Below are 144,179 nucleotides of genomic sequence, written 5' to 3'. Positions count from 1 at the left end.
TCCATAGCTTTACACTAGTCCTCATCTTGTAATGCATCCTTCACTATTTTGGGTTCAATCTTCCTTAGTAGACATGATTCATTCCTTAGTTTGTTCCTTTTCATTGGTCTAGCATCCTTGTCACCAATGATTTGTTCAGTAGGATGATGTCTCCTCACATACTTCGATAATCTTTATTCTATCCTTTCCATGTCTAGTCTTTAAGATTTAGAGTCAATGTGTATATTACTTTTTAGTATTTCATAATTTGTTTCATGTGTACTAATTTTAGAATCAAAATGTGCATTTTCTTCATTCTGCAACTCGACATTCACTAGTTGTGACTTAGTTGACATTGAAATTTTTTATTGATTCCCAAATTGATTACCATCTCCTTCTTTATCAAATATTCCTTCTTAGAAGTATACAAAGGATCTACACTCTTCTGGTTTCTTGGTCTCATCAACTTGAAGTTTTGCATGCTCATCAAAGTTTACATTTGCATTCTCCACTATTCTATTAGTGTTAGTATTCAAACACTTATATGCTTTGCTTCTAGTGGAGTATCTAAGGAATATGCCTTCATTAGTTTTTGCTTCAAACTTTCCATTTCTAATATCTTTAAGAATATAACACTTACAACAATATACTTTGAAATATTTCACATTGGGTGAGTGACCATACCATAATTCAAAAGGTGTTGCATTTGTACCTTTCTTGACTTGTACTCAATTTAGGGTATAGATAGCACTACTAACAACTTCTCTCCATTACTTTAGAGTGACATTCTTCTCCATCATTAATGTTCTGGCATAGTTTATTATTTATCTATTCCTTCTCTCTATAATTCCATTCTATGGGGGAGTTCTAGGTGCTGATGTTTGTCTCTTGATTCTTTTATCATTGCAAAATGTATCAAATTCTTTTGATGTCTCCTCCTCTATCTAATCTTAGGAACTTTAGACTCTTTCCTATTTCCTTCTCAACCCTATCCAAATACCACTTAACATTTGAAATGTATCATATTTTTTCTTTAAGAAGATGACAGTCATCATCCTAGAGTAGTCATCCACAAACAACATTATCTATCTATCTCCTTTGTAGCTTTGCACTTCTATTGGGCCACATAAATCAATGTGCACTTACTCTAGTACTTCTTTGGAAGTGTTGGTTTTACTTTTGAAACTTGACTTGGTCATCTTTCCTAGTTGACACTGTTTGCACATTGTATTGTTAGGCTTTTTTAGTTTAGGCAAGCCTCTCACTTTCTTCATTTTTCTGATGCTAATTAGATTATCAAAGTTCACATGACATAGCCTTTACGTCATAGCCATAAATCATCAATTTTTACAATAAGATAGGTTGCATCTTCCATATCTAGGTAAAATAGATTACTCCTAGTTTGATCTCCTTTTCCTATCAAATTTCTATTAGTGTCATAGATTAATGCAGTTTTGTTTTCAAACTCTACTTTGCAACCAATATTACTTAATTGTGACACACTCAGTAGATTGTAGTTCAATCCTTCAACATAATATGCATTATCATGTGAATTCTTTTTTGTAAGCTTAATGGAACCTTTTCCTTTGATTAGACATGGAGCATCATTTTCAAATCTAACACTATTTCTATCATACTGAGTTAAGGTAACAAACTTACTTTTGTCTCCTATTATGTGATGTGAGCATCCATCTATCATTCTTGTTTATATAGGTTACTAGTGTTCTTTCCTCATCTTCATCTTACTCATCCTTCATAGCTACATAGACTACATTATCATCATTTTTATCAAAATCCTCTTCTTCAACAATGTAGCACTTTTTGCCTTTGTCTCTATAATCTCTCCTATCATCTTTTCTTTCATTCTTGTGCTTTTTGTCTTCTCTATAGTTCTTTTTCTATGTGTATCTTGTAGCTATATGTCCTACTTTATTGAAATTTAAAAAAATGATAGGCAATTTACTTTTGAATTTACCTTTGCCTCTATGGAATCTTTTGGCCAGCAATGCTTCCAATTGTTCCACATCTTCTTCATCTTTGCCACTATCACTAGATGCAATTTCTTTCCTTCCTTTCTTCTTCTTTGGTTTCACCTCCTTAGTGTCTTTCAAAATCAGCTTGGCCTTGAAAGAAGATTCAAGATTCTCATGTCTATAGTTGTCAAAGTTGGATAACTCAAATGTAGTTAGTCTTTCCACTATACCTTCAAGAGTTGACTTGTTTCTTGGTATGCATCTTAACTTTTAGATGGTTGACACTCTAATAGCATAGATGGGGAGAAAGGTTCTTAATAATTTTCTATTAATAGTGCCATCTTCTAAATGACCACCTAGACTTCTTATTGCACTTACTACTTTCTTTATTCTAGAGGCATATTGAGCACTATTCTCACCTTCCTCCATTCTCATGTCATCAAATTTTCCTCTGAGGCTTTTCCTTTTTCTATTTGGACATTCTAATCTCCTCCATAAATATTTGACAAGTATTTTCACATCTTGAATGTAGATTCACATCCTTTGATGTCATAAAATTCAACATAGTTGAGGGAAGAGGCAATCTCTAGCATTGCTTGATTATGCTCCTTTTTTTAAATTTAAATCTTTTGCAGTAGGGAATCCAACTAGATCAACATGTTCCACTTCAATTAAGGTTTTTGCATGATCTCCTATTGTTCCAAGATGCAGCTTCATCAAACATTTCCATGCAATGAAGTTATCTCTATTAAGCTTGGGAATTTCTTTCTTGGACATCTTGATCTTTCCTACTTCTAGTACCTTTAAATTAAATCAACAGATGGCTTTGATACCAATAGTTAGAAATTCTTTAGAATAAATTAGAGGGAGGGTGAATCAATTATTTAAGGTCCAAATGTCCTATTTAAAATTTTTTCACTGAGTATAGTGAGCCCTTTAAAATAAACATACATCCAAGCTAAACATTCATCTTAGCAAGTTACTGAAAAATTAGCATGCAAGAACAACACATGAAGAATCAACACATAACATAGTGATTTATGTGGAAACCCAATTTGGGAAAGACCACCAGTAATATGCTACTCAATTCTCACTCTTTTGAAGTGATACCCTATAAAAGGCCTACCCTATTAAAGGCTACAACACAATATTAAATATGACCTGGTTAAAGGATTTCAACCACCCTATTAGAAGTGGGTTTGGTTAGAGGACTTTAGAACATTCACTAGGAATGTCTCCCTATTAATAGATTTACAAATGGCTATTAAACTAACCTAAGTCCATAGGATTTTACCCTAACTAATACAATTGCTAGAGAGTAACAATAAGGATTTTTGATTTGATACAACTCACAACATAAGTTGCAAATTTTAGATCTCAATTTAGCTCACAAGTTTTTCCTGGCTTTTAGTCTTTACAGCTTTGACAACTTTTCCTCCTTTCAAGCTTTTTCTCCTTGAGTCTCCATGCTTGATGTGCCAATGCAATCACCTCTGTGGTCACTTATCAAAGTAGAGTCTCTATACTATGTTCCTTCCTCTCGATGTCTTCTCCTTAACACCACATACTATCTCCAACCAATCACTTAACCACTTTGCAATCTTAGCAACTCTTACTTCTTGACCTATAACACTTTAAATATAGTTATGGAATACTTTTCCCTCTCATAGTATTCCTACTTTTAATTTTGGTTTGAATGGATTAGGTAGGATTCAATGAATCTACCCCTTATCTTGTTCCTTCTAGAAACACCATGAAGAATCCTCCTAAATTTTCCTAAAAATGGTTTATCTAAAATTCTATGCCACCAACTCATCATACTTATCTTCCAAATGGTTCACAAAATTCAAGGTAACAAACTTGTTGGCTCAAATTTGGAAAATCTTTGACTTTTCAAATAATGCAGTAGCTTGGCACTATTGAGTTTCTAATACTTGGCACCAACTATATTTTATTGATGCTCGACACTTATTGTGAATGCACTCGACATCAACTAAGTTTTTCTTGATGCTTGGCACTTATTACTTTCTCTACACCTGAACTTGCTCAACTCCTTCTATTTCACTTGGCACACACTTGATTTTACATTTGCTTGGCTCCTACTGGAAAATCTACTTGGCATGAACTAGCTTGCTCAACACTCACTAATAAATTTAGTCAAGCTTTGTAGACAACTTTGTTACAACTTATCCTTCTAGAGTTTCTAAGTGTGGCCAACCTCTGTATCTTTAAGTATATTGTCAATGCATCATTTTATCAATGTCTTAACTAATCCTTTTACTTCATTACAAAACCATAACTCAACCTTTCCCTTAGGTTCTTTTGTTACATCTTATTGATTAAATTATCTTCATCAATCAACTAAGTGATAGTACTTGGATCTTATAAGAAACTATCATTCTAGCAAATAGCAAGTTTGACATTAGTGACAAAACAATGATTGAAAAAACTCTTTATCAACAATTTCCCTCTTTGCAAAAATCTCCCTTTTTCAATAATGATCTTTTCAACATTTCGTTCCCTTTATACAAGATCTATGTCTAGGTATTTGACCTTGAATTTTTCAATGATCTCAATGACTTGAGCTACATCTGACAAATCTAAGGCTTCATATTTGTCTTTTACTTTCTACCTATAGTTTCCCACCTCAATCTAAGTCTCTGCAAAATTTTCAAGTTTTACATCCAACTCTAATAAGACTTCTTCTATTATAAATGATTTCTTGATATCATCATCATTAGTAGCTTCCTCAAAAGTTTTTTGGAATCATTCTACTACTTCTACCTTTATTAATTTCTCCCATGCATCATCCTCAAAAATGTCTAAACATGCATCACTATAATGCTTCTCAGCTTCCAAAATTTTCTTTTGGGTTTGATTCTTGAGCCTATGAATCTCTTCATGTAATGTCTCCATTAATTTATTATGATTTGCAATCTTTTCAATCCTATCATCGATCTTGTCTAATTCCTCAGCTGTATATACCTCCATCAACATCCAATACCTTTGTCCTTTGATAGACTATAATGTCTACAAATCTTTGCCCTAGGTATGTACTTCATCCATTAAACCAAAATCCTGATTCAAAATGGTGACTAGCCTATCCACATTCTCCTACATAACATGTAACATCTTCAAATTGCGTTGTATAATTTGTGTACCCTTTTCCTCAAACTTTCTCTCCATTGTTGACAAGCTCTCAAAAATGGGTTCAACTATACTATACCCTTATCCCTCCTCTCCAATGTTGTGTTCAACATCTCCTCAGGGTGTTTAGGGTGTAAATGACCAACAACTTCACTCAGATATTCTTTTAGGATCTCATTTCACCTTCGAAGTGTTATCGATTTTGCCCCCTCCTACTCCAAGATCCTAAATACTTCTTTAATCCTTGTTGTAACCATCAACTTGGCAGTATCCAAGGTAGGTTTCCTAACCATAACCTCCCTAATCTGATAATCCTATGGAGTCAATTCTTCAATGTTTGAATGTAGAGGAGGGATAGCCATGTAAGCAAACAAGTCCTAGCTTTAACCACTCATGATAAAGGCTGATGCCCATGCATATTTGGGGGTGATTTATGCCTCCTTAAGGCTTTGATCAATTCCATCCTATGCTCTTCCTCTATGGTGAATTACTTCTTCTTATTTCTTATTACTTCTTTTCTTAGCCATCTTGAAATATGCTCTACTGGGGATTTACCTTTTGAGGATGAAGGAGTTTTCTTGGCTATCCTCTTCCCCTTATCACTCCTCTTTGGAATCTTCTCCTTTTGTGAGAGATCCATATTAGGAGTCTCTATATCCATGGTGTTCATAGTTCTCACCTCTATGTCTTTGGAAGCTTTTTGAGGTTGCTCACTTATTTGTCCTTCTTTTGAGACTTAATCAGTGGATACTTGTTGTGGGTTTTCCTCTTGTCCTACTTGTACCTATTCATCTTCATTTTATGGAGGAAGAAGAGTAGTTTATCCCTTATCTACACAAATGTGACTTGCACTAGGGATGGTTGGGCTACTTCAAGACCCTATGGCTTAGGTGGCAACTGACTCCAATCCTCCTGTTGAGGTTGATTGGTTCTAGTAGCTCTAATTTTGTCTCCCATCAACTTAGTGCCCATCAGTATAAAATCAAAATTTGACATCTCAAAGACATCAATTCCCTCCACATTCTACTCATCTATCCACTATTGCATTTCATTTTTTGATGTTGTAGTTTGAATGGGTTGCTTAGGAATAGATGGAGGTGTGATGGTGGAGCTTCTTCTCCTTTTAGACTCCATGGCTCTTGTAAGACAAGTCCTCTAGTTCAAAGGTAGATTATCCTCTTCATTCTTATCATCCTCTTCTTCCACTTCTTTTAGGATAGGTTTAGGGACTGATGGGAAATCAATCACTATCTTGATAACCTTTTGTCTTCTCTTAACAGGAGTCTTAATCTTTCTTTTCTTAGGAGAAAAAGGGGAGGTTTCTATCTCTCTTGAAGTTACTTCCTAAACTTCAATTTCAACTTCTCCTTGGCCTCTCTCAACTAACAACACTTAAGGATTGTCTTAAGCTTGTGCAACTTCCATATTTTTTGATCCTTGAACATCTTCTTCTCCAGTCTATGGAGGTGCTTGGGTCACTTGCTCTTCTGGCTTAGTTTGTTGACAAGTCCTCTTCCTCTTTCCTTTACCTTTACCTTTCTGGGCCCTATAATAACCAACTTGTCTATCAAGTTGGTGTATAGCCTCAAGACTCACTAGGAGCTAGGTGGTAAATGTAGGCACTATGGCCTTATCTCCTCAACCTTTAGCTAGGAAAGCTTGAGAATGAAAGACCACTATTTGAGGAATTGGATCAAGTTTGGAAGGTCTCTTTATCCAATCCTTTGTCAATTTGATGATGTGCCTCACCCTGTGATTAATTTCCAAGTTTTCTTTGTTTTCAATGTTGACATTCATAATAGGTCTATCACCAATTTTGTTCTTGTTGAACAATGGATCAAGAAAATCCTCCATATCTTGTTGCATGATCTTCAATGGAATCTTCAACTTCAAAAAACTTTCTATTAGATTTAAAGTCATCCTACAATAATCCCTAATGAAAATATCATAGTCATCTACTACATTCATCTAGTGATCCTCAATCACATCCTCATGCTCGAATGTCTTTCTAGCTAGATGTTGCACTCTTCTAATGTTATCAAAATAGGGTCATGGAGAATTATATTCTTCTAAGAGATATTGATCCCATTTACGCTCAACAGATAGAATGTATTTTCTACAATCCACATTGAATGGTCCTATAGCAATAGGCCACATCTAAGTTATTTTATGTTGTCTTTGTACACTATCATATGTAGACAAGAGTTGTTGAGCAATCTCAAGTAGTATAAGCTTGTCACTAGGATACCTATGGAGCTTCTTAGGATTGACAGTTGTACCTATTACCCTTGAATATGTAAATTTTCAGTATTGGATGTAGTAGGCTCCAACTTCTAAAATCTTAATTGCTACCTCTTCTAACATCCTCTTCACATAATCTCCTTCGATGAACCAAATAATCATGAATATGAAAGCATTGTTTACTATCCTATACTCCTTTCTATGCTCTTAAAGCTTCTTTTACACTAGCTCAGGATATACTATATATGGCTATGCATTGGCATCTTGCATATGCCCTTCTTGTAGAACCCCAGATAATCCATTGCCCTTGTGACTAACAAGTACACCAAGTATGATGTCATGTAAAATTTTCTATTATTCTTCACCACCAATAGCTGCTCACCTAGGTTCTCACTAAGAATGGAAGCCCAATTAGTCAACATCTTTGTCATCTTGATAGTCTCAATGAAATGGACCATCCATATGTTCAAATGTCTAGAAGTGAGAAAACCCATGACTCTGCTCAAGAGTATGATTGAATATCCAATACCTTCCTTCATATATCTTCTTGTCATGTTGAATCTACCTTCTTTCTACCCTAGAAGAGTCTTCTTGATGAGGTATGAGGACTGTATGATTTTAGAAGCTTCATCAATAAGCTCCCTATACCATCTCTTGGCTTGCTAATAAGTTAATATAATAAATTTATCCACCCTTGGAAGATGGAAATCTTTCTCTATATTGTTAGGTCGAAGATCCAAGAGAATCTCTCCAATTATTCTCTTCATGACCCTTTCTTCGGGAACATATTTCTCCACTAGTGTCATGACCAATTTTAAGGACTATACTAAATTGGATGTGATGTTGCATTAACTAGTCTAGAGTGAATCAGGATAGATATCATTAGTGATCTTTCTATGGGTTTCTTGCATAATGTCAGGAATGCACCCAAATCTATGTGACCCAATTCAGTGTCCCATATCTCTGAATAGTCACCTTGAATCTATGACTTGGTTAGAACACCTTGAAACTTGAATACTATGGGCTTTGGTACCATCTTTGCTGCAAGGGAGGATGATGAAGGCACAATTGAATCTACACAAAAATAATGCATATTAGTCCAAAGTCAGAAAATATCAATTAACTTAACCCCTATCACAGACACAATCAAATAAGAAAACCTAATCTACATGAAAACACCAAAAAACTAATTTTATGACCCTTATATGTAAATATAATGTGCACCTGGTGCACCTCAGAGGTATGCATGTGTGCTTTATATCATTAGAAAAGCTTTACCATATGGGGTGCATAGTAGTGCACCCTACATTAACTTAGGTGCAAATGATTTTTGATTTGAGGGTGCATAACAGTCCACCTCTTTAGGTGCACTACTACACACCTTAAATGTGCCTTTGTTTTTGTCTTTTTTATATTTTTTGCATTTTTTGCAAAAAGGAGGTGTGCAGTTGCACACCTCTTATTGATGTTTTTAATTTTTTTTATACAGGTGGAAAAAGCTAAGGAGGCACACCTTAAGAGGTGTAGTGTTGCAATGAGGAGAGCTAAAGATAAGAAAATAATTTAGGAGAGAGAAGGGTCCCCAAGTTTTATAGACCTAGGTCCCTACACACCACTTGGTACTACATAGGTGCATTCATGTGCATCACCAAGTGGTGATGCTTTCTCCATACTTTGGTGCACTAGCGCACTTGTGGAGGTGTGCTAGTGCACCTTTTTCTTTGCAGAAAGACTTAGCCTCCAGAATACTGACTTTTTGGAAACTGGGTTTTCCAATCAGGACCTAGACTTGATAAAAATAGTACATAAAAACCTTAAAAGAAACTTGGACCCTAGACTAGGGTTCTAAAAAGTTGAAAAATAAAATAGGGGGTCCCCATTTCTAAGAAAAATAGAGTGTGTATTATGAAACCACATTAATATCCTAGTAACAAACATTCAAGAACACTTCCACTAGTCAAAGAAGTGAACCACAATATTGACATGATTCCTAGAGCAACCTTGCCAAACAAGGCTTCTTATAAACACACATATCTGTAGAATGATTAGATAGATGGCATTGCACTTTCAAGAACTCTTTGACAAAGGGTTGATATCAAAATGTTTGAGCCCTTGTGTAGTTCTAACCCTCTTAGCTCCAAAGAAGGATGGAACATGGAGGCTATGTATGGACTCTAGAGAAAATAGGATTACCATAAGGTATATGTTCTCTAAACCTATAATTGAAGATTTGCTTGATCAATTGAGTGGAGAAAGGTATTTTTCCAAGGTTAATCTAAAATGTGGGTATCATAAAATAAGGATAAGGGAAGGGGATGAATGGAAGACTTCCTTTAAAATAAATGAAGACTTGTATGAGTGGAGGGTAATGCCATTTGGGCTATCAAATTCCCCAAGTATATTCATGAAACTCATAAATGAGGTCTTAAGACAATTCTTCGAGAAGTGTTTTATAGTGTATCTAGATGATATACTAGTGTTTAGTAAAACAAAAGGGGATCATTTGCAGCATTTTGACTTGGTATTGAAGAGGCTAGAATAAAAAAGGCTATTCATCAATGTGGAGAAGAGTTTCTTAAAGTAAGAATAATTTGTGTATCTTGGGTTCATCATCTTTAAAGGGACTATAAAGATGGATCTTGATAAGGTAGCATCCATACTTAGTTGGACTTCTTCAAGGAACATGTTTGAGGTGAGAATCTTTCATGGGCTTGCTTCTTTTTATATGAAATTTATAAGAAATTTTTGTCTCTATTGTGCTCCTATTTTGGACACAATAAAAGTTGGTCAAAAGTGCAAGTTTGTGTGGACTAAGGAGGCTAAGGAAGCATTCCAAATGCTGAAGAAAAAGGTTGTAGAGAAACTAGTACTTAAAGTCCCTAATTTTCAAAAGGTGTTTAGCTTGGAATGTGATGCATCCAATGTGGCAGTGGGAGCAATATTAAGCCAGAAGGGAATACCTATTGAATTTTTTAGTGAAAAGATGAATAACTCCAAAAAAAGGTATTCATCCTATGATTTTGAATTTTATGCATTGGTTCAATCTTTGAAGAAATGGAGGCATTACTTGTTACCTAGAGAGTTTGTAGTTTTTACTGATAACTAGGCACTTAGCTTTCTAAATAGCCAAGAGAAGTTAACTCATAAATACATGAAGTGGGTTGAGTCTATTCAAGAATTTTCCTTTACAATAAAATACAAAAAGGGAGTGGCCAATATAGTGGTAGATGCTTTGAGTAGGAGGAACTTGTCAGTGCAAGAGGTTAGATTGAAAGGTGTAGGAATTGAGTCCTTGAGAGGAATGTATGAGAAAGATGAAGATTTCCAAGAGATATATCAAGTATTTTTTAATTTTTTAGAGGACTACCATATCAAATATGCAGAGATCTTGATTCAAGATCGCCTATTATTCAAGGGGCACTAGTTATGCATTCCCAAATGCTCAATGAGGGGAAATATCATAAAAGAGAAACATGTAAGCTACATGAGTGGCCATTTTGGCTTGGAAAAAACTTTGGAGTAGGTAAGAAGGTACTACTTTTGGTGTAAGGTCAAATTGATGTAAGTGTTAGTTTGTGGTGACTAATCAAGAAAGTACTATACATACTTTTAAAAAAATTACTACTATTCACCATTCACTAATGGCACAAAATTTTGGGCTACTATTTGTCAATTGCTTATTGTTTATATTAATATATGGCTGACATGTTGTAATTAATGTTAACCCTAAAGCATGAAAAATAGTTGTATAAAAGGGCTTAGGGTTAGGGATTATTTCAGTTTTGTGATGCAAAAGTTGGTTCTTATGGTGGTATTGAGTTGTAAGGGATTACAAATTATAATCAGGTTGTAATCACTGGATCGTAATAATATCAAACTTTCTATTTGATGGACATAGCCTAGGAATTGGGTGAACCATGTTAAATCTTGGTGTCTTGTGTTCTTTTCTATGTGAACTATTATTTTTTCATATTGGTTATATTTGCATGTAATTTTTATTTCTATCTATGTCTTAATTGTAACAAGTGGTATCAAAAGTGTCATTGTTTTTAGTTATCCTCTATAGGAAAGTCTCATGGTTGAGTGGGAGTCTCATAGTTGAGTGGGAGTGATGGAAGACGAGGGTAAGCTTAGGGTTGATAGGTCTAAATGGGCAGAACTTTCAGTTATGGAAGATGCAAATCAAAGACTATCTTTATCAGAAGGATTTATGGAAGTCGATGGAAGGCAAAACCAAGAATCATGGATCTATGTCAAATGACGACTATGACTTTTGGATAGAAGGCACTTGAAAGAATTCAATTATGCCAGGCACCATTGGTGGCATTTAATATTACAAAAGATGCAAACCCTAGTGAAACTACATGAAAAGCCCTTTGCTTCAACCAACATATTTCTCATGAAACATTTATTTAATATGAAAATGATAGAACATGGGTCTATTGCAGATCATTTAAATCAACTTAATACTATTACTAGTTAGTTATCTTCTATGGGTATCAATTTTGATGAAGAAATCAAAGCTTTCTTGATTTTGTGTTCTTTGCTTGAAAGCTAGAATAACTTGGTCATGGCTATGAGTAATTTTGTTCTTGGATCTAGTACCCTAAAATATGATGATGTGATTGGTGTTATTTTCAGTGAGGAAACTCATAGGAAAACCTTAAGTGGATCTACATTAAGAAGTGCTTTGAATGCACAAAGTTGAGGAAGAACAATTGAGAGAGGAAGTAATTCTAGAAATTGTGGGAAATCAAGAGGAAAGTCAAAGGGGAGGAGATCTTAGTTGAGAGGATTGAATGACTACTAGTAATGTGGAAAACCAAGGCATAAAAAGAAAGGTTGTTAAAATTTAAAAAAAAATGAAAGAGATAAACTAGATGGAGACAAGGAGGCAAATGTGGTAAGTAACAAATCTGAAGAGGATGCTTCACTTTTGGGTATGTGCAGGATCATGGTCAATCAAACTATGCTCTTAAGTGGCAATAAAAAATTAGAAAATTAGGGTTATGTCAACTTGATGAGCATTTTTTTACTTGTTATTAGCTTTATATAAAAAACTTGAGAGAAAAGAATCTTTAGGAAATTGAATCTAGTTTCTAATCTACTATGACTTATCTCAAAAAAATAAAAATTGATCTATCAAAGTTTTTGAATTTTAAGGCAATATTACAAAAAATTCAGAATAAAAATAAGAAGTAGATGTATGTCTGACCACCTTAATCAAAATCAAATGATAATATTTATCAATAATATTCTAGATATAAGTAGTAGACTCATGCCTAGATGTGACACATATTTTTTGGGTATTTTTATTCTAAATAATTAATTAATAATTAATTTTTGACTTTAGTATTTTTGGAATTAAAAAAATCCTGTGTCTAACTATCTTAACTAATTCAAAACTTTGCAAAATTTAATTTTTCATTTTTTTCCTTATAGTGGAAGAAACATAGAATGTGATGCATCTTTTAGATTTTAAAAATGTTTTACCATTTGAAAGTTATAGTTGTTTTTCAAGTAGTGTGTCAATCAAAACTTTATACGTAACTCCATTAGAAAATAAGTAATAATTACTTACTAAACTCATAATTTGACAAACCTTACATTTATGGAAAGATAAGAACATTCTTAAGAAACCTTTTTCATTTCATCAAATTTTGGCCAAAAAAGTCATTAGTTACATGTTTGAAGTAAAAATTACATAAAAACAGGCCAAAAACACATTTTTAAGATTTTTTAAAATTGACCATATAGGGTTGGTATCAAAAGATATAGTAGACCTTATAAAGATATTAATTATTTTCATTTAGTATCAAGGTAGGTGAGAAAAAAGTTGGAATAGATTTTGAAATGGTTTGAGGCATTTCAGAACTACAGATTTTCTAAATCACCACTTTTTGGCACACCATGATCCTGCACATACCCTTCTATCTTTAGAAAGTGTTGATGATTCATGGGTTTTGAATTTTGGTGCTTCGTTACATGCTACACCTCATAGAGGTTATTTCATTGATTATGTCCAAGGGGATTTTGGGCTTGTTTATTTGGACGATAATGAACCCTATCATATTGTTGGAAAGGGAAAAGTTAAAATTAAGTTGTGGAATGGGAATCATTAGCTACTACATGAGGTAAGACATGTTCCAAGGTTGAGTAGGAATTTAATTTCAGTAGGGCAACTCAGTGATGAGGGTTGTGTAGTTACTTTAGATGATAAAAATTGGAAGGTTTCAAAAGGTTCCCTTGTTGTAGAAAAATGTGTGAAAGTAGGCACCTTACATCTTTGTACAGGTCATATTGTTCCTTCTACTTTAATTGTTTTAGAGAAAAATGAATATTTAGGAACAATTGCTGCAGTTAAGCAAGGAGAACAAATAACTACTATAAATTATGATACAACACTATGGGACAACAAACTTGGGAACATGACTAAGAAAGGTATGAAAGTACTTACCAGGTTTGAAATGTGTTAATATGGATTTCTATGAAAGTTGTGTGTATGGAAAAAAAAAAGAGAGTGAGTTTTGTGAAGACTGGAAAGGAAAATAAAAAGGAGAAATTAGAGCTTGTACATACCAATGTATGGGGACCAACTCAGGTATCTTCCCTTGGTGGCTTTCATTATTATGTTACATGTGTGTGAGGCTATCAATACTACTATATATTTGATTAATAGAGTTCCCTCTACTCCTTTGGGTTGTGGTATTGTAGAGGGAGCATGGAGTGGTTAGAAGGTGAGTTATTCTTTTCTCAAAACTTTTGGTTGTGAAGCATTTTCCCATATAGATTTTGAAAATAGAACCAAGCTAGAAGCTAAGTCAAAGAAACGTGTATTTGTTGGATATGGCATTAATTAATTTGGTTATAGGCTTTGGGATTTTGAAAATCATAAAATTGTAAGAATCAAGGATGTCATATTCAATGAGAAAGTATTGTACAAAGATCTATTGTAGCAACATGAGGTGAAAGAAGATGATTATGTAGTGCTAGATGATATTTCAAGGGATGATGTTCTAGCCATTCCTCATGATGTGAAACAATTGCAACAACAAATACCACACACATCAGTGAATGTTAGATGGTCAACAAGGCAAATTAGACCTCTAGAAAGATTTTCTCTCTCTTTGTATTCTATTTTACTTACTGATGTTAGTGAACCTAAATTTTATGATGAAGCTATGCAAGTGGATACTAAAATTCAGTGGGAGTCTACAATGAAAGAAGAAAATGACTCTTTGCTGAAAAATAAGACTTGGGATTTATGAAAATTGCCTACAGGTAAAAGGGCTTTATAGAATAAGTGGGTTTATAGGTTAAAAGAAGAGGATGGAGGTAAGAAAATATTTAAAGCTACGTCAATTGTAAAAAGATTTGTACAAAAAAAGGGCATTGCTTTTGATGAGATATTTTCTCTTGTTGTTAAGATGACTTCTATCATTATTGTTTTAAGTATTGTGGCTACTGAAGATTTGTATTTAGAGCATGTTGATGTTAAAATAGCCTTCCTTCATGGTGATTTGGATGAAGAGATATATATGGCTTAGCGATAGGGATTTGAGGTCAATGGTAAGGAGGACTTAATGTGCAAATTGATGAAAAGTTTATATGGCTTGAAGGAAATGCCTCAACAATGGTATCTAAAATTTGACAATTTTATGCATGAGCATGGATATAGTAGGTGTCATTTAGATAATTATGTTTACTTTAAGAGGTTTGATGATGATAGCTTCATTATTTTATGTTTATATGTTGATGATATGCTTATAGTTGGGTCTAACATGGATCAAATTAAGGGGTTGAAATGCTAGTTAGCACATGCATTTTCTATGAAGGATTTGGGGTCAGTAAAACAAATCCTTAGTATGAAGATCTACAAAGATAGGAAGAATAGGAAATTGATGCTATCTCAAGCTGATTATGTTGAGAAGGTATTACAACATTTCTCTCTGGAGAGTGATAAAGCTGTCAGCACACCTTTACTTGGTCATTTGAAGTTGACTAAGGAGCTATGTCCCAAGAAACAAGAAGAGGAGGATAATATGTCCAAGGTACCCTATGCTTCCACTATAGGAAGCTTGATGTATGCTATGGTATGTACAAGGCTAGATATGGCACATGCAATGGGAGTCATTAGCAGATATATGAGTCATCCTAGAATTGAGCATTAGAATGTAGTCAAATGGATTCTCAGATATTTGAGAGGAACATGCAATAAATGTTTACACTTTGGAGGCTCTACTACTAATTCATAGGGCTATGTTGACTCATATTTGGTAGGGGATATTGATACTAGGTGGAGTACTATAGGTTATGTCTGTACTGTTGGTGGGGTAGTCATGAGCTGGGTTTCTAGGTTACAAAAGGTTAATGCTTTATCCACTGCAGAGGTAGAGTATGTTGCTGCTATAGAGGAAACTGAGGAGATGATATGGCTTCAATTCTTCTTGGAAGAATTGGGACACCCTTAGAAAGATAATTATTTGTATACAAATAGTAAGAGTTCCATCCATCTTACAAAGAATTCAGCTCCAAATTCAAAGACAAAACACATACAGTTGTGGTACTATTTCATTTAGTTAGTTTTGGAGGATGCATAGTTAAAGTTGGACAAGATACGATATGTTTACAAAGGTAGTAACAAGGGAGGAGCTAAAATCTTTAGCTTTGGTTGGTCTTCTAAACTGAACATGAATAAAAGAATAGTAATGTCCAGGGTGGTTTGATCTAGTGAGAGCCCCATGTAGTAGTAGTCTTGCTACAGGATTAGTCTCCAAGTGGGAGATTGTATTGTGGAGTCTAATAAGTCCCCAAGTGGGAGATTGTTAGTTTTTGGTGGCTAATTAGGAAAGTACTGTACATATTGTACATACTATTCACCAATGGCACAAAATTTTGGGCTACTATTCACCAATTGGTTATTGTTTATATTTTCCAATGTATGGCTAAGATGTTGTAACTAATTTTAACCCTAAAGTGGGAAAAATATTTGTATAAAAGGGCTTAGAGTAAGGGATTTTTTCATTGTTGTGATGCAAAAATTGGTTCTTGTGGCAGTATTGACTTGTAAGAGGTTACATATTGTAATCAGGTTGGAACCACTAGATCATAATAATATCAGACTTTTTGTTTAGTGGACGTAGCCTAGGGATTGGGTGAACCATGTTAAAAATTGGTGTCTTGTGTTCATTTTTGTGTGATCTATCATTTTTGTCCATGGCTTAATCCTAATAGTAAGAAGGTATGTGGAGGCATGCACTATATGTCAAAAGGTAAAGGAAACTTCAAAAAATGTTGGTTTGTACCAATGTCTTCCTATCCCAACTAGACCTTGGATTAGTTGTAGCATGGAATTTGTTAAGGGTTTATGCAAGACATAAAAGGGCTTTGATAGAATATATGTGGTAGTTGATAGGTTTAGTAAAATGTCTCATTTCATTTCTTTTAAAAGTACTAGTGATGCTACCTATATTGCTAACTTGTTTTTCAAGGAAATTTTAAGGTTACATGGATTACCATAGTCTATTATTTCACACAAGGATATTGTGAAGTTTCTTGGGCATTTTTGGAGGACATTATGGAGGATATTGGGCACAAATCTCAGTTTTAGCTTTACCTACCATCCACAAATGGATGGGTAGACTGAAGTGATCAATAGATCACATGGAAACTTACTAAGATACCTACTAAGAAATATGGTGAGAAGTGGGACCAAATACTACCCTAGGATAAATTTTCCTTTTATGGTTCAGTGAATAGGAGTATGGGGAAAAGTACCTTTTAATTGGTATATGGCTACAACCCAAAGGGCATATTGGAACTCAAAGATATTCCATCAAATATACCAATCAATGCTCACATAGAATAGTTCAAAAATCACTTGAAGGATGTTCATGATCAAGTAAAGAAGGCATTGGAAAAGAGTGCTTTGCAGTACAAAGAAGCCAAACAAAAAGGTAGGAGAGATATACAAGTTCAAGTAGATGATTTGGTGTGGGTCTAATTGAAGAAAAAAAGGTTTCCTAAGGGAAAACACACCATGTTACTCTTAAGGAAGGTTATTCCATGAAATGTATTAAGAAATTTGGGTACAAATGGATATAAAGTTGAGCTCCCAACTCACTTTGGTATCACACCAATCTTTATCATAGTAGTTCTCACACTTTATAGAGGTGGTGAAGAGGAAGATAGGGAAACACACATGGAAGAGTTTGAAGAAGATATTGTAGCAATACATACACATGAAAGAAAGAACCAGAGGTGATCTTGGACACTAAGATCATCAAAAAGACTAGGAAGAATGTCTACAAGAAGTACTTGGTGAAATGGGTAGATTATCCTGAAGAAGAGGTTGTTTGAATGGATGAAGTGGACATGAAGAATCATGGTACAACCTTACAAAAACTCATCTCAAAGGGACTTGAGATCAATCAAACCTAGGAGTATGGTGTGGGAGAACACTCTAAAGTATCCCCATCCAAGGAATAGGACATCTCAAACTCTCATTTTCATTTATGTAATAAGCCCAATCTGTGAGACCAAGGGACACACGATGTAAATATAAACCTTGTCATCCACCATGGTTAAAGAGGGAATTTTCTTGAAATTTTATCCTAGAAATAGGAGAATATGTGTGAGGATACCTTAATAAGGTTTTAAACATGCTTTATAACCCTAGAATCAATTCTTGATCAACATTTTTCTCTTGATAGCTTTGTGGAAAAAGTTGTCAAGTTGCAAATTAGCAAATTTTTACAAATTTGCAAGTTTTAGTGAGAAATCAATCTAAATCACTTTTTGATTGTAGGAACTACTAGTATCTATCATATGGTGATGGAAATTAAGTCCCAAGATAGATTGGAGAATATCTTGTACCAAGAAAACATTATTGCAATAAAAGAAACTAAATTTTTGAAGCAATTTGACTAGTTTTTGGCATTGTATAGATCTATACAGTCTAGGAATTGTAGAATTTTGACATGGTTGGATAGAGGGTTAAATTACCTCTCTAATTATTTTGGTTTGAAGGCCTCATCAATCATATCAATCAAGTTACAATCATTTTTGTAGTGGTTGTTGCATTATAGGCCGCAACTAGGGTTTTAGTGGAAAATTGGCCATATATTGCAAGTCTACCATGGGAAAATATTATTCTTGATGATTTGCAAGGTATGGGGATGTATTTTAAGATTCTTTTGGTTTCATACTATGGCAATGCAGGTCGTGAGAGGAATCCACAAAACCCTAGGACATGCATCTCTACATTACTATCCTAAAGTGCGCATTTGAGTGCATGGAATGAGTTGGGGGTGGATTCTAGTGTTTAAAATAGAGAATTAAGACTATTCCAGAGTCCTTGAAATTTTCCAAGTGTGTATGGTGTCTAGGAGGCTATAGTTGGGGTACTTCCTTTGTTGATCATAATTAGGCCTAGTTCTTAATTGACAGTTTCGAGGAAAAGTGGAGTTTGAAGATTGGTTTGGTGTTCACCCTTTGGGAATACTTGAGGGAAGTTTTCAATGTCCTATTGAACCTATATTTGGGTTTGGTCAAGCCCTGGAGATCAACTTGTTGACAATTTACCTTGTAGCCCTCATATTAGGACAAAATTATCAATTGTGCCTTATACTTGGGAAAATGATTGTGTCATTGCAAAATTTGATTATTTGAGTTCTTTCTAGTGAGTGGGGATTGGATTCCACCCTAAAAGGTCCAGTTAAGCCTTAAAGGCTCATGTTTCTAATTTGGTCCTTGCAACCAAATACAAAGAAGGTTGTGGGAATGGTTTACCTTATAGAGCCTCATCTTGTCTAAGGTAACATATTGATTATTTTAAACATTCCAAGTCTAAGAAGGGTGTTTTGAACTATATAACTTAGGGCTCTACACCAATATCCCTTGCAAACTATTCTTTCTTTATTCCTTATGACTTCACCATTCTCATCTAGTTTTTTTCTGTATACCCACTTGGTCCCAATCACATTCTTGTTCTCTAGTCTAGGTACTAGCATCCATATTTTGTTCTTCTTGATCTACTCAATGTTTTTTTCATGGCTTTACTTTAGCCTTCATTCTCTAATACATCCTTCACTAACTTAGGCCCATGCATGCTCAAAAAATATGCATCACTTCCAAACCTATTCCTTGTCATTGGCCTAGCTTCTTTATCTTCAATAATTTGTTTAGCAAGGTGATGTCTCTTGACATACTTTGATAAATGATGCAGGAGCATCTGGAGGTATAAGGGCAATCCTGTGTCACCAAAAAAAATGTACTTAGACTTAGTTTCTATTTTATGTCTTTACATTTTTGGATACCCATTTGGCTCAAATAAAGGTTCCAACTCTCATAGTTCAACTATCAGTGCATTTGAAAATCCCGAAAAAATAGGAGCATGTATTTGGGCTATCATTTTGGTAAAATAGAAGGTGTAAATTGGCCAGAAGAATGTAATCATGATTTAGAGCATTCCAAAAAAAGAATCAGGTCAATAAGCCCCACGGTTTGAAAGTTATTGCAGTTTTTCGGGTTTTGGAGACCTCCTAAGAATGCTTCAAAGTCAGGTTTGGGGCATTAAATGACCTCAAAAAGGGTCAAAAAATGGGGGATGATTGAAGCTTGTCCATAGGGCTATAGAGCGCTTCAAGAGCTTTCTGAAAATGTAAACAGTTCATCAATCGGAGCTACAGTTCAAAAGTTATGCCTCCCGAAAGTTCGACTACCGTTTCTGGATTCTTCTAGATTTGCACCGACTTCTAACGCAACTTCTGGAACCTTCTATTTTGTCGGTGGATGCCTACTAGCACTTTTTAGAATGTACTCCTAGTCCTTAACCCTTTGGGGTCTATTTAAGGAGATTTTTGGCATTGTAATAGGCAGTTCGGATTGGAGCTTGAGAGGAGGTGCTAAAAGGAGAAATATTCTCCAAATTTATGCTATTGTAAGCCCATAGGGCATGTTTTGAAGTTTATTTTCTCTGCACTGTTTGTACTAGCTGATCTTCTCAGTTAATATAATTCCCCTTTTCTATTGTGTCCATTCTGTTGTTGGGTTGTGTCCCCCATCAAGTGGTATCAGAGCGAGTTTTCCTGAGTGTGTAGACAGAGCGCCGACTGTGAGGTAGTTTGCACCAGGACTGTGTGGTTGTGGGTTTGAGTTAGAAGATGCCTCCATGAAGAGAGCGTGGCGGAAGGGCCAGAGCTATTGATCCTGAGGAGGTTAGAGCCCTCCAGAGATAGGTACAAGCATTGCAAGAGGAGCTTCGTAGAGGAGCAAATATTGCCACAGATGACAATAGTGAGGATGACAATGAAGAGGAAGTAATGGAAGTTGATGGGGAAGTTCTGAATCCTATAGAGGAAAGGCTTTTTAGGGCCATTACTAGGTTTGGGAAAAGACCTACAATTGAAGTGGGTATATTTTCGGGAAATTTGAAACCAGATGAGTTGATCGATTGGATCAATGAACTGGAAGAATACTTTGAGTATGAGGATATAAGGGACCCAGATAGGGTTAAGTTTGCAAAGGCCAAACTAAAAGGCCATGCCAAAATTTGGTGGCAAGAGTTTCAACTAGAAAGACTTAGAAGAGGAAAGGAGAAGATCACAAGATGGGATCGCATGGTGGACAAATTGAAGAAGCAGTTCATTCCTATGGACTACGAGCTTGATCTATTTAAGAAGATGCATGGGTTAAAGCAAGCAGGAAGATCAGTCCAAGAATATACAGAGGAGTTTTACCGACTCCTGATTAGAGTGGGGCATGCAGAAAAAAATAAGGAGAAGGTTGCTTGTTATATCAGTGGGTTGCGACCTAGCATCCAGGAGGAATTAAGTCTGGTAAGAATGACCAGCGTTGAAGAAGCATACCAGTTTGCCCTACGAGTTGAAGAGAAGCTGAGTAAAAGGTTTGAATGAAGACAAAGAGGGCACGGTCAAGGAGGAAGGGGAAGCGGTAGATCATCTGGAGGCTACAATGAAACTCAAAAGAAAAATGAAGATGAGGGTACTAGCAGGAACCAGAGGAATGAGGGTTTCAACCGCTCCCGTGATCAAGACTTTGGAAATCAAAGAGGAAGAGGTAGAGGACGTGGGCAAGGAAGAGGAGGCTTCTGTGGTACCTATTTCCATTGCAATGAAGAAGGTCATCGTGCCTTTGAATGTCCTCAACGACAAGGAAGGATAGATAGGAGACCTGAGGGCCAAGCTAGGGTTGCTCATGTGGATGAGGATGCACAATCATCACATTCAGAGGATGCAGAAAGAGGAGAGACCTTGGTAAATGAAAGAGTCCTACTAAGTGGTGAGAATGAACTAGGACAACAGAGGAGTTTGTTTCATACCAGATGCAAGTGTGAGGATAAATGTTGTGATGTGATCATTGATGGTGGTAGCAATGATAACTTGGTATCAGAAGAGATGGTCTCTAAGCTGAAGCTCAAGAGGGAGAAACATCCCCAGCCCTATCAGATTTCTTGGGTAAAAGATGATCATAAGGTCTTGGTAAGTGAACAATGTTTAGTAAAATTCAAAATTGGGAGTTACCATGATGAAGTTCTCTGTGATGTTATTTCAATGGATGTTTTCCATCTATTGTTGGCTAGACCATGGTAGTTTGATAGACATGCAATACATGATGGACATGCAAACACATACTCTCTGACAAAGGATGGAGTTCGCCACAAATTGAAGCCCATGAAAAAGGAAGGTGAAAAGGTATGTAGCAGTGCTAGGATTTGTCTTGTTGATGGAAGGAAGTTTTTAGATGGCATGAAACATCAGCGTATGTGCTATGTTTTGATTCCTAGGAAAGATAAAGAAGGTAGTAGTGAAATACCATTTGAAGTTTCAGATTTACTAGGGGAATTTGGAGATATTATCTCTGATAATGTTCCAGATGGATTGCCACCAGTAAGGCAAATCAGTCATCAGATAGATCTGATTCCAGGAGCTAGTTTGCCTAATAAGGCTGCTCACAGGATGACTCCTACTGAAACAGAGGAGCTAAATAGACAGGTACAGGAGCTATTGAGGAAGGGCTTGATTTGAGAGAGCCTAAGTCCATGTGCAGTACCTGCAGTACTTGCACCAAAGAAGGATGGAGAGTGGAGGATGTGTACAGATTCGCGAGCTATAAATAGGATAACCATTAAGTACCGATTTCCTTTACCAAGGATGGATGATCTTATGGACTGCTTGAGTGGAGCACAGTACTTCACAAAGATAGATCTGAAGAGTGGCTATCATCAGATATGGATTCGAGAAGGAGATGAGTGGAAACAGCCTTCAAGACCAAGGAGGGTCTTTATGAGTGGTTAGTCATGCCCTTTGGATTGACGAACGCCCCAAGCACCTTCATGCGGCTCATGAATGAGGTACTTAAGAAGTTCTTGGGAAAATTTGTTATTGTCTATTTGGATGATATTTTAATTTTCAGCAAGACTTTGGAAGAACATTTACTACATATTCATAGTGTCCTTGAAAGGCTAAGGGAAGAGAAACTGTTAAATAATCTAAAGAAGTGTGTCTTTGCAAAAAGGGAGTTAGTCTATTTGGGATTTGTTATATCACCAGAAGGTCTCAAAATGGATCCAGAGAAGGTAAAAGCCATCTTGGAATGGCCTACTCCAAGGTCTACTACTGAGGTAAGATCATTTCATGGTCTGGTTAGTTTTTACAGGAAGTTTATTAAGAATTTTAGTGGCATATGTGCACCCCTAACTGATACAATAAGAGGGGATAGAAAAGAGTTCAAATGGACTGCAGCAGCTGCAAGAAGTTTTGAATTGCTAAAGAAGAAGGTGACTGAACAGCCTGTGTTGGCACTTCCAGATTTTAGAAAAGTATTCCAGGTGGATTGTGATGCTAGTGGTAGCGCTATTGGGGCTGTATTAAGCCAAGAAGGTAAGCCTATTGCATATTTTAGTGAAAAATTGAATGATGCAAAGAAGAAGTATTCTGTTTATGATCAAGAGTTCTATGCAATAGTTCAGGCCTTAAAGAAATGGAGGCATTATTTATTGCCAAAGGAATTTGTTTTGTATACTGATCATCAGGCATTACAGTACCTAAATAGCCAAGGTAAATTGAATCAGAGGCATATGAAGTGGGTAGAATTCTTGCAGAGTTATAGATTTGTGTTGAAGCATAGAAGTGGAAAATCTAACAAGGTTGCAGATGCATTAAGTAGGAGACAGTTGTTGCTTACAACAATGCAGGTTGAAGTAGTTGGGTTTGATGAACTCAAGAATTTGTACCCCAAGGATCCTGATTTTGCTGAAGCATGGAAAGCTTGTAAAGAACCTATGGCTGTAGATCGAACCAAGTGGTTAGACTATTTGATTCAGGATGGCATGTTGTTCAAAGGTAGTCAATTGTGCATTCCAAGGAGTTCCATGAGGGAAAATCTGATTAAGGAGAAACACAGTGGAGGGATGGCACGACATTTTGGTCAGGATAAGACCATTGCCATTCTTAGAGAACATTATTTTTGGCCTTAAATTACACAGGATGTGAAGAAGTTTGTACAGAGTTGCCAGATTTGTCAAGTTGCCAAGGGGTTTAGTCAAAATACTGGCCTATATCAGCCATTGCCTGTTCCATCAAGGCCATGGGAGGACATAAGTATGGATTTTGTTCTTGGATTGCCAAGGACACAAAGGGGTAATGACTCAGTATTCGTGGTGGTTGATAGGTTCTCCAAAATGGCACATTTCATTCCATGCCACAAAACTCATGATGCTGTCCATATTGTAGACTTGTTTTTCAAAGAGGTGGTAAGACTACATGGTCTTCCAAGGAGTATAGTTTCTGACCGAGATACTAAATTTGTGGGGTATTTCTGGAGGACATTGTGGAAGAAGTTGAGAACAGACTTGAAATTTAGTTCCACGCATCACCCACAGACTGATGGCCAAACAGAGGTGGTAAATAGAAGTCTGGGCAATTTGCTGAGATGTTTAGTTGGAAATAAGCCCAAGGGATGGGATTTGATTCTACCATAGGCAGAGTTTGCTTATAATAACTCTGTAAATAGGAGTACTGGAAAATCACCATTTCAAATTGTATATGGAAATAGCCCAAGGACTGCGCCAGAATTGAGGAAGATAGAACAAGGGGAGAGAACAAGTGCTGAAGCTGAGGAATTTGCTGAACACATCAAGCATCTACATGAGGAGGTTCAAGCACACATTATCAAGATGAATCAAGAGTATAAAGCTAGGGCTGATGCAAGGAGAAGACATAAGGAATTTCAAGTAGGGGATCTAGTCATGGTGCACTTACAAAAAGAAAGATTTCCAGTTGGTACTTACAACAAGCTGAAAATGAAGAAATTTGGCCCCTGCAAAATTTTGAAGAAACATAACTCAGGAAATGCATATGAGGTGGAGCTGCCAGATGGTATTCACATTTGTCCCATTTTCAACATTGCAGATTTAACAGAGTATCATGATGATGGTGCAAATGAAGAGCTAGTTTTAGAGCCATGTCCAATTCCTGCTTCTAAGAGGGAGGAGATAGAAGACATTCTAGATCATCATGTGGGTAGGAGTACCAGAAACAGGCAGTATGAAGAGTATTTGGTCAAATGGAAAGGATGACCGATCGAGGACTCAACCTAGATTTCAGCAGCTGAGGTTTCCCATTTGGGATTTCCTCTACCATCCATAAAGTGACTGGGTCACTTTTCAATCTACCCTGGGTGTCTGATGCAGGAGCATCCAGAGGTATAAGGGCAATCCTGCATCACCAAAAAAAATGTACTTAGACTTAGTTTCTGTTTTATGTCTTTACATTTTTGGATACCCATTTGGCTCAAATAAAGTTTCCAACTCTCATAGTTCAACTATCAGTGCATTTGAAAATCTTGAAAAAATAGGAGCATGTATTTGGGCCATCATTTCGGTAAACTAGAAGGTGTGAATTGGCCAGAAGAATGTAATCATGATTTAGAGCATTCCAGAGAAAGAATCAGGTCAATAGGCCCCATGGTTTGAAAGTTATTGCAATTTTTTAGGTTTTGGAGACCTCCTAAGAATGCTTCAAAGTCAGGTTTGGGGCATTAAATGACCTCGAAAAGGGTCAAAAAATAGGGCTATAGAGCGCTTCGAGAGCTTTCCGAAAATATAAACGGTTCATCAATCGGAGCTACGGTTCAAAAGTTATGCCTCCCGAAAGTTCGACTACCATTTTTGGATTCTTCTAGATTTGCACCGACTTCTAATGCAACTTTTGGAACCTTCTATTTTGTTGGTGGATGCCTACTAGCACTTTCTAGAATGTACTCCTAGTCCTTAACCCTCTGAGGTCTATTTAAGGAGATTTCTGGCATTGTAATAGGCAGTTCGGATTGGAGCTTGAGAGGAGGTGCTAAAAGGAGAAATATTCTCCAGATTTATGCTATTGTAAGCCCGTAGGGCATGTTTTGAAGTTTATTTTCTCTGCACTATTTGTACTAGCTGATCTTCTCAGTTAATATAATTCCCCTTTTCTATTGTGTCCATTCTGTTGTTGGGTTGTGTCCCCCATCAATAAGTTTTGTTCTGCTCTTCTTTCTTCAATGGGTTTGTCAACTTTAGAGCTAGTGTGTACTCCTCTATTAGGTAAATCAACATTCCTTTCATGTACACTGATCTCAATATCTGAATATACCTCAACTTTTCTATAACTTGGCTCTTGAATATAACCCAATTCCTAAATGCAACTTGACAACCATTGTATGTGACTTGGTAGTCATTGATACTTGTTGTTGTTGAATTACACCTTGGTTCATAGCTTCATCAACATTCATGTCTTCATAGTAGTATATGAAGGTTTTTTTTACTCTATAGGTTCCTTCTTAGGTTTAACTTCATGTACCTCTATATATTCATCAAACTTCACATTTGCACTTTCAACAAATTTTTTAGTGTCAGTATTTAAACACTTACAAGCTTTACTTCTTGTGGAATAGCCTAGTAATATACCTTCTTCACTTTTAGCATCAAGTTTACCATTCTTGTTGTCCTTAAGAATGTAACACTTTCTTCCAAATACCTTAAAAGATTTTACATTGGGTGAGTATCCATACCATATTTCAAAAGGTGTGGAATTTTTACCTTTCTTGACTTTACTTGGTTCAAGGTATAGATAGTTGTACTTATAGCTTCTCTCTAGAATTTCAAAGAAAAATTCTTCTCCATCATCAGTGTTCTAGCACAGTCCATTATAGATCTATTCCTCCTTTCAGAAATCTCATTTTGTGGAGGGTCCTAGGTGCAGAATTCTATCTTTTGATTCCTCTATCATTACAAAATGTCTCAAACTCATTTCATGTAAATTCTCTACCTCGATCATATCTTAAACATTCCAAGCTTTTTCTAGTCTCATTTTCAACTCTTTCCAAATACCACTTAAACACTTGGGAAGAATCAAATTTTTGTTTCAAAAACATAACTTTCATCATCCTAGAATAATCATCAATAAATAGGATAACGTACTTGTCACCTTTTTAGGTTTTCACATCAATTGATCCACACAAATCAGTATGAACTAATTCCACAATTTCTTTTGAGGAGTGAGTCTTACTTTTAAAACTAGATTTTTTTGTCTTGCCTAACTAACTTTGTTTGCAAATCACATTATCTGGTTTCTTCAATTTGGAAAACCTCTAACTATTTTCATGTTATTAATATTGACTAAGTTATCAAAGTTAATAGGACATAACCTCTTGCGCCATAGCCACACATCATCAAATTCTACTACAAGACAAGTAGTATCATTCATGTCAACATAAAATAGATTACCTCTAGCCTAATCTCCATTTCCAATTATTCTTCCATTAATGTCAGAGATCTTTTCTTACTTGTAATCAAATTTAACTTTGCAACATGAACTATTACTGTCAACAAGTTATAGTCCTTTTACATAGTAAGCATTATCACACATGAAATTTTCTTTCATTTTGATTGATCCTTTAACTTTTATTAGACAAGGTGCATCATTACCAAATCTAAGACTAGTTTCATTATATTACTCAAGGGTAATGAACTTACTTTTATCTCCACTAGTGTGATGTGAACATCCACTATCAATGATCTCCATCTATCACTTTTGTTCACATAAGATATCAATGCAATTACCTCATCTTCATTAGAGTCATCTTTCATAGCAACATACACAACTTAATCATCATAGTCATCAAATCTATCTTTTTCTTCCTCTTCAGCAATGTAGCAAGACTGCTTTCCTTTGCCTTTATAATCTTTGTTGTTCTCATCTCTTTTACCTATGTATTAATCTCCACTTCTATTATTATTCTTCTCTATACACCTAGTAGCAATATGACCAACCTCATTATAATTGAGACATATGATAGGTAGCCTAGCTTTATATTTATCTTATCCTATGTGAAATCTACTTGACATCAATGCTTCAAGCTCTTCTACATCATCTTCATCTATATTGCTATGACTAGAAACATGCTTGACCTTTTTCTTTTTCTCTTTAGGTTTTTTAAGTGTTTTTGATAAGGTAAACAGGTTTTAAGGGGTCCTGAAACCCATAAGTTTAACAACAAGAAAGGCTGAAAATAAGCGAAAAAATGCCCAGCCAAAACATAAGCCTTACGGCTGAAAATAAGCCCAAAGGCCCAGCCCGAAACAACTGCCCACTGAAAAGGCCAGAGAACCAACCAGAAAAACAGAGACCAGACAAAAAGCCAAAGCCAGGAGAAACAAAAACCAAAGGACAGAGACCCAACCTAGCAGACTACTTCTCCATCTCGAGCATGGTCTGGGCAATCTTTATTATCCATAATTGCATTGGATTTGAGCCATCCTTCCCAAGATTTTATCTTGGTTGATAAGCAACTTTGCCTCCGCCGAAAAATCTTTTCTGGCATACCAGGTCAGATTATTGGTGGCGTTAACCCCTTTATTAGCAAACCAATCAGCGACTAGGTTTGCCTCTCTGTAAACATGAGTGACGTGAACCTTATCGAACTTTGTGAGAGTGGCGCAAGTCTCAGCAATTATGTTCGCAATCATCCACGAGGGAGGGGAAATACCATTAATGGTATTAATAATTTTTTTGGAGTCCCCCTCAAGCCAGAGTTTAGTAATCCCGGCTTCAAAAGCCAACTTGACCACCTTACTCGCAGCTCTTGCTTCAGCCAGATGAATAGTCTGGATTCCCAGCGGGGAAGCAAAGGCAGCTATTCCCTCCCCATAGCTATTTCTTATGATTCCACCGCAACCTGAAGGGCCTGGGTTACCCTTAGAAGCCCCATCAAAGTTGGCTTTTGACCAACCATCTGGGGGGAGAAGCCAGCTAGCATCCTGCCTTTTGAGGTTCCTGTCTTTTTCTTTAGCTATCTTTCTGTCCCCTTCTTCTTCTTCTTCCTCCTTCAGCACTTGGAGATTTTCCTTTATATTCTTTGAGACCTTCCTACCAAGGATTATAGCCGGCTCCTCTCTGTCTCTAAATATTCTATTATTCCTTTCCTTCCAAATTCCCCAGCAAAAATGGGGTAAAATCTAGTCCGAGTGATCCTGCTGACCAGCAATCTTACAAAGACCTTTCCACTGATGGAAAAAATCCATGAGATTATCCGGTTTGCACCAGAGGGTTTCATTATCATGTGTGATGACATTCCAGACCTCCCTAGCATAGTCACATAAGATGAAAATGTGATTTTCGGTCTCAGCCTGATTCTTACACAAGGGACATCTACTGGGCATAACATGTCCTTGCTTCATGAGATTGTCATGAGTAAGGATTTTGTTCTGAAGAGCCAGCCAGTAAAAAATGTTGATCTTTGGAGTGAGACCTAGAATCCAAGCCTCCACCCAAGGGGCCTTCTCTTTTAAGCTCCAAAGGGAATTATAGCCTGAGGCAACAGAGTATCTTCCATTGGGATTATCCCTCTAGACCAGCTCATCCCCCAAATTGATAGGAATCATGGAATTGAGCATAAGCATTATAGGAGTCAAGTCGTCAGAGATGAGGGATAGGTCACTCCATTCCTGGCCATTCCAATAATCACAAACTTTGGACCCAATTTGATCAGTACAAGCTTGCATCCATCTCTCAAAAACAAGGTTATTGATAAGTGGATCTTGGGAAAGCCATCTATCCGACCAGAACTGGATGTCCTTCCCATTTCCCAATTTCCATGATATCCTTACCTTAGCCAGGTCCCTGGCTTTCATGATCCCATTCCAAATGTTCGATCCTTTTGGGATATCTTCATTAAAAAGGGTGAAAAGAAGAGTGGGTCTTCTAAGGTACTTGTTTACCAGGGTGTCCCTCCATTCACCGGTGCTATTGAAGATCCGCCATATTTGTTTAGCTAGGAGAGCCTTATTGAGGTGGGTGATATTTCTAATGCCCAGACCTTCGTACCTCTTAGGGAGGCAAACCTTCTCCCAAGCAACAAGAGGGTATCTTTTCTTCCCTTCATTACCATTCCAAAGGAAGTCTCTCTGGATTTTCTCCATTCTTTCAGCTATTTTCCCTAGAATTCCAAAGAGGCTCAGGGCGTAGATTGGCAGATTTTGAAGAGAAGATTTGACTAAGAGGCATTTCCCCGCTTGACTAAGAGAGACCCCTTTCCAACCAGCCATCTTCCTGTTGAATCTGTCCAAAATACCATTCCAAAAAGACTCCGGGGGTGAGGATCCCAAAGGGAGACCAAGATAGGTAGAGGGGAAAGAGCCTACCCCACAACCCAGAATCCTGGCGATTTTTCTTTGTCTAACCTCAGAGGTGTTGATGAAAAAGAGCGAGCTTTTGTTCCAATTAATCAGCTGACCCGTCCCACTGGAGTAAGTATCAAGAATCTTCTTCAGGGCTCTGGCCTCTATGACAGAAGCTTCCCCCCCCCAAGATAGTATCGTCAACAAATTGCTGATGAGTGAAGGGAACGCAATTAGAGGAGGGAAGGATCCCTTTGATACAAGCCTCACGCTTTCTACAGTCTACAATCCTTCCTAAGCATTCAGCTAAAATGATGAACAAAATGGGCGAAAGGGGGTCTCCTTGTCTGAGGCCTCTGGAAGGTTTGAAAAAATTAGAAGGGACTCCATTAACCAGAACAGCCAAGGAGGAGGTGGACACCAATTGAGAGATAATTTTGCAAACTTTACTATCAAAGCCAAAAGTCGAGAGGACCTTCCCAAGGAGAGACCAGTCCACCCTATCATAAGCTTTAGAAAGATCCAGTTTGAGAAACATACCTTCCCGTTTGGATGCCTCAAGAGAGTGGATGACTTCGTGTACCATCTGGACAGAATCCAAAATTTGTCTCCCTGGAACAAAACTCGATTGATGCTACGAGATTATCAAGGGCAAGATCTTGAGCATTCTTAAAGTGAGAACTTTAGAGATGATCTTGTAGAGTGAGTTGCACAGACTAATAGGTCTAAAGTTGTCCAACGAGTCCGCCCCAAGGGATTTAGGAATGAGAACCACAAAAGTCGAGTTTAGCTCCTTGAGAATAGATTTGGCTCCAAAGAATTCTTGGACAGCCTGAACAACCTCTCCCATGATCACCGGCCAGAACCTTTGGAAGAAAAAAGTGGGAAAACCATCCGGGCCTGGAGCCTTGTCAGCAAGCAGAGAAAAGAGAGCCTCTCTAACTTCCGAAGCATTAGGAATAGCACAGAGCAGTTTATTATGGATAGGTTGAATGAGCTGAGGGATACAGTGTAACAAATCCTCCTAGTCCAATAGGTTTTTTAAGTGTTAGTTTAGCTTTGAAAGAAGATTCAACATTTTTAGTTTTGAAATTATCAAAATTAGAAAGTTAAAAAGCAATGAGTCTTCCCATCAATCCTTCAAGGGTTAGATTACTACCAGTAACACACCTTAGTTATAGTATGGAAGCACCTTAGTTATATTATGGAAGAGAATTAATAACATAGATAGGCAATAAGTTTCTCAATACTTTGTTGCTGATTATAGTCTCAACTTCAAAAACACTATTTTCTCCTCTAATAGCATTCACAACATCTTTGATTCTTGTACAATACTAGACTCTAATCTCACCTTCTTGCATTCTCATGTCATCAAAATTTCCTCTTAGACTTTCAACTTTGGATCTTAGAACATTCTTATCTCCTCCATAGATCATCTCTATAGCATCCCACATCTTGTTAGTAGAATTATATCCTTTGATGTCATCAAAATCTGAGTAGCTTAGGGTAGAGGCAAGATCTAACAATGCCTGATTGTGTTTGTTCTTCTTTTCCAAATCATTAGCAGTAAGGGCTCCAGTACGATCAACATGCTTAGTGGTGATGGTAAATTGTGCATAGTCTCCAAAACATCCTAGATGTAGCTTCATCAAACTTTTCTATAGTAAATTAATCCATGTTTGGTCTGGGCACCTCCTTTTTGTACATCTTGATCTTTATCTTTTAGTATCTTAAAACTATTTCCTCACAAGCACTAATGCTCTGATACCAATTGTTGGAATTCTTTAGAATAACTAAGAGGGGGTGAATCAGTTATCCAAGATCCAAATTTACAAATGAAAATTTTTAGTGCTTAAAAAATTCATATTCATAAAACCATATCATGCATGCATCCATTAGATCATCTAATACCTTAATTTAGTAGGGTTATTATTAGAAACAATAGTCCACCAAGATAACTGGGGGGGGGGGGGGGCGTGAATCAGTTATCCAATAATTAAAACATTTATCAACCTTAAACAATCTTATCCATTCATCCAAAGTAAACAACAACCATACAAAGATGCACATGCACAATTAAACCAAATATGTTAACCAGGGAAACCCTTGATCAAAGGGAAAACCCAGGTGGGAATGATGTCCACAAGATGATGTACTAATATAAATATTCCTTGTTAGAGGATGGACCTAGTTAGGAGTCTATTACAAAATTTAGTACATATGAGTCCTTGTTAGTAGACTTTGAATCCTTGTTATAAGATTCTAACCCTGTTAGGAGTTTGTAGAAGATAGAAGGACCCGCTGTCCAAATAGCTTCTGGAGAAAGATCACTGAACTCACTATCCTACTGATCTCTCAACTATTCCTTGTATAATAACTATATGTACTAAACTTTAACTTCTTTCCTCTATCCTATCAATCAGAAAAATCACTGTCAAACCTTATAGACTAGGTCATGAACCTTGGATCCAAGCATCAAACATTGGATCATACAATAAAACCTAAACAATGAAGTTTACTTCACTTCCACTCTATTCTTCTTATCTTTGCATCATGCTCTTATGCTTTGTACAATAATTTGCATTCCTCCTTACAAGATAAAGGAAAATGTCCTTCCTTTATATTGAATCTATAAAATAATTCCTTGAGTTAGCTGTTACACCTTCTTTATTAATTATTATAGGACCACATTAAGAACATGTTACACTTAGCAATAACATTAATCTTTTAGCTTGTAAATTGAATAGCTTTCTATACACATAAAATTATGATAAGTGAGCTTAGCAATGTCATCATCAACATGTCTCCTTCATATATTTAACTTTGGCTTCTCAGAATAACAATCCTACTAAGAGATATAATAAGTTTACCAAAACATGCCTTTGTAAACTCCATCTCAGAATAGTCTTCACTAAAACTTGCATAGCTTCTTCCAGACTTAATATCTAATGCTTCCATGGTTAGTTGTGTATACTAGACACATAGTATAATCTCCTTTTAACCTTTCAACTTAAAAGTACTCAACAATCTATCCACATGAACTTGATCTTTGTCGCTATTCTTTTATTAGATACCATAGAAAACTACTATGTTGACATCAATGACAAACACAATCATGAATGCAACATATCATCATGATAATGATCTAATAATGTTTCTACAGTACTCCACCATAGGAATATAGTCAGCATTCATGCTTTCAACAATCTCCCCCTTTGGCATTGATGGCAACATAGATGAAAAACATCTAGTTTCAAGAATACCAACTGCAAAAGACCATTAAGCCTTCTTTTAAAATCCTCTTCATCAATCATTCTCCCCCATTGATATACCTCAATGTGCTTTACATAAAACTATTTTTCCATGTACTTTTTCTATTTAACTTCTTTCCAACTAATTTTTTGAACATGTTGTACTTTTTTTCCATACTTTTTGAACTATTTTTCCATGATATATTTCTCCCCCATTGACGTCAATGTTAAAGGTTTCAGCAACTATCAAACTTTGCAACAACTATTTCTAACTAGCTCAAGTTTCCAAAGACATTGTTCAAAAACAACATCCAACAAGAGTCCTAGATGACTTTGTCCATCATAGATACTCTCCCATATAGGAAGTATTAAAATTCAATCAAGAAAAATAATAGTGCTCTATTACAATAGTCTATTTTGACATGGGAAGGGGCATAAACCCTAGTATACATCACAATTACTCAAAAGTCTCTTTGGGAAGAGGCTTAGTGAAAATATCTGCAGTCTTCTCTTTGTTGTTTACGTACTCCAATCTAATTTCCTTTTCTACAACTTTCTCTCTCAACATGTGATACTTGATAGAAATGTGCTTGGTCTTAGAATGCAACACTAGATTCTTTGACATATTTACTGTGCTTGTGTTGCCACAATGTATGCCAATAGGTTCACTAAATTCTATCCTTATATCCTTCAGTATCTATTTCATCCAAACAACTTGATTACAAATGTTTTGCTACTGCAACATATTCTTCTTTTGGTGTACATTGTGAGATATAGTCCTACTTTTTGCTTAGCCAAGAAATCAATATTCATCCAAGAAAGAAGGCTCCATCACCAATGCTCTTTTTGGCATCCATATTGCCTACCTAATTAGCATCAGTATGAGCACATTGAGTGAAATTATTAGATCTATCATACCACAATCTAAAGTCTGGTGTTCCTTTGAGGTATCTAAATATCCTTTTGACTAGTGCATAATGTGCTTCTTTGGGGTTAGCTTGAAATCTCACAACAATTCCAACTACATTTTCTATATCTAGCCTTGTGTGAGTCACATATGGCAATCCTTCAATCATAGATCTATACTTATTTTTCTCAATAGTCGGTGTCTCATCTTTTGCAGATAACTTGTGTCTAGTTAACATAAGTGTTTTATTCAGTTTACATGTTTCTAAACCAAACCTTTTTAGTAAATCTTTCAAATACTTAGTCTGAGAAATAAAGATTCCTTCTTTATCTTGAATAATCTATAATCCTAGAAAATATTTCATTTAACCTATCATGCTCATTTTAAATTACTTCTTCGTTTCTTTTACAAACTTGATACTTTCATCATAATTTCTTCCAAATATGATATCATTAGCAAATAATACCAAAATCATTAATCCATCATCAATTTATATCCAATAGAGATTACTATCTACCATATGTTTTCTATATCCAAGCTTTGTCAAATGCTTGTCTAACCTTGCATACCAAGTTATAGGTGCTTGCTTCAAGCCAAACAATGCTTTGTTCAATCTGCATACTATGTCCTTGTCATCTATTAAAGGACAACCTTTAGGTTTTTCTATGTATAGCTCTTCTTCAAGTTCTCCATTCAAAAATACTAAATTGACATCCATCTAATATACTTTGAATTTCTTATATGCTTCATATCATAAGAATAACCTTACTACTTCTATTATTTCCATAAAAGCATCGATTTCATCATAGTATATTCCTTCTTTCTATGAGTAATCTTTCCATACTAGTCTTTCTTTGTTCCTTACAACTTCAACTTGTTCATTTATTTTGTTCCTAATACCCATTTAGTTCTTATAAAAAAATTATTTGGTGGTCTAGAAACCAATTCCCATGTCTCATTCTTAACTATCTGATCCAATTCCTCTTTCATAGCTTGCATCCAATAGTCATCTTTACATGCTTCATCTACATTCTTTGGTTCAAATTGAGATACCAAATATAGTTCTTCATTGATTTTGCTTCTTTTCATTACACCTTTATCTGTACTTTTGATGATTTGCTCAAGTGGATGATTCATTGTCATATTCTTATCTGAAGTAGGAGTTGTTATCTTAACTCTTAGCTCTATTGAAGGTTCTGAACTTCGTTCCTACCTTAGCTTTCCTTCATTTTGAAAATCATTGTTAGTTTGAATGAATACCTCATTATTCCTTGGTTTAGTAACAAAATTCTCATTATTTGAATTGTAATCATCTACTCTTTCTTGTATCCTAAATTTCTCGTCAACTCTTACATTTGTACTTTCCACAATAGTCTTATTTCTTAGATTATAACATTTGTAAGCCCTACTTTTCAATGAATAACCAAGAAACATACCTTCATCACTTCTAGCATCAAACTTACCAATATTATCATCTCTTTTGATATCACACTTACTACCAAAATTTTTTAAATACTTAACTATAGGTGAGTGATCAAACCATAGTTCATAAGGGGTCTTGTTTGTGCCTTTCCTAACTTGCACTTTGTTCATAGTGTAGACTATTGTATACATCATTCTCAGCTAACATAACTCTTGCTACTTCTATTATTGACCTATTTCTTCTTTCTTCTATACCATTTTGTTTAGGGGTTCTCGGAGTTGATAACTATCTTTTGATTCTATTAACTTCACAAAAGATGTTAAACTCATTTGAAGTAAATTCTCCTCATCTATCTGATCTTAAACATTTAATCTTCATGCCTAATTCATTCTCAACTCTATTCTTGAATACTTTGAACTTATCAAATGCCTCTGATTTTTCTTTAAGAAATGCAATCCACATCATTCTAGAAAAGTTATCGACTAAAATCATGAAATACCTTTCACCATAGAATCCTTCAGTCTTTGTAGGACTGCTGAGATCTATAAGTACAATCTCCAATTTTGCTATAGTAGTAAACTTCTTGTTTGGAAAAGAAGTTTTGTTATGCTTTGCCAAAACACACTCCTTACAAATTGTGTTAGTAGACTTTATAATCTTAGGCTAATCTCTAACTACAAACATACTAATAGTCTTCACAACACTATAAATGTTTATATGACAAAATCTCTTATGGCATAACCAATTGTCATCTACCTTTGCAACAAAACATGTCATTTCAATAGGATTCAACTGAAATACATTACTTCTAGATGTAGTTCTTGTTCCAATTACCTTTCCATCTTTGTCTCTAATCATGCATGTCTTTTCTATGAATTGTAATTGATAACCTTTATCCACTAGTTGTCCAACACTCAAAAGATTGTGCTTCAAACCATCAACAAAATACACATCCTCAGTGTTAGCTTTACCATTAATAGTTATTGATCCAATACCTTTAACATGACATCTTGCATTATTTCCAACTTTGACAATGCCTCCATCATGATATTTGAAGTCAAAAAACTTGTTCATATCACCAATCATATGATGTGAACAACCACTATCAATTATCCAATCAGATTTATTTTCAACCTATGATACCAAAGCTATTCTCTTTGGAATTTCTTCTTTAATTTCTACAAGTCCTACTTCATCATTACTAGCACTTACTACTTGTTCATCAAAATCGTCTCCTTCATTTGCATACAGACACTCTCTATCTCTTCTAGGTTTGAAATTTTATTTATACCTTTTCTCTCATTTAGGACACTAAGATGCATAATGACCAAATTTATTACAAGTCCAATATATAAATATTTTCTTACCATCTCGTTCTCTTCTTACTAGAAGAGCTACTCATTCTTCAATATTTTTGTCCTCATTAGACCTACTACTACTAGCAAAGTCTCCTCTAGCACTTGTGTTCCTTGATAAACTAGGTCAAATTTTCAAGGCACTAAAAGTTGTTTCTATTCTAGTCAATTCTCTGGACTGTCTAAGTTCATTCTCAATTGCCTCAAGTCTTCCAAGCAATGTCTCCTTTGTGAAATATTTTGTACAAGATATCAACAACTGTATCATTTGAATTACTAATTTAAATGGTAGTGTTGATCTCTTTAATATCTTCCATATAACCACATCATGTTCTTTGGTTCCTCCTTGAGATCTAATACCTATAGTAAATTTTGATATTCTGCCTACATATGTTCTTACAAATTCATCTTGCATCATTTTAGCATCTTGAAATGCACAAATCCAACTTTGTAGCCTCAATTTCTTAAAATTTTCATCTCCTTCAAAACTATTTTCTAAAGCTTTCCAAATCAAATGAGAAGTAGTAAGTGATTTTACCTAGTTGTATTCAATTTTAGGAAGTACAAAAAATAGTTCTTCTCTATCTCTCATGTCACACATGAAATGATCTCTCTCTTCCTCGACACAAGTTTCCAAGTCACTTTCAACAATGATTGTCTTTGATGATTTTATCAAAATCCAATATCCTAGACCCATACATACACAATAGATGTGTCTTCATCTTTTCCAAATTTATCAGCATTAAACAATATCATCCATTCAACCAAAGTAAACAACAACCATACAAAGATGCACATACACAAATAGACTATATATGTTAATAGGGAAACCCTTGATTAGAGAGAAATCCTCAGTGGGAATGATGCCCACAAGATGATGTAATAATATAAATATTCCATGTTAAAGGATGGCCCCTATTATGAATCTATTACAACATTTAGTACATATGAGTCCCTAATAGGAGACTTTGAATTCTTGTTAGAATATTCCAACCCTATAAGGAGTTGTAGAAGATAGAAGAACCCACTATCTAAATAGCTTTTGGAGCAAGATCACCAAACTCACTATCCAACTAATCTCTACACTATTCCTTGAAGAATAATTGTATGCACTAAAATTTAACTTCTTTCCTCTATCTTGTTAACTGGTAAAATCACTTTTACACCTTGTAGAAAAGGTCATGAACCTTGGATCCAAGTAGAAAACTTTGGATCACACAATAAAACATTGGCAATAAAGTTTCCTTAACTTCCACTCTACTCTTCTTATCTTCACATTCTTCTCTTTGTGTTTCTTACAATCATTCACATTCCTTCTTAAAAGATAAATGAAAATGTCCTTCCTTTATACCAAATCCATAAAATGATTCCATTATTTGACTATTACACCTTCTCAATTAATTATTATAGGACCACATTAAGAACATGTTACACTTAGTGATAACATTAATCTTTCACCTTGCAACTTGAATAACTTTCTATACACATAACATTATGAAAAGATATTTCAGGCACATCATTACCAACATTTCTTCTTCACATCTTTAACTTTAGCTTCTTAGAATAATAACTCTACTAAGAGATATAATAATTTCACCTCGCTACTTGAAAGTACTCAATGATCTATCTATATCAACTTGATCTTTACTGCTATTCTTTTGTTAGATACCACAAAAAACTACTATGTTGACATCAATGACAAACATAGTCATGAATGTAACATATCATCATGATAATGATCTAATTATGTTTCTATAGTACTCCCCCATAGGATTAATATCATCTATATTCATGCTTCCAACAGTTATTGTCCTAGGTCAAAATAACTTTCCAGCAATGTAAACATCAAATAGTAAAAACTCATTCACACAATTTTGACACAAGGATTTTAAATGGAAACCCCATTTAGGAAAAACCACCAATAACATGCTACCCGATTTCAATCTTCTAAAGTGATGCCCTATTAAAGGTCAACCTTGTTAAAGGATACATTGCACATTGCTAAATGTGATTTGGTTAAAGCACTTCAATCACCCTATTAGGAGTGATCCTTTTTAGAGGACTTTAGAACATTCCATTAAAATGTCACTAGGTTAAAGGATTTAAAAATGACTTTTAGGTCAACCTTAGTCCAAAAGATTTATCCAAATTGATATAGTTGTTAGAAAGTAATTGAGAGACTTGATTTGATAATCAAATACAAGTCACTTTTAGATTATAGATCTTTGGTTTAGTTCTCCATTTTTCCTAGCATTCATACTCTTCATCTCTAATAGCATGTTCACTATTCAATAACTCAACCTTGTAAGCCTTCTTGCTTTGTATGCCAATTGCAATCTCTTCTATTCGGCCACTAGATGAAGCAACACCCTAGAATTCTTGTCTTCCTTAGGTTCTCACACATGACAACTTTTTCTTCTAGCCTATTATCTCTATAAATAGAGAATTTAGATATATTTTCATTTATCCTTAATTGTCCATTTAAGCATTAGGTAAGATTCAATGAATCTACCCACATTTCCATTTTAGTTTCTTTAGAAACTTGTTGTACAATCTTCCTTGAATATGCCTCAATGGTTTATCTTGAATTCTGTGCCACTAGCTCATCATACTTATCCTCCACATGCTTCGAATAATTCAATAAATCAAATTATTCACCTCAATTTTTTCAATTCTTTGTTTAAACTCTTTGTACTATCACTCAACATCTACACTATTCACTTGGCAATAATAGTCTTCTAATGCTTAGCCAACACTGGGTGCCTAGGCACCAAATATGTCTTCTTAGCTTGGTCACTACTATTATTTCTTTTTTTCTTGGCACTTATTAAATTTTATTGATGCTCTACATATACTAACTTTTTTCTTGGCATAAACTAGAATTTTCATGGCTTATATTGTTTGCTTAGCTAGGCTTGTTAGACACTTTTTTATGAAAACACTTCTTATTGGCTTAGCTAAAGTAACCATTTACTTTAGCCTTAATTAGATCAACAATACATAAAATCATCAATGTCTTACTTGGTCTTAGTACACCTTTTATGGATAAATAACTCAACCTTTCTTAGGTTCTCCTCTTGTCCTCTCTTATCAAATCCTTTTCATGAATTAAACAAATGATAACATTTAGTGCAAAAATATTATTTTTTATCTCAGATTGGTTTTAACATATGAGTGACAATACACTTAAGTCATTTTCTTATTTCATGTCTAACAAGTAATTTATGTTGAGCATAAGTTGTTAGATAGCATGTGTCAAGAAACTAGCAAGTGCTAAGTCACTCAAGTGTTGAGAAGACAGTTGATGTCAAGTCATTCAGAGGATGAGTTATAGCAATTAATATATAGTGGATGTCGAGCATCAAACACTTCAAGTGTTGAGTAAATATTTTTGGACATAGTTGTTTGTAATGACATAAACTTCTATGTAAACTATTTTTGAGCCAAGTTAAGGATTGTTTTGCAATTCTAGATGCTAAAGAAGAATCTATATTAAGGATCCCTATAAAGTAAATACAACCAATTAGTTGAAGGGATGGATTAAGTGGAAAAATGGGTGAATCAAAATTTTTTATTCATACCTAACCCTAAGTCAGCTAAGTCTTCATAAGGAGGACAAACCCTAAAGGAAATAGCATGGAAGGAATGAAGAGAGAAGTTTGTATGTGTAAATAGATAAAATATGGTGGCCAACAAGTTGAAAGTGAATTGTGAAAGAGAGAATAATTGTAGAATCAGTTAGAGTAGAATCAAGAACATTTCTAATAGGGTGTTGAAATCCTTTAATAGGGTACACCTTTCACTAGGTAGATCATAGTTTATGATCAAACATTGTAGCCTTCATTGGATACACTTTATTACTACAAAAATGAAGATTTATGGGTGTCATCCCCACACTATTTTTACCTTCTTATTGGAGGGTTTCTAGGTAACCAAATATCTTGTGTCATATATGTGTTGAATGTTATTTTTTTTATGCTATTGATGAATATGTTTAGCTAGCTATTTCATTTTACATGCAAATTATGAGATCGATGTGTGGTGAATGGTTTTATTGTTAAAGTTTTGAAGTACTAATTCACCCCCCCTCCCTCTCTTAGAGTTTACATTCCCTATTGTATTTCCAAAAATTGGTATCAAAACTTTGTTCTCTAGAAAGGAAAGCTTTGCAACTTTCAAGAAAGATCTTGTAGATGGAAGTCTACAAGTTGGGAAAGACTATTGAGGTATAGCTTGCTCTACATCAGCTAAATGAAGAAAGAGATAAGTTCAAGTGCTTATTGAAGAGAAGGAAAGAGATAGATATTGAAGAGAATGACACACATTATCAAGAGATTGACACTACTAAATTTTTTGCAGATGGAAACTCAAGTGAATTTGATGCAACATATGTAGATATGATAGAAAGGAATGGTTCACTAACTAAAGAGGTCAGAAATCTTAAGATTGAGCAAGAAGTTCAATCAACATTGCTATGTGAGGTGATCAAGTAGAAAAAGTAAGGTAAAGAAGATAAAGTCATGATTGAAGATGACAAAAGGATACTAACCAACATATTGGAAGAGAAGACATCATAGGTGAAAATGATTTCTCACATGTAATTGGAAAAATTGAATTAAGTGATGATTTATAATCATGAACTAAATGGAAAGGATATTGAGATTACAACACTGAAGTTTTTGAATGAACAACTAAAAAGTTATCTAAAAAGAGAAAAATAATTTGTTGAAAGTTTCAATAGAACTAGTCAAGCCATCAAGTGCTTTTAGAAATAAATGAGATCTCCTAGATCTAATAATGATACTATTGGATTGGGTTATAACAATACTAAAGAAGGCGAATCATCTATAAATGGTGAACAAAGAAGAAAAAAAGGTAAGAACTATAAACCTACTTGTCATAATTGTGGAAAGATAGGTTATACACTAAATGTGTGTAGGAGCAATATTGAAAATAAAAACCTTAAGAAGAAATTCATGGGTTAAGTGCAGATCAAAGCCTAATTGGTCATCAAACAAGCAAGCCAAGGTAAACCATACTAACAAATCCTACAATTGGGATTACAATATAAGTTATTATTGTCACTATTGTCAAGCATATGGACATGTTGCTAAAAATTGAATTAGAACACATTTTAGAAGTGATTAATTTAGATGGTTGAGTCAAACTACATGTTTAAGCTATTTTAAGACTGGCTGCATAAGTGGGATTTGTCCAACAAGGTCAAAGGCACCTAACAGTGAATTCAATAAAGTCAAAGGAAGGGTTGATGTAAAGAATGTCAAAGTGGAGATGAATAAGACATGGAAGAAAAAGGAAGAGTCCAACACATTATTTTTAGATGGGATCACTTCATCCATTGGATCAAGTGATCACACCAACCCCAATTAGGCAATCAAGAGGTATGTGTGGGAATGATATTTCAAAGTTCAAATATATATCAGTTCCAAGGATTTAGTTCAAAAAAAGATTGTATATGCATAAAATAAGATGAAAAGTATTGGTTAGAACTTAGAATATATCTATAAGTTTCAATGTTGTTTCCAAGCTATCAAAAGTGATAGTGTTGGTTGAACTCACTGTGGTTGTCGAGCATGGTAGGAATTATATAGAAGCTAAGTGAGTCAAAATTGCTATTGGAGCCAAGCTTATAGTTGTGTAAGCACTAAGCATTTATTGCAAAGTTTCAAAGGATATATGGTCATTTTTTGATGCATTTTCAATTATTCAAGATTGAAGAGAGAACAAAGAGATGATGACAGCTTGAGTTGAAGGATTCAAGTATTTGTGAGCTAGATTCAACTGCTACTTGTCACCAATCATTAGATTCAAAGGTATTTATCATGTGCCAAGTTATGCTATTTGATTTTTCACAAACCTTAGATATTTTAAATGGTGTGTAGCTCTTTTTTTTTGTGGCTAAGGAAGGAAATGAAGTTTTCAATGTTTAATTGATAAGTAGTAAGATTAAATAACTAGTTGTTAGAGCTATTCCTAATTTTTTTTATAAAGGAGACCCATATGGAGCATTATCTATGATACCAACACAACTTTTAATGATACAAGATGTAATGTGTTGCTGCACTTGTAAGGTAGGAAGCATTAGAGTCATGGAAATAAGAGATTTATATAGAAAACTATGTGCGAATGATGTATTGAAAAAGGAAAACAAGGTTGTAGAGAGAGAAGGGTTAACCCATGCCCTAGATTTTCTTAACATATTCAAGATAGAGTGGATTAAGATTGCGATTAGTAAAATACATGAAAAATCTATATGATTCAAGGATGAACCTATTAAAATCACAAAGTGGATTATTCATAGAGTGACAAGGTATCCAACCCTAGACAAACCAAAGACTATGAGGAGTGATGCAAAAGAAGAAATTGAGAAGAATATAGGGGTACTATAGAATAAGAGAGGGATGACCATAATTACTAATCCAGGGATGACAATTGAGAAGCAATTGAGAAGAATACAGGGGTACTATAGAATAAGAGAGGGATGACCATAATTACTAATCCCCTAATTGCATTTTTAGTGAGAGTTATTGCACATAAATTCTTTCAATCTAGTAGGTTTAAAAGTGAACCATATATGGCTATTGATTTGGGTTACAAAATAGTAGAGAAAGTCCATTCTTATGACCTTGCCAAGTTACAACTCCAACAATAATCAAAAAACTTGGGAGTGATAAGAAAGACAAAAAGTGCACAATGAAAATTTGGTCCAATACTTGTTTGTATATTTTTCTATGTACATAACACTTTCCCAACATTTGGGAAAGTATCTTGGAAGGCTAAAAAATTTGTTACAGTGCAGATTGGTGAATTCATAGAGCAACTTGGAGATCATTTTGAGACTACGATGACTAGATATTTTGGAGACTTTAAAAAGTCAATGAAACAAAGACTAAGAATTCTAGTGTCACTATTAGAGAAGCATTTCAATGATGTTTATTTTCTAGTTGATGTTGCTTTCACTTATGTGCAAGCTACTATTCCAAGGGTTTGGTGGCTCAAACCATTGCCTTGCTAGATTAATGTGGATGAGAAATCTACAACCATCACTACTTTATTGGTAGAGGAAGCAGATAAGAATTCTACTACATTTAGAAATTATGATGTAGCAAAGTCAAAGATCACAATGGATTTTAAGATAGCTTCTGTGTTGAGAAAGAAGAAAAAAATTATGATGAAGCTCAAGGAACAATTTGGTGAAGAGGCGAAAGGAGATGAAGAAGAAGAGGATAATTAAGATGATGAAGAAGATACACCTTCCCAAGAACCATTGGATCTTACATAGGGTCAAGGAGAGGATCAAGGAGAAGAAGAAGTAGAATTTGATGCAGGTGTTGAGGGAGAAGAAGCCAATGAAGCACCTATTGCCATAGAAGAAACGAAGAGTAAAGTAAGGAAGCCAAGAATAATAAAAACTCAAAAAGGTTGTGAAACCTTCACAAAAAAATCGTACAGTTCCTATTACCAAGGCTAACACAAGAGTTGCTGCTAAGCAAACTCAAGGAGTTGAGAAGCCAAAGGACAAGAGAGCTAGCATAGCTACAAAAGAAGATGAACCTGTGCACAAACAAAGAAGGAAATATATTTCCCCAGTTGAATTAGTTGAGGAGTGTGTTGGCCAAATTTGCCTTCCAACCCAAATTGCAATATTTGAGTTCAAATGCTAAACAGTTACTTTCAACCTTTAATATTAAACATGCCATGGGAATATGAAATAAATTAAATAAAAACCTTATAATATTTCTATGTTTTCCTAAGTTATTTTTTGGCCCCACAACTTTCTCCAACTATCAAATCTCCCATAGATCCATGGTAGTTACTTTCCCACATTTTGGAATTGTCTAGTGTTTAATAAATGTGGGGAAGCAACCTTTTTCCATGCATCTAGGGTGGGACCTTGCTTCTTGTTTGTGGGTCATCTTTTGACAATATTAACGTTTTGGTGTTAATGGGCATTTTGATTGGCTATTAATTTTCCACATTTTGTATTTTGTCAGAGTTTCTAACAATGTGGGGAAGCAACTTTTGACATGCGGACTGGAAAGTCTGTCTTCTATGTGGGCTACCATGGTTAAAAGGTAGTGCCAAAAAGGATGCTAGGTCATGCTAAGGTGAATTTCATTCCTACTGCTTTGTCTTGATTTGCTAGAAGGGGTGACATTTTGTATTGTTGGATGTTGAGTAGTTTGTGGCCCCAAAAATATTAAAGGGGAAGGCATAGTAAATAACAAAGGTTTTCCATGATCATAAATCTTTCATAGATCAATGATCAAGGCTTCCCCACATTATGAAATTGTAAGGACTTTAAACATTATGAACAAGAGGAAAATGGCCACGTGTCCCCAATGGGCCCCATTCTCTAGATTACAAAGTGTAAAAGTCAAGGCTATGATAATACAACTAGGTTTCCATGTTACAATCTTATGATCCAACATAAGATCATGAAGTCAATTATCAAGGATGTTGATGTTATGATATGCAGTTATCATAACATTATAGAAGCAAATGGTCATAGAAGGCGATAAAGAAGGATTGCGATCTTATGATGTATGGTTGTCATTAGATCATAAGTGAAACTATAAAGGTCTTCTTAAGACACAAAGTAAGGGATTCATCATAGCATCATGGTGATCATAAGATCATAAAGGAACTTGAAAGGGAGTTCAATGTTAAGATGTGTTGATGATCATAAGATCATAGAACCTTGGTTGACCAAAGTAAAGATGTTTTACTTGTTTGAGTTGGAAAAAAAGGAATAGTCTTCTTCCAATGTATTTGTAGGAAAGGTACAGGGTGAGCATTGAATATTATTGACCTGCTAATACATCTGACTTGGTGTGCTAATAGAAAAAAAAGGAAAATGAATCTTTAATGGTAGATCAAATTTTTGATCATCTGTAGATTTCTTTCAGTGTTCCCATGCCTAGTAAATGTAAAAGGAGTATGTGCTCATCATCTGGTTATCCATCTACCCTAACTATGCATTGATTGGCATCATTTCCATCACTTTAGGGTTTTATTTAGTCAGGGTTTCCATGATTTTCATGCCTCTGCAAGTGTACCAAATCAAATCTATTATCTGGATCATCTTGATTATTCTTTGAGAATTTAATGGTAGTGGTTGTAAAGTAATTTGAGTTAGAAATATCTTAATTATGCTTGAACTATAAAATAAAATTTTTAATTCTTCCTTAGGGTCGACTGTTCTCTATTTTTTTCTCTGATATTGCTCTACAAGTTCACTCTAAATTCCCTTTCCCTCTATACTTAATGATATCCTTCCTTATCTCCTTTAGCCATTGATGTATTGTGCAAGACTGATTTGCCTCTCATTAGTGTATTGTGGATATTTGCAATTTTTCTTGACTGTATCTCTTTGACTTGTGAATGATATACAAGTGAATCTCATCTTCCTTGCATCATTTATTTGGGTTTTCTAATTTTCATGTGATTGTTAGATTAAAACAAGTTTGGATGTGTATATCTTTTGGTGTCATGATGGTTTAAAAGTGCATGTATGGGCAGAGACTAGTTTGAACACTCTATTTCGTTGTATTGCCTCTTAGATTAGAATAGATAGATTTTCTTTTTTGCATCTCCTTCTCCCTTTTCCTCTCCAAATGTAGTTAGGTGCACCCTAATAGTAAAGGAAGTTGACCTTCTATGGAGACTCAACCTTATAGTTCAAGTCCCATAGCTTGGAGGTTATTTTCATGTTTCACAAGGGTGCAAAATTTTGTGACAATTGGCATGCCCAGTGGGAGGATAACAATAAGATTTTAAGCCTACTAGTGTCAAAAGAGAAGAATTTGAAGTTGATGCTGAGAAGATAGTGTTGCTCTTAGTATTCCAAGCCTTCAAGAGTCTCATTTCTACAAAGCACTTGGTGAACCTATACCCTTCATATCTAGTTTCAAACCATAGTTGTTATGATTCATGCCTAAAGCTAAAACAAGGGCATCTTCTAGAGGTAATTTCCAATATTAGAATCTTTTATTTTCCAATCCTAGAAGGAATACCAGATTGTCTCTATCACTAGTTAGGAGTACAGAAGAAATCCATAACCCTGCAAGATCAATATCCACTCCTCCTATTGTTAGATCTCAACCTAGACTAACATTAGCTTGTATTAATAGACCACTTACTTATATGGCCAGAGCTCATTCCTTTGCCACCTTTAATGATGGAAGTCCTCTTTTATTAGCCCAAAGACATGATATACTAGTAGATGCACTTAAAAAGTATACCATAATTCATTGGTGAAACTTCTATATCTTCCTTGGAACATATTCAAGAGGTTACAAATGTTTGCAATACCCATGGTATTATAGAAGATGATGTGGTTGTTAGACAACTTCATATTTAAAAGGGAAAGCCCTATAATGGTATAGGGGTCTATTAAATTGTTCTATAATGGATTGGGATGAATTAAGAGCAGGACTATGTAAACTTTTCGAGGACAAAAGTGACTATTTATCACTTTTAGAACAACTAACCACCATAAAAAATCCCCCCATGAAGGTATGACTGATTTCAACTATATATTTTAGAAGACATGGGATAGAATACCTACTTCAGTGAAGCCTACCTCTAGTAATGCCTTCTTACATTACCTTAGAGCTTTTGATAAAGATATTGCCACTGCAATCCAAACAATGGGAGGAGGCACCTTATCTGATGCTTATGAAACAAAAATAAGGGTAGAAAACATAATGATACAAGGAGGAAAGTTAACTCCAAGGCCTCCTATGCCTTTCTTCCTTGATATCCCAAATCACCAACTAAAAATGGCCCCTATTCCCACAACTTCCACATCACAACCCCTTACTCTAGTCCCTCAAGCTTCCACATCTATAAATGGAATGGATGAAATCAAATACATGATGTAGTCTATGATGTTGAACATAGAAAAAATATTGCAAGGCCAAGAGAAGAAATTGGAGATAGCTTCTTTATGATGCAAAACATGAGCAACAAAGTGGTGACTTTGGAGAGACAACAAGCTCAAGGTAATAAGTATCCTCAACTACAATATCAAACTCCAAATAATGGTACGCCTCCAAATCATAATTATAGGAATATTATTTTTTATTAGAGTATGCAAACTAGTCATGCTTCTACCTCAAATACAAATCAAGGTAGGGCCATAGTCCCTCAAAACAATATGGCCCAAGATCAAGATTTGTGTCCCTCCTGTAACTATTCCTATGCCTATTGCATGTGTCAAAAGGTTGAATCCTATTTAGCTCTAATCACACAAGAGCCTATAGTAGGATAGTCATATACTGAGAACCAACCCAAAGATGCCTCATATATACAAAGATAGTGTGATTGCACCTTTATGAGTCATTAGGTGGAGGAATATCATAATGTAAACTAGATATCCATTGCCCATAATACTAGGAGCAAAAGAAGAGCTATTGGAGATGCTACCCCTCCTCCTCCTAAGCAAGCTTCAAAATCAAATTTATTATCTCATGTACAAGTAGAAAATGATCAACCCAATGCTCCTTAATAACAAAGATAGAATAGTAATAGAGTAGATGTGAATAGTCCCCAAGTTATTCCATCTCAATCTCCCATACATACAGCTCCCAAAACTTCTAGCAAAGCACCTAAAACTTCATTTAGTGTGGTAGAGTAGATGAAGAAGAAAAATGTGAATATTTCCATGTGGGATGTTTTTGCTACTATACCCATGCAAAAGATGCTACTACAAGAAGAATTGGAAAATATTGAACCAAAGGATCAATCGCCTAGCATGGAAAGTGCCACAAGCATAGTTCAACCATTAAGGGAGGTAGAAACAAGTAAAAAAGTTATACCTCCTCCACTTTATGTTTCTCTAATTATAGGGGATAAACTAGTTCAAAATTGCATTATTGATTCAGGGGCTAGTAGTTTAGTGATGCCTAGGTGTGTTGTTGATGCTTTAGAAATGAAATATGAGCCCATTGTTAGGGATGTATTACAATTGGATTTTAGTACTCTCAAGATTTTAGGGATCCTTAAGAATGTTGAAATTTCCCTACATGCATGCCCTAGTTGTAATGTAACTCAAGATGTATCAGTTGCTGAGGTCAAGCCACACTTTGCCATTTGTCTATCAAGAGACTTCACTACCCAAATAGGTGGATACATATCTTTTGATTGGTCCTATATGTTTTTTAGAACAATATATGGGAACAAGGCTTCAATAAAATTAGAGTCTCTAGCCCTTCATCATATTTAGCCCTACACCCCTAATCTCATCAATATGAATTGTACCATCTTAGAGATAGATGAAAATGATATAGTAAATAAGCCTACCATTTCTCCATTAGAGATACCTAATTTTCTCTAAGATGAATGGGCTAATGCATATCAAATTGATTCCATATAAAAAACCCTTGAGATAGGTTTTGGTACATATTTTGTTTCAGAAAAGGATGCTCTTGTCCCTAATCTTGTGAAAACCAAAGAAGATATGAGTGGGATATGGAGTATGTATTTTGATGGATCAAGGAATAAGAATGGATCAGGGATTGGTGTGACATTGATTTCTCCTACATAAGTAAGGTACTACTTCTCCTTTAGGCTCTAATTTAGTTGTACCACTATTGTGGCCGAGTATGAATCCTTGATTCAAGGTCTTTTACTTGCTCAAAAAAGAGGAATTCAAGCATTAAGCATATATGGAGATAGTGAATTGGTGGTTAATCAGGTGAGAAATTAGAATATCACTAAGAATGGCTTGCTCAAGTCTTATAAACATAGAGTATGGGATTTTCTTGAAGGATTCAATGCATTTAATATTTAGAGCATCCCTAGAAAAGAGAATAGATATGTTGAAAGACTTGTAGTAGTAGGTACATCTTGTGATATCCCAAAGAACCTTGAAGCTAAAAAGAAGCAGCAAATTAAAGTGGTAGTTAGACCTACTATTCTTGACAACAACACCAATTGGCAAGTGTTTGAACTTGATGCACAAATTGTAATTTTCTTTTAGAATGAGGAAAAATTCTTAGAGAGAAAGCAATCTAGGTTTCATGACCAGTATGGGGATCAGATCATCAATCTTAGCTCCAATAAGTTACCTAAAGGTCTCATTACCTTAGAGAGTATCTTCAACCTTGATGACCAAGCAAGAGACAAATTCATGAACCTAGCTACTAACAAAGATGATTATACACTAGTTATGGTTACGAATGGAAATTCCTTAAACATGGGGAAGGCATGTTGTGAAATTAAGAAAGAAAGTTTTATTCATCTATGTCAAGAGTTTAATGATGTATTTTCTTGGACATACAATGGCCTAAAAGGTTTTGACCCAAGCCTATTTAAACATACCATAGATCTAGTAGAAAATATCAGACTAGTAAGACAAAAGTAGAGGCCACTGAATCATAAGATTAAACCATTAATAAGAAAAGAGCTATCCAAGCTGATTGAGGCTAATATAATTTTTCCTATCAAGCACTCATCATGGGTAGCAAACCTCATCCCTGTTAGGAAGAAGAATGGAGAAATTTGATTATGTGTGGATTTTAGGGTTCTTGACCAAGTTTCCCTCAAACATCATTATCCCCTTCATTCCAAGGAGAAGATATTGTCCAAAGTTAGTGGTTCAGAGAGGTTCTCATTTCTTGATGGATTCTCTAGTTACAATCAAGTGTTGGTCAAAGAGTTTGATTGATACAATACTACATTCACCACCAAATGGGGCACCTATTCTTATAGTAAAATGCCTTTTGGGATAACAAATGTAGGTGCCACATTTCAAAAGCCAATGGAGATGGCCTTTAAAAACATTATTGAAAGGTTTGTATTGGTTTACCTTGATCAAGAAGGTAAAAAATGTCTTAGTACTAGTAGTTAAAATAATTGATCAAGAAGGAACACTAGTCCAAATAGGTTAGGAAGCCAGTCCTGCACCTATAACACAAGCACAAGGTAGAAGAAAAGGAGAAGTTTATGACTGAAGATTCAAGCTTAACTAAGAAACTAGAGGAAGTGATAGTAATTTAGACACTTCTTACCTTACTAGACACTTCTACTCCTATTCCTAGTGAAGCACTTCATAGGCTAAGTACAGAAGCTACACCATTGCAAGCATTAAGGCCTAGTCCTAGCACATCTAAGGTTGATGAGGTGACATCTTGTGGTGATATCAAATTAGATGAGGTGATTGAATTGCCAAAGTTTGATAGGAAGAAACAAGCACTTCATGGCATCAAGGACATATTTCTTGATGCATTTAGCCTACCTACACCTGATGAAACAAAGCCAATCATTGAGAAGTTGGAAAATATTATAGAGAAGATCAATGATGAAGACCTAGATACTAATGTCAAATTACTGGAATTGTCCAAGAAGAAGTTTTGAACAAAGGTGAATAAATAGATATCCAATGCCATTGCACCACACCAGGTTGAGTTAGCAACCATAATTGAGGGTGTGAATAAGATGTTGGAGGATATTTTATCTCTTTACACAAAGTTGTGTGATGTTCCCCTATTCACATAAGAAGTGCAGAGACACATTGACCATCTAGAGGGAGATTTGAAGAAAAAAGGTAACATTCTACAACAATCTCCTAGTCAAAGTTAGTCTCATTCCAAAAAATTTCTATCAACACAAGGTTAGTTAGAAACTTTACAAGCTCAAGATGCAAATATTTGGGTTATAGTAATAAACATCCAGTTCATGTCAACCCTTCACACCCCTCACATGGAGGTGTTATGGAAGGAAATAGCCTCTATAAAGATGTTGATGAAGAGAGATCCCCATTTTTCTACTCATGAAGGCCTAGTCACCCTTACTGCCAAGTTGGACATTCAAATCAAATCTCTAGAGGTAGCATGTGACAACTAGGATGTAGCACTCAAGATTATGATGGAGGTCCATAAATCATTCTTTGACAAACACACAATTTTTGTACTCCCTATGACATAAGTTTCAAAAGGGGGAGAATGAATGAAATGGGAGAATATTTTTTGGGGGAGACTAAACAAATGGGGAGACTATAGTATAGAGTCAGCACAGTAGATATACTCAGCAGGAGTATTGAGATTCAAAAAAGAAAAATCAACTCAAGGGGAGTTATAAATTTTTTAGGTATAACTGGTAAGCCCAAACTTTTTTGCAAAATTTTGAAGTTCTAAAATTTTATATGTAAATTGAGCATTGAATAGAGATTATTTGAGTTATGCTCAAGAGCTAAGGTTATTCATGCATGACCAAGTGTTTCTGCCACTCATGTCAAACTGGGAGATTGTTAATATCAGATTGGTTTTGACGTATGAGTGGCAATAAACTTAAGACATTTTCTTAGTTCATGCCAAATAAGTAATGTATGTTGAGCATAAGTTATCAAATAGTATGGGTCAAGTAACTAGTAATCGCCAATTCACTCAAGTGTTGAATAGATAGTTGATGCCAAGTGATTGATATGTTGAGTGATCAATGAATTTTGAGTCATTCAAAGCATGATTTACAACATTAAAGATACAATGGATGTCAACCATTAAACACTTCAAGTGTTGAGTAAATAGTTTTGGACATAGTTATTTTTAATGCCACAAACTTCTATGTAAATCATTTTTTAGTAGACTTAAGGATTGTTTTGCAATTCTAGATGATAAGGACAAATCTATATTGAGGATCCCTATGTAGTACATGCAACCAATCAGTTGAAGGGATGGATTAAGTAGAAAAATGGGTGAATCATAATCATGTTAGAGTAATCAATTAATTAATTATTAATTATTTATTTTATTTACTTAAGCATACTTAGGTTAATGCATTTATTTAATATTTAGTATTTAATGCATGTAGTGATGAGTTGTTGAAAACACAGGAGTTTGTTCCCTTCTAGCATGTTTCACTTTTTTGTGGATGCTTTATTGTCAACCTTATCATCTACCTCCTTCCAGCTTGTTCTACAAGCTTCCTTGAGGCCTTTATAAGCGATCTCTCTCTCATTGTAAAATCATCCATTCACATAGCAATTTCATTTTCCTATTGTGAAATATTTTCTCTTGCATTGTTTACTTCAAGCTCTTGCTCCTTCAGTTTCTCTTCGGCAAGCTATTTGCACTGCAGGTGATCTTTGTGACTGTAGAGTTAGATTTCATCAACTCCTACATGGTATCAGAGCCTCCCTACTACTTCTTGTTCGAAGGATTTTTTGAAGCCGCAATTCAGAGACACAAACCCTAGTTTGTTTGTGATTTTTTCTTCAATCAAGAGGAAGAATTTTTTTTTTAGTATTTGGGGAAAAAGGAGAAAGAGGGTTTGGCATAATAGATCTAATATTTTTTGGGATTTTTTCTTTATTTTTTGGAGGTTCAATGGTGGCGATTCAGAAAAATTAACTACAGAGGTGATTTTCAAACAACGATATCTCCCTCATACTGACTCATTTTTTTGAGCAATTTTTTTTGTTTTGGGGTAGAATTTCATGATCTACACATTGGTGTAAGTGGTTTAAAATCTTTGTTCTTGAATTTTTCTACAACTTGCAAATTCCAACTTTTTCCACTTTAAATGCTTTGTAGGGGCTCATCTGGACACATAATTAGGTTCTATTTTTTTTTCAAAGTGTTTTTATTGGTCTACTTTCTAGATTTGAAATTAGATTATTGGTTATGTGGATAGAAATATTACTTTTAGAAATAGGCCCTAAATTGGCTATTGTAATCGCACTAAGTAAAGAGAGCCCAATTTGTACATTGTGGGGGGGGGGGGGGGGGGGGAGCATTTTCTTTTCTATAATTTACTTTAGAATAAGACCCTTCTACTTCTATCTTCTTCTTTCTCTCAATGGCAGATCCATCTATGACCTGTCTCACACCTAAAAAGCACAAATGACACGACTTCTCATGTTAAGGGGCTTATGGCCATCTCTGGATGAGCATGAACCTATTCTTACATGAGCTTTTGAGGTTCTTCAACATAGGAACAAAATAGATAAGGCCATGGGATTGATTGCACTAAACATTTTAGACAATCTACTATTTCACTTGGATGGTTTGACTACTCCACAAGCTTATTGGCTCAAATTTTAGACTTTGTTTGCCTAAGTGAATGAGTTTTAGGCACTTCAACTAGATGTAGAGTTGACTTCTTTGACACCTAAAAACTTTCCCACCATTGAGGACTTCTTGATGAAATTCAAATCTCTACATACACTTTTTCATGGATGTGGGAAAATCAAGATAGATGATGAGTGTATCTTTTTTATACTCTCAAAGTTGAGGGGACAATTTCAGATCTTCTCTTCAACTTTCTACTCCACTATGGATGCCTTGGGTGATAGAAATGGGATGCCTTCATTTGAGATATTTTGTGATTGGTTAACCTATGAATAGTCCAAGATTACTCAAATGGATTCACTTTCAGGTTCACAGTCACAGGCATTACTTGTCAAGGATACACAGGAGCAGAAGTTGAAGCAAATATTAGATCCCTCTTATATAGGTTCATCATCTTCTAAGAAGAATGAGAAAAAGAAGACCAAGAATCCTACCTATTCCTATTGTGGGAAATGATCTCATGATGAGGCACATTGTTTTTAGAAGAGATTTTATGGCTATGAGAAACCAATTGTAGATTTGCAAGCTCTTCTTTAGAAGAACATTATTTCTTCTCCATCCTCTTCTACCTCACAAGGGTCTACCTTTCAATATTCTTCCACATCTTCACCATCTACATCAAATCTTGGAAAGGGTCATGCATTACAGGTTGCCATTACATCTCCTTCACAAGTTCCTTGGATACTAGATTCAGGTGCTTCTCACTATTTGACATCTTCTCAAAGTGTCTTCTCTACTCTTGAGGCTTCTCCTATTCCACATATTCTCATGGGGAATAACACTACACTACCAGTCTACAGGAAAGGTTCAGTTCATGTCCAAGATGGTGTATTCAATGATGTATTGTATGTTCCATCCTTGTCTGCCAACCTTCTCTCAATTTCTCAGATTACACATAGTGTATCAGGGAAGATAGTTGAGTTCACTGTCAATTCAGTCTTCATTCAAGATTGTGCAACAAGAGGTATTATTGCTACAGGGGCCATTGATCCTTCTACTCATATCTACATCTTCTCACACTTTGGTCCACCATCTCCATTGTTGGAGCATGGCTCTTCTCTTTCACAGAAGCATCATGTGGTGCAGTTAGGATACTTGAACCTTTTTATTGTTCCTGAGATCCCTATTTTGACTTCCACACCACATCTAGTTGAGGGCTTTTCTCTTCCACGAGATTCTTCTTCTGCTCTGCTTGATCCTCCAGCTTCATTCATTGAGACTCTAGGTACACTTATTGTAGATAATATAGTGGACATTCATTACATTGTCATCACACCTACCTTGGGGATTCCCTTTTAGGATCCTCATCCTTTTTCTTTTGGGAATCAACTAGGTCTTCCAGTTTCCCCTCTCATTCAAGGGTTTCCTTGTTATGTACCCTTTTTTCTTCCACATTGGAGTTGGATTGGTTTGATCCCTCCTTTAGGGGCTCCTTTATTCTATGGAGGCTTTAGTATCTCTCATGAGGGGACTATTTGTACTTATGGTTTTGAATAGGTCTCTTAACTCTTTTTCAATAGAAGTTGTCCTTGGGGGGATTGGTTGAGGCCTTCCTTCCTTCACTTCATATTTTTTTCAGCATGTTTTTAACCTCTTTTTGGGGGAGGATTTTTCCCATGAGGTTTCCCCTCTTTCCCTATTTTTAGAGGTTGCATCTTCTTGCATTGTACATGGGTACCTAACATGTCCTTGTTGTTAGGACCCATTCTACATTTTCTCTTAATTTTTTGTGAGCTTAAGGCATTCCCCTAAGTTGCACTTAAGGGGGGCTATTAGAGTAAATAATTAATTATTTATTGATTATTTATTCTATTTACTTAATCTTACTTAGGTTAATGCATTTATTTAATATTTATTATTTAATGCATGTAGTGATGAGTTGTTGACAACACAAGAGTTTGTTCCCTTCTAGCATGTTTCACTTTTTTGTGTATGCTTGGTTGTCAACCTTATCTTCTACCTCCTTCCAACTTGTTCTACAAGCTTCTTTGAGGCCTTTATAAGCAGTCTCTCTCTCATTGTAAAATCATCCATTCATATAGCAATTTCATTTTCCTATTGTGAAATATTTTCTCTTGCATTGTTTACTTCAAGCTCTTGCTCCTTTGATTTCTCTTCTTCAAGCTATTTGCACTGTAGGTGATCTTGGCAACTGCGAAGTTGGATTTCATCAACTCCTACAAATTATTGATTCATACCTAACCCTAAGTCACCTATGTCTTCATAAGGAGGACATATCCTAAAAGAAAGAGCATAGAAGGAGCAAAAAGAGAAGTTTGCATGTGTAAATAGAGCATTTGTGGTGGCTAAGGAGTTTAAAGTGAATTGCGAAAGAGCATAGCATTATAGAATTAGTTAGAGTAGAATAGAGGAAAGAAATTAGAGGAAAATTTGATAAATCTGATCAGCAAGGATCAAGGATACATGTAAAGAGGTGATCTATTATCTAGCAGTAGAGTTCTAACCATGGGATCATTGTTGAGATACTCTAAAAGGTGGATTAGTTAAATATCTTAACAAAGTAGTCTTGACAGGCTATTGTAAATCCTTTAACAAAGTGCTTACTTCATTGTAAGTTTAAGTACTTTAACAAGGCACACTTCTAGCAAGGTGTTGAAATTATTTAATAGGGTAAGATCTAACAATCTTTTAATCCTTTAAAAAGGCATACCTTTCACCAAGTAGATCATATTTTATGATCAAACATTGTAGCCTTTATTGGATACATTTATTACTATAGTAGTGAAGATCTGTGGGTGTCATCCCCACCCTAGTTTTACCTTCTCATTGGAGGGTTTCTGGGTAACCTTGTGTCATATATGTGTTGAATATTATTTTCTTTCATGCTATGGATGAATATTTTTATCTAGCTATTTTAGTTCACATGCAAATTATGAGATGGATGTGTGGTGATTGGATTTATGGTTAAAGCTTTGAAGCCCTAATTCACCCCCCCTCCTCACCCTTGCCTCTCAGATTTTACTTTCCCTAATGTATTTTCAAGAAAATTGTCTCACCAACAAGTAATAGGTTTGACATCATTGACAAAATAATTATTGTTGCATAATAGGTTCTACAATTATGTATCATCTTTAAATGGAAGTAGTTCCATGTTAAGAGCATTTAGTCCTTCAAGTGAGTGGTCTACAGTCATGTCAAGTGCCTTGAATAGCTCTTTGCATGGATATGGCTATTTTTTCCCTATTCTCTTTCTTTCTCTCTATTTCCAACCTCTTTTTGATAATTTTCTCTATGAAACTAAGGACTTTGACTTTTTGGGTCAAGGAGGACCTAAAGGATCAAGGTCAACTTTGAACTTGACCTAGGTTAATGATGACCTCAACCCTAACTTGGGGTAAGGGTCAAGCTTATCCATGACCCTAGGTACAATTTTCAAGTTCCAGAAGTTTCAAGATACTAGGCTTTGAAAAGATTCATTTTCTCGCTTCTAGGTTAGCTATTTTGGGTTTCAAAATGGTAGACTCTTAAATTAAATTTAATCTAGGTCGATTTCTAGGGGTTAAGGTTAATTGAGATTTAATACTCCTATGTTGACCTTCTCTAGAAGTTTGTACCCTAAGTCTTTATATAAGGAAGCCTTCTTCCCTCATTTTGAGATCCAATTACTAGGAGCAACTACCTAATTTTCATAAGAAGATATCAGATGATCCATTATCAAGCATTCAAGCATTCAAGGTCTAGTTCATCAAAGAGATCCATTGTTAGCTATTGAAGGATTCAATCTCTATGGAGCTCTCTTGTTGAAGATTTGTCCATCCATATTAATCCAAGCCTCTTCCTATGTAAAGATTCATTCAAGATTGGTGTTGAAGATCTAATGTCATTGATTTCAGACATCCTACATACATTACAATAGACATTTTGTGTATCTATACTTGTGGATTCAAGGATTCGAGTCCTCCATGGATTTCAATATAAGCAAGGTGAATAGTTCCATTTGATTTGTTTATACATATTATAATTTCAATTACATTTCAAGGTTGATTCCAAACTAGGGTTTGACCAAGCAAACCCCCCATCCAAACAACAAAACCATTTTTCTTTGTAGGTACAAGCTTGGAATAGTGAATTGAAGTGCAGATTTGGATACCCTTTTGATCAAACTTGTAGGATCCAAAAATAGAAATTTTATTGGAACAATATAGGTCATGGTCAAATTTTTGGGGTATAATTGTGCCATGGGGTAAGATTTTGCCCCACCATCTGGGTCAAGGTTGACCTACCTTCAAAAGGACAAATTTTTTCTAGGGTTTTTCCATCTTGACATTTCTAGTTTGGAACAAGTTGCAAAATTCCTAGAATTGTGCACAAGCATCAAAAATTAGCATTTTTCGTATTTTCCCTATTTTGAGGTTAGTATTTTTCTTTTATTCATTCAAGGTTTCAAGTACTTGCTTTCTATATTAGATTATAGGATTTCCTCCTTTCTTCATATGTCCATTAATTGATTCATTTCTGTATTGATCAATTTGGATATTTCCTTTTGGGAATTTGGGTTAAGGATGGGTCCTATATTCCCCCCCCCCCCCATATCATATCCTATTCCTTTTTTTTTTCACTATTCATTTTTGTGAACCTGACACACTTACCCTCTTTTCTTTTAAGGAATTGGATGTCCTATTATGTTTTGTGGTGTTAGATTTCCTTTACCTTATTGGTGTTAGATTTGTCTTTTGTGTTAAATCTTGCATGCTAATTAGATTTCTTGCATTTATATTTAAAAAACACAAATAAATTACAAAATCTCTTTCAAAGTATAAAATATTTCTTCTTTATGTTTTCTTATTTTAGTTCATTTTCATTGCATTGGTTTATGAGCTTTATTACTTCTAGTCCAACTTCTAATGTTCTGGTTAGATGAAGTTGTAGACTTATGGGTACCTTTGATCCTGAGTCTTCTTCTCCTTTCCTTAGGATCCCATATAAGCATTTTTAAATTATTGATTCTAATCCTATTATGGAGCAAAACTCTTCTCACTCATCTCATGATGAGGATGGTGCTTTAAGAGTTCCTCCTAAACAAGTCCAAACAATTTCAACTGAATTTGATAATATGGGTAACTGGCTCATTCAAGAGAACCATAATCAAGATTACATTCAAGCTTTAGAGGATCTAAGGAATTTTCTTCATGATAATGATCAAGGTGCTAATCTCTTATGTGGTATTACTCATCTTGTGAGTTCCACTATTAAACCTTTATCTCAAAAAGCTTACAGTTTATGGTTGATTCCTCCTACCACTGGTGTAGAACCTTCTTCTTTTCCTTTCTCTACTATTCCTACATATACTCCTTTGGTGACTATGATGATTCCCTCTATTCCTATAAGTAATCCTCATATGTCCCTTCCTACATCACAACCTTCTCATCATAATGTTCCTTTTACTTATTCTACTCCTCTACCAACTATAGTTCCTAGTGCTCCTCTAGTTGTGTTTTCCATTCCTATAGCTTCCTATACTTTAACTAGTTTTTTTAATGTTTCTATTCCTCCTATTTCCTCTAATTATTCAACACTTATCAGTTTGGTTCAATCTGTGTCATTTTGACAACAATAACTTGCATGCTTGACTCAAAATAATATTAGTATTCTTACTTATAACATGGGAAGTCCTTTATCCTAGGATATCATTCATACTCTCATTCCTTAGCAAGCCAATATGACTCATCTTTAGAATTACAATGGTAAGGGAGACCCTATTCATCATGTTAAAACATTTCAAATCCTTTGTAGTGATTATGCTCATGATCATAGGATTTTAGCCAAGTTGTTTGCTAGAACTTGTCATAACAAGGCTTACAATAGTTGTGTTCCTTTCCTATTGATTCTATTGATTCCTTTCCACAACTTTCCATTGCTTTTATTCAACAATTTCAAAACAACATTGACCTACAAGTGTCTTTGATTGATTTGATGCATTGTAAACAAAGTTATAAGGAAAATTTGACTAAATTTATTGGTAGATTTAAGCATTTACATGCTCATATTTCCTATCTTGTTCCTGATATGGATATTCAATGCATGTTTGTTTCAAATTTGAAAAAGGATATTAGAGATAAGATTCTACTTACTAAATTTACCTATTTTCAACAACTTTGTGTAATGCTTCATCATTATCAGTTATAGGCAAGTCAATTTGAGAGAAATACTCCAATGTCTCCTTTTCCTATTGATAAAATTGATTTTGATCCTAATCCAAATAATGTTAAAAAATTTAACAAGTATGTCAAGATAAATAAACAAGCAAATGTAGTTACTGATCAAGCTGCTATTGCATCTCACAATGCCACTTTTGTGTCCACTGGTTTTTAGTTAAAACATACGTTTACTCCTCTTTCTAAATCTTTACATTCTATTATGAATAGGTTGATAACTACTAATATGATCACTGTACTTCCTATTTGTCCTCTTTTACCTTCTATAATTACATATAAATCCTTTGATCCTAAGTCTTTTTTTCAATATCATCGCCAGAATGATCATGTACTGAGAAATATTATTCTTTAAAACATAAGGTTCATGATTTAATTAACTCTAATGCTTTATCTATTGATAATTTTGATGGTAGAGGGAATAAATATGTTTCTCCTCCTAATCAAAATCTTCAAATCTATATGAATCCTTTACCTACACATGATACTAATACTATTGCTCAACTGTCTTCTATGGATATTGTGTATTATTCAAAGATGGATTATTTTAATTATATTGTTAATCAAGTGGAGCATGTTGTTAAATCTGTATCTACACCTCAACTTTCACATCAATCTCAAGTTCCATCTCAATCTGAACTAAAACCTAAGCCTAAATTAAAGCCTCAACCTAAACCTTGACAATAACCTAGGAATAAAAGACCTTGGAAACTTTTGATTAGCTTTGATGATTTTGAGACTATTAAATCTCCTAATGTTCCCCTTTATATTTCTACTAGGATTTCTTAGATACCTACTCATGGTTGTCTTGTTGATCTCACCTCCATAGTCCATGTTATTACTAAAGAAAATATTTTAATAAAAATATTGCAACATGAGTTTTGTGATACATCTGATGTGTGGATTAAAATTTGTAATGGTTTTCTTTATCTATCATTTGGTTATATTAATTTATTGGCTGATCATTGTGGAAAATTTGTGAACACTAACTTTCTTCTTGTTCCTACTTTAGATTAGTTTCAAGTTAAGCTTGGTTTGTCATGGTTAAATGACATGCATTATTTTGCTTCAACTACTTAGAAATGTCTTATGTTTGCTTATGATGACAAAGTAAAGACAGTTAATCATAGTTTATATCACACTTCTAGACCCAGGGATTGTGTTATTATTGACTTCTTTTGGCCTTCATTACCTAATTCATGTCCTTCTCAACTTGATCATCTTTTCCATTCATATCAAGATTATAAGCATCATAAGATTCTTGAGTTAAGCTTACCTCCTATGGATCTTAATCATGGTATTTTTCCTACACCTTCCATACCTTCTTTATGTATGGCTTCTACACTTGTTAATCAATCTCCTATTTTTTCTTGTTACTCTATAGATAATCCTATTAATCCTCCTATAGAACCTATGAAAGAGCTAGTAATTATTCCTTCTAGTTGACAACACATTTCAAACAAGACAAAATATAATCAATCTACTAATTAACATCATAAGAAGTGTCACTCTCAAGATAAAGCTCATAATTCTATTCTTAAAAAAGGTTTACCTTCTTGGATATAACTAGGCATGATGTGTTAGAAAAAGTTGTTACTAATAATGATGTTAAGATGCATGATTTTGAGGATTCCATTTGTATCTTAGATCCTATTTTTGATTAATCTAGATGAAGAAGGTACTCTTGATAATACTGATGATGTTAATTATGAATATGAAACTATTGACATTAACATTGATTTACCTAATATGATTTCCTCACAATTAACACTGACACCTAGCATCAAACATTATGATTTTCAAGAGGATCCTTGTTTGGAACTGGCTATCATTCCTACTATGTTGGATATAGTCCCTCTTGTGAGTTACCCACCTTCCCTAAATGATATAAAACTAAATGAAGAGAGTAGGAAAAATGCTTCATTGGCTTGTTCATTATGGTAGCTTTGTTGTCTATTTGCCTATTGTACTATGCTTCTCTTGTGATGTCTTTGCTAAATGTTGTTAGATTCTTTTATATGATTTTTTTGCTTTGTTAGTGCAAGGTGATAAAGGAATCAAACCTATTGTACTATTCCTATATATGTATCTCTATTCTTCTATATTTTTTTTATGTTCTATTGTACTTATGCTATTGTTTTTATATGTTTCTTTGTGTAATTTTCTTTGATCTATGACTTGGTAGCACTAATTCTTTTTGGTCTCCAAGTTATGGCCTGAAAAGATTCTTCTTTGTATCTCTTATGTGATCTTTCCTCCTTTCTATGTGTGTTTATATGGTATTTCTCTTGATCTTTTTTCATTTGGAGGCATCTCATAGTGGAAATATAATTAGTGGATTTTTTTATGTTTTTGTTCAAGCTATTTCTCTTGTTAAAGTGATAGCAGTGACTTTAACATGGGAAAATATTCTCTTCTCATTTATTACACACACACACTTTTTGATATACATATATATAATTTTTCAAGATATATCTTTTCTCCATTTTTGGATTAGTGATTATTCCCTAAAGCATGGATTTATTATTTTGGATCTCTTGATCCCTCCAATTTCAAAAAATTGATCCCTTAAGGTCAAAGGTATCCTTCAAATTAGATCTCTTTTTCTTTTTGGTTTTACTCTTATGGAATAGAATATTCTTTAGGGTGAACTCTTTATGGCTTGACTAGTGAGTAGCCACATTCACTAGGTGATTCAATTCCATCTTTCCAATTGTGTAGTTTACTTGTGTGGTTCACAATGGGACATAAGTTCTCATTGGGTGATATAATCACACTTTTTTTTCTCTTTTTCTAGAGATGTCTCTCTTATTGTGATCTGGAGTTGACAAAGACTTGAGTCTCTAGGGGTTTAAGGATCTGTTTTTCCTTTTGATTATAATAAGATTATATTTTCATTATGATCTAATTTTCCAAGAGTTTGCATTAAGTTCATAGTCTTGCTAAAGTGCAAGCTTAATGTATCATCTTAAAATGGAAGCACTTCCATGTTAAGAGCATTTAGCCCTCTAAGTAAGTGCTCTAGGGTCATGTCAAGTACCCTAAATAGGTCTTTTTGAATGGATCTAGTTATTTTTCCCCTATTATGCTTCTCTCCTTGTCTCTATTTCTAGCCTCTTTCTGACAATTTTCTTTGTAAAATTGAGGACTTTGACTTTTTGGGTCAAGGATGACCTAAAGGTTCAAGGTCAACCTTGAACCTAACCTAGATCATGGAAGACCTTGACCTTAAGGTAAGGAAGGGTCAACCTCATCCCTAATCCTAGGCCAAATTTTCAAGTTTTGGGAGTTTTAGGATATCAAGCTTCGAAAAGTTTCATTTCCCACTTTCAGGTTAGTTATTTTGGGTTTCAAAATGGTACTCTTAAATTACATTTAATCTAGGTCCATTTCTAGGGGTTAAGGTTAATTGGGATTTAATCCTCCTATGTCAGCCTTCTCTAGAAGTTTATCCCCTAGATCTCTATATAAGGAAGCCTTCTTCCCTCATTTTGACATCCACTTACTAGGAGAAAATATCTACTCTTCATAAGAATTTATCAAATGATCCATTATCAAGCATTCAATCATTCAAGCATTCTAGCATTCAAGGTCCAATTCATCAAGGAGATCCATTATTAACTATTAAAGGATTCAATCTCTATGTAGCCCTTTGTGGAAGATTTCTCCATTCATATTCATCCAAGCATCTTCCTATTCAATGATCAATTCAAGATTGTTGTTGAAGATCTAATGTTATTGATTTGAGACATCCTACATACATTAGGAGCATTCATACTTGTGGATTCAAGGATTTGAATCCTTCATAAGGATTTAAATATAAGCAAGGTGAATAGTTCCATTTGATTTGTTTATACATATTACAATTTTAATTACATTTCCAAGTTGATTACAAACTAGGTTTTGACCAAAGAAAACCCCCATCCAAACAAAACAAAAATAATTCTTGGAACTGCAAGTGTGAAATAATGAATTGAAGTGCAGATTTGGATAACCTTTTCACCGAATTTGTAGGATTTGTGAACACCAAATTTATTGGAGAATTGTAGGTCAAGGTAAACTTTTTGGGGTATAATTGTGCCCCATTGTAAGATTTTTTCCTTCTATGTAGGTCAAGGTCAACCTACCTTCAAAAGGAAAATATTTTTCTAGATTTTCTCTATCTCAACATTTTGAGTTTGAAACAAGTTGCAAAATTTTGCAAAACTATGCACAAACATCATAAATCAACATTTTAAATATTTTCACTACTTTGAGGTTAGTATTTTTCTTTTATTTATTCAAGGTTTCAAGTACTTGCTCTCTATATGTGATTATAGGATTTTATCCTTTCTTCATATTCTCCATTGATTGATTCATTTGTGTATTTATTACATCTTTGTGATAGATCAATTTTGATCTTTCCTTTTGGGAATTTGGGTTAAGCATAGGTCTTCTATTCTCCTCCTCATATCATATCCTATTAATTCATTTTTTACTCTATTCAACTTCAAAAAATCTCTTTTCAACACTTTTACTATCTCCCTCTTTCATTTTGATCTTCACCTTTTGAATTATCATTCTTGTTGTTGCATAACCTCTCTTTCTTTGTTATGGTAAATGGATAATCTATCCCTCTTTGACAATAGTGCCAAAGGCATTTCAACTCAAGCATCTTTTTTTGTGGATATATTTATGTTAATTATGAGTTAATCTTTTGTTATCTTTGTAAGATTGATGCACTATTCTATTTTTCTTCTTTACTACTACCTTAGGTAGCTCCTAAAGTAGAACTTATTGCATCCATTTGTAAAAATAGTTTGATCAACACATTTGATATAGAGCACCATATTTGCTTAAGTAGCTTTGTGTAGGGAAATCATGCCTAGTTTACCTCTAAGATATATATAAGAATCTTTTGGTAAAGCTTCAGTGAATATGTCAACTATTTTGTCTTTAGTTTTCACATACTCCAATTTCACTTCTTTTTCATGAACTAGTTCTCTCAAGTAATGATACTTGATAGCAATATGCTTTGTCTTTGTGTGCATTACATGATTCTTTGATATGTTAATAGCACTAGTGTCATCACAATAGATAACCACTAGATTTGTTTTGTACTTTTCTATTTGCTAAATTTCTTCATTCATTACTTGTATCTAATCCTCATTCTCCAAAACATCTTTCATAAATTTGGGCTCTAACTCACAAGGTAAGCGTGTATCACTTCTAAGTCTTTTTCTTGTCACAACACAAGATTCTTTATCTCCAATTTTTTTTTAGGTAGATGATGTCTTATCACATATTTTGCTAGCATACATTCTTTCCTTCTTTGTTCTTCAACATGTTCATCTTGAAAAAAGATTTCAATCTCATTACCTCTCTTTATTTTAGATTCTGGTTCATGTTCTACATGCTCAACATTGTCAACTTGATGTTGAACTTCATCTATCTATGACTCAACATAATTTGCCTATTTCTTGGCACCCATAGTTTGTTGCTTGAAAAATGACTATTGCAACTCAACATTCCTAGTCTATTGTAGATCTAAAACTTTGTTTTCTTATTCAAGTGGGGTGATAGGAGCACTATAATTCACATACATGAATGAGTTATAGTCTTCAAGTTTTTTCTTGCATTCAATTTGATTCCTTTCTATATACTCATCAACTCTTACATTTGTACTTTCCAGAACTTTGTTAGTGTTAGAGTTCAAACTCTTAAAAATTTTGTTCTTAGTAAAATATCCTAGGAATATGTTGTTGGAAATGTAAGAGTAACTTAGAGGGGAGGAGTGAATTAGTTACCACAAAAAAAGTCCCAGATCCCTTAAGATGTCAGTAAAAAACAAAACCAATACTACATTGAAACTGAAATACTATTATAACTTAGTTAGCACTGAAAACACTCAATTAAAACACTAACTCTATTTACAATAGCAATCACTATTAGTTGGTAAACACTCAATTTATAAAAAAATATGCATTATTATTGTTAACACTTATTCATGTAGATCTTATGATATTAAGTTTGATTAAACTTAATTAACTTAGTTTTAGAATGAATCAAATAATATGAACACAAGAGACACCAAGATTTAATGTGGAAATCCAATTTTAGAAAATCCACCAATTGCAACTAGTTACTATTTTTCACTCTTTTGAAGTGAGACCTATTAGGATCCAACCCTATTAAAGGTTACAAAACACACTTTTAGGTGTGATCATATTAAAGGATTTAGTTTACCATGTTAGGAGTGGCCTTGTTAGAGGTGTTTAGACACTTCAATCTACAAATGCCACCTTGTTGGAGGATTTGGCAAATAGTTGTTAAGCTAACTCTATTAGGAGATTTGATTTACTGCTACAATTATTAGAGAGTAACAATGATATGACCTGATTGTTGATGCAAACTATATTTGTTGATTCCAAATCTTTTTTCTAGCTTGAATACTTGATCCTCCTTGATCGTTCTTTACAACTTGGTCAATTCACTTCCTTGATTTAACTTTTCAATTCCATGCTTCTTCTACACTTGCTTCCTACAATTCAATCCTCAAATTGACCTTATACTTATATGTTATACCATGTCAAGTTGGCTTGAATAAAATTTTAAATAAATGAAATTAATCTCATGAGTTAGCTAGAACTAACCAACAAAATTGATACAAGAAAATCCTTCATTAGCCAACCCAACTCAATCAATACTAACTTAGAAGTGATTTTCCTTCAAAGTTCCTTTGGTAACCAAGTGATATTGGTTAACACTAGTTCCATACCAACTATTCTTTGGTTATCAAGTGAAATTAGTAGATACTATCTTCCTGCAAACTCCCTTTAGTAGTTGAGTGAGCTTGATATCCACTAATTTCTTAGTATATACTTGGCATTTGTGTAACACCAAATACAACATACAATTAAATGATTGTATCCAAAAATCTCCCTCTTTGGCATTGATGGTAACACAACATGTCATGATATATAGAAATTTTAGAGAAAAAATAGAATTAAGGATAATATGCTTAGTTTCATTCTTATTCTCATCTATGAGAATTCCCATTGTCATCTATCTATGAATGTAATGACTACAATATCAAACTCTTCATCTTTGATATCAACAAAATTTATTCTCCCTCTTTGACATCTCTGATAAAAAATTCTCTAATGTATGATAACAAACTCTCCCTCTTTGACATCTTAAGCCAAATACAACAATCAATGTAGTCTCCACGTACCTTGATGTACAAATTCATATGTAATCTATTCTAACAATATTGCATCAACTTGTCTAATCTTCAACATGCTTTCTTGATGCATCACTAAAATTTGATTAGTGAGCATTAAATAGGGGAATGACCCATAGCTTACCTCTTAGATACAAAAATACATCCTTAGGAAATGGCTTGGTGAATATGTCCACAATCTGTTCTTTTGTATTCACATATTCCAACCTCATCTCTTTGTCTTGTATCAATTCTCTTAAGAAATGATATTTTAACTTAGTATGCTTGGTCTTGGTATTCATCCATATATTATTAGATATGTTGATTACACTAGTATTATCACAAAAGATAAAAACTGGTCCTTGATCTTCTCCTTCATACCCGAAAAAAGTTGTTTGAACCACCCAATGTTGGAACAATTTATTGCTATATCAACATATTCTAATTTTACTTTAGACTAAGAGATATAGTTATGCTTCTTTCTTGTCCAAGTTACTAGCCCATTTCCAAGAAAACATTATCCACCAATAGTGATCTTCCTTTCATCAACACTTCATATCCAATCTGCATTAGTGAACTCCTTCAAATCAAAGTTTCCTCCTTTCTTATACCAGAAATCACACTCTTTAGTACCGTTCAAATAGCTCATGATTGTTTTGAATTCCATCATATAATTTTCTTTAGGATCAGTCTAGAATCTAGCCACCATACCAATTTCTAATGTTATATTAGGTCTCGTGTGTACCACATATTGAAGTTTTCAAATCATTGATCTATAAATAGTCTGATCTACATCCTTGGAATCAACATTTTTGGAAAGCTTATGTCTAGTAGACATAGGTGTTCTAACTAGTCTAGAAACCTTCATTCCAAATTTATTTAGTATCTCCTTGATGTATTTTGATTTAGTAATATAGATACCATCCTTCATCTATTGAATTTGTAAGACAACAAAGAATTTGATCTCTCCAAACATCGATATTTCAAATTCCTTACTTATCTCCATAGATTTTTTTTGTAGAAATCTTCATTCCCAGTAAATAATGTATTATCCACAAAGATTTTTGTGGATACATTCTTCTTTTATGGTCCTTTGATGTATAGGTTATTAATTAGTTCTTTGAAACCGAATCTTTTTGAGATAATTATGTAACCTTTCATACTATGCTCTGGGGGCTTGTTTGAGACCATATAGAGCTTTATGTAGTCTACAAACCATGTCCCTTTTTCTAGGATAAATGAAACCTTCTGGTTGCTCTAGGTAGATTTCTTCTTCTAAGATTTCATTCAAGAATGATGATTTCACATCCATCTTATATACTTTGAATCATTTATGTGTTGCACATGCAAGGAGTGTTCTAACACCTTCAAGACTAGCAATAGGAGAAAAGTTTCTCCATAGTCAATACCTTCCTCTTGACCATAACCCTTGCAAACTAATCTTGCCTTATTTCTTGAAACTTCTCTATTTTCATTTAGATTATTTCTAAATACCCATTTTGTGCCAATTACATTCTTGTCCTTGGGTCTCAGAACAAGAGTCCAAGTTTTATTCCTTTCTATTTGATCAATATCTTCATTCATATCCTCTATCCATCTTTCATTCTCTAATGCATCTTTGATAGATCTAGGTTCAAATTTAGTAAGCAAACATGTACCTTTGAATTTATTCCTTTTCATTGTACCTATTGGTGTTTCAAAATTACCAAGAAAAAAAACACTTGATACTAGAATATTTAAGACAAACTTAGTCAAGTGGTTAGCTATGTCCTATGATCAACTAAGGAATCTTTATATTTGGACCCAACTTCAACAAAATCACAAGGATTTTCTCCTCTTTAGGTTCTACAACACCAAGGCAAGTGCATCTGAGGGATAAAAGGGCTCAAAACTTGATATAATCTTCACACTTCATTTTTCTCACCAATATTCTTTCACAATATTTATCCAATATAGAATGTATATGGTCATAACTCTTCTTGGATTTGCAAATAATTCTAATTTACAATAGCTTACTATAACATACATATATTAAATGCAAACAAGTGTTGACTAGCTATTAAATTCTTCATACATTAAAGTAAAATTGATTTGATTTTTGATACTTCATTTGATGCAACTCTATGATCTCTTCATATGCAAAATAAATAAATGATCAGTGCCTCATCCATTGGCATCTAGAGTCTACCCAACTACTTTGATCTAATCAATTGCATTACAATCAATATTATTAGCAATATGCCCTAAATCCCATTCTCGTGCATATCCTTGTTACTAACTAGAAATCCTATCATCTCACTACAACATTTACTTAATTCTTTCAATTAAAAGCAATAGAAAAGTGATATACAACCTATCCTAGTTGCATTAAATTGAATAAGGCTTGCTCATGCAATCTCAAGATAACTAGCTAAAAAAAATGGAGTTAAGACTCAGAGAAAATAGATATGGTGGTAACTCTCCTTTGTGTTAGTTTTTCTTTGAAAATCATACAACACTAATGTAAAAATTAGAACAACTTAGGATAGGGCAACATGATCCTTCTTGTATACACCCTAAAATGGTCGCCTAGACTATGGGCCCCCATTATTCAATTGATCAATTTATCAAATTTCTTGCATCAATGGTTTGCAATATTTTATTAAATCAATTCAAATCAATTTCCTTGATCAAATTCAATTATTTTATTTCTAAGGTTGATCATTTTATCCTAAGTCTTATTTAATTAAAAGAAAATCTCCTCTTTTAATTAAATAAAATAAGTCCCCATTTAATTAAAAGGAAACCTCTCTTTTAATTAAATAATTCATCCGCATTTAATTAATTAAGAGAAAAACCCCTCTTTTAATTTAATTTAATATCTCCTCTTTAATTAAAAGAACTTGCTCCCTTTTAATTAAATAAAAATCCCACTTAAATATCTCTTGTTGATGAAAGGGAAATAAAATAAATTCTTTTATTTAATTTCTACACTTAAATGCACATATTTCTAAGTGGGACTTATCTTTTCACTTTCTTCTCAACCACTCCTCTTTTCTCATTGGTGGAATTTTGTCTCACATGGATCAAACTCTATTATCCCATATTGGTTGTGAGAAGCCTCTCACCTCCATAATTTCCTTTATAAGGGAGAGCCCTCTCCTCATTTTAGACACGGATGATGTTATTGTTATGTTGTAGGTTTGGAGAGCAATTTTTGAAGAAGGAGTTTTTGAATGCTAAATCTTTTTGTGGAGAACTTCTATCTTCTTGTCTCATTCTCTCTTGCACCCATGGTTTCCATCATGGGCTTTTTTCATTGCATTTCCATGTTAGTTTAGAGTCATATTTGCTTTCATAAGATTAGTTCTTGCTTTCATAGATTAGATTTTGCATTGTTATGATATAGATTAGTTTTCATCTCCATTTACATGCATTTTGGATCTTTGAATCTCTCATTTCATGGTGTACTTGCATGGGCATGAACTAGGTCAAACTGAGGGCCTGCATTACAAAACCCTTGCACTCCATGACTAGAGAGCTATGAGTCGTCATTTGAGACCTCATTCTTGAGTAATCTTGAATATAATGATTCATAGAAGTGTGCTCACATTTTAGGCATACACTTCTATGTTAATGTAATCTCAAATTTACAAAGAGATATACATCACCAAATTAACATCAAGAAAACTAGACCGAATGCAAGACTATAAAAATACTAAAAATTATACAAGAGATCAGACCCTTTCTCTAGCCTTGGGATCTCATTTATATAGTATGAGATGCAACAAGCTTCAGACCTAGAGAATAATGACAGTTGTCCTTAAGGTAGGAAGATATTTGATACAAAAGGTTATTGTCATAATAAGACAAAATTTTGTTCAATAGAATTTCAACATCATGAATCTTCTTTTTGTGGGGCCAATTTTGTTACACCTACTTGTTATTGAGGAATTTCACTTGATGATTGTCCTAGATACAATTTTCATTCCTCAAACTATGTGACCAATTGACTTACCTATGGTGGGCCACATTTTGATATCTAAATACTGATTTTAACTCATGGTTCTCCATCCAAGTCTTCACATACTGGCAAGCCATTAGTTACACTTGATTATGTTATTGCCAAATCATTAGTATGTTCAACTATCTTTATCATTGCAACTGGTTGATCTTCTTTTGTATCTTCTGGTGCATCTATGTTTTTTAATTCATCTTGATTCATCTCATCTTCATCACTTTCCTCAAATAACAACTAATTAGTCTAAACAAGATCTGCCATCCACTTGTTAAAGAGTGTGTCATCTAGCCAGTTAAAGTTCAAAACTTCTTGCTGCTTCTTTAGGACTTCCTCTCCTTGCTTCTCAACCTCATCAAAATCCCATTTAAAATAATTTAAAAATATCTGCACCTTTGCAATTTCTTCAACAATCTTAAAAAACCATATATGACCCTTTTCACTTATGACCTTATTGAATCCAACACATATCAAATCATCCAATTCTTTTGCCCATTCTTCTTTGTCCTTTATTTTATCCACATCCCTAAGTGCATGAGGAAAAATCTCAAAATTCCCACTAAGATATTTTGAGAAATAATTTATAATCCTTCTTTGTAGTATAACTCTCTTGTTATCAAAATCAGAGAGGTCATTAGTCATGTCATATGTTTCTTCTATGTGTTCATAAGATAGACTAATGATTGAGAAACATAAAATAGTGACATATTAGTCCCTATTGTTCCACTTTTTAACAATTGGCTTTAAAATGACATCATTATTTTTTTTATCTCATTCCATATATTCATCAATTTTGACAATTGCTCATAGAAAATAGGCCAATTAATTCTATCCACCAAATATATGATTGTATCTATCAACTTATCCTCATATTGCACATCTAATTCCACATGCAAGGTCCATAATTTCCTATTTTCCTCCTGAAAATATTTAGCCATGTAAAATTGGGGTCTCTATGGGTTATCTAGTATTTCTACAAGGGGAGTTGATTTGAAACTTTCAATTGGAGGATGAGGAGGATAGTGATTCTAGGTTTATATCCTATCATCTTATTTTCTAGATCAATTCTTTTTTGTACTTCCTTGTTGTAAGCCTCTCAAACTTGCTCATATTTCTCCTATAATTATAGTCTCCATTTTTCTCCTTCCTAGTAGTGGTCACTATGAGGGTGGCAGTTTCAAGATTGAACTTTTCTACTTCATCATGTGGAGTATCTTCTACTCTTTCGACAATCAAGTTTCTATCCAATCTAGTATCATCAGATTGAGAAAAACTAGCTCTAGATCCTCTTTTTAGAGACTAGATTACTAATGTAGCATGATCTTCACTAAACTTAGCACCTCTAAGTTCCTTTTTCAGCTTTTCCTCAACATTTAGCTTTTTGGTGATACTATTAAAGGCTATGACATCTATTATATCCCAATTTGGTAAAAGCAAAACTCTAGATGATTTGATCATTTATCTTCCCTCTTTAGGAGTCAAACTTCTAAATTATTTCATCAATTGGTCCTTTATCTCATCTTTTATAGCTTCCTTCTTCATTTCTAGATGCTTTTCCTTCCTCGTATTACATTCTTCTTCAAATTTTTCAATATTAGTTCTCCAAGAAAATTGGTAGAAACCTCTTGATTTGACAAAACTATCATCCAAAAGATATTCATTACTAGCTTTTTCTACCACAAGGTCTAATTCTCTCCTTCTATAATCAGCAATAGTTAACTCAAGGCTAGACATGGGAGGTTCTTGAGGATTTCCTTCCTCCAATTTTTTAGTAGTAATAAACACTCCCCCTTGGGATCCTAATTGTTCAATTTGTTGTTTAGTGAGTTGTTCCTCTCCTATATGTAAGGGATATTGAGAAGGCATACAGTCTTCTATTTGTTGGCATAAAGTTATTTTCCATTAGTGACAACACTCATCTCACAGTTCAAACCAAGCACTGAAGACGCAGTTCAAACTGAGCGTCGAAGATACAGTCCAAACTGAGCATCGAAGACACAGTTCCAACCGATTGAAGAAGCACTTAGTGTTAACCAAGTGAAGATGCACTTAGTGTTAATTGAGTGAAGAAGCACTTAGTGTTAACTAAGTGAAGATGCACTTAGCGTTAACCAAGTGAAGATGTACTCAGTATTAACCAAGTGAGGAAGGACTCAGTGGTAACCGAGCTCAGGAGGTTAACGAAGAAGTTAGTTTCTATCGAGTGACACTATATCTACTAAGTCACCAATGGTTACCGAGTTTCAGGAAACATTGTATGACTAGTATGAACTGAGCCCCTACCTCTACTGAGTGCATGACGATGCCAAGTAATGTAGTGGATGTCGTGTATCAGAAGGTCATCAAGTCTGTCTGAAGAACCTGAGTTTATTTTACTATTTGGCCGACTCAGTTATATCTTGTTTACTTGTGTTTGGCTGACCTTGCATGAATAATTATTGGAATGGTATATATATGTAATGTATTATATCATTCAATATATATACAAGATATAGAATATTGCACAAAAAAAAGGGACATAAGATATGATATGAGAAGTGGAATATATGGAATTATGACAATGCGAATTCATCAGCAGTAAAGAATACTCAACAAGGTCTACAAGGAGCATAAATGATTTCATCAATTATAGAAGGTGATCTACAATAAAGAATCCAGTCAAGTTGTAAGTTGATCTGTTGGTTCATCCTAATAGATGAATCATTCTTGTAAATCCTTTAATAGGGTAGACTTAACCGTCTTTATTCAAATCTCCTACCAGAGTGCATACTTGTAAAGTATGTTTGTAAATCCTCTAACAAGGTGGATCTAGCAATCCTCTATGCTCCTAACAGGGCAGATCACCAGAAGTGATCATTGTAAGCCTTAACCGGCTAACTTCATACTGTAGTAATGAAGCTTTGTGGTTATCATCCCCACCCCAGTTTTACTTTCTATTTTGGAAGGTTTTTGGGTCACCAAATCTCTATGCATATATGGTTTAAATGTTTAATAGTTCTTTTATGCAACAGGCTAGATGAGTGAATGTTGTATATGGTTATTCTGAATTGACTTAAAAGTTTTATTGTTACTGATTCACCCCTCCCCTCTTAGTAACCTATTATATCTTGATTATTTCCAGCAATTGGTATCAGAGCTTTTTGGTTCTCAGATAAAAGTTTGCCAGCTTGAGCAAAGCTCTAAGTTATGGAGATATTCAGACTAGAGAAAGTTATTGAAAATGAAAAGTTAGATCTAGAAATGGTCATGGTTCAACTCAAAGAAGCAAAGGAGCATCTTTCTCAATCCATAAAAAGAAGAAAGGAACTTGCAAGACAAATGAATAACCATCACTATGTTGAAGAAAAGATTGAAGATTTGTTACCATCAAGTAGTTTAGAAGAACTTGACAAGGCAATCAAAGAGCTTCTAGAAAAGAATGGATCTCTGCAAGAAGAGGTAAGAAAGCTTAAAAGAGAGCAAGAAATACAGTCAATTAGGCTATGTGAAGTTTTGGAACAAAGAAACAAAGCACAAGAAGAATTGGAAGATAAAAGCCATAAAATTCATAATCAATCCCATCAGCATGAAGACCTTGTAGACCAACTCTCTAATGCAAATGAAGAAATTAGGATTCTTGGAGTACAAAATGAAAGAATAAGGAATGATTTAAACACTGAAAAAAAAATCAATGAAAGTCTACAAAATGATTTAAGAATTGAGAGACAAATCAATGAAAGCTTGGAAAATGATCTAATCTCTGAGAGGAAAGTCAATGAAAGAATGATGAAATCCCAAGCAGACATGAATCAATTAAATCAACAAAATGAGGAAAATATTTATAGACATAAAGGTAAAGTTGGTCTTGGATACAAGGAAGAAGGTGAATCCTCCAAACAAGGTGAACAAAGGAATCAAAAACCCACTTGTAATTACTGTGGCAAGTTAGGTCATACATCAAACAAATGCTGAAGCAATGGAAAAGCAAAATTCAATGGTAAATGCTTCAATTGCAATCAGCATGGTCACAAAGCAAATGAGTGAAAAGAAAAACCAAAATTTGAAGGGAACTATCACAAATGCAAAAAACATGGTCACAAGGCATTCCAGTGCAGATCCAAATCATTCAATCTAGCTGAACAACTTGTCAAAGCCATATTTGGATGGGACTACAACACCTGGTGCAAATGTCACTATTGTGGAGAATATGGACATACTAGCATAAATTGTGCAAGACATCACCTAAGGAAGAAGGACACTACTGTAAGGTGCTATACATGTACAGAACTTGGTCATATAGCTAGAAATTGCATGAATATAGAAAGAATTGAAGATGAGAAGAAAATCAAAGCAGACAACATTCGGAAGCAAATGAAGCAACAGTGGATTCCAAAATCTACTGAACAAGATAAGTCAAGCAATGACAATATCACTCAAGAAATGAGTGACTCCACCATTTTTTATTAATATTCATAAAAGAAAGTATGGAACTGCATCCTCCAAGAATTATCCTAAATAGTTCCACAAGAAGAAAGATGATCAGAACAGTATTCAGATACACTTTGATCCTAGACTTAACTGAGTTCGGTCGGGTGCAATAAAGTTTCACTTACCGAGTTATATCAACCGAGCAAGGTCAGCTCGTGACCTTACCGAGTTAGGTCGGTACATCAATGTTTTATTTTGATCACCGAGTTGATAGTATCTACCGAGTAAGTGGATGATAACCTATCATTTCATCTACTGTCGTACAAGCATTTATGACAAATTTTTCATCAAAAAGGGAAAAATTTGATCTCATTCTTTACTACGAACTTAGAGCTAAGTTATCTTCTATGATTCTAGAGCAAGCTTAAAGCAATTTTGAGAAAATTTTAAAGGGTAAAGAATCTGTTCAGAATTTCTCTTCACTTACTGAGCAACAATGGCATCTGGAAGTAGTAGCTCCAAGGCAAAGAGAGGCTCAGCAATGCTGGTTAAAGGTGTGAAATGGAAGGTGCCGAACTTCAAATTGGCACTAGCAATTGTAGAATCACTTGATCCTAATGGTGCTCAATCTCAAATTCCTCCAAAGATACTCCTTATAAATGAAATTCGCTCTCATTTCAAATTTTCCATTCAAGAACTTGGAAACCTAGAAATTGATAATGCCCTAGGAGAAATGAGCTTAGATGGAAATTTGAAACACGAGCATAAGCATCTTGAAACAAAAGGGTTAACCCACATTTCACATTTGCCAAGGAATTTTAAAGTTAAATGGGTTAGGTATGTACTCAGTCAGGTTCACAACAAGAAATTTTGGTTAGAGCAACCAGTGCTTATCACAAAGAAAATGATTAACAAGATTACTAGCCTTCCCATGTTGAGAAAAGCTAGGTCTACCAAAACCCTAAGTCAGGTAGAATTGAAAAGGCTAACCCAAGCAAAATGGGATGGTAGAGGACTTAAGCTCAGTACAATAGCTGACATTGAATTAAGATTTGGTATTCACGTCATTGCTCATAAAATTTACAGTTCAAGCCATCCAAACAGTGTACTTTGTGAAGCAGTAGATTTAGCATATAAGGTAGTAAAGAAGAATGTTGAGTTTGATCTGTCTGAATTGCTTTTGTCTCAATTTAATAAAAATATGGAAAGCATAAGGACTTCAAAGAACAACTCTTGTAAATTTGGTTCACTTTTGATCTATTTATTTTTCTATGTTCAAAAGTCTTTTCCATCAAAAGGATCAGTAGTATGGAGAAAAGATATTCCCATTCTTTATCAAATAAATGAGTTCATTGCAGAGTTAGGTGAAAATTTTGACAGTGTTTTGGATAATTACTTTGAAGATTTTAAGGAAAGAATGAACAATAGATTCCAGATTCCACCTAAACTGGTTGACAAATACAAAGAAGATGTATACTTTATGGTAGATTATGACAAAGTATACATATAGGCAGTCAGGCCCCAAGTTGCATGGGCAAAACCTCTTCCTTATGAGGTCAATATTGATGAAACCAGAGATATCATAGAAGCACTGGTGAATGAACCAGTAGACCTAAAGCAACCAGTCTTTGGAACTTATGATGAAGCTAAGGCCAGAATTGAGCTTCAAATCAAAATCCCTCAGGTCATTAGCAAAGGAAAGAGGAGGATTGCAAAGTTAAAAATAGAAGTTGGTCCTCTGATGATTATTGAAGGGAAAAGAGAAGATGATGAAGAAGAAGAGGAAACCAAGTCAAAAAAAGAAGAGGAGCCTCAACGGAAGAAAGGTAAGGTGATTATCACCAAACCTAAAAAGCAAGCTACTATAGTCTTCTCTAGGAGAACAAGACAGGGGAAGAAGGAACCTGTACTTGTCAAGCCTCCACTCACATTTGAGGCAAGTTTGAAGGAATTAGAAGTAGGTGCTAGCTTCACAAACTTCAAAGCATTGAAGTTTGAAACAAGAACAGAATAGGAGAAAATGTAGATTGAGGAACTGGTATTGAGTAAAATGGAAAGATGGAAATACTCTCTGGATGAGATTGCCTCTTAGATCCCTAAAGATATATTGGAGAGGTTGCAACCAAGATGGGAAATTGCAATAAAGACTATCAAGGATATCTTTGAGAAAACCCTGAAGAATCTCCTACTGAGTCTCACTGATGCAAAAGTGAAGAAATCACTGAAATGTCATGAAGGTAATATGATGATTAGATTCCACACTTGTTTGATACTAATCAAAGACATTGAGCATGTTGTAAATGATGCAAAAAACATGTGGAAAAATATCTATCATCTACATAAATCCAGTGAGGCTATTGTTGAAATCAAGGACAATGACGGCAGTGATGATGATGATATTGAAGATATTCCAGGGGATCTACATTCAATGATGATAAATGTTGAGGAAGAAGACAAGGAAGATGAAATGGAGGAAAAAGAAGCTGAACAAGCTAAGGAGGAAGATGATCCTATAAAAATTGCAGCCAAAGTCATTGCATCTCTTCCTCACTCTCCACCTAAAGCAGCTACATCAACTGTGGAGATAGCTTCTACTGGTGAGATTGTGTGCACAACAGCTTCATCAATTGCTCAATCTTCCCTTGTCTCCTCTCAGCTCCAGGTACCATCTATGCAAGTGTCTACCACTTAATCAACCGAGCTGTAGCCATCTTCATTGACCGAGTCATCATCAGCTACAGTAGTAAGTTCATCAAGCATATCAACTTCTACTACAGAGTGTACAGTAAATGTACCCACTGGTACTTCAATTTTGACAATTTCATCTGCTCCAATTTTTGCATCTGTTAGTTCTCCCATTCCAACCTGTACATCAATCTTGAGAGGAACATCAATTTTTGATACTATTAGCACTTCTCTCAGTCTTCCTCTAGTTAGTCCTATTCCAATTTTGGCAGCCAATCTAGCCTCATCAACTATTGTTTCAGTTTCAAAGGGAAAAGGTGAAGTCACTGTAGGAAAAGCAAAGAGATACATGTTTTCTAGCAAGGTAGTGGATGAGGAAATAGACTTGGATAAGGACATTGTCATTCCCAAGATAGATCTAGATACTGCATTAGTCGATGAAATGAGAATGATCAGTCAACTATTAGAGCATAAGGCAAGGCAAAAACAACTAAGGCATGAGAGAGACCAGGAATATATTATAATTGAAAATGCTAAGAATATTCTAACAGAGGCTATAGGTGTTGAAGTAGATTCTACTCAACACATTTTGATTCAGTTAGAAGAGGCTATATATAAATTCAATGAGGATACCTCCGACCAAGAAAAATTGATTGAAAAGGTAGAGAAGAAATTTGACAATAAGGTGCTTGAGTACATTGCTCAGCATATTGCATTTAAATAGGTAGAATTGTCTACAATTTTGAGTGATTTTGAACATTCTTTTAATAATGTAACTTCACTTTTTGGAAAACTTTGTGATGTTACCGAGTATACTAAGGAAATCAAAGAAAAGTTGAAAAAAATTGATGAGGATATGAAGGTCAGTGCCCAAATGTTGCAGCTTGATCATAGCTCAAGTTCATCCCATCATCTCAGAATAAGATTTTTGTCAGAGAAATAGGCAGAATTGTTGAGAGAGGAAGCAAGGATCAGGTGTACTCTGATTGACATCCAAAATATGATCCTTCCTGTCATGGCCACAATGCAGAAGCATATTGCCCATTCCAAAACATTGATTCATGACAAAAACTTCTCAATTACAGATCATATGATTGAACTCTCTATAGAAGTTCAAATAGCACTCTCCACCAGCAAACTTTTGCAAGAAAATTGGGACAAGACATTGGCTCTTATTCTCAAGGTACATTCTGAGTTTATCTCTCATTTTGGAATCTCTGTGTAAATATATATTTTTTAATTTGGCATTATTGTCAAAAAGGGGGAGATAGCACACTCCAAGAGATAATTGTTCAAGAGATATGTGTAAACTATGCATATTGTATGGGGGAGATACATGTAAAAAAGATATGTGTAATAAGACTTGCAAAGATCAATTTTGAAAATTTAGAACTATATGTCAATTTTTGCACATAAACTTTGAATCATAATTGTTTTTGTCACTAATGCCAAAGGGGGAGATTGTTGGCATAAAGTTATTTTCCATTAGTGACAACACTCATCTCACAGTTCAAACCGAGCACTGAAGACACAGTTCAAACCGAGCATCAAAGATACAGTCCAAACCGAGCGTCGAAGACACAGTTCTAACTGAGTGAAGAAGCACTTAGTGTTAACCAAGTGAAGATGCACTTAGTGTTAACTAAGTGAAGAAGCACTTAGTGTTAACCGAGTGAAGATGCACTTAGTGTTAACCGAGTGAAGATGCACTTAGTGTTAACTGACTGAAGATGCACTCAGTATTAACCGAGTGAGGAAGGACTCCATGATAACCAAGCTTAGGAGGTTAAAAAAGAAGTTAGTTTCTACCTAGTGACACTATATCTACTGAGTCACCAATGGTTACCAAGTTCCAGGCAACATTGTATGACTAGTATGAATTGAGCCCCTACCTCTACTGAGTGCATGATGATGCTGAGTAACGTAGTGGTTTTCGCATATCAGAAGGTCATCAAGTCTGTCTGAAGAACCCGAGTTTATTTTATTATTTGGCTTACTCAGTTATATCTTGTTTACTTGTGTTTGGCTGAGCTTGCATGAATAATTATTGGAATGGTATATATATGTAATGTATTATATCATTCAATATATATACAAGATATAGAATATTTCACAAAAAAAGGGACATAAGATATGATATGAGAAGTGGAATATATGGAATTATGATAATGTGAATTCATCAGCAGTAAAGAATACTCAACAAGGTCTACAAGGAGCATAAATGATTTCATCAATCACAGAAGGTGATCTACAATAAAGAATCCAGTCAAGTTGTAAGTTGATCTATTGGTTCATCCTAATAAGTGAATCATTCTTGTAAATCCTTTAACAGGGTAGACTTAACCGTCTTTATTCAAATCTCCTAACAGAGTGCATACTTGTAAAGTATGTTTGTAAATCCACTAACAAGGTGGATCTAGCAATCCTCTGTGCTCCTAACAGGGAAAATCACCAGAAGTGATCATTGTAAGCCTTAACCGGCCAACTTCATACTACAGTAATGAAGCTTTGTGGGTATCATCCCCACCCCAGTTTTATTTTCTATTTTGGAAGGTTTCTACGTCACCAAATCTCTGTGCATATATGGTTTAAATTTTTAATAGTTCTTTTATGCAGTAGGCTAGATGAGTGAATGTTGTATATGGTTATTCTGAATTGACTTAAAAGTTTTATTGTTACTGATTCACCCCTCCCCTCTCAGTAACCTATTATATCTTGAATATTTCCAACACTATCTTCTACCTTTTAGGCCTTGGCTCCTTAGGCCTTTCTTCCATAGTAACACTAGTTGATCCAACTATTTGCTTTCCTTTATCAACTACATGATCTCTATCCTTGATTATGTTCTAACCAAATTTCCTTTGAATAAACAACTATCCTAATCCAACTACAGGGGTTAAAGATAACCTTTTCATCACTTCTCTTTCCTTATTAGGATAAGTATTGATAAGAATATTTTTCTTGTCATTCATTGTATCCATGATCTCAAAGAAATTCAACATTAATTTGTTCATTCTGTTTGCTGATGTCTTTGCATCTTTCAATGGGCTATAATCCTTATCAAAATATTTAATGAATTCTAAAACCCTAGAATAAACTCTCCACTTTTATTTCTTATTTCTTTCTCTTGGAGAGAAAATCAATTTCTTATTACATCGTCTGGGAAATAGAATTGATTCTCTCAAGCACTAGTCTTGGCCCTTGGTCTAAATATATTAAAAAATCCTTCACTATCATTAAAAAGAGCATGGGAGACTACCATTTTGTATGGGTCTAAAATTTTATATAGAAACAACCAACCATCCTTTGTAATGAAAAATTGATGAGCTATTATGCAAGATGGGAAAATAGAACCTCTTGACCTACTAGTTAGTTCAGCTTCTTCCAAACCACCTATTTGCCACAATATCTTAGCTATCACTACCTTAAGGGGTACTTGGTACGGAAGCACATGAGGAGTCCCTTGGAATCCATATACTCTAAAAATAGTTGACACTAGATATGGTACAATATCTTCCCAATTATGAGAAACTTTCAAGTTATTGGGGTTATTCATGGGCCTAATAAAATCTAGCAATGCCTTGGGAATCCTAGGGTTATTATTCAATAGTAGGCTTCTCATTCTAGATGCAAAATACCTATCAACTCATACAAAATTGGCTTCCTCTTCATACCATGCCATATATGCACTCCATAATTGGACTGGTAGGGCCTCTTCATCATGCTCTCTTGTTAACATCATTTCTTTCTCAAAATACATAGCTCCCTTGTACATAAACATGTGCATTAACAAAGAATAAAACCCAAAGGTTTTCTCAATTTTACCTTTTGCAATTCCAATCAAACCTACACAAGTTTCTTCAGCTAGAAAAGATGCAAAGTCAAAAATAATATCTGCTCCAAAGGAAGAAATTTGCACCATCATATACATGGACTTTATTGGCACAAATTCTTGCTCATATATATATATATATATATATATATATATATATATATATATATATATATATATATATATATATATATATAGCCCTAAAGTTGAAGAATTGTTTCTTAAAAGGCTCTTTGGTTGATGCTATGATAAATGTTAGGTTTCCAATTATGGCCAAGTGTCCACTCAATGCTCCTTGCCTAATTTGATCCTTGCAAGTTAAATATTCCTTTTCCAATCCCTAAAAATCAATGACCTCATGATAATTTGAAGTAGGATCCATTCCAAAGACTCATTGTATTTCTTTTGTAGTAATCTTTACCACACATTTCCCATTTATTCCCCTTACCATCCAAGCTATTATATCATAATTTCTAGATATAGCAGTGAGGAGGTCTGAATCCATGAAGACTCTAAGAACTATTAACTTGTCTAGGTCAAAATTCTAGATATTTCCATTGGGGGTAAAAAAATTCCTTTCTGAAAACCATTTTTTGTATAATTGTAAACCTATTTTAAAAGTCACAGCATCTCAAATCCAATTTCCCTTATCAAACAAACCATTTACAACTCAAAGCCTAGGGTTTATAGGAACTAATTTCTTTATTTTGGGTAGACTCATTGGTAGATTCACTTAATTTCTCTAAGAAATCATCGTGAATATTTCTTCTAGCATATTCAACTTTCCCAAAAAAACTATTCTTTGGAGGCATATTGAAACAACAATGAGGAGAATACTATAATTTTTAAATTATATGTAGATGAAAAATTGCATGGCTCAACAAGGAGAAATACTAGGTTCTTCAATAGGTCTAAGCTCTAGGAACTTAGAAAATCTATTTGTAGGATAAATTCCTTGACCATCTTTAGTACATTCTTTGTATTAGCTTGCATGAGAATATTGTATTTTCCATAAATAGGCTATAGAGTAAAATAGAGTGGCATTCCCCTTTGACTTTGAAAATAGGCGATCAACTTACAAAAATCTAATGATTAAGAAATAAAACACATTTTGATTTATCTTCAACCTTCCAACTTGGCGGTCAATCCAATTGAAATTTTCTATTTGTATCCTTTTCCAGCTCATTGTCAACTTGCATAATATTCATTTATGTACCTTGACACATGTCAAGCTATCATTATGTCACTATGGATAAAGGTTGAGTAGTTTCCCTTAGAAATGTAAAGACAACCTTTGATCTCTTACACGTCATATGATCAAGGATGATACTACAAAAATCCTTTTAAAGTGGGCTTCCATGATATGTGTCAATTTCTCACTATGTGTTCAAGATTAAAGACCTTGCAACTCTTGTTGGTGATAAAGTGACATCCATTGATTAACCTTGCATCTAATGGTAGGGAACACAACAACTTTATTATAACTAAGATGAGTTTTATAGAAATGTGTTTTAATATTACTATGTCACCAAGGGTAAAACCCATGCAACCTTTTATGGTGAGAAGGTGACCTACATCAATCTTGAAAAGATCTAATGGTGTGGACAAAACATCTTGTCTTTGTAAAGCATATCATCATGGCGAATGAAAATTTGACATTTGGAATCCATTAGTAACCTAGAATCTATGACACTTTATGCAAGGGCTTGCCCACATGACCATGTATTGAGCTCTCACTATGTCATTATGAATATGGGTCACACAGTTTCCTTTGGTGACAAAGTGAGGCTCATTGATCTACCATCCAATCTATAGTGAAAAAACTTTCTTTTGAAACCTTGTGCTTCTTATTGGGTCCCATAGATAGTTGTCACATTGTCACTATGTCACCAAGGATAAAAATCTTGCAACTTCCTTTGGCGAGAAAGTAACAAAATTTGATCTTAAGGAAGATCACATGCTATCATGACTTAACTAATTTTCAGACATAAAATGTAAACCATATAATATTAAAATAAAAGTTTGGGTTATAATTTCAAACAGAAACTTAGGGTAAAGTTAGGAAATGCAAATAAATTTAAAAGGTACCTAGGAAAATAAAATGGGCATTCAAATGATTTTTCATTCCTCTAAAATACATGCCACATATAACATAACCGAAGAGCTTTCTAGGGAAATATTTAACATTGGAATAACAACATGAAATTAGGAATGTTTCTAGGATTAATAACACAAAACTTTAATTTTGAGAGGGGATTAGATTTTCACTTAGAATATTTCAAAAAAACTAAAATGTGAAAAACCAAGCCAACAATATGAACTAATTAATCTCCACTAATTTTCTTGGGGGCATGATGCCTTTTGACAAATCTAGAAAGTCTAGGCTCCTTCTTTCTAAACTCACTAGATTCACCATGATCTTCTAAATGATGCTCATGTCCCACTGTGTGTGACTCAAGTCCGTCAAATGACTCTATTTGCACTGATTGAAACTTAGGTCCTTCTAAATATTACTTAGGTCCTTCAGACTATGACTTAGGTTGCACTGGCTACAACTTGGGTTAAAATGGGGATTTTCGATACTTAGGTGGCAAGGACTACTGACTATCATTTTCTTGAACTTCAGGTAAATTACTATGAGGCCTCGCCTTGACCCATTGTAGCATAGTGATACATTATTATTTTTATACTCATGACTTGAGATGTCAAGACACTATCAGATACTTTGAACATATTATATTATTTCATGTTGTGTGATGTTTGCTTTCAGATATTTGAGTTCATCATTTAATGCTTTACGAACATGTATGTTGATGAAATAAGTAAATACAAGATTAACACTTTGATTGTGAAATTGTAATGATTAAGAATATGAGTAGGACAAGAGAAATCCTAATTGATTTGAAAGATGTATGTGTTAATTTATGTGATTTTCTGATATGTATATACATATGTGCATGTGATTTTATGGGGCTACTAATGTGTGCAATGAGTGTGCAGGATATTTTAGCCAAGAAACTCGACGGAGGAACAAAATTGATCCTTATGTGCCATTCGTGGAAACCTTGTTGGTTGTAACTTAATTATATTTGTGAGATGTATGAATGTATCTTTTGATGATCAACAAATGTTAAAGTTTCGTAATTGTGTTCTTATAGTGTCACTTGACACTCGTGAAATTGCATATGCATTCTAGCATTCTAGTTAGGATTAATTGTGTAACCTCTAGACCTAATTCGGATTAAGTTAGTGTCATTTTTGCTAATTTGTTTCTTAATCAAGTTTTGTTACCCCTAATCCAAATTAGTGCTTAATTTTCATTTTGGAGTTGTTAGATGGTCCTAAATATTCCTAGCTTTTGTTTGGTCCCAAATCAATTACTAAGGCCTTAAATCATGAAATCTTTATACCCAAGGGGTATGGGTATGGGTTGGGGGCATTTTCCACCCCCTAAGCCCCTTTTGTTGACTTTTGAGGCCACTCAAAAAGTCTATTTTTGCCTTTGTGCGAAAATTGAAAGTTGTTACCATGAGTTGGATAACCGCAACTCCACTTGGAGGTTAACCTTAGGATTGGTTGAGTTAGAAACTTCTAGATTTTTAGGTGAGTGGGGAAAATTATTTCCCTTTTTGGTGGTTGAGTTTGGATCTTATTTGGAGGCCCTTTTTGGAGTAGTTTTGGTTGTTACCCAATCTCTACTTTTAGAGAGGAGTCTTGGAAGATTGAAGGAAAGGAAGTGATGGGGACACAACCCAAGCACAGAATGGACACAACAGGAAAAGGGAAATTGTATTAACTATAAAAATAAGCTAGTACATTCAGTATAGAGAAAATAGACTTCAAAACATGTCCTAAGGGCTTGCAATAGCACAAAACTAGAGATAATTTCTCCTTTTGGTACCTCCTCTCAAACTCCACTCCGAATTGCCTTTTACAATGCCAAAAATGTCCTTAAATAGACCCCAGAGGGTTAAGGACTAGGAGTACATTCTAGAAAGTGCTAGTAGGCATCCACCGACCAAGCAGAAGGATCCAAAAGCCATGTTAGAAGTTGGTGCAAATCTAGAAGAATCCAAAAATGGTAACTGAACTTTCAGGAGGCATAACTTTTGAATCGTAGCTTCGATTGACGAACCATTTACATTTTTGAAAAGCTCTCGAAGTGCTCTATAGCCTTATGGAGGGTATTTTCTTGTCCCCCATTTTTCAGCCCTTTTCAAGGTCATTTAATGCCCCTAACCTGACTATGAAGCATTCTTAGGAGGTCTCCAAAAACCAAAAAACTGCGATAACTTTCAAACTGTGGGGCCTTTTGACTTGATTCTTTGTCTGGAATGCTCTAAATTGCAATTACATTCATCTAGCCATTTTACACCTCCTAGTTCACCAAAATGATGGCTCAATTACATACTCTTATTTTTTTGGCATTTACACATATCCCAAGGTGTTCAAATACTCTATCCTAGAACACTGATAGTAAGTCCCGGCTGGAAATCTTTCTTTTATTAAGTGCACCATGACTAGATCCCCTACTTGGAATTCCTTATGTCTTCTCCTTTTATCAGCCCTAGCTTTATATTCTTGATTCATCTTGGTAATGTGTGCTTGAACCTCCTCATGTAGATGCTTGATATGTTCAGCAAATTCTTCAGCTTCAACACTTGTCCTCTCCCCTTGCTTTATCTTCCTCAATTCTAGTGCAGTCCTTGGGCTACTTCCATATACAATTTGGAATGGTGATTTACATGTACTCCTATTTACAGAGTTATTGTAAGCAAACTCAGCTTGTGGTAGAATCAAATCCCACCCCTTGGGCTTATCCCCAACTATACATCTTAGCAAATTGCCCAGACTTCTGTTTACCACTTCCATTTGGCCGTTAGTTTTTGGGTGATGTGTGGAACTGAATTTCAAGTCTGTTCTCAACGTTTTCCACAATTTTCTCCAGAAATATCCCACAAATTTAGTGTCTCTGTCAGAAACTATACTCCTTGGAAGACCATGTAGTCTTACCACCTCTCTGAAAAACAAGTCTGCAATATAGACAGCATCATGAGTTTTGTGGCATGGAATGAAATGTGCCATTTTGGAGAACCTATCAACCACCACAAATACTGAGTCATTACCCCTTTGTGTCCTCAAAAATCCAAGAACAAAATCCATACTTATGTCTTCCCATGGCTTTGATGGAACATGCAATGGCTGATATAGTCCAATATTGTGGCTAAATCCCTTAGCAACTTGACAAACCTGGCAACTCTATACAAATTTCTTCACATCTTGTGAAATATGAGGCCAAAAATAATATTCTCTAAGAATGGCAATGGTCTTATCTTGACCAAAATGTCCTACCATCCCTCCACTGTGTTTCTCTTTAATCAAATTTTCCCTCATGGAACTCCTTGGAATGCACAATTGACTGCCCTTGAATAACATACCATCTTGAATTAGATAGTCTAACCACTTAGTTCTGTCTATAGTAACAGGCTCTTTACAAGCTTTCCATGCTTCAGCAAAATCAAGATCTTTAGGGAATAGATTCTTGAGTTCATCAAACCCAACTACTTCAATCTGCATTACTGTAAGCAACAACTGTCTCCTGCTTAGTGCATCTGCAACCCTATTAGATTTTCCACTTCTATGTTTCAACACAAATGTATAGCTCTGCAAGAACTCTACCCACTTCATATGCCTCTAATTCAATTTACCTTGGCTATTTAGGTATTGTAATGCCTAGTAATTAGTATACAAAAAAAATTCCTTTGGCAATAAATAATGCCTCCATTTCTTTAAGGCTTGAACTATTGCATAGAACTCTTGATCATAAACAGAATACTTCTTCTTTGCATCATTCAATTTTTCACTAAAATATGCAATAGACTTACCTTGTTGGCTTAATACAACCCCAATAGCACTGCCAGTAGCATCACAATCCACCTGGAACACCTTTCTAAAATTTGGAACTGCCAACACAGGTTGTTTTGTCACCTTCTTCTTCAACAATTCAAAACTTCTCACAGCTGTTGCAGTCCATTTGAACTCTTTTCTATCCTCTCTTATTGTGTCAGTTAGGGGTGCACATATGCCACTAAAATTATTAATAAACTTCCTATAAAAACTAACCAGACCATGAAATGATCTTACCTCAGTAGCATACCTTGGAGTAGGCCATTACAAGATGGCTTTTACCTTCTCTGGATCCATTTTGAGACCTTCAGGTGATATAACAAACCCCAAATAGACTAACTCCCTTTTTGCAAAGATACACTTCTTCAAATTAATTAACAGTTTCTCTTCCCTTAACCTTTCAAGGACACTACAAATATGCAATAAATGTTCTTCCAAAATCTTGCTGAAAATTAAAATATCATCCAAATAGACAATAACAAATTTTCCCAAGAACTTCTTAAGTACCTCATTCATAAGCCGCGTGAAGGTGCTTGGGGCATTTGTCAATCCAAAGGGCATGACTAACTACTCATAAAGACCCTCCTTGGTCTTGAAGGCTATTTTCCACTCATCTCCTTCTTGAATCCATATCTGGTGATAACCACTCTTAAGATCTATTTTTGTGAAGTATTGAGCTACACTCAAGCAGTCCATAAGATCATCCATTCTTGGCAAAGGAAACTGATATTTTATGTTTATCCTATTTATAGCTTGGGAGTCTATACACATCCTCCACTCTCCATCCTTCTTTGGTGCCAATATTGCAGGTACTGCACATGGACTCAGACTCTCCCAAATTAAGCCCTTCCTCAATAGCTCCTGAACCTGTCTATTTAGCTCCTTTGTTTCAGTAGGAGTCATCCTGTGAGTAGCCTTGTTAGGAAAACTAGCTCCTGGAATTAGATCTATTTGATGACTAATTTGCCTTACTAGTTGCAATCCTTCTAGAATATTATCAAAGATAATATCTCCAAACTCTCCTAGTAAATCTAAAACTTCAAGTGGTATTTCACTACTACCTTCTTTATCTTTCTTAGGAATCAAAGCATATCACATATGCTGATGTTTCATTCCATCAAAAAACTTTCTTCCATCAACAAGACAAATCCTAGCACTACTATATATCTTTTCACCTTCCTTTTTCATGGGCTTTAGTTTGTGATGAACTCCATCTTTTGTTAGAGAGTATGTGTTTGCATGACCATCATGTACTGCATGTCCATCAAATTGCCATGGTCTACCCAACAATAGATGGAAAACATCCATTGGAATAACATCACGAAGAACTTCATCATGGTAACTCCCAATTTTGAATTTCATGAGACATTGTTCACTTACTAGGACCTTATGATCATCTTTCACCCAAGCAATCTGATAGGGCTAGGGATGTTTCTCCCTCTGAGCTTGAGCTTAGAGACCATCTCCTTTGACACCAAGTTATCAGTGCTACCGCCATCAATGATCACATCACAACATTTTTCCTCACATTTGCACCCAGTACAGAATAAACTCCTCCTTTGTCCTGGTTCAATCTCACCACTTAGTAAGACCCTTTCATTTACTAAAGTCTCTTCTCTTTCTACATCTTTTGAATGTGATGATTGTGCATCCTCATCCACATGAGCAACCCTAGCTTGACCCTCAGCTCTCCTATCTGCCTTTCCTTGTTGTTGAGGGCATTCAAAGGCACGATGACCTTCTTCATTGCAATGGAAATAGGTACCACAAAAGTCCCCTCTTTCTTGTTCATGTCGTCTACCTCCTCCTCTCTAATTTCTAAAGTCTTGATCATGGGAGTGGTTGAAACCCTCATTCCTCTGGTTCCTCCTAGTACCCACATCTTCATTTTTCTTTTGGGTTTAATTTCAGCCTCTAGATGACCTACCGCTTCCCCTTCCTCCTTGACCACACCCTCTTTGTCTCCCTTCAAACCTTTTATTTAGCTTCTCTTCGACTCGTAGGGAAAACTCGTATGCCTCTTCAACATTGGTCATTCTTACCAGACTTAATTCCTCCTGGATGCTAGGTCGCAACCCACTAATATAACAAGCAACCTTCTCCTTATTTGCTTCTGCATGCCTTGCTCTAATCAAGAGTCGGTAAAAATCCTTTGTATATTCTTGAACTATTCTTCCTACTTGCTTTAGCCCATGCATCTTCTTAAAAAAATCAAGCTCGTAGTCCACAGGAATGAACTACTTCTTCAATTTGTCCACCATGCGATCCCACCTTGTGATCTTCTCCTTTCCTCTTCTATTTCTTTCCAATTGGACCTCTTGTCACTAGATTTTGTCATGGCCTTTCAGTTTGGCCTTTGCAAACTTAACCCTATCTAGGTCCCTGATATCCTCATACTCAAAGTATTCTTCCAGTTCATTGATCTAATCGATCAACTCATCAGGTTTCAAATTTCCTGAAAATACACCCAAATCAATTGTAGGTCTTTTCCCAAACTTAGTAATGGCCCTAAAAAGCCTTTCCTCTACCTAATTCAGAACTTCTCTATCATATTCTCCTTTGGTACAATTTCTTCTTCTTCATTGTCATCCTCACTGTCGTCACCTACGACAACATTTGTTCCTCTACGAAGCTCCTCCTGCAATGCTTGTACTTACCTTTGGAGGGCTCTAACCTCCTCAAGATTAATAGCTCCAGCCCTTCCACCATGCTCTCTTCGTACCCACAACCACACAGTCCTGGTGCAAACTACCTCACAGTCGGCACTCTGTCTACACACTCAGGAAAACCTGCTCTGATACCACTTGATGGGGACACAACCCAAGCACAAAATGGACACAACAGGAAAAGGGAAATTGTATTAACTGTGAAAATAAGCTAGTACATTCAATACAGAGAAAATAGACTTCAAAACATGCCCTAAGGGCTTACAATAGCACAAAACTAGAGATAAGTTCTCCTTTTGGTACCTCCTCTCAAACTCCACTCCGAACTGCCTTTTACAATGCCAAATTTGTCCTTAAATAGACCCTAGAGGGTTAAGGACTAGGAGTACATTCTAGAAAGTGCTAGTAGGCATCCACCGACCAAGTAGAAGGCTCCAGAAGCCACGTTAGAAGTTGGTGCAAATCTAGAAGAATCCAAAAATGGTAACCAAAATTTTGGGAGGCATAACTTTTGAACCGTACCTCTGATTGACGAATTGTTTACATTTTCAGAAAGCTCTCGAAGCGCTCTATAGCCCTATGGAGGAGCTTTGCTCATCCCCCATTTTTTGGCCCTTTTCAAGGTCATTTAATGCCCCTAACCTAACTTTGAAGCATTCTTAGGAGGTCTCCAAAAATTGAAAATTTTTGATAACTTTCAAACTGTGGGGCCCTTTGACCTGATTCTTTTTTTGGAATGCTCTAAATTGTAATTATAGTCATCTGGCTAATTTACACCTCTGAGTTCACCAAAATGATGGCTCAATTACATACTCCTATTTTTATTTACATTTACACATATCCCAAGGTGTTCAAATACTTTATCCTAGAACACTGATAGTGGAACTGTGAGAGTTGGAACCTTTATTTGACCCAAATGGGTATCCAGAAATGAAAACACATGAAACAGAAACTAAGTCTAAGTACATTTTTTTTTGGGTGACACAGGATTGCCCTTATACCTCTGGATGCTCCTACATTAGGAAGGAAAAGCTCTTCTCAAAATTGTTCATTTTACCATAACCTCTTGGTGAAGGTAAGAATTCACCATCTCCTTTGTTTAGATTGTTCATGATTGTTTCATGCTTATGCTATTGGGATTGTTTATTTGCATGCGTGTATGTATGTTGGGTATGTTGGGAAGGATTAAACCATGTTTCTTGAATGCTTTTCTTTCATGTTTTTGTTGGAATTTTGAAGTTTCCTTATATGGGTGTTTTGGCATTACTCACCCTTGGATAGGGTAGAAGTGGCCAATTTCAGGAAAAGTCTTTTTAGTTGGACTCCAACAGTGTAAAATCTCTTCTCAGGACAAGAAGAGGGAGAGAGGGTAGGGTGTTATGGGCCCCTACCTATCAGCACAAACCACGTATGAGTTTTTGACATGCAAGAATGGAAGAATGAAAGTTCTTGAATTATAGCCCTGATTGGGCACCTAGTTTGGTGTTGTGTCTGACATCTCCTATTGGAAAAATTCACCTTTCCCTAGTTTTGATTTAATGTTGAATCCTATTGTGAAGAGCTAGTATGGATATGAATGTTTGACTTTGTCTCCTTGTTATGTTTGTTTGTCACCTGGTCAGATTTCGTTCCCTCCACGATCTTAGTAATGTATCACAGAAAATGATCTGGATCCCTTGATAAGGGTCATGAAAGAAATTTATTTGATTGTTGTAATTTCAGGATTGGAATCCTATGAAGATTGTATTTAATAACTGTTTTGTAATGGCAACGACATCGAGTTTTCTTCTTGGTTCTTTCTCGATCGAGCCTTTGAAATAGGTTACCAATAAAATAGTGATTGAGTATTATTACTTCTCATGATTTTTCTTGGTATTTTTTGGTTATATGGATGCACATTAAAAAAAAAAAGTTGAAATGATGATGTTCTATTAAGAAAAGTTCAAGTTTCATATATGTTGAAAAGAAAATTATGTTATGAATGTAGATTCACTTTCGTGATTATTGAAAAAAATTATATATATATATATATATATATACCCTCCTTTGAATAATGGATAAAATTGGTATCCACACTTAGAAAAATATTTATCTTTATGCCTTTTGTCCTTAAAATTTGCAACACTTAGAAAAATATGACACAAAAAAAATCAATACATTCCTAGAGCATAACTCTTTGGATTTTGTATAGGCAAGCAAAATTAATTGTTCTCATGTGATAACAGAGAATATTCTCTGTTGATGCTTAATTTAAATTTAAATTTTTTAAAAAGGAAAAAAAAGGAAAAAGAGAAATACTAATTAATAATCCTAAATATCCTAGCAAGTCTATCCACTTACCTTTTTAGTCATAACTTCCACCAAGAAAATTGATTCCCATAATATCCTATCAAATTCCTACTTTCTAGGCAAATTTCCTAGTGGTCTATCATATGACAGCTGGTCGTACCTCCAAAATAAAAGTGGGCAAGGTCTTTAATCAACATAGAGTTAGTAGCTTTGAATAATAATAATATCTTTAAACAAGTTTTAAAACAAAAAATAAAATAAAACAACTTTATTCCTTTCTTGGCAAATGAGTTAAGCCTTTTGGATAGGCATGGGCCCATGTACTTGGCTACTTACATTTCTTCTCAGCGCCATGTCTTTTGTGTCAAGGTGTTTTAAGTTAGTTTCTAATTGATAAGTAGGTGATAATTTCCACAGCAAGTCAAATTGTGATATTGCTATCGGGATTTAACTGTGTGATTTTTGAGTCAAACTCATTGACCCATGTTTCATGAGTAGTGATTCAACATGAATCCATCTCTCATGAGAATAAATGGAAAACTTAGCACTCATTGGATTTAGGTGATGCTCACAGGGGTGAAGCACTAGGATTTATTCTCATGAGAGATGGATTCATGTTGAATCACTACTTTATGAAACATGGGTCAATGAGTTTGACTGAAAAATCACACAGTTAAATCTTGATAGCAATATCATAGTTTCTAATTATTAAATAGTTTTAAGTGTTAGTTATTATTATTATTTTCATTATATTGGTATTAATAAGATTGTTATTAGTATGTTAGTTAAGGTTTTAGTAATTGTAAAATTTTTATTTATTTATTTTAGTTTTGGATTCAGATAGTTAGAGAGTAAAATATGTTCAATATTAATTAGTATATTTTGTTTATTTAATAGTATATGTTAAGGATTAGAATTTGTTTTCTATGTGTTAGTAAAGTTGTAGTTAGGATTTTTTAACTTTACATTTAGTCTTAAATAGAGTTTTAAAATTTGATAAGTTGTTAAGTCCATAAAATTATATATTTTAAATATCTTTTAATTGGTGTATTTTTTATTTTAAAGTGTTTTAATAAGTTAGTTATTATAAGTTCATTTTTAATCCAAGCAAGTTTTTGTTCAGTATGTTGTTTGGTTGGATGTTTAAGTAAAACTTAAAGTGAGAAATTGTTAGTAAAATGTTAAGTTAGTACATTCAAAGCTTAATTAAATTAAGTAGTTTGGGTGAAAAGGTGTAGTTAAGGGTTGATAAAGGTTAAGAATAGATTAGAATGTTTAGGGAAGAAGGAAATTAGTATAGGTGAGTTTAATTTTTAGTTAGTTTCATATTGTAGTAATTTATTTTATTTTTATATTAATTAATTAGTATTTATTTGTTTTTTTAAACATTAGCTATTAAGCCCTTGGAGATAATTAGTTCTAGTTTAGTTAAGATGTTTGTTAGGATATGTTGTTAATCATATTAATTTTTAGTGTTACTTAAAGGGTATTTAGTATATGTTATTTGGATAATTAATGTTAGATTTATAATAGTGTTAGATTTCATTTGAAAATTAATTAGCTTTGTTATTGGTTGTATTATTTGGTTTAACTTAAGATTTATATGATTATTGTTTGGTATTATGTTAATTATGGGGTAAGTATAAAGAGGATGAGTTGATTTAAAATAATGTAGAATTATTGTTTATGATTTAATTAACTATATTTATTATATAATATTAGCCTGGATTTAATATATGTTGTTATATTAGATTTAATAAATATGTTAGTATTCACTTTTAGAGAAATAATTATTTTTAACTTAAAAGTTTATTATAGACTTTAAATGTTAAGCAAATAATTGGATTAACCTAGAATGAATTATTAGTTGAATTTTGCAAGGGTTCTTGCAAGGTAAATGACAAATTGTATAATTGTTTTAAAGTAAAGTAATAACAAAACAATGATCAAGATCAAGTTAATAACGAATGCTTAGTTTTAATGATCTATTCATACCCATTGGTTATAAACTTTTATGAAATTGTCAGGACACTGTTAGGGGAAATGTATTGATTGTCTTGCAATGTACATGTGTTTAAAACTAATTTAAACTTATCAACTTAGTGGGTTTAATTAATATTATCTTAAAAAAAAAAAAAATGGTGTGTTTTTGCCCTGAATTTTTGGGCATAACATTTACCAATCTCATAGTAAACAAAGTTTTTGTAGTCTCCAGATTCTTTTATTCTTTTTTCTTCAAACTCTTCTACAAACTCATCAATCTTCACATGTACACTTTCTATAACTTTGTGAGTAGATAGATTCAAACATTTGTATGCTTTACTCTTATTAGAATATCTCAAGAATATGTCTTCATCACTTTTCACATCAAATTTTCCTTTTCTTGGCTCATTTAGAATATAACATCTACTTCCAAATACTTTGAAATAACACACATTAGGTTATAGCCATACCATAATTCAAAAGGTGTTTGATTTGAATCCTTCTTTAAATGAACTTGGTTCAAGGTATGAACTACAATGTTCATTACTTCTTTCCAATATTTGATAGCAATGTTCTTCTCTATCATCAGCATCCTTCCACAATCCATGATTGATCTATTCCTTCTCTTAGCAATACCATTCTACTAAGTTGTACGAGGTGCAGATACCTATCTTTTAATTCCTCTTTCAGTGAAAAAATTATTGAATTCACTAGATATGAATTCACCTCCTTTGTTTGATCTTAAAAGTTTTAGTTTCTTTCCTATTTCTTTTTCAACTCTAGCTAGATACCATTTGAACTTTTGAAAAGATTATGATTTTTCCTTTAAATACATAATTGTCATCATCCTATAATAATCATCAACAAACAAAATAAATTACTTATCTCCAATATAGCTTTGTATGCTAACAGGTCCACAAAGGTTTGTATGAACCAACTCCAAGACTTCTTTAGAGTGATAGTTTTTGCTTTTAAACTTTGTCTTTCCTATCTTACCAATTTGACAATTCTTGCACATGCCCATATCATTTTTCTTCAAGCTATTAATGCCTCAAACCTTTTTGTTTTTTCTTATGCTAACCAGGTTATCAAATTTCACATGACACAAACTTATATATCATAATCTAATTTCTTCTAATTGAGCTATGAAACATGAATTTACAGTCAGATCTAGGTACAATGGATTACCTCTTGTTTGATTATTAGTCCCAACTAGATTTTGATCTCTATCTAGTAGCTTGGCTTTTATATTCATGAATTCTACCTTGAATCCAATGTTATTAAATTGTGCCACACTAAGAAGATTATGATTTAGTCCTTCAACCCAATAAGCATTGTCACATATGAGATCACTAGTTAGTGTAATACAACCTTTTCCCTTCACATAACATTGTTCATCATTTCCAAATCTGACACTCCCACCATCATAGTGTTCCAAGTTCTCAAATTTTGATTTATCACCAATCATGTGGTGAGAACAACCAATATTAATAATCCATGTATCATTTTTGCTACCATGTGAGATAATGGTGATCTAATCATTCTCATCATCTTATTCATCTTTAGCAACAATATAAACCATTTCATCTTCTTCACTACTATCAAAGTCTTTAGCAATGTAGAAATATTTCTTAGCTTTGTCCTTGTAGATTTTGAAATCCTTCTTGCCTTTGTAATTTTCATGCTTCTATTCATGTTTTCTTTCTATGTTTGGACACCTTGTAGCAATGTGACCAACTTCTTCACAAGAAAAGCAGATCAATGGAGTTTTGCCTTTGTACTTTCATTTTCCTTTGGGAAACCTTCTTGCAAGAAATTCTTTAATGACTTCAAGATCATCATTAGAACCATCTTCCTCTTCACTATCAAACTTCTTTCTTCTTGAGTGATATCTTGGTTTGGAATGCAGACTCAAGGTTACTAGAGTTAGGAACATAATTATCAAAAATTATCTAACTCAAATGTAGTCAACCTTCCTGTTGTGGTGTCCACAACACACACCCCATTCCTCTCTAGGAATGGGGACCCCCTACTTTTTTTCAACTCTCAGACTCACAATTTGAGAGTCGGGAAAAGAAAATTTGTTTAAGAGTTTGCGTCATTGAGTCAAATTCAAAAAACACAAAAAAAATCAAAAAATTAAAAAATCACTGAAACATTTGAAAACAAAAAAAATTTATTAAAAAATTAAAAAATTTTAAAAAAATTAAAAATTTAAAAATTTAAAATTTAAAAAATTTAAAAATTTAAAATTTCAAAACAAAAATAAATAAATCCCCAAGGGGGACCTTTTTTATTTCTTATTTTTTACCTATGTCATTTTTTCTTTTTCAGTATCTAATGACTGATCATGTTTTCTTTTCTTGTAATGTGCAGGTAATAGTAACAAGATCAGATGGTGTCTACATTCAGAGAAGCAATGAAATCCATAGTTTTCAAGTTCTAAGGTATACCCCCAAAGTCAAGGTTACATGATGATTATGCTGAGATCAAAGACATTGACCTTGGACACATAGACTTGGGAGAATTCTTAAGAGTTTACAATAGTCTAACAGAAAGGTCAACCCTAAGGTCTGCACTAATCTATTTTGGATTAGTGAATGCAACATCACATCCAAGGACTGTACAGTCAGCTAAATTGATCATGACCTTGTCTCAGCACTTCATTCCTAATGAAAGGGTGGTTAAGAGCATCACCAAAGAAGTGGTCTTAGATCTCCAACCTAAAACATCAAGAGGATTTTTCATCTTCCTAGAGCCAATCAGTTCATCCGACTCTCCTATGAAGTAGTTGAAAGATGGTATAAAGATCATCACCAAGAGGCCATATATATTATACATTCCTTGTACTTAATTGAGAAGCCACCTCAGGGAAAGACAGTCAGCAAAGTGGATATGACTCGAGGATACATGAAAGATGACATCAGATACTCTATCATTCTCTTGAGTAGAGTCATGGGCTTACCTACAATAGGTCATCTCTTTCCATTCATGGTCAACTTCATTGAGACCATTAGACATGCAAAAATACCACTAGATTGGGCCACCACACTTAGTGAAAACTTGTGTGAGTAGCTGAGGACAATAAAGGACAAGAAGAAGTTCTATATGACTTCTTATGTGATGTACCTACTTGTAGCAAGGGCAATGAAATATCTTGAGTTATAGAAGAAACATAGTGTGCAGGACCTCAATGCTTGGCCTTACATAGTCTATCCTTAGTTAGTGAAGAAGAAGCTCTCACCACACAACAAAGAATACAGAATCATAAATGATGCTTTCATCTTTGTGATCATTTGATTCATCAAAGGGGACTATGGGAAGAGATTTTCCTAGGAAGCCAAGGCATAGATCACAACTCTCAAAGCATATTTCATCCAGTTCAGGACATTTACATATATTTGGGTAAGTGGTGCATCTATCAATCTAAAGAAACCCCAAAGGTACCCAAGTGGCAATTTGGTCTTAATGAAAATATCTTGACTGATTGAGTCAGCTTATGAGAGGATCAAAACAAAATGGATACCTTGTTGGGATTAGCCATTGGTCATAGGAGCACATTAGTTGAAGAGAAAATAGGATATTGTAACATTTGAGTCGAAATGGGAGAACCATCCTCTTGAAGAGTACAACTCTCCTTGGCCATATTTTAACAATGTGGGAAAAGTGGAAAACCTACCAGGGAAGGATTTCTATCATGAGGATGCCATTGAAGATCATTAGATGAATGCCACAAAAAACTATAATGTCCACATTAGAGACTATTGTAGGATGACCTTATATCTAGTAGAAAAGGCTCTCCATTTTACCATCCCTAATGAGATAAGGCTATAGGACTCCAAGGAAGTATTGGATCCCCTATTCAATGTAAATAAAGTTGGTGAGAGACCCATTTTAAATGTAGAAGTTGATAGAGAGGAAGGAGATGATATCAATCATTGAGCAAGACATGTCATTTTAATGATAAAGAGTTGGATTAAGAAGCCTTTTCCACTCAATCCAATTTTAGATACACTGATCTTCCATGGACATGCTCGCCTAGAGAGGGGTAAAGTGAGGAATGTCACTATTCCTACCTTTGTGCTCCAATCTCCTATCAGGCCTAAAATAGTCTACTAGCTTGATTTCCCAGTGGGATATTATCACCCTTTAGAGAGGAAGAGAAAGAGGAAGAGAGCATGTCCTTAAAGGATTCAAATAGAGCATGTTGTAGAATAGGTCTCTTTCTAGCAATAGGAGCCAAGTCCAAAAGGGCCTCAGGACAATGGAGCTACCCAAATCTAGGTTGAACTTAAATTGCCTCCTACTTTGCCAAGCCAACCTGAAGAGGGAGAAATTCCAAAGACCTTTATTCTTTCTATGCAAGAAGAGTCTGCTTCTCCCATAGTTCTGAACAGACAAAAGAGGATCAAGGTTAGGATGAGCAAGAGACAAAGAGTCAGTAAGAGATTAGTGCCTAATCCATCAGTTCCTAAAACTATTCCAAAGGAAGAAATAGATGAGGAAGAAATGAAATCAGATCAGGAGGAAGAGCAAGTGCCCTTACAAAGAAGAACTCAGTTAGCAAAAGCCATAGAGATGGAAAGAAGAAATAGTGCCACAAGTTCCCTACCACCCACCCAAATAGAACCTATACAACCCTCTTCTTTGGAAGATGAAGTGCAGTGGTGGGTGAATTAGAAAAGGGAGCAAGGAGAGGATGTTCTCTCCATCCTATATTTTGATTTCATGCCTATGGGTAAAAATTTTGTTGGAGGTAAGTTCATGGACACCCCTATAGGTGAACTTCAACAGAAAGACTAGATGCAGATGCCACCAGAGACACAAGGTCTTGATCTCACTCCTCCATCTCCACCATAGATTGTAGTGGTAGATAAGGGTTTAGTCACTCCTCCACCTCCAAGTTTAGAAGAGGAACATGTTCAAAAGGAACCATCATTACAAAAGAAAATAGAACCAAGGGTTACTGATGAGGTATCAAAAGAGGCATAGATAGTAGAATATGTGCAACAACCTTCTTAGGATGTTGAGGATCAAACTAAAGGATCTATAGAGATTGAGACTATAGAAGAAGAGTCCTCACAATAGGAGACTCTGAACAAAAGTGAGAAAGGGAAGGAGGTAGTTGAACACACCCCTTCATCATCTAGAGCCAAGGTTGTTGAGAGACACATCCCAAGATGGTTCCAAAAAGAAATAATGAGAAGTGCTAAGCATTAGTTCCATGCTTCAAAGGATGACATTTGTGATATCGCAGAGATCTTGAACAAGCCTGAGTGTCCATTACATGATGCAATGCCATTTATTTTTGTCACTACCATATGGAACCATGACTTATTTGCACAAGTGGCTCACCCTCCTAAAGGTACAAATGTAGAAGTTTTTAGTCTTGCAAACTATGAAGTGAAAGATATTATGTTGGGAAAGCCTACATGGGATACATCTTGATAGATGATGACTATGGGAGTCAAAGATGTTCTCAGGCATATGGAATAGGACGATATTGAAATTAGAACACTTCAAAGGTAAGTTGAGATCATAAAGGGATATCTAGCCAAATTTTTTGGTCCTCTTGATCCTAAATGCCCCAAATAGACTTTGAATACCATGCTTAGAGAATGGGAAGGTGTATGGCTCAATCCATTTTTGGAAGCTTGTGAGGAATGGTGAGATAGCCTTGAGGATAAAGGTGTCACTATAATCACAAGAAGTTTGAAGTTGTTGCATGCTAAACAAGAGAATGTTGATAAGATCATGGAAATTTTGAGGTAGGACTTCAGTATCATAGATGAGGTACGCGCATGGAGCAAAGATTTGCAAACTCTACAAGCCATAAAAGGGAAAAGGTACCACATTCTAATTAATTAATATACCAAATAAGAGCTAGACATGATAGATGATTAGATAGAAAAGATAGTAGATGGAAATAAAGTGATGAAAACATTGCATGATGAGATACATAGGCTCAAGGACTGAGCCTGAGAGTGAATTTTGGAAGCAGAAAAGTTTTATAGTGATGCATGCTTGGACATTTTTGAAGATGAAGAATGAGAGAAGATGTTGCCAGTTGAGGTAGTAGTGGATAATTTCAAGAAGACTTTAGAGGAAGAATCTAGTGATGAAGACATCAAACAAGCCTTTAGGGCAGAGGAAGCATTGTTAGAGTTAGACACCAAACTTAGAGATTTTGTAGAGACTCAAATTGAGGTGGACAACTATAGACAAAAGGTCAAGGATAAGTATGAGACTTTAGATCTTCTAGATGCAACCAAAATTACTAAGATGATGGAGAATGTCAAGGGAAAACATCCAAGCATAGCTTTGAGATGAAGAAGAACAAAATCCAGATGCTAGAATTTCAATTTTGACACAGTCGAGCTCCATAGGTCCATAGGTCCATACGTCTGCAACTCTATAGGTTTGTAGGTCTGAATTTTCATGCAGCTCCATAGCTTTGCAATTTAGAGGTGCACAGACAATTGATTGCCAGTTCCAAAAACTACACTTTCCATGCATCAGGAGCACGTTTTGATGGCAAGTTAACTCTGACACACACCTAGTGAAGGGATAATTTCTATTTTTGGTGCCTCCATGCACTTCCACTTTTATTGATGGCTTCCTCCTACTTTCTTTCTCATGCTTTCTTTGTCTTTGGCATGTAAAGGGCTCATGCATCCAATTAATGAATAAAATATGGATGGAATCCCTCTAAAACACCAGTTAGATTGTTAGTGTGTAAATGTTTAGTTTATTTTTATTGTTAAAATAATTTTGTTGCATGAAATATATCTCTCACTCTCAAAAAAATTTGAGGAGATGATTTCTTATAAATACCCCATTTTAAGATGTAACAAGGTCCATTGTTATCTTGCAATAAAGTTATGCTTTTGGTGCTCACATTTGGAGTGTACTGATTCTTGCCTGAATGTGTCATTATTTTGTGGATTTTATTCATGAGATTGTGATTGAGCCAAAGGTTTATTGTGTTTTTTTTTGTTGTGTGATATTTTAGTTTTCGTATTTGCTACAAATATACAAATTTCTCTGACATAACAAGCTTGAGAAGAGATCACCTGATTGTGTCTACATAGCTTTTCATCTCGCATGAGTGCACTTTCCATGGCCTTGTGATTTGATGAAGACTGAAATATCACTCAATTTTGTTAAAGTTTCTCAGTGAAAATTGAATTAGTGAATTCTAGGAAGTGTTGCTCCTATTTTCATTGGTTTCCTACCAATTTCTTTGAAGGTTTAACTCACAGCGTGTTGTGTTCTGTAGCTTATGTCCATTTAGGAATTTCAATTTCAAATCATTTTGATTTCATTTTATTTTCTTTCAGTTTTGTGATTTTCTTTACTAACCCCCTATTAGAATAGGACCTCATAGTAGTTTCATTATTAGAGTTGCATTCATTAAAAAATAGAAAATACAAAAAATATTGTTCTTTTGGTGTGGTATTTTGAGACAAATAGATTTACTTCAATTTTGAGATAAAAGAGTCTTTTAGAACCAGCAAAGGCCTCCTTGTAAACATTCACATTTATCTTCTACTGAGTGGATTGTGGTACATTGCAAGAAAAACACTGAACCTTGGAGTGGATCCTTAAAAAGATTTTCTTTTCAAGTGAGGAATTACACAATGGATTCCTGCCATTGACCTCATGCAAAATGAATGCCCAACACTTCCCACTACTACATCCAAGGTTATATCATTATTAGGATCACATCTTATTTCTTAAATAGCAGACACTCTAATTGCATAAATTGTAAGAAGGGTTCTGAGTACCTTTCCTACCACTGTTACATCATCAATTTTCCCACCTAAGGATCTAATTGTACACACATTCGCTTTGACTATATCACTATACTATGGAATGTTCTCATTTTCTCTCATCTTCATTAGATCAAATTGATCTCTAAGACTTTCTACCTTAGCTCTCCTTACATTATCATCACCTCCATTGATATCTTTCAGCTTGATCCACATCTCATAAGTAGTACCATAGTCTTTGACTTCATCAAATCCAACATAATTAAGATTTGAAACAATATAAATCATCATAATGTTATGATTCTTCTTTTCTGTAATCTAGTCCATAGTCATAGTTCTAGTAGGTACCACATACTTGGTGTTGAGATACTTCAAACCCAAGTCTCCAATTGTTTCCAAATGAAACTTCATGAGTTCCTACCCTACTTGGAAGTTATCTATCTTTAGCTTAGGTATATCCCTTATCTACATCTTGATCTTTAGCTTAGGTCCTTGAAACCTTCTTTGCAAGCACCAAAATCTCTTATACTAATTATTGGAAATGTAAGAGGATTAATTGAGAGGGGGGGGATGAATCAATTACTACAAAGAAAAATCCTAGATCCCTTAAGATGTTAGTTTAAAAAAAAAAACAATACTTTTTTGAAACTAACATACAATTGTAACTTAGTTAGCATTGAAAAAACTTGGTTAACATAGTAACTCAGTTTACTCTAACAATCATTGTCACTTAGTAAATAGTCAACTAATATTGAATATATGCACTATTACCTGTTAACACTGAATCATATAGATCTTATGATATTGAGTGTGATTAATCTTAATTAACTCAGTTATAGAATAAAGCAAATAACATGAACACAAGAGACACCAAGATTTAACTTTGAAACCCAATTTGAGAAAAACCATCAATTGCAACTAGTTACTTTTTTTCATTGTTCTAAAGTGAGCCTTGTTAGGATCCAACCTTATTAAGAGTTACAAAATACACTATTAGATGTGACCTTATTAAAGGATTTAGTTCACCCTATTAGTTATTTCCTTGTTAGAGGTCTTTAGACACTTCAATCTAGAAATTCCACCTTGTTAGAGCATTTGGATAATAATAGTTAGGCTAACTCTGTTAGGAGATTTAATTCATTGTGACAATTATTAGAGTGAAGCAATGATATGACTTAATTGGTTATGAACACTATATTTTCTGTTTCATATCTTTGTTCTAGCTTGAATACTTGATCCTTATTGATCATAATGTTCTTTGTAGCTTGGTCAATTCATTTCCTTGATTTATCTTTTTAATCCCATTCTTCTTCTACACTTCCTTCCTACAATTCAATCCTCAACTTGACCTTATATGTTTTACCTTGTCATGTCATCTTGAATATAATTTCAAATAAATGAAATTCATCCCATGAGTTAGCTAGAACTAACCAACAAAAAAGATACAAGAAAAGCCCTCATGTCAACCCAATTTGGTTAACACTAACTCAAAAACAATTTTCCTTCAGACTTCCTTTGTTAACTAAGTGAGCTTAGTTAACACTAGTTCCATGCGAACTTTTCTTTGGCTATCAGGTGAACTTAGTAGACACTGTCTTTCTACAAACTCTCTTTGGTAGCTAAGTGAGTTAGCATACACTAATTTCTCAACATATGCTTGACATTTGTGTAACATCAAAAACAACATAAAATTATGTGATTGTATCCATCATATGCCTTCATCACTTTTAGTATCAAGTTTTCTATTTGTATTATCTTTAAGTATGTAACATTTTCTTCCAAAAAATTTAAAATAATTTACATTAGGAGCATATCCATACCATAGTTCAAAAGGTGTAACATTTGTACTTTTCTTGACTTTTACTTTGTTCAAGGAATAAATAGTTGTACTTTCAACTTCTCTCTAGTATTTTTATGACACATTTTTCTACATCATCAATGATCTAGCATAATCCACAATTGATCTATTTCTTCTTTTAGATTTTCCATTTTGAGGAAGCATCATGGGTGCTAACATTTGTCTTTTCATTGCTCTATCATTATAGAATATTTTGAATTCATTGGAAATGAATTCACCACCTTTGTTAGATCTCAAGTACTTCAAACTCTTTCCTGACTCCTTCTCAACTCTTGCTAAATACCACTTAAATAATTGAAAAACATCACATTTTTCTATAAGAAACATTATATTCATCATTCTAGAGTAGTCATTAACAAATAAAATTAAATATTTTGTCTCAAAAAAATATTTGAACACCAATAGGTCCACATAAGTTAGTATGAACCAATTCCAAAATATCATCAAATGAATATGTCTTGCTCTTGAAACTAGACTTTGTCATCTTTCCCAATTGACATTGTTTACGCATAGCATTGTCATTTTATTTTTGAAAACCTCTTATTCTTTTTATTTTTAGTAATGCAACCAAATTGTCAAAATTTAAATCAAATAACCTCTTGTAGTATAACCAAATATCTTCATGTTTTGCAAACAAGCATGTCTCATCAGATAAATCTAGATAGAAAAAATTGCCTCTTGTTCGATCACCACTTCCAATTAGTTTACTGTCAACATCAAATATTTTGGCCTTTCTATGATGAAATTCAAATTTGCAACCTAATTTTTTTAACTGTAAAATACTCAATAGATTATAGTTAAGTCTTTCAACCCAATAAACATTGTCACATTTGATTTTATCAGTCAGGTGTATTGACCCTTTACCTTTCACAAGACATTGAACATCATTGCCAAATTTAAAATAGCTACTCTTGTATGGTACAATGCTCTCAAATTTACTTCTATCACTAGTCATGTGATTTGAACAACCTCTATCAATTATCCATGTATCACTTTTATTCACATAAGATATTAGTGCAGTTTTCTCATCTTCATCATAATATTCTTTTGTAGAAACATAGGCTACTTCTTCATCATTACTTTTAGATTCAATATTAGCTTCTTCTTCAATAATATAAAAAGTTTTTTTACCTTTTTTAAATGTATTCCTTTTTCTTCTTTTTATCTTGGTCATGTCTTCTTCCTTTGTACTTTCTTTCCATACTCTCGTCCAGGTCTTCTTTCCTAGGACATCTTGCAGTAATATGACCAACTTTGTTACATGAAAAGAAAATTATAGGAAGTTTACTTTGGCATTTTCCTTTGCCTCTTCCATGTCTTCTATCCATTAGTGACTCAAGTTCATCAAGTTCATAATTAGAAGTATCACTATAACTTTTAGCATATTTTCCTTTTCCTTTCTTACTAAGAACCAATTGTTATTTAAAAGAATATTCAACAATAGGAGTGTAATTATCAAAATTAGACATCTCAAAAGCAATAAGCCTACCAATCACACCTTTTAGAGTTAGGTCATTACCTGGTGTACATCTTAGCTCTTATTTTGTAGAAACCCTAATAGCATAAATAGGAAGTAGAGTTCTCAATACCTTTCTTAACATTGTTTCATCATTAATCTTTCCATTTGCACCTTTAATAGAATTGAAAACCTCTTTGATTCTTGCACATTATTGAACTATATTCTCACCTTCTATCATTCTCATTTCATCAAATTTTTTCTCTCAAGCTTTTTGATTTTTCTCGCATGAATTTTCATCTCCTCCATGTATGGTCTTCAACTTATCCCACATTTCCTTTTCATTCTTGAAATCTTTTGTGTTGTCAAACTCAACATATCTAACAGCTAAAGGAATCTCTGACATTGCCTGATTGCGTTCCTACTTTTCTTTCAATTGTTGACTGATCAAAGGAATTATTATTATATTGACATATGCATTGTCCATAAACTCTAGTGCAACATTGCCAATACTATCTATATGTAACCTCATCAATCTTTTCCATGTAGGAAAATTCTCTTTGTTCAACTTTAGTGCCTCCTTTTTGTGCATCGTGGTTTTTATCTTTGAGTACCTTCAAAAAAAATTCTACAAGTACCAACACTTTGATACCAATTGTTATAATATTGAGAACATATTAGAGGGGGAGGTGAGGTGAATTAGTTATATAAGGTCCAAATATACAAATTTAACAAACAATTACTTAAACAATTTCAGATCTTATCATTCAAAAAGTTCAATATCTATAGTTAGCTTTTAGTAAAATCAACTAGTTGTCCATGCTCCTAAATTTAGTAGAATTGTAGATTATAAAAATTAGTCAATAAAATGCCATAAATAACATCCAAACAAGTTTGATACTAGGATTTAATGTGGAAACCCAATCTAGGAAAAACCACTAGTAACATGTCACCAATTTTTCACTCTTCTGAAGTGAGCTTTATTAGGAGCCAACCTGTTAAAGGTTACAAAACATAATGTTAAATGTGACCTTGTTAAAGAATGCAATCACCTTGTTAGAAGTGGCCTTGTTAGAGAAATTTAGAATATTCCATTAGAATGCAACCCTAATAATGGATTTACATATGACTATTTGGTAAACCTTGATTAAAGGATTTCAAATATTGTTTACAATAGTTAGAAAGTAAAAAAAAGTTATGATCAATCAATTACAACTCACTTTTCATGTATAGATATCAGTTCACCTAATAAGATGATTCTCTATTTGGCCTTCATTGTCATCTGAGTCTCTGATTCACTTGGAAACCCTTCAAGCAACCACTCTTCACCTCTTTTCAACTCTTCTCAACCTTTTTCCTAGATTCATCAGTCAACAACACCAACAACTACTACACATTTCAATAACACTTTTAAACTTCCTCACACATTGAAATTTTTCCCTTGTACCTCCTTAAATAAGTAATTTTGACTTGTTTCTTTTGTAACATTATCATAGATATTAGGATTGGGAATTAGATCCACCATATACAATGTATTTGATCATCATGTTTTTAATTCTCTTCTTTTATAGAAACTTCTCTTGGAATCCATTCCTATGGTTGTTTACCTAATCATTTCTAGCATTAAATGATCCAACTCATAGATTCTTATCTTCAACACACTTTCCATATTCTAAGAGATCAACTTAGTGGGTTGGAAGTTACGATCTCTCATAAATGGTTAAAATATTGTTCCTCACATAACAAGATGTTCTGACACTCAATCATCATAGGGTTACTTGATCACTACTAAATTTCTTTCTTGATAGGGTAAAAGCACAAACCTGTGTCATGTTTTATGAAGAAACGTGATATTAGAATGCGACAGTTCAACATTAATGACAAAAAAAATCGTATTTGTGTTTAGAATTTGGAAATGATGTAAACTGATGAAATGTGTAGAATTGGATGAACTTTATGTCTATCATTTTTTAAATTTTTTTTGAGTAAGAATTTATTCATTTATTTTATTTTGAAGTCCCTTTTTTAACTATAAAAAGTATAGGGTGTAGTTCTCATCAAAAAATAAAATGCAAATCATCTTTTTTTGTTTTGATTTGAAAATATCTTATAGATGACATGTATATCTAGTGCACAAAAAAAGAAATAATTATTTTTTATCTATATTTTCTTTGTTATAAGTACTCAAGCTTGACCTTCTCAGAAGCCAATAGTTTTTTCCTCCCGTCAAAACTTCCTAATCAAATCTACACCTTCTTGATAAAAAATTACATATTCATGAAGAGGACTCTCTCCTCTAGAGATAAATATAATTTTTTATTTTTTTTGGTATGATTTACTATTTTTTTCCTTTTCTAATTGAGCATCTTCTGAAATGTTGAAATATTGACTTATAATATTTTTAAATTCTAACATATTATAATAAATCAAAACACTCAAAAATTTATATAATGATGATATTGAATCTAAGATCTATAAAAGGGTATTTTTAGTTTTTGAATAAAATTGAGTTTTGATAGAGAAATGAAATTTGACCAAAATAGGTTTTGATATCACAAATGGTGACACAGATCTGTGCTTTTACCTGACACATAAATTGTCACTTGATCGATACTAATGCTTGGTCAACACTAATTCTACTAGGTTTGTTTTGGTACTTAGTTGACACTAGCATCACTTGACATATACTTCAATATCTTTAATCTTCTACTCTATTGCTAGGTCAAGGCAATGCATTTGATTTTTCTTTCATCACACCTTAAAGATTTTAAGACTTCTCTCTTCTCCACTTGTAAAATGATTTAAACAATCAATTTATCTTGTCAAATTCCAACTAATCAAATATCCATTTATAGTGTCTTCTTCATTACTCAAACTTTCATCTAGATACTTTTGTTATGAATAACTTCTCAAATCCTCTTAATCAATCAAATAGATATGTCATTCAAATTAGTTAGAAAAAATTTATACCAATAGGTATGACATCAATGATAATATAATAGTTGTTCCAATTGTAGTTTCCAACATGATTGACTCAAGTGCAAAAGGAAAGACTAGAAGTAGAATGAAGAACACATAGTAATATCCATTGAATGATTTGATTGGGTAATCAAATCCTTGTTGATTGAAGTGATGTGGCATAGTATTTTTATTATAACTTTATTGTCTCTAATATTCTATAATTAGTGGAGGAATAGACTTTTGAAACATATATGTTTTTCTTACAAAATATTGATGAGTGAAAAATAATAAAATGTTTGAGAAAGTACAAACATGCAATGCAAGATCCGTTAGAGGTCATGATTTGATTGGTTAGATGAGATATTTATAATTTCTAGTTATCATGATGATGTGAATGGATTATGATTGGTGACTCTCAATTACATAAATGATCAAGGTGAATTTTGTTTTGAAAGTTTTGGGTGCTGATTGGAAAATTCATCAAATGACCAACTATTTATGTATATGTTCAATCTACAAATGAAACTATGGATGACTTATGTATCAAATCAATTGTTAATAAGTACAATAAATTTAGGGTTTTTAGTTTAAGTAGGAATAAGTATAAATCATGAGTTTATATGGTTTTTATTTTGTATTATTTAATAAAATGAACAAGTAGGGGTGTAGGATAAAATCTTAAGGGAAAATCCTAAGTGATAGAGTTGTGATTGAGTAAAATTGTAGAAGTGACTAGTGTTGGTGTAATATTGAGGTAAATTGGATCTAATCAAGTAGTGGAGTATTTCTATTCACATATCATTACTCTTGTTGACCCCTAATAGTTTCTACAAGAAAATCCCATAAATGGGTAGATCCTAATAGACATTTCTTATAGATCCTTTAACATGGCTAATAATTTACTTGAAACCTCTAATAGGACTAATTAAAATTTCTTAATTGTATGGCTCTAACAAGGTTTATTATTATTCGTGCAATTTTGTAATCTCTTAATAGGGCCAACACTTTGATAGGGAACATTTCAAATGAGTGCATATTCATGGCTACAAACTCCCACCATGGTTTTTCCTTATTCCCAAGCTTTTCATGAGAAAAAGTTACTAGTTTAATGTTTTCATTTATGTGGATGGTTATTTAAGTTGGTTTTTTTATTGATGCTTTCATTTTTATAGTTTATAAAATCATGGCTAATGATATCAATTGAGTTTCCAAGGTCCATTTTAATCATTAAATCTGATAGATTATTTATTCAACACCCCCCACCCCTCTTAATAATCTTGACCTCATCAATACTAACAATTGGTATTAGAGATAAATCCCTTGAGAAACCTTGACAACTTTAGAAGGGTCCTTAAAGGAAATGTTAGAAATAGGGATTACTGAGGGGGGGTGGGGGTGAATCAGTAATCTACAAAATTTAGTCGCCAACTGGATATTATTACTTATTTTAAACCATCCATAACAAAACAATAAAGTAATGATGAAAAATAATAGTAACAATGCACAAAGATAACTCATAACACCATGTTTTGTTAACTAGGGAAACCCTAGCCAAGGGAAAACTGTAGTGGGGATGATACCCACTAGATAATATATTGATATATAAGTTCCTTGTTAGAGGATGGACCTTGTTAGGAGTCAATGAGAAAATTCAATATAAGGAGTCCCTGTTAGGAGTTGTGGTATAAATGTATGCAATAAGAGCCCATTGCTCAAACATGAAATTTCAATTACAAGAAGAGATCACTACTCAAACAAGTAATTTACTATTATTTTCCTTCCTTGTTTGGTCTTTGATCTTCAACTTGATCTCAAATCACGAGATAAAACTTCACATATATCACTTTCACAAAACTTCACTCATGTTGCAATCTTACTTCACTTACACAATGTTACACAAATAGCACACTTCTTATTGCAAGAAGTCATTTGCATAAATACCATGCCTTTACACAAATCTGGGTTATCTAAGACCACAATTCACTTTTCTAACTTAGAGTAAACATCTAGAATTTCAGCCTTAATTGGACAAGTAATTGTTTTGTAAAAAAAAAATTATTTCCTTCAATTATGTTGTCCTACTTCATCAAAATATGATTAACTCTGTTCCTTACAATCCATACAAACTTAAGGTTATACACGTCATTAGCAACATGTATAGTATCTCCATGTAACTTTGCTTGTCATAACATGATGTCTAAAACATGTTATAAAAATAATAATACACTACTATAAACCAAATTCTATACTTAGACAATTTTTTGATAACCAAACACTATATTTATTTCTGAGATTTCTTGCTAGCATGTACATCATGTGTTTCCATTAATGAAAAAAAATGCATATCACTATTATCCAATTGTCAAAAAGAAATATGGAAACTAATCAATATGTCAATAGTTTTGAAGATCAACTTTTAGAGGAAAATGAAATGATTAGAAGGATAAGAGAATATATTATGCATTCCAAGGAAAAGAGGAAAGCATCATGAGATAAATTGCAAGATGGTAGCTAAAGTGAATATGATGACATTCAAGCCTTAGATGTCTTATCTCAAGAAAATGAACAACTAAAAAAGGAGAAGAATAATATTCAAAGAGAACTAAAAGAATTATCTTTCAAGATTGTTAAAGAGATGAAAGGAAGAAAATAAGTTAAAGACGCAAAGAAGATTGATTAGGAGAGACTGCAAGTAAAAGAGGATAAACTTTTCAAAGTTTAGAAGGAAATTTGAATCCTTTATGAATATTTTTATCAAGAAAATGAGGGTATTGTGGAAGTCAGAAGTGAACTCCATCTTGTAATGATTAGAAAAAAAAATGGCAAAGGAAAATATTATAATGCAAGGATAACTTGATGGTACAAATGTAATGCCCTTCCCGGAGATCCTTGGAAACAAGGATGAAAACAAGCTAGAATAATTCTTTTTTTTTTTTTAACTTTTACAAGTGTAAGTGCACATGACAACAACATACACAGATCATACAGATTGCAATGGAAGACTTAATGACCATCCTGGAACCCAATGGATCTCCAAATGTCACCACTAACCAAAATGCAAACAAGAAAACATAAGAGATTGACCAAGCTAAAAGATCAAAATAGACTCCTGAAAATTGGCTAAGTCTGAATTCTGAAGCCCTGAAATTTCCTAGAATCTTTATCTTAGCCCATAGAGGTCTTAAACCCATCTCAAATGAATAATTGCATATATTAAAATATATCTTAAGTATAAAAATTCTTATACTTAAATGATATATTTTAAACTCCGAAGAACAACAATGGAAGATGCAAAGCTAGATAGAAACATAAACAACTTGGATCCAAAATGCGATGCCATACGGTTGAAGAACAACAAAAAGGGTATCCTAATCAACTCTCAAAAAGTTTAGATCAACTAGAAAAGTGCCCATTTTCGGCCTGTGCAGGTTTTTACAAAAATTGTACCACGTGGTACCCATAGGTCCACACCCACCATGCTAATGGAGATAATGATCCAACCACAAACACGCACAAAACAACATCCATGGCTAACACGCATGCCAAGTAGTATGATGACTGAATCCAAGACATAGACAATGCATAACTATAGGTCCTGGTCAGACATCTCAATTGGCTACTATGTAGGGGTTAACATCATGGAGAGTTTCTCGGCATCAAAAAGCCCAAGCTTGGATCATGTGTCCTCGAACTAATACAGGTGGTCACACATTGTGTCCTTGAACTTAATCGGGTGCTCACACATTTTATTATCTTAAGTTTTATTACCACCCAATATTTTATTTAGTTATCACTTATATAAAAATTTCTCTGCCAACCCATGATACCATGATCATCGGGCTATAGGATAGAAGCCCCCTCCATATGCTACCCTACCCTACCCATGCTCATCCAACAATAAGTGCCTATAGGCATGTAAATTCCCAACCCAACCCCAATGATCATAACTTCTGAAAGTACCACAGAAGCTCAAGACTCACAAGTCATCTGACAATGTATGCACATGTACTCATGTGTGGCACACCACCATCATGAAGATCACAACAAAAAGGACTAGAAGAGAATGCAAGGCAAAAAGTCCCTCAACTAAAAAAAAAAATTGAGAGGATGGATGTAGCATCCCAATGCAACAAAAGATACAAAAGTGGTCTAACTGGTATCCAAATGGATCAACCCAGCCCACAAACCACAATGTGCCAAGAAAACTCGAGAAAATAGGGTGGCATGTAAAATGAGGTAAAAACTCCAAATTTTGGAAAAATTCCAAAATTTAAACCCATTTGGCCTTTGGATTCAAAAACCCCAAAAATTCAAAAATAAATGAAATTGAACATCTTATGCAAAAATGGTCAGCATAACGGCTCAAAATCTCAAACCCCCATCCTAAAAATAGGGAAAACATTCATACTCGACCAACTGGGCAGAACTAGCAAATAGAAACAGAGGGGAACACTAGTTCTCAACCTCCTAACATAATGCTAAAAGAAACATAAGCTGAAATAGAGCGAAAACAATAAAATGAGAAGGCCCTACCTGAAGGAAAAAGAGGCAAAAACTAAAACCCGCACAATAAAATAAATCGCCTGCCAAAATAGTTGAAAACGATGACAAAGCATAAACTCCTTGAGCAAAATCCAACGAGACCAACCTCATGCAAATCCCACACTCACAGCTCCCAGAACAAACAAAACAAGAATCCTTCAGAAGAGGATTTTCAAATTTTCTCTACAATTTTATTTTCAAATTGTAAGAAGTGAATAATGAATTCACTTTTCTAATACTTATTCAATTTTTGAGTGAATAGTCAATTCTAGAAAATAGCTAGCTAGAGTAGCTAAACTCCGAATTGACCCAAATGAAAATAGGTTATTATCCGTAATGGAAATTCACCTAAGGCAAAGCTACCAAAAATTAAATTCGAAAAGATTTAAAACTTAAAAATTCAAAATCACAGAAAATCACTAAACACTCTCACAACAAAAGTAGACTTCTAAATGCACAGACATGCTTATTGGTCTAATCACATAATGCAAATGAGTTCAAATTTACTAATCACCGAAAGGTTTTAATTAAAAACAATTAAAATAAGGATACGTTGACCACATAGGGATGACACTAGTAAATATGAATAGCTAAATCACTAAATCCATCTGCCACTGCCAGGGATATAATTCCTGCACACTAAAACACACGATCAAGTGCAATTGCATATAATATCATAGCCAAAGCAACATGTATTAAAATACCTATTTAATCCATTTACATTACTCACATTCGTAGAAGCGTAAAGAACATAAATGAAGTAAATAACCATAGCATAGAATTCATCTCATAATATAATCAAAAAACATGTCCAATACATCATATAACTAGATATCATCATAGATCTACTATCATCTCAAAGTAGCATCAACATGCAAATATGATAAACGGAACAACATAGAAAAATAGCATCTATGGTACTGAATCAAAGTAGAACATCCGACCCTCAAGTCATCATAAGGTACAAAATAAGAGTATCAACTATCTCTCGAATCAAAATAGACAAGGTATAGACTGCAAACATGAGAGGCACTACATCCTCCCCCACTAGCCTAGGCTTACTCCTAGAAGCTAGCAAAAAGATAGGGGTACAATCCCCTCGATCGTGTAGCCTCCTCCCAAGTCGTAGAGGTCTCATCACTTGGGTCCCATTGGACCCTTACCTACTCTATGTCTTGACCTCACAAGGTCAACCTTTGGTGCTGTAGGATACAAATGGGCTCCAAAGTAAGCTACCCATCTTCTATTTGCAAAGCATCCCAATAAAGAACATGGGTCACATCTGGAATATACTGTCACAAAATAGAAACATGAAAAAGATCATGGATGCGCGATAGGCTAGGTGGCACCGCTAGTCGATAAGCTACAAGACCAATCCTCTTGAGGATATCAAAAGGTCTAACAAAATGTGGCACCAACTTAGAGCCTTTCCCATAATGGATGGGGCTCTTCCTCGATCACACTCTAAAAAACACCCTATCACCAACAAAAAAGTGACAATCCAACCTATGGGCATCTGCATACTTCTTCTACCTGTCTTGAGCAGTAACCAAATGCTCCCTAATGTAAACAACCTATTGCTCCATATCCTGAAGCATCTCTGGACCCAAAAGAACACAGTCATCCAAATGATCCCAACTCAAAGGTGTACGACATGGTCTACTGTAAAGGGCCTGAAGAGGTGACATGCCAAGAGAACTATGATAACCGTTGTTGTATGCAAACTCAACAAGGTACAGATAGTCCTCCCACTTCATCTACCTATCTATAACATACATGTGAAGCATTTCCTCCAAAACCTGATTTACTCTCTCAGTCTGACCATCGGTCTCTAGGTGATAAGCTAAACTAAAATTTAGCTGCGCACCCAAAGCATGCTAGAGAGATGTCCACAGTGCAGAAGTAAACATAGGATCTCTATCTGAAATGATTTGATGAGGAATCCCATGCAAACAAACAATATCTACTAAGAAAACATGCGCTACCAAGGAAGCAGTGTAGGATGCTCTCATGGGTGAAAAATGTGCTACCTTGGACAACTTGTTCACTATCACCATGATATAATCATGTCTCCGCGATGACATAGGCAGCCCTGTGATAAAATCAATGGATATCGTATCCCACTTTGTAATGTCCCTTTTCTAATTTTTTATGATATTTCAAGCCTCTAATCAGATTTTCAAAATCAAACAACCAATATTACAAGGATCCACCAATTTCTCAATAAACCCCAAATCGGGTATGTCAAAAATAGTGCCAAAAACTTCACAGCTTCACATATTATTAATAAATTGAAAATACCAAACTCTTACAAAAAACACACTCGAAAACCCACAAATCTACACTGTTCAGCACAAAGGAAAACTCTGCATGAGCATGCACATGGAATGGCTTTGAACTCCCATCCTTAGCCTTCCTGGAAACTTGCAAACTCCTATTCTTGGGTCTCCTTCTCTACAAGTTTGGCAGCCTTTGAAGAATAACAAAGAAATGAGCAAAAATCAAGTTCTGGAATGAGCCCAAAATGCCTCCAAACCTCTTAAAAGAGGGCATAACCCTAACTCACGTCCAAGAGGGGTTAATAAAACCTATTTTAATAATAATTTTCATTTATTAGTCCATTAGCTTCCAAAGATTATCCCCTTTTTCTAAAACTTCACCTTTTTGGGCCTGCCTGCCTTAGCAAAGATTATTATTTTTAATTATTTGACAAGGGGACATGACAAGTCCTCCCCTTCCAAATATTGCTTGTCCTCAAGAAATGGCTAAACAATAGACCAATCAATCCACCTGAATCCTAAATGTAGTCATGAACTATACTATTGTCAATTAACATAGGCTCTTGCAATATCCTCTGTAATATAACAAGAGGAATCCATAATCAAACTGAAAATTACTACTCAACCAAACTACAAAGTCACAACTTCCACAGTCAGAAACCCATGAGACACAAACTCTTAGAACATCAAAACTCAAGTAAAGTGGACAAATCAAATTACCAACATAGTAAATACCATCAACACATCCCACTGGCCTATATGGAATGTACAATCCAACTCTGCAACAATGGTGAATGCTCCTGAATGAAACTGTACCAAGTATGGAGAATCAACACACTATACAACTCTTGCAGTCAACACAACTCTGTAGATCATCGGCCACTGTCTCATAACCATAACTCCCATGCACCCCTAATGGTGAAAAGCCATCACAAGATAAAAAGTAAGAAATGGAACCCAAACTAGGTTTGTCTTCCATCAAATCCTTAGCACAAGGATCAAATGCTAACTGATGTACATACCCTACAATATAATGTTGATAAAAAAAACCAACCTCAGTCAACAGCTCACCATGAACAAGTGATACAACCCATTGTGATTGATCACCAGCTAAGTCAAGATATGTCATAACCAAAGGAGTAGAATCAATAACAACACCCGCTAAAGCATCACTCCAAAACTCCTGCTCTAAGTCATGTATTATCAAGCTATCAACTATAGGACCTATCGCCATGTCGTTCCCATCACAACTCTCATCTCGAGGCATCAAACTATCCCATAACTGATGATAAGCACTAGGAACCAAAGTACATCTCTATATCATCATCTCATCAACATGGTCATCAAAGGTGAATTGATGAGCATACCTCACAATGTAATGTCGATAGAATGCGCCAATCTCAGTTAGTGGCTCAGACTCCAATCCAAATGTAACTAACTACAATTGATCACTAACCAAGTTGGAACTGACTACTACCTCTGAAGACATCACCAAGGGAGTATTATTACTAGCAAGAACCATGCCAACTATTGGCTCACCAACATCACACATGGTCTTTGATACATCATCTCTAGTCTTCGTGCCATTAGTACTAGAGGTCACCACCATGTCAGGCATACCACAACAATCTATTACAGCACCCAACTCAACTGAACCTGAGTCTAGTGGGGACAAACCTGATATGCCAATGTTAGTATAAAGGATGGATGCATCCCCATCTCCACTGTCTTTGACAATCTTGACCATGGACATCCTCGAATCACCAAACACCATAGCTTGTGACTGTATAGAATCTGGTAAAGACTGTAGTTGCGCTAACTCCATGGTCACCTTAGCCAAATGAAATTGTGAATCCTTGAAAGCAACTGTGTACTCTCAAGAATCTTAGAAGTCACCTCAAGCTGCTGAGTAAGCTCACTCACCTCATCTTCCTTGGCCAACAATGCATTGTATGTTGTACTGCCCCACTCCATAAGATAATCTCTATCGGCTAGCAACTGCATATAATCCTATCTCAGAATATGGATAGCCTCCCATAAAGAGTGGAACTCTATCAAGGAAAGATAAATGCCTCCCTGCTCATCACTAGTAGGAGAACCCCATCCATAAACTGCTAACAACTGACGAGTAGCATCAAAATGCTAGCAAGAAATAGCAATGTCTCGGTCACTAACTCTCAACTAATTAGACACATGATGGCACTGGCTAGATTGTCTCCTACAAACCTCCTCTGATGCACTATCTAAAGGAGTATCCTCAAAGTTACTAGTCTCTAGAGTATTACCATCCATATCCTGTGAATCAACTCCAATGCTCATATCAACATATGGAGTATCAAAAACTATAGCACTAATGTCTAACTCCTCTATACCAAAAGAAACTGCCAAGGAAACTAAGTCTTCATAACTACCCACTGCATCCTCCTGGATGTCATCAATGCCAATATGATCCTGGGACGCATTTGTACACATTGCCAAATATGAAAGATCATTAACACATTCCAGCAAGTATGGTCGATTGGATATATGAAAAAAGCCCAACACTAGTGTATAAAAACTAATAACAAAATCAAACAAGCTACTGGCACAAGAAAAGACAACACTGTGCAATCTGCTAATCAAATCCATGATAGCACCCAAACAAACACTACTACTAAAAAGTGTTAAAGATCTCCAGTCAATTGAATCCCAAATGCCAATATAACAATCTTGAGTCCATATTTGTAAACTAGAATCAGCTGGTAACTCAAGAAAACTCCTCACCTGAGTAATCTAACCAATACCAACTAACTCCACATACCTCTCATGATGAGATAATGAAGTCACAATACTATCTTTATCCACTTTTAGCCGATTGGACAAATCATGTGAAGTACTACCAGCCTTAACCTCATGTGTTGAAGCATCTAACTGTTCCTGGTACTCTTTCTTAGCAAATTCATGAATACTCAATGTCTACTTATCTCTACCAGGTATCTCACCATCATGCAAAACAACATCCTCATAATCATCATCTGAACCCACTACGCTGTAGTCACTACCTGTTGTAACTATACCATCCTAAATACTTGTGACATCACCCTTTGATGACCTGTATACAATTGTCTCAATTTGAGTATCAAGTTGACCATTACTATCAATCTGTGTAATATCCTTTCTCACTACCTCCTCTGGTAGAGTAGAATCTAAGACCTCAGCCTGGCTATAAGCTAGTTTCTCAAACTCCTCATGCAAGTTCTTGGTAATTGTGTCATCTGCCCTGTGAGAAAATCTGCCAATAGAAATCCAGTCAACTTATCCATCTTAGCCGGGTCGGACAACATGTCATTCATTATATGGTGGTGTTCAACCAACTATTTAGACATGTCATGGCTTATTTTCCTAAGTTTATCTCGAATGTCTAAATAACCATCCTTTCTACTATTTTGACGTTGGATATCAATTGTCCAAGATTGTGTCCTCTGAGACTCTGTACTATACCTATCCATTCTGGATAAAGTAGAGTGTAACCCCAATAGGTTATAACTTCTTCAAACACCAAGAACTAACATGCAATTGATTAGAAGTAGCATGCAACCATAGATTTTGACATGCAGCTGATTAGAAGCAACATGCAACCACCAATTCACCAAGAACTAACATGCAAATGATTAGAAGTAGCATGCAACCATAGATTTTGACATGCAACTGATTAGAAGCAACATGCAACCACCAAATTCACTAAGAACTAACATGAAAATGATTAGAAGTAGCATGCAACCATAAATTTTGACATGCAAGATTTGGGTAGTTGTCAAAATTGACATGCAAACTTCTACAAACCCTCAGGCTGGCAAGATCATAGCTCTGATACCATTGTAATGTTCATTTTCTAATTTTTTATGATATTTCAAGCCTCTAATCAAATTTTCAAAATCAAAAAACCAATATTACAAAGATCCACCAATTTCTCAATAAACCCCAAATCAGGTATGCCAGAAATAGTGCCAAAAACTTCACAGCTTCACATATTATTAATAGATTGAAAATACCAAACTCTTACAAAAAATACACCCGAAAACCCACAAATCTACACTGTTCAACACAAAGGAAAACTCTACATGAGCATGCACATAGAATGGCTTTGAACTCCCGTCCCTAGCCTTCCTGGAAACCTGCAAACTCCCGTTCTTGGGTCTCCTTCTCCACAAGTTTGGTAGCCTCTGAAGAATAACAAAGAAATGAGCAAAAATAAAGTTCTGGAATGAGCCCAAAATGCCTCCAAACCCCTTAAAAGATGGTATAACCCTGACTCACATCCAAGAGGGGTTAATAAAACATATTTTAATAATAATTTTCATTTATTATTCCATTAGCTTCCAAAGATTATCCCCTTTTTTTGAAACTTCACCTTTTTGGGCCTACCTGCCTTAGCAAAGATTATTATTTTTAATTATTTGAAAAGGGGACATGACACACTTCCACTCCGAAATGGTATGTGGTTGCAAAAGACTTGTCAAATGCTGATGCTCTACCTTCACTCTCTGGCACTTAAGACATCTAGCAACAAAATCATCAACATCGTGCCTCATCCGTGCGCAAAAGTATTGCTATTTGAGATCAGCATGCATCTTCTTAACACTAGGATGTGCAAAATATGGTGCACAATGCACTTTTGATAAAACCAAGGTACAAAGATCACCCAAACTAGGTACATAGATACACCCCAAATGACGTAGTAGTCCATCCGACTCAAGCACATAACCTAAAAATCTCCCCTCAAGGGTACATCTAGACTCGATCTCTGCCCTCACCTCCTGATACCAAGTGTCACTAGGCAAAGCCTCCAAGATACGGCCTCGCAAATCCACTCCCAATGACAACACTGATACCTCATGTTGCCTTTTACTCAAAGCATCTGCGATGACATTCTCCTTCCCTTTACTGTAATGAACATCAAAGTCATACTCACACAAGAACTCCATCCAATGACATTGTCATGCATTCAAGTTTGGTTGAGTAAAGATATACTGCAAGCTCCTATGATTGCTATGCAACTCAAACCTATGTCCCAAAAGAAAATGCCTCTAATGGACAAGGGCATGCACTATGGCCGCAAGTTACAAATCATGAGTGGGGTAGTTAAGCTCATGGTCTTTGAGTTTTCTAGACTCATATGCAATCGCTCAACCATCCTGCATCAACACCGCACCCATGCCTTCCAATGAAGCATCTGTGCAAACCATGAAATCACCTATAGGATTAGGCACTGCAAGGATTGGTGCACAAGTCAAACACTCCTTAAGAGCATTAAATGCTACTTCACATTGGTCTGACCAAACAAACTTCTTCCCTTTCCTCTGAAGAGAAGTGATGGGATGGGCTAATCGTGAAAAATTCTTCACAAAGCGACGGTAGTAACCTGCTAATCCCATGAAACTATGAACTTCTGAGACATTAGTGGGTGTCAGCCAATCCATGATAGCACGAATCTTCTTTGGATCCACTGCAATTCCATCACCAATGATGATATGTCCCAAATACTTCACCTCTGACTGAAAGAACCCACATTTAATCAAGTTTCCATACAACTAATGGTCTCTCAAGCACTGCAATACCTGACGTAAATGGACCTCATGCTCCTCCTCAGTCTTTGATAGGGTATAATTTAGTGGCTAATATTCATAAATTGGCTAATTTTAGAATTTTTTGGCTAGTAATTTGGCTAATAATTTAAGATTTGATACAACCTAAATCGCCATAGTTTTATAAAATTCATTTCTAGAATATTTAAAATCGCTCAATAATTTATTTTATTGAAAAATTTAAACTCAAATATTCGCCACAATATTTTGTTACATGAATAGATTTGAGTTACCTAAATATAATATATTATTGGAGAAATTAAATTGAACTGACCAATAATTATCATAATTATAGTTCATTTAGGGATATATCACCAATATTTATTACTCACTATTGATTTAAAGTATATGTAACGATTCTCATAACATTCCACACGGTAAAAAAATATTCAATTTTGATTTGTAATATTCCATGGTGATTAATGAACTTCCTATTATTATTGAAATTCGCCAATATTTTATACAAAAAAAATTATGATTCAAAAATAATCACCAAAATTAATCATATTTAGAATAAAAAATTGAGAGTTTCGCCAATATAAATAATTTTGTTTTTTCAAAATAATGAAAGATTCGCCAATATTTTATATCTTTTTTTGGAGGCGGATTTCTTAAAGTTTACCCTAGTCTTTGAATAGATCAATATGTCATCCAAGAATACAATGACACACTGATCGAGGTAAGTACAAAATACACCATTCATCAAACTCATAAATACTGATGGTGCATTGGTTAACCCAAAGGGTACAACCGTGAACTCATAATGCCCATACCATGTATGAAAAGCTTTTCGATGAATATCAGCCTCATGAATACGAAGCTGATGGTATCCTAACTTAAGATCAATCTTTGAGAACACTCATGCTCCCTTCATCTGATCAAACAAATCATCTAGCCTCAGCAAAGGATAACAGTTCTTCACCATCACCTTATTCAACTACCGATAGTCAATGTACAAACATAATGAACCATCCTTCTTCTTCACAAAGATGACTAGTGCACCCCATGGGGATACACTAGGATGAATATGGCCCTTGGCCAAAAATTCCTCCAATTGCAATCTAAGCTCACTCAACTCTTGAGTGGTCATGAGATAAGGAGTTCATGAAATTGGGTCTGCTCCTAGTACAAGATCGATCCAAAAATCAATGTCACGCTATGGTGGCATACCTGGAATCTAATCAAGAAACACATCTTCATACTCACGAAGGAGTGGGTGATCATCGAGTGTTATCGCATGGCTCTTAGCTTCTTCAAGATCACTGAGAGACACAAGAAACAACTGGCAACCCTTTCATACACTCTACTTCAGTTGATTAGCCGAGATCATACGAAGAGAGACTGGTGTCTGAATTTCCAAAAGTTGAACCTGTCCACCTGTGTCGTCCACACACTGTATCACCTTACAATGGCAATCGACATTTTCCTGATGGGTAGCTAACCAATCCATGCCCAACATAATGTCATACGATCCTAGAGGTAGAATGTGTAAGTCCACTATGGTGGTGAAGGTTCCAAAGTTCAAACAACAACTCCTAACCAATGAGTCAACAACCACCTTAGAACCCGTGGCTAACTCAACCTACCACCTATCAACCTAATGTATTGCCACTAGCCCACATCATTGAACAAGAGATGGTGAAATGAAAGAATCAAAAGCACCAGAGTCAAACAAAACTGAAGTTGAAATACCATGCAACCTACTTATAGCCTCGACTACCATACCTTGATGCTCAGCTTTACGGTTGTCTACCGTTGCAAAGACTATGATTCCTACCTACATCTCCTATAGTAGGCTTAGATCTTGTTGTGCCCTTACCAGGTCCTGTGGAAGGTTTAATCAAAAAATCATAAGATTTATGGCCAGGTTGGCCACAAGAGAAACAGTTTCCCCCAAAGCTAGCACCTGATCCACAACCACCCTGAGTAGCACTAGGGTAAGGTGCACTACCCCTGCTGGAATTCTACTGACTACTTTGAGGAGGACAATCCTACTGTGATTTGTGTCCTCGATTTTGGTTATCTCTTTTATTTCCTAATGTGCCAAAAGATTGTCCACCCTTCTTTCCCCAAAACTTCTTCTTACTCTTACCATGATAACTACCCTAAGAGGGTTCTGATTGGGATTGGCCCTTACCTAAGGACTGAGTGAACTGAGCATCTTGTCTTAAATTTTGAGCACTTTGGTTCTAAGAACCAAATTTACCACTGTAGCCCCTAGCCACATTGCTCTCAATGATCCTTGCCTTCTCTACGGCAAGAGCAAGTGTCCTTGGTTGGTGAGCATGAACATCTCTAATGATGGAGTCTTTGAGAGCCCTAACAAAATGTTGGGTGATGAGTGCATCATCATGCCTATAGCTCGAATACTATTTCAAACTAAGGAACTTCTTCTCATACTGATCAACTATCATCGAGCCTTGCTTAAGCTCGTAGAATTCATCAATTTGAGCTTCACGATATTGTGGTGACAGAAACTTCTCTCTATACCTTTCCTCGAAGATCTCTTAGGTTAGATCTGCAACATTGATACCAAGTCTTTCACTCTCTTCACCCCACCAAATGGAACCATGTTCCCTCAGCTATGTGATGGCACAATGGGCCTTTATGTTTCTCGCATAAGGTAGTAATGAGAAACAATGCCCCATATCGAGCAACCAAGTTTTAGCCTTGAGTCCTGTTCCTTGGCCATCAAATTTTGGTGGTTTGGACCTCTAAAGTTCCCACATCATCTCAATCTAAGTGAGATCAACATCATCTTAGCCATGGCCCCTCCAACGATGCCTTCTACCACTAGGTGGTGTATGAGAATGATCATGCTCATGCTCTTCCTCTCTATGCTCTAAATGGTGGGACTCTCCATGATGAGATCCCTCTTCCTGATTCTAATCTTGTTGGTGCTCCTCAACACAAGGGCCCATCTGAGTAAGAATTTCTTGGAGCATTGGCATCAATGCCCCCAAGAGAGCCTAATTAACATTGTTATTACCCTATTCTTCCTCTCCTCCCTGTCATTCCTCTTCTTGGTGCTCATTTCCATAATTACCACTACGGGTACCACCACGGGCACTAGGTCTACATGCAGGAGGCATCACTGTAGGAACAACAAGATAAGGTTAGGACAAATGGATCACAAGCATAAGAGTTCAAACATGAACCAATAAGATATCAAATAATAAAACATTATAAAACAATACACAATAGAAAATAAAATCATAGTGGAAGCATAACACAGAGATCCCAATGTTGCAACTTGGCTCTGATACTAGATGTAATGCCCCACCTGAAGATCCTTGGAAACAAGGATGAAAACAAGCCAAAATATTTATTTTTAAAAAAAACTTTTACAAGTGTAAGTGCACATGACAAAGACATACACGGATCATATAGATTGCAACAGAAGACTTAATGACAATCCTGGCACCAAATGGATCTCGAAATGTCACCACTAACCAAAATGCAAACAAGAAAACATAAGAGATCGACCAAGCTAAAAGATCAAAATAGACTCTTGAAAATTGGCTAAGTCTGAATTTTGAAGCCCTGAAATTTCCTAGAATCTTTATCTTAGCCTGTAGAGGTCTGAAACCCATCTCAAATGAATCGTTGCATATATTAAAATATATCTTAAGTATAAGAAATTAAATAAATTAAATATACATCAACTTATACTAAATGATATCTTTTAAACTCCGAAGAACAACAATGGAAGATGCAAAGCTGGATAGAAAGATAAACAACTTGGATCCAAAATGCGATGCCATTAAGTTGAAGAACAACGTAAAGGGTATCCTAACCAACTCTCAAAAAGTTCGGATCAACTTGAAAAGTGCTCACTACCGGCCTACGCAGGTTTTTACAAAAATTGTGTGATACTTTAATGCAACATAGAAAAGTGTCGCATGACATTTCTCAAGAAGGTGTGTGACACTTTCAAGGGCTGAGCGATACTTTTCATTAAAGCGTACAAAAATTTAACAGTGTCATATGACATTTCTCTAAGAGGCATGTGATACTTGAAATTGTTGTGCAACACTTCTCAAAAAGGTGTGCGCTATGTCGCACGACATTTCTTAAGATGGCATGCGATACTTTACAGTATCATACGATACAATTTGTATGGGCATGCGATACTTTATAAATGTCACACATTGTTGAAAAAATGTTGCCCATAGAAGACAAAAACACTTCCAGAACTTAGAAAGGGGAAAAAAATAGACCAAAGAACCTCCACACCAGAGAGTACCAGATCCACACTACGAGGCTAGAACACTCAAACCAGAACTGAATAACTGAAATATAGAAAATGGAAATCTAACCATCTAACAAACAGTAAAGGAACAATACAGAAAGGAAACATCACAACAACTGAAATAACATCGCAATGAATAGAATAACCAAGTAAGTATGTGGTTCCTCCCAACTGTCAATGGCATCATAAGACCATCGTGGGCCCTAGCCATCCCCCACGCATAACATCCCAAGCCACCGATCAGATCATCGGTGCTATCATGATAGGAATATCGCTACTAAACATGCTACAATATAAGTAAATGAAATCTAACATGCTAGTAGAAAGCATAAGATAACTCTGTAATCAGATAACATCATCTACCACATGCTAAACATCAAAACAAGGAATGTGTTAAAATTAACATCATCTAAACATGATAAACAACATCCCAAGGAAAGTATAAATCACAAGAAATCATACTCTGTGAACCGAAGTACCAAGTGACCACATCCAGCAACAGTCGCACTAGGATACAAGACCATCTTTGTACACCGGTCCTTAGTAGTGGTGAAGGTAGCTACACCTCCCAACCATGTGGTACCCATAGGTCCACACCCGTCATGCTAATGGAGATAATGATCCAACCACAAACATTAACAAAACAACATCCATGGCTAACACACATGCCAAGCAGTATGATGACTGAATCCAAGACATAGACAATGCATAACTACAGGTCCTGGTCAGACATCTCAATGGGCTACTATGTAGGGGTTGACATCATGGAGAGTCGCTCGGCATCAAAAATCCCAAGCTTGGATCATGTGTCCTTGAACAGATATGGGTGCTCACACATTGTTTCCTCGAACTTAATTGGGTGCTCACACATTTTATTATCTTAAGTTTTATTACCACCCAATATTTTATTTAGTTATCACTTATATAAAACTTCCTCTATCAACCCATGATGCCATGATTGTCAAGCTGCAGGATAGAAGCCCCCTCCATATGCTACCCTACCCTACGCATGCTCATCCAATGGTGAGTGCCCATAGGCATGCAAATTCCCAACCCAACCCTAATTATCATAACTTTTGAAAGTACCATGGAAGCTCGAGACTTGTAAGTCATCTGACAATGCACGTACTTGTGTGTGGTGCACCATCATCACGAAGATCACAACAAAAAGGACTGGAAGAGAACGCAAGGAAACAAGTCCCTCAACTGAAAACAAAATTGAGAGGACGGATGCAACATGCATCCCAATGCAACAAAAGATGCAAAAGTGGTCTAACTGGTATCCAAATAGATCACCTAGGCCCACAAACCACAGTGTGCCAAGAAAACCCAAGAAAACAAGGCAACATGCAAAATGAGGTGAAAACTCCAAATTTTGGAAAAATTCCAAAATTTAAACCCATTTGGCCTTTGGGTTCAAAAACCCCAAAAATCCAAAAATAAATGAAATCGAAAATCATATGCAAAAATGGCTAGCATAATAGCTCAAAATCTCAAACCCCCATCCCAAAAATAGGGAAAACGTTCATACCCAACCAACCAGGCAGAACTAGCAAATAGAAACAGAGGGGAACACTAGTTTTTAGCCTTCTAACATATTGCTACAAAAATGAAAGTTGAAATGGAGCAAAAATAGTAAAACGGGAAGGCCCTACCTAAAGGAAAAAGAGGCAAAAATTGAAACCTGCACAATAAAATAAATCACCTGCCAAAACAGTTGAAAATGATGACAAAGTATAAACTCCTCGAACTGAATCCAACGAGACCAACCTCGTGCAGATCCCATGCTCACAGCTCCCAGAACAAACAAAACAAGAATCCTTCAGAAGAGGATTTCTAAATTTGCTCTACAATTCTATTTTCAAATTGTGAGAAGTGAATAATGAATTCACTTTTCTAATATCTATTCACTTTTTGAGTGAATAGTCAATTCTGAAAAATAGCTAGCTAGAGTAGCTAAACTCCAAATCGACCCAAACGAAAATAGGTTATTATCCATAATGGAAATTCACCTAAGGAAAAGTTGCTATAAATTAAATCCGAAAAGATTTAAAACCTAAAAATCCAAAATCACAAAAAATCACTAAATACTCTCGCGACAAAATCAGACTTCTAAATGCACAGACATGCTTACTGGTCTAATCACATAATGCAGATGAGTTCAGATTTACTAATCACTGAAAGGTTTTAATTAAAAATAATTAAAATAAGGATACATCGACCACACAGGGACGACATTGGTAAATATGAATAGCTGAATCACTAACTCCATCTACCACTGCCAAAGATATAATTCCTGCACACTAAAACACACAATCAAGTGCAATTGCATATAATATCATAGCCGAAGCAACATGTATTAAAATACCTATTTAATCCATTTACATCACTCACATTTGCAGAAGTGTAAAGAACATAAATGAAGTAAATAAGCATAGCATAGAGTTCATCTCATAATATAATCAACAAACATGTCCAATACATCATATAACCAGATATCATCATAGATCTACTGTCATCTCAAAGTAACATCAACATGCAAATATGATAAATAGAACAACATAGCAAAATAGCATCTATGGTACTGAATCAAAGTATAACATCTGACCCTTGGGTCATCATAAGGTACAAAATAAGAGTATTAAGTATCTCTCGAATCAAAATAGACAAGGTACAGACTGCAAAAATGAGAGGCACTAAAAAAAATAAGATATTGAATACATTCAATGAAATTTCTACAAAATTGGATAAGTAGCTAAGGAAATAAAGAATACATGGAAATTCATGGTCTTGAGTATACCATCATGAAAGTAAATTATCATTTGGATTAAAAAAAGACAAAGAAAGGATAAAAATATAAACCAAAGGAGACTATTTCAAGTCCTATTAATAAATTTAAAAATAAGTCTACTATAGTTGTAATGTCAAATTGTGATGATTGATTAAGGAACTATTGTACATACTCCATAATTCCTTAGGGAAGTAGCCTAGGGATTTGGTGAACCACATTAAATCTTGGTGCCTTGTATTCTATTCTATGCAATCTATTATTTTATGATATCATTTATATTTGCATGTAATTTTTATTTCTATCTAATGTTAATCCTAATACGTGGTATCAAAGAAAAGTCCTATTTTTTAGATATCCTTTGTAGGAAATTCTCACAATTGAGTGGGAGTCTCACAGTTGAGTGGGAGTGATTGGAGATGAGGGTGAGCTAGGGATTTCCATGTTTAATGGGAAGAAATTTTAGTTATTTAAAGTACAAATGGAGGACTATCTTTATTAGAAGGACTTGTGGAAGTTGTTGGAAGGAAAATCCAAGAAACTATTAGAATATATAGTCCGCTGATATGACTGAGGGGGTAGGGGGGGGGGGGGGTTGGGGGGTGGGGGGGGTTGAATGAGTTACAAAAATTAACCTTAAATAAACTTAACCATGTGAGTAATATAAAATAAAACCACAACAAGATATTATTGGAAATACAAATGAGAAATATATACTTTTGAGGTGGGGGAGGGGGGGGGGTGAATCAAAAGTACTAGTCTTCAACCAATAAAACTTTTAACTTAAAACAATGCATGCATTAACATATTGAAATAACATGTAAAATAAATGCATCTACATGAACACTTGACACAAGATATGATTACCTATAAACCCTCTAATGAGAAGGTAAAATTGGGGTGGGGATTGCACCCACAATTCTTCACTACTGTAGTAATAAAGTGTCACCTATTAAGGCTACATAGTTTGACCATTTTCATGATCTGCCCTATGAAAGGCCTACCTTATTAAAGGCTTACAAAGGATTGTTATATCCTACCCTATTAAAAGATTTTTAACACCTTGTCAAAAGTGTCCATGGCTAAAGGAATTTAAAACACTCACTTGGAATGTCATCCTATTAAAGTATTTTACAATGACTATCAAATCAACCTTAGTCCAAAGGATTTCACCCTGCTGATACAGTTGTTAGAAAGTAATAGTAGAATGTTTGATCTGATACACTTACAACTTTTTCGTTCCTGATTTCATATCATAGTTTTGTCCATCTTGATCCTCTTGATCTGTTATAACAATTTTGTATATCTTCTCCTCTATTCTGTAATTCTTTCACACTTCTAAGTCACCTTGAATGCTTTCTAATCAATTCATCCCTTTCACTTCCTTCAATCCTCTGCTTGCATCACTTCCTCACATACACATACACATGTACTTTCTCTGAATTATGGGGCTTTGTCTCTCTTTAAAACAACATTGGTGGCTTAGGGTTAGGTATGAATTTACGACTGAGATTCATTCATTTTCCTACTTAATTCCTTTCATTTTTCTAATTGGTTGCATGTTGATTGCATAGGGAATCCAAATAGATTTGATCTTATCTTCAAAGCATTGTGATCTATCCGTAAGTTGGCTCAAAAATGGTTTACATAGTTGTTTGTTCCATTACAAACAACTAGGTCCATTATGTGTTACTCAGCACTTGATAATACTAATGCTCGACTCTTACTATAATTCTATCTTGCTCGGCACTTGAACATGCTCAGCATCAACTGTTCACTCGACACTTGAATTACTCAGCACATAAGTGACTTGGCACTCATTGTAACTTGGCATCTATACATATTATACTTGGCATGTGTTACTAGCTTGGCATGAACTTATTAAATATCTTAAGTGTGTTGACACTCAATTGTCAAAACCAATTTAAGAACAACAATCTCCCCCTTTGACATGAGTGTCAAAAACACTTAATTATACCTAACAAATATAATTTCCTTGAGTATAATATATACATAGTTTGGCATATATGTACAAGACTTCAAAATTTATATATCTCAAAATGTTCTTAAAATTTTGTAACTCGCCTTGAGTTAATGTGCCCAACATTTGTTCTCTTCTCTGAGTAGATTTGCTTCATGTTGATGCTCTTTGTCTTCAAAATTACTGACACTCTATTTTTGTCTAATATTATGTGCTTGTTCTTTGGTTGGTTACTCCCTCTTTTCTTGCTTTCCCTCTTTTTGGGTTATCTCTTTATTATCTCTCCCTTTCATATTTGTCTCCCCCTTTATTTGTTAATATCTCCCCCTTTTTGACACTGATGTCAAAGGGTCTATACATTGATTGTGTATTTGTCCAATAAATTATTATGGATTTCCATGATGATCTTCAAAGCAGAAACCTAGTTGTCTAATGCAACATCTAAGGACTTGATCTAGATGGATGTCTCTGTCACAAGATGAACTAGTCCATCCAATGTTGAAAGATTGGGATCTTTCTTTAATACTATTTCTACATATGCTAGTTCTTTTTGGAATATTTCCATATGAGGGGTAAGGGAGGCTTGCATATTAATAAAGTTGGCTCTTATGTTGGCCTCTTTTTTTGTTAACATAGCTAGTTGATTTTGTTTATGAAGCATTGAATGAAAGTGCTTCTCACTTTGAGCTGAATTTTGGGGCAGTTGCATACATAAAATTTTCAAGTTTCTTTTCAGACTCAAAATTATGTAGCTTGTTTCTTGTGTGAAGAGTGTGGGATCACACAATTTTGTGTACAATGATAATATGTTCTCAAGTACTTTCTTCACTTTCTCAATTTTTTTACCTAGTTAAACTTGTGATACTGCGATTCCACTAGATATCTTCTCATTGACTTTCCCTTGAAATTTCTTTTTAGACCATTCCATGATTTTAACATTAGTATCCTAGTCTTTATTAGTAACCTATTCAATAATTTATGATAGTTTTTCTAATATAGGTTTAGATTCATCAGGTGTTTGCAAGCTAAAAGCATCTAAAAAGATGTCTTTGATCTCCTGATGTGCTTCTCTCTGTTAGTACTCTTTTTTGAGTAATTCTTGATTCTTCTTTCTCTCCAATGCTTCTTGCATTATATTGTTGTTCTAATGTAATTGTTGCATAATCATATTTTGGTATCACTATATCTTCATCTAGAAGTTCATCAACATAGTGAAATACCTTAGCAACTTTTGTTGAGCTACAGCCTGATGCTGAAATCTACAATGGTATTGCATCAGTGCTTAGCATCTGATGGACTTTAGTAGGAGTGCTAGATGTTGGTAATTTTACCAATGTCTATATGGCTTCTTGATCCTTCTCCTTGGTTATGTCATTTTATTCATCAGATCTACCTTGATCAATTACAATCAATTGTGGTGCACATTGTGTTTGTGCATTTGGTATATAAACACCTATCTATCTTGCTTGTTCTTTTGTAGGATCCTTTATTTCTATAGTTTGAGCTACATAAACTTTTTTTAAAGTGTCAACCTTTGTAAATTTATCCTCTAGTTTTATTATGTGTTGAGCACTAGTAGCTATAGGGATGGAAGAAGTTGGTTCTTGTGTGTTCACCTTTTCCCTTGTTATGCCAACTACTGCTTTTTGAAGTTCATCCACACTGACCAATACAAGATTTTCACATAGCCTTGTTTGTAATGTTGATTGGTCAAGTATCTTTCAAATCCTCTACAATTAATGGATTAATGTTCTTAGGTGAGGTATCAGGAAAATCTTTCACTATTATGGTCTCTATAGGTGTATTTGTGTCATGTGGAGGGCTCATGGTTGGCAATTGTGAATCTTCCACATTTTGTTCTACTTGCTGCTCATCAGTTGTTGCCATCTCATATTTCTTTTGTTCTATCTCCTCTACAATGGTGTCTTCTTTTTCTTTTTCTATTTCTTCCTCCTTGTCCTCACCTTCTTCCTCATTGTTTGTTCCCTCAAAGGGATCTGTTTCTCCTTCTTTGATAGTTGTTAATCCATATATTAACTAGGGTATAATTTAGTGGCTAATATTCGTAAATTGGCTAATTTTAGAATTTTTTGGCTAGTATTTTGGCTAATAATTTAAGATTTGATACAACCTAAATCGCCATAGTTTTATAAAATTCAATTCTAGAATATTTAAAATCGCTCAATAATTTATTTTATTGAAAAATTTATACTCAAATATATGCCACAATATTCGTTACATGAATAGATTTGAGTAACCTAAATATAATATAATATTGGAGAAATTAAATTGAACTGACCAATAATTATCATAATTATTAGTTAATTTAGGGATATATCACCAATATTTATTATTCACTATTGATTTAAAGTATATGTAACAATTCTCATAACATTCCACAAGGTAAAAAAATGTTCAATTTTGATTTGTAATATTCCATGATGATTAATGAACTTCCTATTATTATTGAGATTCATCAATATTTTATACAAAAAAAATTATGATTAAAAAATAATCGCCAAAATTAATCATATTTAGAATAAAAAATTGAGAGTTTCGCCAATATAAATAATTTTGTTTTTTTTAAATAATGAAATATTTGCCAATATTTTATATCTTTTTTTGGAGGTGGATTTCTTAAAGTTTACCCTGATATTAACCTCCACATTTGTGTGGATTTCTTCACAACATCCTCAATTATGTTTTATAAAATGTTGAATGCACTGTACTTTGGTGCAAATATGCTACCATATTTCTTATTTGCCTTAGTTATTTGTCCTTTTGACAAATCTAGCATTAATTTTTCTAATGTTAATTCTCTTATTTCTTTTTCCATGTTTAGGAAATAGTGCCATTTATTCTCAACAATTGTATATAGTTCTTTAGGCATGTGTTATCAAATTCAAGAGGCTTGGTCTTGAATTTTTCTATCATGGCATATATAGATTCTTTAATCATGTTTTGACCTTCTCTACTAAGTTTTCCAAATTCAATGTTTTTCAAACTTGTAAAATTTGCATTATCCCTAACATTATTAGAAATGTTTTCAAGATCAGACTTGGAAGCAAGAATTACCATTCTGAATTGGCTTGTGTCCTCTAACTCTGTCTTCTCATCATCTATCTCTGGTTGTGCTACATATTTTCTTCTTGGTTTCTTCTACATAGGACCATTATGCTTAGTAGCCTTAGTCTTCTCTTTTTCCTACTCCTTTTCTTTTTGAGTAGAGGCCCTTGTAGTGGCTCTTATTGCTAGAGATGTAGGATTTGTTGCACTAGGTTTTGTAGTCTTCTTTGCCTTTGGTTGTGCAACAAGTTGTGTCTTGACTTTTCTTTTCTTTGATTGTGGTTTTTCTGGTGCTTCCTTGACATCTTCTCCTTTGGCACCTTCTTCTTCCTGATCTTCTCCCATGCCTTGGGTCAAAGCAAGAGGTTCTTGACCTTGTACCTCTTCTTCATCATCTTCTTCTTCTTCATCTTCTCCATCATTATCTCCTACTCCTTCCCCAAACTTAGCTTTTAGTTTCTTCACCATCTTATCTTTCTTCTTCAAAGTTGAGGTTGTTTTCAATACCATCTCCACCTTTGACTTTACAACATCATAGTTACCAAAACTTTTGGTAATCTTATCAACTTCTTTACCAAGAAGTGCAGTGATAGTGGCTAAAGGTTCATCAATATTCATTTCATATCCTAGAGGTCTTAACCATCTAACTCTAGGTATAGTAGCCTGAATGAAAGTGTAGTCAATATCTACAAGAAAGAAAATATCATTGTAATATTGCTCCACTAGGGAAACAATAATTCTCAACCTCTATTTTATGGACTTCTTGAAGTCTTCAAAATAGCTAGTCATTACCAACTCAAAATTCTCTCCCATTTTCTCAATATATTCATTCATTTGCACATCAGCTGACCTATTGGTCTTCTATCCTACTCTACCAAAATATGAGAACTCATTTTTCACATAGAAAAATATACATATCAATATTGAACCAAACTTACATTGAGAACTCTTTAACTTCCTTATTGCTCATAGGTTCTCCATTATCTATTGCAACTAGAGTTCTGCAAGATCATAGGTATGATCTTTCTTGACTATCTTGTAGCCTACATCAATTTCTATACAAGGAATACTATTCACTCTACTTGACTGATATAATTTATTTGATATGACCCTAATAGAAAAGTCAAGAAGTGGATCTATGATAGTGTCAATAGTCATTCCATGCTTGTTCTAGTTGGCTCCTATATTTCACTCAATCACCTCTTTAGAATCACTTCTCAATGTCTTGGGAAAATCTAGGGTTGGGTATTTAGTAACCCTATGTATAATTCTCTTTGAAATTTTGATAGGTCCTCCTTCTAGCCATAGGCATCTGTTATGTATTTTACTCAAAAAAATTTTGATCAATTCATTTTTGAAAATAGTTGGCAAATCTAGGGCATGGGTTAAGCCCTTCCTCTCCGCAATTTTAAATTCCTCCTTCAACTCTCCATTTTTTCATAATTTTTCATATGCTTGTCTAATTTCCATGTCTCCAATCCCTCCTACCTTGAAATTATAACACTTCCTCACATCTTGGACCATTACAACTTTAGGTGGAATGATAGATAATGCATCTGTTGGGTCATTCTTATATGCAACTTTTGGTATGGCTCTCAAATCTGGTTGTTTGACCTTATTGTTAACTAATTGAACTTTGAAAGTTTCCTTCTTCAAATTCTTTGAACTTGAGGCTATTATTAAAATTAGGGTTTTAACAAATATGTAAACTACGTAGCTCGACAGGTGAAGAATACCTTTGAAATCGATGAATTAATGCTCGATCTACACTATAATCTATGCAAATGCTTCAATCTTGTTTGTAAAACACTTATTTGCTCTAATCTCTCTTTCTCTAAGTTTGTAATGATGAAAAATATGTGAAATTTGACCTTATACCCTTTCAAAATATAACATCTATTGCATGGTACATGTATAACTGTCAACTTAGCTTCAATGCAATTTCTGTTTCACTCAACATTCATTATTTTACCATCACTCAACAGTTATAAGAATTACCCTTACTCAACACCTATATAAATTTCCTTCACTTGGAAGCTACTACTAACTTAGCTTCCACTAACTTTGGCTGACAGCTCGATACATACTAGTACTTTACTAAAAAATTGAAGAGGACTTTTCACACGCAAAAGTAATGTGAAAACTTAAATATTTGACCTTGGAGTTTACTTATTATCTTGCATCTTTCTTTGTGCTAATATATCTTTTTCAATACTAACTTCTTTTGGAACTAATGTATGATAAAACATTTTAAATATTAGTCTCACATACCTCCTTTTTCTTAATTTGATGAGATGTGACCACTTGACCTATCAAGTGAAGTGATCCCTTCATTTGATGTGTTGCATCCATCTTTCTTTCTCCATATTTTTTTTTTATCTCTCCACTGATGTGTTCAACATCTACCTTTCCTTTTCTTATGTTGAACTCTGAATTGGGTACCTTTGTCCTTGTTGGGTAGTGTTTTCTGATATGACCAGCCGTCAAACAACTAAAGCATGTAGTTTGACTCAACCATATATTGTAGTTACCACTAAAGTGTATTCTTATGCAATTCTCAAGGATATATCCATATTCTTGACAATAATGATAGCTATGTCTTGCATTGTAATCCCATTTATAGGAGTTTTCATAGCTTCTTCCCTTTGTTGCCTTGTTTGATGACCATGTGGACTTGGATCTATGTTCAAAGGCTCTGTGTCAAAACTTTTAACAATTATAGCAGTTTCCTTCAAATTTTGGTGCATGCATAGTTTTGGTTCTACGCTCATATGCCTAATGACCTTATTTTTTGCACTTGTGACAATGAGTCATGTCCTTAGGCTTAGCATTCTAACTAGTATTCTTGCTCCTAAAAACATTGGCTATATGTCCTTTCTTACCACAATGATGAGAAGTAGGTTTAGAATTCTTACCTTTATTGTTTCTTTCCTTAGAAGCTTTGGATGATTCTCCTTCTTTAGTGATTATGTTGGCTAATCATGATGTGTCTTTACTAGATCTTGGGGATTTTAGTAGTTGCTCAAAGTACTTGATGGCTTCATTTGTCTTGTTGAAACTTTTGGCAAACTCCTTTTCTCTTTTCAAGTCATTTTGCAATTGTTGATTCTACATTTTCAATGTAGTTATCTCAATGTCATTGACATTCAACTCATGATGAGCGTTCGTCGTTTGGATTAGGGTGTCCAATTACATGTTTGAGATCCTAGATAGCTCTACTAATTTTTCCTCCAATCTATTTGCAAAAAATTTTTTGTCTTCTTCAATCATAACCTTGTCTTCTATAGCTTTCTTCTTTTGTTCAGTCACATCACATAGTAGTACAGCTTGTGATTCTTGTTCCAACTTGAGATTTTTGATTTCTTTAGCTTGTGCTCTATTCTTTTCCATGAGATCTACAATTTCTACATCAAATTCATAAGAGTTACTATCTATAAATAATTTTGTGGTGTCAATCTCTTTGTATTATCTGTCATTTTCTGCCATAATAATCTCTTTCCTTCTCTTCAGTGAACTTCTCAAAGAATCTTTGGTTTCATTCAATTGTTGTAATATGAGATGTATCTCAATCTCCTAATTTTCAATGGTCTTTTGCAACTTGTAAACTTCCATTTCAAGATCTTTTCTCCAAGCTGTAAGGCTTCTCCTGATGAGAACTCAACTTTCATACCAATTGTTGGAAATACAAATGGGAAATATATACTTCTAAGAGGTGGGGTGAATTAGAAGTACTAGTCTTTAACCAATAAAACTTTTAACTTAAAACAATGCATCCATTAACATATCAAAATAACATGTAAAATAAATGCATCCACATAAAAACTCGACGCCAGATATGATTACCCAGAAATCCTCTAATGAGAAGGTAAAACTAGGGTGTAGATGACACCCACAATTCTTCAGTACTTTAGAAATAAAGTGTCACCTATTAAGGTTACATAGTTTGACCATATTCATGATTTTCCCTAAAGGCTTGCCCTATTAAAGACTTACAAAGGATTGTTAGATCCTACCTTGTTAAAGGATTTTAACACCTTGTTAAAAGTGCACCTGGCTAAAAGACTTTAAAACACTCACTTGAAATGTCACCCTATTAAAAGATTTTATAATTACTGTTAAATCAACCTTAGTCCAAAGGATTTCACCCTATTGATACAGTTGTTAGAAAGTAATAATAGAATGTTTGATCTGATACACTTACAACTTTTGCCTTGCTAATTTCATATAACAATCTATCCATTTTTATCCTCTTGATCTGTTATAACAATCTTGTATATCTTCTCCTATATTCTACAATTCTTTCACACTTCTAAGTCACATTGAATGCTTTTTGATCAATTCACCCCTTTCACTTCCTTTAATTCTTTGCTTGCATCACTTCCATGCATATACATATACACATACTCTCTCTGAATTATGGGGTTTTGTCTCCCTCTAAAAAAACTTTGGTGGCTTAGGGTTAGGTATAAATTTATGATTGAGATTCATTCATTTTGTCACTTAATTTTTTGCATTTTTCTAATTGGTTGCATGTTGATCACATAGGAAATCCAAATAGATTTGATCTTATCTTCAAAGCTTCAAGATCTATCCATAAGTTGTCTCAAAAATGGTTTACATAGTTGTCTATGCCATTACAAACAACTGGGTCCATTCTGTGTTACTCAGAACTTGATAATACTGATGCTAAAAACTTACTATAATTTTGTCTTGCTTAACACTTGAACTTGTTGGGCATCAACTGTTCACTCAGTATTTGAATTGCTCAGTATATGAGTGACTCAACACTCATTACAATTTGACATCTATACATATTATACTCGGCATGTGTTACTAGCTCTGCATGAACTTAGTAAATATCTTAAGTTTGTTGACACTCAATTATCAAAACTAATTTAAGATCAATAGCTACTGATATAAAATTAAAACCAGATATGTTAACTAGGAAAACCCTTGATTAGAGGGAAAATCCTAGTGGGGATGGTACCCACAAGATGATGTACTAATATAAATATTCCATGTTAGAGGATAGACCCTATTAGGAGTCTGTTGTAACATTTAGTACATATAAGTCCCTATTAGGAGACATTGAATCCCTAATAGGAGTTGTGGAAGATAGCTAGAACCACTGCCCAAACAACTTCAAGGTTGAAACCAAAGAACCCACTATCCAAATGATCTCTATATTATTCCTTTCAAAATAGTAGAACTAAAGTGTACTTCCTTCCCCTATCTCTATCCTATAAACCAAACTTCCTCTCCTTTAGATCTTCTAACTAGATTTCATACTGCACATCCAATGATCCCTTGATTGCTTACATGAATTCAACAAACATTCTACTCCTTCTTGCACTACTGACTAATACTTTGAATTCCACTTGATCTTCTTCTTCAAGATACATTAAAAATAAGGAAAATAACTTTTCTTTATACCTTATCTTCATAATAATTCCTCGAGTCAGCCTTGAGGCTTTCCTAATTAATTAAAATAAGATAATTAATTAAGTACAAGAACATTGTGAGCTCACAATCTATACCAAACTTCATACATGTGAAACCACATCTTGTGCACATGCTAGCATCACCATATGACTGTCCTCTATCACTGTGTGACTGTGCATCTCTACATTAAATATTAGATTAAATATAGTGATAGATCATCAAAACTATATTTTCCAATGCTCTACTTGTGCATTGCTTCTAGCAAAACAAGTGTAACTTTCATACAAAATCAAGTCAAACTTAGTCCTTTGAAACATGTCATTGGGACTACCTTAGGAACATGTCCTCTACTATGCATCATTTGAAATGTCCTTAGCTTTTGTGCATCTTAGGATTAGTGACTTCTATTCTTCTAATCTTAAGAGAATTGATGCTATGTTGACATCAATGAAAAATGTAGTCATGAATGCAACATATCAATACTTTTCAATGCTTAGGATAATCTCCCAATGTCGTATCATCAAAATTCATGCTAATGTAAAATAGGAACTATTATAGATGAGGATTGGGATATTTTAGATAGGAAGGCACTTCGAAGAATTCGATTATTCTTGGCACCATCAATGCTATTTAATATTACAAAAGAAAAGACAATGGAAGAGTCGATGCAAACCATAGTGAAATTGTATGAAAAGCCCTCCACTTCAAATAAGGTATTTCTCAAGAAGCATTTATTTAATATGAATATGAAAGAAGGTGGATCTATTGTAGGTCATTTAAATGAGTTTAATACTATTGGTAGTTAGTTATCTTTTATGGGCATTAATTTTGATGAAGAAATTAGGGCTCTCTTGATTTTGTGTTCTTTGCCTGAAAGATGGAATAGCTTGGTAATGACTATGAGTAATTCTATTTTTGAATCTAATACCCTAAAATATGATGATGTGATTGGTGTTATTTTGAGTAAGGAAACTTGTAAGAAAACCTCAAGTGGATCTACATCAAGAAGTGATTTTAATGCACAAAGTAGAGGCAAAATGACTAAGAGAGGAAACAATTTTGGAAATTATGGAAAATCAAGAGAAAAGTCAAAGGGAAAGAGGTCTTAATTGAGAGGACCAAGTGATTGCTGGTACTATGGGAAACTAGGGCATAAGAAGAAAGATTTTTGGACTTGAAAGAAAAATAAAGGAGATAAACCAAAAGGGAACAAGGAAGAAAATGTGGTAAGTAATAAATCTAAAGAGGATGCTTTGCTTCTATCTTTTGAAAGTGTTGATGATTCATGAGTTTTAGATTCTAGTGCTTCATTTCATGCTACACCTCATGGAGGTTATTTTATTGATTATGTACAAGGAGATTTTAGGCCTGTTTATTTGGGGGATAATGAACCCTATCGAATTGTTGCAAAATGGGAATCATTGGCTATTACATGAGGTAAGACATGTTCCAAGGCTGAGAAGGAATTTAATTTCAATAGGAAAACTTGGTGATGAGGGTTTTGTAGTTACTTTCAATGATAAAAATTGAATGGATTTGAAAGGTTCCCTTGTAGTAGCAAAAGGTGTGAAAGTAGGCACCTTATATCTTAGTATAGGTCATATTGTTCCTTCTAATTTGATTATTTTAGAGAAAAATAAACATTCAGGAATAGTTGTTGTAGTTGGGCAAGCAGAACAAACAAATATTTTAGATTTTGATACAATGTTATGAAACAATAGACTTGGGCACATGAGTGAGAAATGTATGAAATTGATTCATTCAAAGAAAGTTTTTTTAGGCCTAAAATGTGTTAATATGTATTTCTATGAAAATTGTGTGTATGAAAAACAAAAGAGAGTGAGTTTTGTGAAGAGTGGGAATGAAAATAAAAGTGAGAGATTAGATCTTGTGTATACAAATATATGGGGACTATCTTAGGTATTCTCCTTTAGTGGCTCTCATTATTATGTTACATTTATTGATTATGAAACTAGAAAATTATGGATTTATTTCTTTAGAAATAAATATGATGTATTTCAAACTTTTAAGAAATAGAAATGCTTGGTTGAAAATGAGACTGGTAAGAAATTAGAATATCTCTGATCTGATAATGGTGGTGAATATTGCAATCATGGATTTGAAGAATATTGCTCCACTAATGGTATTCATAGATAGAAAAATATTTCAAGGACTCCATCAAAAAATGGAGTGGTTGAATGCATGAATAGGACTATAATGGAGCATGCAAGGAGCATGAGGTTGCATGCAAGGTTGCCCTTAAATATGTGGGTGAGGCTATCAACACTACTATATATTTGATTACTAGAGGTCCCTTTACTCTTTTGCAAAGTGGTATTCTAGAGGAAGCATGGACTAGTAAGAAGGTGAATTATTCTTTTCTCAAAACCTTTGGTTGTGAAGCATTTTCTCATATAGATTCTAAACATAGAACCAAGTTGTAAGCTAAGTCAAAGAAATGTGTATTTTTTAGATATGACATTAATGAATTTAGCTAGAGGCTTTGGGATTTTAAAAATCATAAAATTATAAGCAACAAGGATGTCATATTCAATGAGAAAGTATTGTACATAGATTTGTTGCAGCAACATGAGAAGAAAGAAGATGATTATGTAGTGGTGGATAATACTCTAAAACATGATGTTCCAACCATTCCTCATTATTTGCAAAAACTACAACAACAAATACCACACATGCTAGTGAATGTTAGATGGTCAACAAGGTTGAGTAGACCTTCAGAAAGATTTTCTTCCTCTTTGTATTTTATTTTACTTACTGATGCTAGTGAACTTGAATGTTATGATGAAATTATGTAGGTGGATACTAAGATTTAGTGGGAGTCTACAATAATAGATGAAATGGACTCCTTGCGAAAAAATAAGACTTGGGATACATGCAACTTGCCTGTAGCTAAATGAGCATTATAGAATAAATGAATTTACAAGCTAAAAGAAGAGGATGGAGGTAACAAACTGTTTAAATCCAAGATAGTTGTAAAAGAATTTGAATAGAAAATGACATTGATTTTGATGAGATATTCTCTCCTATTGTAAAAATGACTTCTATTCACACTGTTTTAAGTATTATGCCTACTAAATATTTGCATTTGGAGTAGCTTGATGTTAAAACAAATTTTCTTTATGTGATTTGGATGAAGAGATATATGGTACAACCACAAGGATTTGAGGTCAAAGGTAAGGAGAACTTAGTGTGTAGATTGAAGAAAAGTTTATATTGCTTGAAGAAAGCACCTCAACAATGGTATCTAAAATTTGATAGTTTTATGCATGAGCATAGATATATTAGGTGTCATTCAGCTCATTATGTTATTTTAAGAAGTTGAATGATGATAGCTACATTATTTTATATTTCTATGTTTATGATATGCTTGTAGCTAGGTCTAACATGGATCACATTAAGAGGCTGAAACACTACTTAACACATGCATTTTCTATGAAAGATTTGGGGGTAGCAAAAAAAATCCTTGGTATGAAGATTTGTAGAGATAGGAAGAATAGAAAATTAACATTATCTCAAGCTGATTATATTGTGAATGTGTTGCAATGTTTCTCTATGGAGAATGCTAAAGTTGTTAGTACACCTTTACCTGGTCATTTGAAGTTGACTAAGGAGATGTGTCCAAAGACACAAGAAAAGGAGGATAAGATGTCTAATGCCCCTTATGCTTCATCTATAAGAAGCTTGATGTATGCTATGGTATGTACAAGGCTAGATATTGCACATGTAGTGGGAGTTGTTAGCAGGTATATGAGTGTTGAGATCTGATTGAAAAGATCATTATTGAAAGAGGGAGATTGTTGAAGAAGACATGTTTCAATCATTATTTTGTCACTGATGTTAAACCTACTATTTTTTGGTTAAACACCTACTTATAAGATTCAAGTACTATCGCTAGTTGATTTATGAAAAGGATTTGATCAATAAGATGTAACAAAAGCACCCCGAGGAAAGGTTGAGTTATAACTATGTAATAAATTACAAGGATCAATTAAGACAATGATGACATAATGTATTCATAATCTACTTAAGGTTACAAATGTTGGATACACTAAGAAATTTTAGAAGAAAAAGTTACACAAAGTTTATCTACCAAGCTTGACCAAGTGGATAGTAGGTGCTGAGAAAAGTCAGTACAAGCTAAGTAGAAAGTCAGTTGGAGCTGAGTAAAAAAAAAATTTGGTGGATTTCAAGCAAGACAGTTGATGCTAAGCATTAGTAAACTTTAGTTGGTGCCATGTGATTTTTTGATAGATGTCAAGCAATGTAGTATGTGCCAAGCATCAGAAGGTTGATAATGCTGAGCTACTACATTATTTTAAAGATCAAAGATTTGTTGAATCTGAGTTGACAAGTTTGTTTTCTCAAATTTTGTGAATGGGGTGGAAGATAAGGTTGATGAGCCAGTGGCACAAAATTTGATGTAAACCATTTTTAGGTGAATTCAAATGGATTCTAGAAGAAGTTTCTAGAAGAGATATGTGATATGAGGTAGATACATTGTATCCTACCTAATCCATCCAAATCCTAAATTTTGATGATGGAAAATGAGCAAGAAAATATCTTCATTTTCTATTTATAAGAATGTTTGGTCATGAAGTAAAGTTCTCATGTGCAAGAACCTAAGGAAGAGAAGGAGCTAGGGTTTTGCTTCATCAAGTGACCTAAGAGAAGAATCCACAACAGAATATTATGAAAGAAGGCTTAAGGAGATGAATGCTTAAAAGGTGAACAAGCTATCAAAGCTACAAAGTATGAAGGCCAAGTAGAATTGCAAACTAAATAGAGGTCTATAATTTGCAAGTGAAGTTGTAAGTTGTAGAAGATCAAATCTCTACTATTACTGTCTAATAATTGTATCAGTCTATGGTAAATCTTTTGGATTAAGGTTGACTTAATAGTCATTTTAAAATCTGTTAACCAAGTGGCATTCTAAGTGAATGGCCTAAAGTCCTC

This window comes from Cupressus sempervirens, chromosome 8, assembly GCF_028749045.1.
Source record: "Cupressus sempervirens isolate cs-2001-9-10 chromosome 8, ASM2874904v1, whole genome shotgun sequence".
Classification (NCBI taxonomy): Eukaryota; Viridiplantae; Streptophyta; class Pinopsida; order Cupressales; family Cupressaceae; genus Cupressus; species Cupressus sempervirens.
The sequence above is the reverse complement of the archived record's forward strand: the minus strand, read 5'-3'. Positions refer to the sequence as shown.